Here is a 111,863-nt window from a genome sequence, read left to right as displayed (position 1 = left end):
AAGTAAGTATTCATGTCGTATACTACCGATTAATATAAACCTATGAAGCAGCAACATTTATATCTATACCAGTCTCTGTGTGACTGAAAGACTAGGATAAAAATTGTCAATTTGATGGGATGTCTAGGGTTTAGACATATTGTGAATGTGACTGCTGTACTTGAACGCATGATATTAAAAGATCGAAAATTCGAAACCCGGTTGGTGTTGCTTAAGTTAGGTTGTGCAGAATTCATAAAAATAAAAAAAAAGACAGCAAAGTGTTAAAAAAATATTAGAAAGTTTGTTTCATATAACTTATTGACAGGCCCTTAAATGACATAGTGATAAAGATACAGAGACGTAAACCAAATTACAATTCGTGATTTACACTTTGATGATTGGTTTATTGATCAATTTGTTGATTGTTGTTAGCTTAACGTCCAGTGGCAAATATTTCATTAATGTTCAGGACGAGAAAAAATTAAAACATGCAATAGGTGGGTCCTATAATAAGGTCTACAAGGATGAACGCTATGAATTTGAACTGCCTCTGAAGGTAAATTGCATAGGGACAAAAATTTATCCTTGTAACTGGTAACCCTGTCCCTTCAAGAGTTGAAGCAAGTTTTCTGAATGAACAGAGGGTATGGCCCTTTTCATGGGTTTTCCATCCTGATTACCAGAAAAGGAACGTACACAGAGAAAGAGAGAACGTACAGGGATAAGTTGCAATTCAATGTTAAGTTACTTCGTCGTAAAACCTTTATCTTGAAAAACTCAATTATCGATACACCAATTATAATATACTGAAACCTATACTAATCTTTGTATTATTAAAGGAAACTTGCTGTGCACCCTACAATATATATCGCTGAAAACTTATCGATATATCGTTGAAATTAAGTTCTGAAAACGACTGAAGTCAGAATATGTCTTGTGATAGTGAACTGGTACATGTATGGACGGAAAATGTTAAAATAATAAAACTTTGAGGTCATTCATTTTGGAAATTTTATTCGAATTCGATTAATGCGTGTCCAGTGACAAGTATTCCATGCATATACAGATGAACCTGAACATGATGATGTGATATGAATATACCTACCGCATAATACAACCCCAACCTCCTGCACTCAAAGCAATCAATATTTCGCGAGACCATGGGTTCGGTTACATGAACGCAATCGCAGAATTTTCAACCTATTAAATATACTGTTGATACCGGAAGTTATTATATAAAAAGAGGCCTTCTTTTCCTTAAAAAAAACTTTGCTCCATCATTAATCTTTAAATCAGGCACTGAAAATGCATTTTAATTACTTGGCAATGTGAAGAAACTAGAATTATTGCAACAAATGCTAAGAACATGTACATACAGGAAAAGCGAAAACAAGAAAAGATGAAAGTATATAAGCATTATCATGATTCAGATCGTACTCGTCAGACGACATTTTGTGGCGGGATTAACACTTATCACTTCGATCTCGCGAGCGTTCAACCCCAGACGTTGTTTTAACAGATTCCTTGTCTGTTGTATGGAATTTAATTATATTCCTTCAAGATTGGACATGGATTTTGGAATAAAAACTTGACATACGATGATTAATAGCTTAAAAAACTTGTTTACTTTATATATCTGTTTTAAGTTGCATCACGAAAAGCTTGATATCGATTTCTGCTATATATACAGTCATCAAGGAATTCATAATTCTGTTTTTTTATATAACATTTTAGATTTCGTTATCATTTTGATAATTCTATCCTTCACATCATGCTTTTATTGTAAATTTTTGATATTGTAAATACTGATAAATTTATTTACGAAAAAGAGACGCGAAATATACCAAGGGGATATTCAAACTCGAAAACAAAATGACAATGTAATGGTAAAAACGAAAAATGATTAAAATACAAACAACAATACACAAGACAAAACATAGAAAACTAAACAATTAGCAGTTGGGAAACATCGTAACCACCTCCCCCCCCCCCTCCCCCCCCCCCGGTGATCGTGTTACTAATGTAGTGTTTTATATACTGTTTACTTTGGGTTGTTTTTGCTTTACTATGTGGTTAATATTATCTTAATCATCTTTGTTGAAACTCTGGACGAGTACAGTCTGAATCATTAAAAATCATATGAAGAAAAAAGATTTGGATGGATTGATATATTCATGACAGTTTAACGTCCAGAAGGTTTATGCCTTCTACACAACCAGACGTACTCTGATAAACAGTATTACTTCATGATAGCTTCTCGATATACTATCACCTCTTCAATTGTCAATTATGGAGACGTGAAATATAGTGCTAGTACCCGTAATAGTCATTGAAATTCAAGATCCGGTAATAAATGAATATTGTCACGGATTGATACATGTGTGTGTTTGCATACGTATATTTAATTTATCTTCCATATTGGAGACATTGTCAAGTATGTATTTACACGTACTTCTCTCCAACAATACGTCCGATATTAAATTCGAAATGTTTACAGAAGTTTATTGTTCGTATTCCAAATCACGACAGTTAACAATAACTGTCACATTGTCACTCATATGTATGTTTCGTTACGAGAGAACACAAAGAAGTACTCGGGTTTAAATCACTAAATGATCATTCGCGTATCTCGTGTATCAACGAATCATACTGATGTTAAATAGACAAATATGCAGTCTAATATAGATTTTTTGTTCATGAAGCAGTATAAGAATAAATTTAGAGACTTGAATCGATTGATTGATCGATTGGTACTTAACACAACTGCTGACACCATATTGTCAAGTTTTTGTTGGTGCAGGAAGCCAGAGTTCCCGAAGAGAAACACCTACCTCTGATAAGAAAACTTACATACCTAGTCTATTAAGATTAATTCGAGCACGCCTGCGCCGTGCTACATTGTAGGCTAGCGGTACATTAATTATAGATGCCGGCTTGAATTTGCATATTGTTTAGGATATTGAATTTCAATTTTTATATTTTCAACATATTGTTTAGGATATTGCAAAGTCAATGTTTTGCTATTGGAAACTAGGAAAATCATTGGGATAAGATAAATTCCTATGACAAAATACCTTAGTGGTGCAAATAAAATTGACATTAAAGGATTTGTGGACAAAAAGTAACCAGTTCACCAAATGTTCTCCCTTCTGTATGCAGGCGCATAGCTACGTTTACGTCAAAACGCCCGGGCATACACTTGAATTTTGATAAAAAAAATTATCTGAAGAAAATAAAAAGAACTGGTTAAAAGCACAGTAGCCTGGCAATTCTACTTTTAGTGACTTGTAATAGCGAACAGACGAAAGTTACCTTTTTTTAACCAAATGATATCAAGTTATATTTGTACATTTTCCGTCAAAGTCTGAATATACTGCGAATTCTACACACTTTCCTTTACTTTAAAGAAATTTATTATTTAGTATCTGCTGACTCTCAATATGTGTCTTGCATCAGTTTTTTTCGAGTCTGTGACATTTGAGTTGAAAAAGCAAGACAGAGATCCTAAATTTCGTTGGCGACGTAAATAATAAGGTTTAGTATGCAGTTGAAAAATTCCAATACTAGTATCAATAACTTTGTCCAATCTTCGTGAATTATACGATAGTTGAACAGAAACTGTTTTTTTTTTTATCAAAAGAGTAGCCAGAGAATAATGATAAAATTATATGTTTACTTTTCCCGAATTTTACAGATAAAATGAAGTTCGTTTTGCAATTAACTAGTGGATACAAAGAAAGGTTAGTTTGTAACGCATCAATTTCGTTGTCAACTTCATCGAATTTTATGAAAGTCTGGGCAGAAGCTTTTTTATGATTAATGTCTGAAGCAAAAAAAAAAATCAGTATTATATTGACAGAAATTAACAAACAGTCTGTGTTTTTTGTTACATGAAATTTTTTTAAACCTTTATTGATAATGTTGATTGTCATGAAACTAAAGCAAACGTAATTATTACAGCTCAAGAAAGATTATCGAAAGAAAATGTTTGATTTTTTTAAATGCTGTAAAGAACTGATAACTGCCGGATTCAGCTATTGCAAAACCCTTAACTAACTCTCATATTATTGCACCTTAATAACGTTTTTAATGATAGGAATGGTATTTCTTTCTCAATAATTCGTTAAATGCCCGCGGTGAATGCTATGAAATAGACCCGCTTTGGACCTTCAGAACCCCTCGACGAGGTTTGGGCGTACACCTAAGAAAGACCTACATGTAGCTACGCCACTGGTATGTGTATTCAGTAGGTTAAGATTAACAATAAATGAAAAAGACCTGCAGTGTTTATTCACTGGTCAAGGAATGACATAATTAAATTGTGTCTACAACTATTATTCTTTTACGCTAATGATAATAAGCAACGCTGTAACAATATACAACAAAACAGCAGTATGCAATAAAGTAGCCGTAACAGATACACAATCTCTTATTTAAACGTTATATAATTCTGTCTTCAACAGGAGCCAATAAATTAATTGACACATCAGTTTATTTTATTTTTATTTTGATACTACGAAGTCAATCACCTTCCGATGATCTATTTTAGATTAAATGATTTAGAATGTGATGTTTAGCTAAGATAGGGTTATTTTTTTATATTCGACTGACATTTTGAAGCTTGAAATATTTTCGATTGATTTGTATGCGCAATCAAGTTGAAAAAATTAACATTCATGAATATTAGGTAATGATACATAAAAACCGCTTGTTTTGTTGCGTGCATTGTAGTTTTTATTTTGTTATTTAATTTTAAATTTTACGTTTCTGAAATAAATCAAGGAAATATTTAGTAGGCTAGCTACTTACCTGTGCCAGGTTAGGGGGATCTCGCTAACATGTTAAACTCCGCCATATTCTGCATGTACAAATGTATGTGCCTGTCCCAAATCAGGAGCCTGTAATTCAGTGGTTGTCGTTTGCTGACGTGTTACATATTTGTTGTTCGTTCATTTTATTTTTACATAAATTAGACCTTTAGTTTCCTTGTTTGAATTGGTTTACATTTGTCATTTCGGGGACTTTTATAGCTGACTATGCAGTATGGGCTTTGCACATTGTTAGCCGTACGGTGACCTTTAATTGTTAATTTCTGTGTCATTTGGTCTGTTGTGGAGAGTTGTCACATTGGCAATCATACAACATCTTTTTTTATTAGTTACACTAGTACTGTACCAACTTTAAGAAGTATTAATAACTTTTGAAGAAATATTGCAGTATACTAGACTTACTGATCGTGAATCAATTTTAAGGTGGTACTCAACACTTTCACTAAAATTAATTTGGCTCGTTTAATTTTCATGAAATTTTGTCAAAGTATTTATTTTGACACTTTAACAAAAATATAAAAAAAATTAAAAAATTGAACCAACCGTTTTGTCAGAAAAATTACGCTGGTTACATAGCAATTTGACAAACACCAATTTTGATCATTGAGAAGCTTAATATTCCTTTTACAACATAACGTAAAAAACGTTAAGCCGAATTTACATAGTTATCTCCCTGTAAAATTAGGTACCTCCTTAAATTGCGGCAATATCAAGCAACCAACAAAAAAGTGTATTTCAAGAATGAGTAAGCTGGTTTAAAATTAAATTGCGAAAATTTCAAAAGTAGATTTCATGTTGCAATTGTGTAAGCTTGTACAATAAAATATCTTGTCATTGGTAAGATTCTATTAAAAAAAGTCAGTACGTCATTTCCAATAAATAGTCCATATAAAAATTAAGGAAATAAATTGCAAATGTTATATATATATCATAAATTTCTAAATAGTATTTCAGCTTTTTATCTATACAAGTGTTTCTTTAAAAATTCATATATCTTTTTCTTTTTACTCGTAAAACACAAATAAAACACAAATATCGATTATCAGGCCTACATCACACACGCGCATCCTGAAAACTGATTATTTTGTCACTTGGCACGTGAGGTTACAGCAAAAACTGAACATTTAGATATTATCTTTGACAGTTAATGAATTTACAGTAGAAATTTGTAATTTTGATTGACAGTTTATTTTCTGATGTTTGTTTCGCGTCTGTGGAAGTATTTACGGGTCATGTGCAGTTTTGATTAGAGAATAGAAGATTATTCATTGACAATTGACATAGATGTAAAAAAAAAAAATACAGAAGCATAGTGTAAAACATATAAGTATGAGGGTATGGATAGGGGAGTGGTCTTAATTTGTGTAATTCTTTATTGCTATTTTCTATTTTCTGTTTAACTTTTAGCACCCCACATTTTTCTTTTCTTTATATTTTTCCTATGTTTCTTTACTATTAAAAGTAGCTGTTATAATACAAAGTTTATAAAGTAAAATAAATCTAAGATGCAACGTGCAAAGACCAAAGATGTTCATGTTTATATGTACGATCCAACTGAAATAAAATTAATTTTACCTTAACAAAGTACTGAAATGCTGACATCACAAACGTGGTCAGTACTACATTTTTGTACTTATTGTCATTTTACGTTTTTCGTTATTTATATAGTTTGTTGTTGATGGCTGAACTTTGCTTCTATTAAATTTATTATAAAACTTTTTAATAGACTTGGGATAGTTAAGGAAATGTCATATTATATATACACATATTTTTTGTTTGGGACTTCATACATGTTGCCATATATCCAAACTCTGTAATTTCATGTTATTTGTAGTAATGTTTATGTGCTTATTAGAAAATTAAGAAATTAAGAGCAATAAACAATTGTGTGCAAAATGGTTTTAATAAAAGGAAACTACATGTATACATTCAAATATCTTTGCTCATCAGCCAAGTCTTGAGGACATCATAATTCTGTTCACCCCATGTAAACTTATTCCGTGCACTCGCCAACGCCACTTTCACACGCCATGACTGCAAGTTTATTGGTGACGTCTTGGCAAACTAAAACAACAAAACAAACGGGACACTGAACACAAAATTAGATTTTTTTTTCAATATCTTTACCTCAAGTTACTAAAGAAACATTTTAATTGTTTGTGTTATTGTAGTTGTCGTTGCATTGTCATTGTTTTATAAATTTTTAATTTATGCTATTTTTTTTTAGCCACAACTAAACTGTAATTTTATATGTGTGTGTGTTAAGAACTGCATTGCGCATGCTCATCTTTTGAATATTTCTTTAAAAAGCAAATATGTGGAAGTTAATATCAGTAGGAGCTCTGCGTTGAGCAAAAAAAAAAGTAACCAGAGAGTATTAGAAAAAAAAATATCATATTGTTACCCCTAGGATCTGTTTTTAATTGAAGTCGTCAGCCTAACCAACTGAGTTAAAGAAGTACTTTCTTAGCTCAACGTCTTATGACTGACTTATTATCTACAGATATGAACAGCTAGTATGTTGAATTATTAAATATTTTACCCCTTCTACTTCATGGTCAGAAGTAAATGTTTCTATCAACTCTGGGAATATTTTATCCGGTTTTATTCCATCTTTAGCAAGTCTAAAAATAAAATATGCATGCTTAAGCTTAAATTGAAGAAACAAAAGCGACATCAAGGCAACGAAACAACAAATCAAAATACATCTAGAGTTTACATAAATTATTATAACCACTACATATTTAATATTTCATATTTTACTTAACATCACCCAAAATCAGGGGAAAATATTTGATTCAACAAGATATGATTGAATTTTACCTAACGCCTAGTACATTGTATGCATGTCAGGATGAACACATGTTTATGTGATAATAATACATTTACAAATATATGAACTATAATTTGTGCTAGACCTTTGTGCAATATTTTGAACATGCTAGTTCACAAAGGAATAGTACGCCGGGAGATGCATATCAGACTACCAGCACACATTGATTTAGCTTCGACCTAACAAATCTTGACCTTACTCCTAAATGCCGCATAAATAGCGGAGAATTGTTCAAGTATTTGAATGGACTTTCCATGGATGTGACTTTAAAGGCGAGTATGAGACAACAGTAACGATAATGTAAAAAGGATAATTATGAAGTTAAGATATGACTTCAAGACTACACACGAAGCTTCAGAAGCAAGACCACAGCATACGAAACTTTAAACTTAAGACTTGACATGACGAAGAGTCAGACTTGAGACGTCACTTGACGAAGCTTCAAACTTAAGATTTCACATGACAAAGAGTAAAATTTAAGACTTCACATGTCAAAGCTTCATACTTAAAACTTCAAAAGACGAAATTTCAAATTAAAGAATTCACACGAAGAAGCCTCAAACTTAAGACTTCATATAACGAAGCTTCAGTCTTAAATTTTAGAATGATGAAGAGTCATACTTGAGACTTCACATGACGAAGCTTCAGACTTAATACTTCACATGACGAAGCTTCAGTCTTAAGACTTCAAATGATGAAGAGTCATACTTGAGACTTCACATGACGAAGCTTCAGACTTAAGACTTCCGATGACGAAGCTTTAGATTTAAGGTTTCACGTGACGAAGAGTCAGACTTACGACTTCACATGACGAAGCTCCAGACTTAAGACTTCCCATGACGAAGCTTCAGATTTAAGATTTCACGTGACGAAGAGTCAGACTTAAGACTTCACATGACGAAGCTTCAAACTTAAGATTTCACGTGACGAAGAGTCAGACTTAAGACTTCATATAACGAAGCTTCAGACTTAAGATTACACATTACGAGGCTTGAGACTTAAGACTTCACATGACGAAGCTTCAAACTTAAGACTTCCCATGACGAAGCTGCAGACTTAAGACTTCCAATGACGAAGCGTCAGATTTAAGACTTCCCATGACGAAGAGTCTGACTTAAGACTTAATATGACAAAGCCTCAATCTTAAGACTTCACATGACGTAACTTCAAACTTAAGACTTCACATGACGAAGAGTCGGACGACGGAGCTTCAATCTTTAGATTACATATGACGAAGCTTCAATTTCAAGATTAGACATGACGAAGCTTCAATTTTAAGGTTACACATGACGAAGCTTCAATCTTAAGACTACACATGACAAGGCTTCAACATAAACATTACACAAGACAAGGCTACACACGATGAAGCGTCAGATTTGAGACAACGTGGCTTTAAAAAGAAAAGAAAATCATCTTTATCCAAGAAATTCTCAACATGTATATGCTGTTGGCCATTTGAATACTTTGAAGTGTGCTTTTTGTAATAGCGATACGGTTAAGTATATTTTGCATCAATCAATGATTCTGTATTATTTCCACCAACTTTATATCAAAGTGTCATCGGCGAATCTCTACACTGCAGAGTAAATCATTCAATAGCCTTTTCTGTACTCATTGTTTAAATTGATCTACTAAATACATACCTATCGACCACATCTGAATTCTCTGTAAGATATTCTAAAGCCAGTGACCTTCCAACCTTATTTTTAGACAGGTATAATAAGGCTTTGGTAAATTCTCCTTGTCGGATTTCCTCTGAGTTTATGGTGAACTTCATATATCTATTTGAAAGATAAGTAGAAATTTAAGACCGTTTTCGTTTTAGATTTATATACTAAACAGTATTATATAAGCCTGATGTAACAAATTATCACCATGGCAAAAACTCACAAATCATATATAACAGAAACAAACGATCAAATCGAGGGAATTCTTTTATTTGTATATATAAATATGAATAATACCTCTGTAAGAGCTTTGGGTCTTTACTGCAGGACAAAGCACGGAATAAAACCTTTCTTTCTGGTGGGCTGCTTGACGATTTGATTTTCCTAAGTACGAATTCCCATTCCTTTTTTCCACCGTGGCGCACTCCAGTACAATAAAAAGTATCTCTCAGATTTACATCAATTCTGAAATCAATGTAGTAAACTAATTAAAAGATTCAAATACAACTACACGCTTACAATATTTCTCGACTTTCTTACATTGTATCAGCATTTATTGTGGCTTCAATGATTTTGTAAGTGGTCTTCATGCCGCTAACATGTTTAACCCCGCCACATTATTTAGGTATGTATCAGTCAGGAGCCTGTAATTCAGTGGTTGTCGTTTGTTTATGTGTTACATATTTGTTTTTCGTTCATTTTTTTTACATAAATAAGGCCGTTAGTTTTCTCGTTTGAATTGTTTTACATTGTCTTATCGGGGCCTTTTATAGCTGACTACGCGGTATGGGCTTTGCTCATTGTTGAAAGCCGTACGGTGACCTATAGTTGTTAATGTCTGTGTCATTTTGGTCTTTTGTGGATAGTTGTCTCATTGGCAATCATACCACATCTTCTTTTTTATATATTCACAACACATATAATTGACCCAAACAGTGTATTTTTACGAGAGGGGTTCACAGAACGAGTACATTGGTCCAAAATCTACGAACAATGGATAAAAAATAAAGGAAAGTAAAAAAATATGGCAAAGAAAAAGAAAAGGGAATAATGAATTGCTTCAATAAAAAGAATAGATCAAATTAAGACCCCCCCCCCCCAAAAAAAAAAAATAAAATAAAATCCAGACATTTTTTTTTGTCACAGAAATACGTGATAAACTTACGGATTACTTTCTTTACTCTCCATGAATTGTGTGAAGGACGACTTTGCCATTTCTATACATTCTTCATCACCGTTGTCACACGCCATGCCAACTATGTTCTTTTTTGCAATTCTATAATTTTCAAGAAAGAAAATAATATTTAGATGGTTAGTAAGGATTATCCTGCAATCAATGAATGACAACAAAAAATTCAATGAACAAAACATAATAATAAAGATTACAATCCCATTTAACACACCGTATTATTATGTAAATACTATTGTACTGTTAGGACTAGCTTTTGCACCAACAAAGTTACCAAATCATTGGTAATGAAAGTAAGTTGTAGTCCTTACAAGTGGCTGTCGTTGGTTCATGTTTTTCGTAAATTATTTTATTATAATTTAGACCATTAGTTTTCGTACTATAAAAAGGTTGACGTCACGACAACGGTTTAATGTTGAATGACTGTACTGTTGTCTATAAATACATCAACCCACTCTACAGTACTTGATCTTTTGTGTATCAATCATTAGAAATTTTTTTACGAATGTTTCATTTTGTCAATCATTGCATATTTGGAGAACAAATATGATCATTGGAAAACAAAAGAAAATGAAAAATTGGCCATTTACTCGTTTAAACGTACACGTAACAAGACGTTCGATAGGAATTAAGATTTATTGAATAAATTCATATTTTCCTATCTTTTAAAGAACATAAATTTACATATGTAATACTTAATTTTAAGCATTTTAATGTTTACTCACTTTTCTGTGTGACTCTCTGCGGTATAATTATTAAACTTTCGAAACTGTCTGGAAAATATTTTCTTTGCGAATTTCTGCAAATAAAAATGGTACCAAATAAACAGTAGTACATGTATACCGCTGATCGAAATTTATAAAATGGAGAATGGAAATGTGGAATGTCTCAAACAGACAACAACCCGACCATAGAACAGACAACAGCAGAAGCTCAACAATAGGTCTTCAATACAGCGAGAAATTCCCGCACCCGAAGGCGTCCTTCAGCTGGCCCCTAAACAAATATATATACTAGTTCAGTGATAATGGACGTCATGCTAAACAACAATTTATACACAAGAAACTAAAATTAAAAATAAATCAAGACTAGCAAAGGCCAGAGGCTCCTGACCTGGGACAGGCGCAAAACTGTAGCGGGGTTAAACATGTTGATGAGATCTCAACCCTTCCCCTATACCTCTAGCCAATGTAGAAAAGTATACGCATAACAATACGCACATTTAGATTCAGTCGAGGAGAAGTCCGAGTCCGATGTCAGAAGATATAAAAAAAAGAAAATAAAGAAAATGACAATAATACATAAATAAGACCAGACTATAACTAGTAGCTGTTAACTGACACGACAGCTTCAGACCTCAATTAAACTGATTGAAAGGTTATGTCATCATCATATGAATATCAGGCACAATCCCTCCCGTTAGGGGTGTATTGTCATACCATTATAAAATATATGTGAAGAACATAACCCGTCTCATGCCAACAACTGGTTTTTAAATACATATCTTAAGTTCCGATGCAAAGACCCTCTTAAGTGAATCAATATTAAAGCCAAAATATGCAATCTTAAATGACCTGACAACAGTATCGTAACTATATCCCTTCTTAATAAGTCTATTTAAAGGTTTTGTAAGCTTCTGAGGTGAATACTGACATTTTTGTGTTTAACAAATAATATTATCATAACAAATTGGATGTGAAATACCTGAACGTTTAAGAAGTCTGCATGTTGAGCTATATTTACGAATGATGTCTTTGTACCGATGATTCATGAATGGATTTGGGAAAAAAACAATTCTGGATTACAAACCAAACCCAAGAGAAACAAATCAAATCTAAGAGGAGAACTATAAACAACAGATAAACAACCTTGAAATGTAACACACACAGAAACGAACTGTAATATATAGCAATGTCCATTTTCCTGACTTTATACAGGGCATTTAAAAAAAAATGGTCGGTTGTACCTGGTTTTGTGGCATGCCAAACCTGCCGCTTTCATGGTAATGTTAAATAGAACATAAAAAATGACAACATTATATGACAGGACTACAATGCAAATAAATGGGAGAACATATAGGACCAACACGAAGCTAATCGCTAACGAATAGCTAACAAAAGGTACCATGTTTAAAATTTTAATACGTCTGGCGTGCGTTTCGCCCACACAAGACAGTGACGCTGAGATGAAAAAGTTCGAAAGCAAAAACTAGTTTAAAGTCGAAGAGCACTGTGGCCCAAAAGTTCCGAAAAGATGTTCCTAATACGGCTAGCGTTTTCTGCCTGGAATAAGAACATCCTTATCATTTAGAATATTTCATAGCCAGATATTAGTAGTGGTTTTGCTAATTAATATTCATAATATGTAAATGAGAATTGTACCACGTGATAGTAGTTTGAACTGGACTGGCTTGATATCATTAAAATCATTAAAATCTTTAAAACACGGATATTATAAGTTGCCCGTCACAGAATCCTTATTTACAATCACTTTGATATTTCCGTAAAGTTGTCAGGCGGTCAAAATGAAAACAATAAACGCGAATTTAGTGAATTTTTCGTGCTTTCGTGAGTTTATTCTTCTTGAAATAGTGACATTTTAACTTTACGTGGGAACCTAGAGTTCAACGACTACACATACAAGGTTTGGACTTACTTATTCTTTGGAAATTCAAGTTTCAAATTTCACCCCGGCAACCTGTTTTTGTAATGACCTTAGTAGCCAATTTTCAACACGAAGTCTGCAAATTTGACGTTTCAGCCATTTTAGCCTGTATTTTACATTGCAATATTAAAAGCCTCTCGCTTCGATTTTTAAAATAGCTCAGGAACCTGTATTTTTGCAACAACAGTCATTATGTTTCGTTTAAATGGTGTATATTGTTGTGTATATTCATTTTCTGCCCCGGCAACCTGTCTATCACTTAAATTAAAATTTAAAAAGACATTTTTTCAAAATTCCCTATCATTTTAATGTAATTTCCGTGACCCGTATCCGATTTCTTTAGTATAATATTCAAATAAGCAAAGTGGCGTTGATTTCTGGATATGTCCTACTTTTGCAAACAGTTTATTTCATATAATGACTATATAATAGATATACATGATAAAACCAAAGTGGTGACTAACTACAGAATAAAAACGGATACATAACATAAAAAAACCTAAATTAGCACATACAAATACACAGCCAAGCTAGTCAAAGCCATCAACACACAAAGTGGCGTCACATTTGAATTTCTAAAAAAACATTTTCCCAAAAATAAGATAAAACTAGAATAGAATTAAAGATTAGTTTAGTAATACTGATATTACATTTATTAATAATAATGAACATTACAGTACTAATTGATATCAAATTGTGGTAGTAATTAGATAATTAATTGTCTTATCTAGCTATGTCGGTGTTTCTTCTGAATCAAACTGTAAACCAAATATATCGTATAAATTTCGTTGACCCAAACTAAAACCAATCATGACAATTAAATAAATATATTAGTTTGTAGTTTCCTTTTTTATAATATCTATACAATACTGTTAGCAAGATATTAAATATATATAATGTAATCCGTTGAATAAATTCATCAATCGGAAAGGTAATACATATTTGACACTTAGTTGATATTAGTCATTGATCCAAATTAATGCAAGCATTTCTTTTTTAAATGAGAGTTTATTGTTTTTATTCTAAGTTTTTGACTTGCTATTTCTAATTTCTTATAACATTGGTGCAGTAGAAATATCCACAGGACAATTGGTCAATGTCCCTTGATACATCAGCCGATCAGCCTTTGCTCTTTCTCCTATGAATTCGAGATTGACTTGTTAATTAGCTGGAATTTTGAAAAAGCCAGGTATCTGAAATTCGACATTTTTTTGTATCGTTATTTAGGAACGGACACCTTATTTTCACTGGCATTATTGATTTGTCATTTTATTTCTTTCTAGAATTCCAAATGAGGCCCCATCCTACACTCTTTCAATAAATAAATACAAAACAATACATAAATCATATTTACAGAGAAAGTACTTGATAGTTTGGTTCTGTCTAACACATCTTTTAAGAAATAAAGTTCCCTCATTGCAGCTTGGAGTGGTATATAATCATCTTCATCTGGCAAATAATCCAACACATGGACAGCGATTTCTGTGGCTAGATCACCAGACCTAAAACATATAGTTTAATCATTTTCATTTAATAGTTGAGTAAAAAGTTAAACGGTTAATTCATTTGGTCCTCAATGCTCTTCAACTTTGTACTTTATATGGCCTATTTTAACTTTTTTTGGATTCACGCGTCACTGATGAGTCTTTTGTAGACGAAACGCGCGTTTGGCGTAAATACAAAATTCAATCCTGGTACAGTATATATGTATGATGAGTTTATTTGCACCATATTGTTTGTCACAAAAACAACCACCTCCTTCGACCATAGTTTTGAACAAGTTACCAATGTAATAAAGTGCATTATGTTTTAACGCCGCGATTTAAAAAAAACCCCTCACAATCACTATTTTTTTTTCATTCGCCAATGGTTAGATTGACTGCAGAAATATGTTTCGATGAATAAAATTCACCATCTTATAAGTCGACCCATTTCTTACAGTTGTACTTTATCATGGGCAATGTTAACTTTCTTAACTTCTTAATGCAAGCTCAATATCAAACATTTGAAAGCCAAAGATGTATAAGACCTAAGCAAATGAAATGTAATATGACCCAAAGGAACACGAAAACAAGCGACTTAGTTTTTGCTATTAAGAGTTACTTATCGTATGTCGAATGGTTTATCACTGTTATTACGGGTTAATATCCATGATGTTACTGCATGTATCTTGTGAACAGAAGAATAGGATGACATGCAAAGTATAAACTTGTGGAGAGAGGTGTACTCACTTTGCCAGATTCCATGCATCGTTTATTATCTGTGCTCTATGTATCGGAGGGATTACCTAAGCAAACAAAACATATATTTGAAATGTGTAAACAGGTTTACTAAACTCCAATGTTACATGTACATGCTTCTTCCTTAAACAATCGATTAATTAAATTATCGAAAATTTCAAATACTCATTTTTCAATGTGGGTTTTTTAATATAAAAAAGAATCTCAACAGTTTCATCTTAAATATGCAGAAATTTGTACGCGTAACAAAAACGTTGTCCATCAATAAGAAGGTATTTGTATTTATATATATTTCCAATGAATTTGTAATCTGATATTCACATTGTACTGTTTATTAAAGATTATATCTACCGTATGGTCTGTTTTTAGTTGGTTGATAAGATTATACCAGTTCTCCTCAGGATATTTCACCCGATAGTACCCATACTGCATTAAGTTTCCAATGTACCAATCACTAGATAATGCTTTACTCATCACGCCAGAAAGTACCACTGTAAGGTTGAGGTAAACAATCAAAATTATTATCAAAATCAAGGTTGAATTTGAATACATAGCTTTAGACCTATCAAGATTTATAAGTACTTAATGGTGGTATGGTGTAAGAGCTCAATTGTCTATTTGAAAGTTATAATGCAATATTAACCGCTGATGCATAGAGTAGAATTTCAGGAGACTTAAACATTAAGTCCGATACATTTGGTAATCTGCATAAGCACACACTTATAATTTGAAAGGATGTGTTGTGTGTTTCACTAATATGAAGAAAAAACTTGAGCATGTATCTTGAAAAAACTTTGTTAAATGAAAACAAAAAATAAGGCATCCCTTCCTTTCTATATTATCGATTAAGAAACCAGCAAACGGTCATCGTTTACCAAAAATCATTTTAAGAGTGTATATGCAAAGACAAACTAAAACCTCACCATCAGAACCGTCTATGTCCATCCACGTGATATCTTTGTCTGTTTGGTCAAAACGTAAATTACTTTTGGTTGTAAAGGTTACAGGTATTACCCATTTATATCTACAAAAAAGTAATTGTTGTTGCAATATGTATCATGATTCTATTTTCTTCATTTAAGGATGTACTTAGGTGAGGCGAGGTGAAAATTAATAAATTAAGAATTTAAAATTGATACTATAAGCTGGTAGAGCATCCATTAAGGATAAAAATATGCTAAAAATATTGATAGGTCCTTTTCGAGATATTTGAGATTTAAGATATGGCGGGAAAAGGCTGGCTCGGACTTTTACATTACCTTATATTTGCATTGGTATTATTTGGGTCTCAAACCAAAAGAAAGAAAATCAAGAATCTTCTAAAATTTTGGTAAATGACCATTCATGAACTATTAAGTCTTATATGAAAAAATAAATGGGTGTTATGGTGCAAAATATTTTAATTGTATTGAAAAACACCAAGGAGTCTGAACATTTGACACAAATTCAAAAATCTCACCTAAGTACATCTTTAAAGCTCGACAAATGAAATTTGAAATGATGTTGAAGTTGATCTGGTTGTTATCACCACCCTTGAAGGTAAATTCAGAAGAAGTGCATATTTTCCATTTTCATTGAAGATGCTACTTTTCTTAAAAGTGGTGTTATAGTTAACTTACAATCCAAGTGTCATTCATTGGTACTTATGCATGTTGTTTAAATGTTATCAACAAATACAAAGTTGCATGTATATTTTGAAGAAAAAAAATAAAAAGAAGATCACCCTGAGCTTATGCGTATGAATTAAATCTTACTCAAATGGCGAAGAATTGTCCTCGTCAACGTTTTTACTATCTGCGATATATATAGACTGTGATAACGTGAGATCGTCCCCTTCCTTTGTTATTGTTACAGTTGGGTAGTTGGATTGTAGAATCCAGGTGTCCATGATGTGTTTTATATTCTGTACGAATTTAGATTTTCCATCAATTTTGGCTTGCTGAAATGAATACATGTATGGTTTTATTGTTATTTCAACAAACATCAAGTAGTTAATATTTCAGGAATATAGACAATCATAAAATTCCTGTGAAGGCCAATAACTGTCGGAAGGTTTGTCTTGCCGCTTGAATGACGGTAATGTATTCCTCACAAAATACCATCTATGGAAACATTCTACCAGATTTTTACACAGGTTACTCAACGTGGCACTCTTGCTTCAATATATGGTACCGTTAATGTTATTACTACCTCTGCTGGTGGACTGTAAGTCCCCGAGGGTATCACCAACCCAGTAGCCAGTACTTCGGTACTGGCATGAAAATATGGATTTTTTGTGTTATTAAAATTTGCTGTTACAAAATGTTAGAAATTATTATAAATTAAGGAATGTATCTCCCTCATGCAAAGCTCTGATTCCTTTCACGGATTTGGCTATACTTTTTGGACCTTTTGGATTGTAGCTCTTCATCTTTTATATAAGCTTTGGATTTCAAATATTTTGGCCACGAGCATCACTGAAGAGACATGTATTGTCGAAATGCGCATCTGGTGCAGGAAAATTGGTACCTTTAATGTTATTCAATAGTGTTCGACTGTGAATGACTGTTTAAAACATTGAGAAAGGCCAGAGGCTCCGGACCTGGGACAGGCGCAAAACTGCAGCGGGGTAAAACATGTTTATGAGATCTCAACCCTCCCCCTATACCTCTAGTCTATGTAGAAAAGTAAACGCATAACAATACGCACATTTAAATTCAGTTCAAGAGAAGGCCGAGTCCGATATCAGAAGATGCAACAAAAGAAAATAAACAAAATGACAATAATACATAAATAACAACAGACTACTAGCAGTTAACTGACATGCCAGCTCCAGACCTCAATTAAACTGATTGAAAGATTATGTCTTCATCATATGAATATTAGGCACAATCCCTCCCGTTAGGGGTTTAGTATCATACTATCATAAAAAGTATGAGAAGAACATAACCCGTTATGTACACATCTTATACAGCCAAAGGAACTACGATCCACTGTATGAAAGTAACTGTCGGATAGGAGAAGATAGTATAAAAAAGAGAAGAAGATGCGGTGGTTTGATTTCCAATAAAATAGGTATCCACCAGAAACTGCAAGCTATAACAATCTTCAGTGTTGTATTTGTATAGTACTAAATATTAGAAATTTTGAAAGACTGATTTCATTGAGTGTCGGTTAAAAAACGCAAATATTTTAATCATTGTTCATGAAGAGAACAAAATTAATTAACAATTGGTACATTACGTTGGTAAGTGCAGTAATAAAAGGCCGTCTGGGTTGAGGTATTGGAAATAATAGTGAATTAAAAGGAACAGAAATGTTCCCACGAAATAGGCCACCGACACACAGCTCTAAAACTTATTGCAACTGAAGTGTTTTAACGTATAGATAATGAATCATTCTCTCAAATAGAGGTATTTGGCATAAATACCTTTCCGAAAACATTATATAAATCATCGGCATACATACCCCTCCTAAAACATTACAGCGGGTATTCGGCACACAAATACCTTTCCTAAAGCATTATGGAGATCATCGGTATACATACCTTTCCTAAAGCATTATAGAGGTATTGGAATACATACCTTTCCTAAAACATTATATAAATCATCGGCATTCATACCTTTGCTAAAACATTACAGCGGTAATCGGCATACATACCTTTCCTAAAGCATTATAGAGATCATTAGCATACATACCCTTCCTAAAGCATTACAGAGGTATTCGGCATAAATACCTTTCCTAAAGCATTATAGAGGTCATCGTGTGTAACCGTAGCATACTGGTACTTCTTTAGAAAACGCTGAATAAAAGCGTACAAGATGCAAATTAGTCTAGTATATAAATTATGGTATTGTACAGACGTTTCAATTTGCATTCAAGGTTATATAAATATATAAACCTCATACATGGTCAGTCCTTATAAAGTTTGGACTATTTCTGTATAAATGGCGTTGCTTCCTTTTTCATTTCATGTGCTGTGCAAATTTCATGTGAAAAAGTACATGTATCATCATTATGCTGAAAAAAAAACCCTGCCCAGAAAAAAAATTGTTGTTTGTAGTAACTTCTTATTGACCATTCATGTAAACGAGTTTTTTTCTGACACAAATATATACATCTAGCTATTTTCTTTGTGCTTCTTAACTCATAACACGATCGGCTTTTTCATTGGCAATCATACTGCATCTACTCAGTTTTAATTGTAAATGTACGTATGATAGTACTCTATGGTAACAAGACTTATTGAACTTACCTGTAGTCCTCTTTTAAACGTATGTTCCCCAAGAAAAAAATTCATCATCCGAACAATACATGGACCCTAAAAGTAGCATCATTAATTAAAATCAATTATTTTACCAATCATTCTGAGCAAACAAATATCAACTTTCCATTAAATATATCAAAATCACGCGCTATAACTGGCTTTCGGCACTGTAGATTCAATCGGTATGATGAATACGATAGGAAAACAATTGTGTCTGTTGCAGTAATACCTGGGCCGCGTTCAATATCGTAGCTGCTACGTAGTGTTACGTATATTTGGACTATTGAACGTGTAGCTATAGACTAGCTGCTACATATATATTGATAGCAGCTACGTAGCCGCTACGTAGCTGCTACGATATTGAACTCTACCCTGGTAACAAGGTTGACTGCCTTTTACCGACAATCAGTACTGTAGGTCAAAACCGACGATAATTCAAATTATTATACTTCATGTTAATATGCAAGATTTTCATTGGCTAATATGGGGGAGATAATTTACTCTTTCCCATGGCATAGAGGGGACAATTGTTTGAATGACACCTCTCTTGAAGACCAATCAAAGCTCGATAAGTTATAGGGCAATGAATTGAGTTTACATCAAGTAATTAAAAGACAATGCTTTTAAGTTCTACGTTTTGGCTCAGAACTTTTCATTGACTGTCAAAATAAAAAAAAATCTTGTTTCACTTCTGTTAATTTTTTCTTATGCTCGTTACGATTTTTTATAAAATTTAAAATTAAACTGTAAAAGATAATATTGATAGTATAATAAATCAAAAATTAAATAGCACATAGCTGAGAGGGTAAAAGAGCAGATTGGTACCCCTCGAAAAGGCATTGTCAACCTAGAGTAGACGTGTCAAGCAGATATGTTACACCACATGCTTCTTCGATTTACTATAAACCAGTGCAAACAGATTAACTGCCACTACTGTAAAAGGGAAATTACTTTTCAAATATTAAATCAAACACAACCGAATTATCGGGTTTTTTTTTATTATTTCACTGCTTACCCAGCCACCGAAAGCATATGTATTTTAAACTATGTACCTTTTCATATGAAATATCATCAAACAATCCATCGATCTCGCCTGGAAATGAAACTTCTTTGTTAACAGGACGGCGCACAGCCATTCCATCCCACTTTAAACCATTGTGTAGTATGTCAAAAACAAAATCATCCATCTGCACGTATATATAAAACGATTAACAATTTTATTTTATATAAAAGAGAGGCGAAAGATACCAAAGAGACATGCAAACTTATAAGTCGGAAAAAAACTGACAACACCATGGCAAACAGAAAAATACCAACAGAAAAACAATAGTACACAAAACACAACATAGAAAACAAAATACTGAGCAACATGAACTTCACCGAAACTAGATGTGATCTAAGAGGTGCTCCACATGTTGCACTCGTAATGTTGCTAAAATTAGTACAAAGCAGTTTATAAGTACACACTTTCCATTGATGTGGTTGCCTTTTTAATTGAATTTCAGTTTCAACTTTATAAGATTGTGTTAATGATGCTACATTATTACTGTCTTTAATAAAACTGAAAATTACCATGTTCCAGTCTGGGTACATATGATCAGGACCGGTATATTCCAAATACGTCGCAAATGCTTCATGTAACCACACATCGCTCCACCACTTTGCTGTCACTAAGTTTCCAAACCACTGTTAAGAAGAACAGATTTTGGTAAAACAAATGCAACGTCTTTTACAAAACAGTAGTTAAAAAAATAAATAGAATGGTATATTTTATTTTCTAAAGCTACATGAACAACTTTGTAGACATTTTCATAATGCACTTTAAGAAATTTACAATATCGTTTTTATTTATTTTTTTTAAATCAGTCAAAAATTAATATTTCTTTTGTGTGCTTTAGGTAGCAAAAAATGTAGTCCTTTTTCGTATCATTTGTAGGTCTTGGTAATACCGTAAGCTATCTTTCTATTATTACAAAAATTTGCGACGGGACAAATTCAAAATGTTAACCTGTATATCTTTAAGTGTCACAACGTATATCTTTCAGTGTTACAACGTAATACCTCACTAAATTCTAACCTGATGAGCTAATTCATGTGACACAAGCATAGCTACTCCTTGCTTGTCGCTTTCTGAGGATTCTTCTGGATCAAAGAGCATGCTTGATTCTTTATACAGGATAAGACCCCAGTTTCCCATCGCTTCTGGACCGAAGTCTGGAACAGCCACCATATCTACAAACATGTCACTTGATAAACGATTAACAAACACATCTTTATTTGATAAACCTTTTTTTTATAGTTATGACTCGAATCGTCCGATGGAAGACTGCATTATAATAAAGTGTTTGTAACGTTACGTATTATTGGATAACAGTTTTAAAAACATTTGACGTATCAATTTTACAATTAATTATTTGAAACTGTGGGCATAAACTTCACGTATATGATTCCAGATTGTACGTCTGAAACCAGTAACAACTCTACGACAGATGTTATTCATCGGATCACTATTGATGGTGATACAAGGATGAAAACGCATTCTGTATATGTAAAAGAACAACAATGTTAGATCTGTAAGTTTTCGAAAACAAATTTTTGTTCTTCCCTGGCCGTGATTGTAACCCAAGCAACTGAGATATCGTGAAACCAAATCGCCTTGTTGTGGTTCTTAGCACTGTGCATGAGTGTCATAAAAATTGGATGAGATAAACCCTAAGTTAGATCGCAGAAACAACATTGGAATGAACGGACGAAAAGAGGGAAGGATAAAAGGGTAAAACTGAGGCATACAGGTTAAAATCTAAAGAATTAAAGATATGTTTGACAGTAAAATTTTATTGCAATGCATGCTGAATTTTCTAATTTGATGTCGCACTCTAGTGCGTAGTCAAATATTTAAGATACGTATTACAAAATATAGTTACTCTTACCTGATTTTGATAAAGGAAGATTAACATCAAGGTAGTCTTCATAATAGCTCATGATGTCAACACCAACGTTTAAGGCAAATTCAGTATGATTAGCCACATCTTTCCGGGCCCATGATCTATACTAAACAAAACGTTAATATATAGAAGATTTGGTATGATTGCCAATGAGACAACTCTTCACAAGAGCCTACATGACACAGAAATTAACAACTATAGATTGTCAAGTTTGTAATTTTTATAAATTATTTTATCCAATAGATATCAATTTCAAAGAACTATAAAAAAATGTCTATACTATAATATGCTAAGATAGTTATGTATAAGCAGGTTATTTTTGACAGACTGAAATGTAGAATCCTTTTGAAAATGTAAATCTGCTCAAATCATATCACATTCAAATTGTTGACATCTAAACCAGACAAGAACTATATAGTCTTACAGTTACTCCATTTACAATGTCTGTGGTTTGCTCGAAGTCACAAATAACGAAGGCCAATAAATATGTTGACATCATCGGAGTTTCTGCATAGTGATCAGCTACCCAATCATCAGACCTAAAATAAAGATTTAGCATCATAAATTAATGTCAAATCAGGTAGTCAGTGGTCTATCAAGAGTATTTGGTCAATCTATCCAAAATAGTTAAAAATACATATCAACCTATTAAGTGTTGGTCTATGACAAAGTATACAATTATATATTAATAATGTAAAGCTTTCAAATGGTTCTGATATTTTGTAAGATACTGAGTTGAAAATACAGAATACAGATTTTCAAAAATACAATTTTTCAGATAATTATTCTAAAATAGCGTCTGAGTTAATAGTAATCAAAGGTACCAGGATTATAATTTATAACGCCAGATGCGCGTTTCGTCTACATCAGACTCATTAGTGACGCTCATACCAAAATAGTTATAAAGCCAAACAAGTACAAAAGTTGAAGAGCATTGAAGATTCAAAATTCCAAAACGTTGTGCCAAATACGGCTTAAATAAACTATGCCATTGATAATTCAATTGAAAAACGTGTATTGTGTTTTTATTCGCCGTTTCAGAATCTAGAAGAAGAGGTGTATTTTCATTGTAAGTACACCAGCATGCTAGTTTTGTATGCCATTAGTTGAATGTAATTGTTTAAAAGGCTATTAACCAATTGTAACGTTATTTGTATACGCTTTTGTTAATATTATTAATTCATTAGATTCTGAACTGTTAATTTAAAAAAAATCACAAACTATAAATCATGGAGCATCTCACCTCACTTCTTGACGAATGACATCGGTATTGGACAAGGAAACCATGTGATTCTTTCTTACTAGAGTTATCCTGAATTTTGCTTTGATGGCGGGTTCATCAAAACATGGGAAAGCTCTCCTGGCCTCTGTTGCTTGGAAATGTGTAGCAACTTGATACCTGTAGGGGGAAACAAATAATAGAAGTTATTTCCTAGAATTATCGTATCGTGATTTTCCTATCTTGCTTCTTTCTTTTAAAAGTTAATTTCATAGTTTTATTCTGAAAAGTTGCACCTCTTTCAGTAAGACATTACACGGGATTTTATTTTAGCTTCATACTTTGAAAATGTAGTTTCTAAGAAAAAAACGTTGAAATTCAATTCAATAATATTAAACTCTAATTCACTAACACATGTAGCATATTCAGTATCCAAAGCAAGTAACTTAATTCTCTAGTATTGAGACAATAATAACTAAATTCACAAATCAAAGACAACAATTTAATTTATTAAGATTATACATTGCATCGTAATGCTCCAAGATAGATTTTAAATTCAGTAATAATGTCATTTAATTTACAAAGCATGGAACTTAAATCAAGACGCATGTAATCTAATTGACAAAGAACGTAACTACATTCTGTTTAGCCAACAATAAAACTAGGTTTAATCCATTATTTTCTTAGGAAAATGCATGTTCCGGGTAGAAATATAACGGTTGATTTGCAGTCTTTGCGTTTTTTGTTTAAAATTTTACGTTTGGATTTGTAAGCTTTGGGAGTTCCATGATTTGTTATACTTTTTTTAATAAGAATATATATAACTTAATTCATAAAGAGTATAACTATATTGACAAAGAATGTAATGTTACATTGAGAATGGAAATAGGGAACGTGTCAAAGAGACATCAACACAACAAGAGATTTAGAAGAATATAACGTAATTCACTTACACCCATGTTCTATCCCTCTGACGTCGGTATGAGCTCAGATAGGGACCAACGAGATCATATGTCAGTTTGCCTTGGAATGACATTTCTACAGTATAGGACTCCCCAGCTGTCAGCTGTACATTCGATGTGAGTATTATTAACTGGTAATATGTATTATATTCGAGCGTAGGATATATAAGTTCTTCTGTAGACCCCATTTGTCGAATGACGATGCTGTTTACTGTGATATCAAGCTCCTTACTATGGAGCACAATCTTATTAGTTGACTGTCTACACATCATTTCAATTTTGACGAATCCATCGAAGTGAAATTTCTTGTATTTACCGTTGTATATGTGTGGTTGAATTTCTAAATGATATAATGAAGGGTACATGTCGAGCGGAAGACGGACACAATTTTCTTCGTCAGAGGCGTCGGAACAATCACCATGTCCATCACACTTCCATCCGGGTTCGTAGCAACCGTTACCATCTGCGCATGTCAATTCATTTTCGTCACATGTGTTTTGATGAAACGCTGTATTATAGACAATTTGAAATTAAAATAATTATAATATTTAGTAACATCATATTAGTCTTATTCAAAGAAAGTCTCCATACTTTTTCGGATTTTTTTTTATATCTTTTATGTTTTTGTGTGTTAAGTTTCTTTTTTCATTTAGGCTAAATCGTTAAAAATGCGATTAATACCAAATAGGATTCATATTACATGATGCATATTCAATTTACAATTTGTAATAATTTTTTTCCTGGTATCGATGTAATATTTGCTACTGAGTGTGTACTTTCCTTTCTTTAGGCAGTAGTGTTATCCGTTGTTTATTGGTTCTAATTTTTTAATCGTGAAAAAAATCGACAAAATCGAATTATAGCCCTATAAAAAATAATATAGATATACATTCATGAAGTCCTACCTTTGCATGGTATCACCCAGTCTCCAGTTGTTATTCCGGAAGTAGCTATTCCAACATTTACGATGCGCAATGGATTACCCTTATCCGTCCACGCAATCAATATTTTTTCATTTCCATTTTTGACCTTGACAATGCTGTTTTTCCATGTGACAATAAAAGTTTTAAATTCATTAGAACTCAAAAGGGGATTTTTATAAGAACCTTTCACTTTCCCCTTTTTTCCTGCTCGCATGACAATGATCGTGTTTCCAGGTCCCCCTAAAATAATTTTGTAAAGGGGGTCGTCGATAGAATTTGTTGACATTAAAACCACTTCAATGGCGTGGCTTGCTTTGATTTTGAACTCAATCCTCAAATCTTCCGAGTTGTCAATGGTAACACCGTAATCTGATAATAGCGTGTATTGATTTGTATCGCTTGTTGTTATGTTAATATCTGAGCATTCTGAAAAAAATATTCCAGGAGATAGAAATACAAACTGAGGGAGGAGTAACTCTTTTAACAAGTAATGTGTTTTATCAATGTTTGTTTGAGAATTCGTTTGATACAGAAGTAGAAGAAGAAGTATATGTGTTACCTAAAAGGTCCGTGTAACACTTATCAATTCAAAGTTTTAAAAAGTTTTAAAATTTGAGATTTTTGGAATTTTGATCAAAGTTTCAAAATATCAAAATTCCAAATTGTGTAAAAGTTTTGAAATTTTGAAATTTTAACCAAATAATCAAAATATTGAAATTCTAATTATCGTTTATAAATATGATCAAACTTTTAAATTACTAAACCTAACGTACAATTTTGATTATTTCACTTTTTGAAAATTTGATTTTTTAAATTTTTGATTAAAATATCAAATATAGAAAAGGGGCGAAAAGAGGGGTACTTGAAAACTGCAAAACGAAATAAAAGCGGAACGAAACGACACAAAATGAAATGAAGACACACTGATACTTAAAAATCAATGTAAAACATAAAACCACAGACAGGCAGTTGTAACAGGTGAAAAATTGGATGACAAACATATTTCTCAAAAGAAGAGAATTCATTTTAAACGCACAGCTCTGATACTGACCATTTTACTTGCTAGTTTTCCCAGTCCCATATTTTAGGAGTAACAGTGAAAACTGACCAACTCGCAGTAGGCCAAATAGTATGGTAAGGTTGAGTATATAAAAAAAAAGATGTATATATATATATATATATATTCTACTGAACTTTAAGCAATAAAACGGCTCAATACACGTTGTATTATCTCATTTGATTTCAAATTTTTCTGTTATGCTTTACAACTTCTTACTTTCTGCAATCACGTCGGCAGATGCATATATCATTCCATGTTCATTTTGAACGATCGTCTTTAAGTTTTAATAAACTATTTCTGTTCTTTATAAATTGTTGGCCTTAAATATTCGGCTTGGAGCGTTCCTGAAGAAGATAGATCCAGAAAAGCGTTTCGGTCGTAAATTTTAAAGTTTTGTATTCATTCTTTATCGAATGCATGACGATCATATATTGCCTTGTAGTAACGATTTCAGATCTAAGTATTGGTACAGCAGGAATACTGAATTCATGGTGTCGCAATGAACGTTGTGCTTGTCTGGAATGTGGGAGGTATTTGATACTTTTTACGCTGAAATTAAGCGTAAGACAAATATTAGTAGGTTGGAGCCAGGATACTGCTATAAGTTATCTACATAAAGTAACCATAGATAGATACTAGAATTTAAAATATGAAGTTGCGCAAGACGCGCGTTTTGTCTACTAAATACTTATCAGTGACGCTCGAATCTAATTAAGGTAAAAGGCAAATAAAGTCAAATAAAATTAAAAGGGCAAAATAAAGAAAAAAAAATAACATCCAACTAATTGTTCTGGTTTTGCAAACGCTGTATACATTTATATCATTAACGTATAACATAAACATTACTTTCAGCCTTCATGTTTGTGTAATAGTTGCCGCTGTACATTATTCGCCCATCTATCAATTTGTATGTGTCGACGTTTGGAAATTGAAAATCATTTTAAAAAGTTTATATCATCAATGATAAATAGTTATCTTTTTGGGAATCTGATATATAAATACTGTTGTTTTTTATTTGGTCGGGTTGTTGTCTCTTTGACACATTCCCCATTTCCATTCTCAATTTTATAGTCACTAAAGTGACACTTTTTTTTTTACTTGGATACTTCAACGAGGTACATAAAAATATTCTGATCTCCAATTTGCTGGAGAAAACAAAATCTGTACAAGCAGAGGACCAAAAAAAAAATATTCTGAATTAAAATTTCCCCCATGCCTTAAACGAGGTCGAAATTTCAGATCTTTGCTCGAAATTCTTATTTGTGGACGTATTTTTCCTGACGACAGAAATGCACAACTTTTTTGTTTTAAAAGATAAACACAAGCTGTTTTTTGATAAATTATTTATAAGTTCTCTTTTAAATATGTATCATATAAATTTATTCAATATTTTGTTTATAAATAACTTAGATTTATCAAATGTTCAGGAACAACCTGTTTTAAATTATCCATTTTTGGTTGCCAGTGACAAATATTTCATGATTGTTCAGGAACAAATTTGCAATAAATCCAACAGAGAGCCTGTTATTCATATGATGAAGTTATTATCTTTAAATTAGCTTAATTGAGGTCTGGCGATGGCATTTGTCAGTAACTGCTAGCTTTATATATAGTAGTCCTTTGTTAATTTATTATCATTGTCATTTTGATTAGTTTCTTTTGTTTCCTTTTCTGCATGACATGGGACTTGGATTTCTTTTAAAGTGCGTTTAACTGTGTGTATTGCTATGGGTTTATTTTTTTCTTGGCTAGATGTATAGGAGAATGGTTGTGATCTCACGAAACATGTTTACCCCGCCGCGTTTGTGCGCCTGTCCCAATTCAGGAGCATCTGATCTTATAAGTTTTGTATGATTTTAATTTTAGTTCGTTGTTATATTTCGTAGTTAGTATGACGTATATTATCACTGAACCATCACTGCACCATCACTGAACCAGGGTCGTGTTCAATACCGTAGCAGCTACTTAGCCGCAACGTAGCTGCTATCAATATCTATGTAGAAAACTCGGCTAACTGTACACGTTCAATAGTCATAAATATATGTAGCACTACGTAGCCGCTACGATATTGAACGCAATCCTGTACATTGTTTTTAACTATGGGCCTAAGTACGCCTAGCACAACGTTTATTGTGACACCATAAGTTAAGTATTCCTTCCGTATCATTACTTGGAACTGAAATCAATCATAAAAGGCAATATATTATTGCCATGCAATCAATAAAAAACAAAACAAAAAATAAAAAGTTGCATGCGACTGTAGCGCTTTTCTGGATCTACCTTCATCAGGAACGTCAAAAAGGCGAATAATACTATTTTGCCTACTGCGAGTTGGTTTCAATGCTACCTCTAAATTTTTGGCATTGGGAACACCAAAAAACTGTTATTTTTTTATTATTATTATTTTTTTTTTATCTCAAACGCTATCGTTCTATCAAATATTTAAATCAATTTATTTGATGCCGGTTTAAATAGGATATTTTTATAATAGATGCACAACCTTAAAATTTCAGGATACTATTATCCAAGGTGATGTATAATATGTTTTATATAAAAAAAAACCGACTTCTTCTTTTAATTGTTTATTTTGTTATAAAAAGTTATTTGATATATTTCGAGCTATTTATTCCAAACTAAGAATCAGAGCAATGTTTACAGGTACCCCTCTTTTCGCCCTTTTTCTCTTTTTGATATTTTAATCAAAAATCTAAAAAATCAAACTTTCAAAAAGTAAAATTATCAAAATTGCACATTAAGTTTAGTATTTTAAAAGTTTGATCAAATTTCTAAACTATTAAATTTATAAACAATATTTAGAATTTTAATATTTTAATTATTTGGTTAAAATTTCAAAATTTCAAAACTTTTACACAATTTGGAATTTTGATCAAAATTCCAAAAATCTCAAATTTTAAAACTTTTTAAAACTTTGAATTGATAAGTGTTACACGGACCCTAAAACAATGCATTAAAACATTATACATGTGTTTTGGTAGAATTGGTTTTTGATTTGTATTTTGTGTCTTTACAAGATATATATATCATATCATATATATATATACAAATCGTCTTAAACATCAACCCAACAATGTTAGATCTGTAAATTTGCTTTTATATATATATATATAAACGAGTCTAAATTGAAAACTACGTTCAAATCTATGATTGCGTTGGATAAAAACCGCAATTTTTATACGTGTGCATGTAAAACAAATTTCGTTGTAGAAGGGTCTAAAAACAGCACAAACGAAATTTTCAAAAAGACCAAAAAAGTGAAAAAGTATATTTAAACAAAACGCATTTGACTAACAGGTCGAACAACTGATGTTCTTTAACCCTGCTGACTGCCATTGGCGATTGCCAAATAAAATTGATCACAAGATGTAACAAAGTGGATCTTAATACAAATTTAATACTAAACAGAAAAAAATTAACTTGTGGCCACGATGTTATGCCACAAACATACGGTGTCAATATTTTTTTAGTACACCAGATCCAGATTTCGACAATAAATGTCTCTTCAGTGATGTTAGGGATCGAAACGGTATTTGGAAGGCCATATAAAAAGTACCCTCATTTTTAGAAAAAAGTACCCTCATTTTTAGATATATATATATATATGTGTGTGTGTGTGTGTGTGTGTGTGTGTGTGTGTGTGTGTGTGTGTGTGTTTAAAGAGCCCTTTATATATATTTATATGTGTTTTGTTTCTTCTAGATGTCCTATTGGTTGTAAAACCACCATACAAATCATTGGTGTGTGGTGTATTAGATTTTGTTTAAGTGCATGCGAGTTGTACAGTGGCAAGTTTTTTTTTCTCATATATATTGTATATTTTGCATTTGAATGTTTGTTTGTTTGCTTTTGATTGGCCAATTTAAAACGTAGATTTAAAATCGACCAATCAAAATTTGTTTATAGACTAGACCGTTGGTTTTCCCGTTTGAATGGTTTTACATTACTAATTTTTGGGGCACTTTATAGCTTGCTGTTCGGTTTGAGCCAAGGCTCCGTGTTGAAGGCCGTACCTTTGGTCTGTAATGGTTTACCTTTATACATTGTTATTTGGATGGAGAGTTGTCTCATTGGCACTCATACCACATCTTCATATGTCTATTTAAAACTAACAGATTGATTTTACATAGAGGTGTCGATTTTGCTAAGATTTTTAACTGAAATTCAATTAAGTATCAATTAGATATATTTTATTTTTATTTGCAAGTTTGTCATAAGGTTCGTGTTGTATATTGTCTTTATGTCGTTGTTTTCCATTCAATTTAGTATTTGTTTATGTTTCTCCTCTACTCATTATGATTATGTATCTTCTCTCATGTTTATAAAACCACAGGTTCCTCACGATATAACGGACTTTAATAAAATAACTATTATCATAACGGTTTGCCAAAACATGATAAATTTCAAATGTATTTTTAAACTGAGTGTTTCTTTATTGTTACAAGTGTACGTCTTACCGGTCTGTCTTCTGTTGTAAGGCAGATGTAAAGACGACGAGGTTCCAACAACGTATAATAATAACACAATGTTCCAAACCATTCTGTCAATAGAAAAGTTAACAACTTTATTATAATAATTACAAGCAATTATGTTCTTTTGTTTTGCTATACATGTATTTCAATAAAAATGTAACGTTTTGATTTTTATGTTTAATTATTAAGGATGTTTATATGAAAACTTAATAACTCAATCCTTGTACACTATCTGTTGTGAAATTTTCCTTTTTTTCTGCTTTTTCAAATCATTACGTCTCATGGATATGAAGGACTATTACAAAATAAAACATAAGTTATGTGTAAAGATCGATGTTAATTTAACTTTATCTAGTTCATTTATGTTTATAAAGTTGGTTGATAGATATTCCCTTTAATTTATGTAAATCTTAAAGGTAAACTTGGATATAAACAAATAGTCATTCTTGGCTTTCTCCTATTTGGAGCGATGCAAAATGAACACAAATACCAGACTGGTGATTTGGTACACAATACGCGAGTTTTGTCATTTCAACTAAATAAGTCTCATCGGTGTCGCTCGAAACAAAACTGTTTAACCGAGGTGTCCGTTTTGACTGTGTGAGATGAATAATGATTGACTGTTGGTTGCTTAACGTCCAGTGGCAAATATTTCATGCATGTCCAGGACGAAAACAAGTTAACAATTAATACAATTTGTAGGTCTTTTAATAGAGGCCACCCGGGATGATGGTCGGAGAAATGTCGACTGCCAATGGAAAATGAGGATGTATTGGGTAGGGACATAAATTTTACCTGGCAACAGGCCATCTACGGAACCCTCAAAGAGTTTTTACAAGGGTTATTAACGTGCGAAGAGTGTGGCACTCTCTTTACAGAAGGCATCGAATTTAACGTCCCCATACTGACCGGACGTGGCTGCCAATTTGATACATCCCGCACAGGCAAACGGGTGCCCCACTTTGGCAAGCGTTTTACTGCCGGTGGGAAGAAGACCCTATTTCTATTTCCTTGTCACCTTTTGGGGAGACTGGGTAAGATGAGTAGATACCTGTATATGCATGTACGAATACATATCCGCTTCGAAATGCAAAGTGCAATTGTTCATCGTGTAAGAAGAGTGCTCCGCTTAATGTGCATAAAGGAACCTTTTAAAAAAAATTTCAGTGTCCGTAAGTGGCATTTTACAAGATGGAATCTATATAAATAAAATTTACGGCTTCATTTTGGTCGAACCATTTACAAGGACCTGGCGCGCGTTTGTATTTATTGAAGTATTTTTATCCCAAATGTGCATCATATATTCACCACTATACATGTACTTCAAGTAAACAGCAAACAATCAATCCTCTTGAACAATTTGTACGTGTACCACTTAAATGTATAGTTAGAGGAAAATCCTTTTGTTGTGTGCTTTAACAGAAAAAACGAAAAAAAAACTCAAATCTGTTCTGATCTTGCTACGTCTGAAGTAAAATTCTCTGCATACATATATTTCCTACTTATAAAACAATTTTATGCGTACACAACTAAAAAAACTCAATAAAACCAAAAAGTATACGGTGTTGTTGTTAGTTTTAGTAACGTTAGTTTGACGTTATTTTCATGCATTGTATAAATAACGTCGTACTTTTTTCATTTCGTGCAGCTCAATCATACAGCATAATTTATATGAGCGGTTTGCTTGACTTGCTACGTATAAAACCGAAATGCAAAAGCGGCACATATTTTTTCTTTCTTTTGATTGAAACAGAATATTTTAAAAAAAGTTTAAACCACTGTCTTTTCTGCTGCTTTTTCTTTTATTTTAAACATATTTATTTATAGTGGATTGGGAAACAAGTTATTACAACTTATATTAATCCGTTTCCACTTTGAGGTTGCGAGTGCTTCCTTGTAGCCTTAGCCTGCTCTTTTCGAAATCTAAAAGGATGACTTTTACGTGCAAGAGATATTGCTCTCTCTTAACACGGGTCAGTCATTTATCGCCCCCTTCCGACGGACTATCATTGTTTCACAAGACCATCATACTCGCAAATGGTGTCAAGGGCTTATTCTTTTATCCGCTTTTGATAATTTCCGAATAAAATTTTTATTAGTTGAATCGTTTGTTTCATCGCCTGTATTATATGTTAAAAGAATCAACAGTTGAAAGCAAATTCAAAATTAACCACAATAAAATTAATTTAATCAAATTTGACAATTTCATAAACAAAAGGAAATTTAATCTCAACTATGAACAAGAAAACAGATGGGAGCAGATAATTTTAGCGAAAAACTACTAGGGGACATTTTAGCGCAGACATTAGAGCCCATTTTAGCGCAGGATTAATCCGTTCAGCTGTATTTTCGATAGCCCATTTTAGCGAAAATTTTCCTAGTTGAATAATACTAAAACCACGAGCATTAATTTATGCTGGCTTATGCTATGTATATATATATTATGTTCACTTTGGTTCATCATAGAAATCAAAGTAATTCTATAGTTGTCACTCATTTACGTTTTTCTTGATACTATCATCAAATTTCAAACAACAACATATATAAAAATATAATGTATAGACGAATGTGCACCACAATCTAGCAGGGGCGGATTTAGGCGGGGGGGGGGGGGCAGGGGACCTGTCTCCCCCCCTTTTGGGAAAAAAATTGGTTGCTTATATAGGGAATTACTGAAGCGTGACTGGAGCGGGCCCCATCTTAGGTCAGTCAGTAGCCCCCCACTTATGAAAATTTCTGGATCCGCCACTGTCTATAGAAGATAAAGAGAAAAAGCAGTTCCTATTGCAACTTTATGAACTGTATTATACAGGGGGTATACCCAAAGCCCATTACGTACGTTCTCTGGAATATAAATTCCAGGCTAGAACGGACTTTTAAAATTTGATTTTAAAATTTTAGTGGTACATTTTAATGGACATGATATGTTTTAAATTGTGCTGTCTTGCTTCTATTTAAAACAAAATATTGATCATTAATCATTAATCATAAAATGGATTATAGCATTGCTCTAAAATAGGCATTGATAATTTCCATTTTACCTCGAATGGGTTAAAAATCTTGGGCTAAAATGGGATTTACTTTGGCGCTAAAACGTTAGACTTTTTTCTCTAAAATGTCCTACCAATGCGCTAAAATGTCCTCCGCCGAAACAGATACAGATACTAATTTTAATTAGATTCGATAAATGTATCCAAAAAAATTTATAAAAAAAGATATGGTTTTGCATGATAAGATATTTGCTACAGAAGTCTTTGAGGGCCATGCAATTTTACTTTTTTCAATTTGATATAACAAATAAATTGTAATATACATGTAACAGATTATCAATTTGATATAACAAATTATGATAATTTGAAATAAAAAATTATAAATTTGATATATCAGATCCCTTTTGCAATGATTGTGCATGTGTTTTCTCTTCTAGATCTCGCGCATGGGTCTTTGTTTTTAATAAAAAAAAGTGTGCAAACAAATATTGAACCAAATATATAAAGAAAAAGGCAAGGATGAACTTAAGGATGTATCATTAATCTTTGTATGTGCCCATCGAAATTGATAAAGAAGCATGCCAGGATTTTGAGGAAGGGGAAGCATTTTTTATCCTTGCATGTTCCTATGTCCCTAGAAACACACTATCCATTATTTCTTATTTGAAAATGTGCAATATAAATTGATCCTTTTTCTACTATAGTTGTTCGTTCTAAGACACTAGGTCCCATGTACCGAATAGAGAACGTTCAAACTAGTCACCCAAACTGCCTCAAATAAAAGATAAAAGGGGAGGGAGAGGGTTTCAGAAACATTAAACCTGTTAAGGATGTACTTAGGTGAGGTTTTGGAATTTGTGTCAAATGTTCGGACTCCTTGGTGTTTTTCCATACAATACAATATAAAATATTTTGCCCCATAACACCCATTTATTTTTTCATATAAGACTTAATAGCTCATGAAAGGTCATTTACCAAAATTCTAGAAGATTCTTGATTTTCTTTCTTTTGTTTTGAGACCCAAATAATACCAATGCAAATATAAGGTAAAAGTCTGAGTCAGCCTTTTCCCGCCATTTTTCAAATCTCAAATATCTCGAAAAGGAGGTCCATGACCTATCAATATTTTTGGCTTATCTTTATCCTTAATTGATGCTCTACCAACTTACAGTATCAATTTTAATTTCTTAATTTCTCAATTTTTACCTAACCTCACCTAAGTACATCCTTAAGAAAGTTTTGAATTAGCATTCAATGACATATTTGTCGCTGTCGTCAGATAAACAATGAATCAATACACAAAAAATGCGCCAATTTGGGTTACGCAATGTTTCAATCAATCTTATTATTATAATTAAATCATACTATTGGTAGAGAAATTCACAATTTGTTATATCAAATTGACAATTTGTTATTTCTAATTGATAATTTGTTATATCAAATTGATAATTTGTTATATCAAATTGATAATTTGTTATATCAAATTGATAATTTGTTATATAAAATTGATAATTTGTTATATCAAACTGATAATTTGTTATACCAAATTGATAATATACAAATATAGCCTTTGTATGAGGTCGATACAAGGATATATTGACCTGAAAGAAGTATATTGACCGAGGTCGATATACTTCTTTGGGTCGATATATCCTGTATTGACCTCATATAAAGGCTATATTTGTTATATTATTAATTTCCGACCATGTTTGTAACAAAATCGTCATTTAGGTTTGTTGGAACTTTATAGATATTACATTGTCTCCTTGACAATAACATTATATTAGTTGTTATTTCATTTACTTTTTTTTTTGGACATCTTATGTATTTGAAGATTTTTTTTCGTCAAATAATCGATCACCGATATCATTTGTTTCAAAACGTTAAACAATATCCTGATATTCATTACATGACGTCACAAAGTATATCGGTTTTTAGATATTCTAAAAATAACCGTGCAATATGCTTTTTGCCGGTCAATATGCTTTTTGCTATCCGCCGTTTTCTCTCTACCTTCGAAAATATAGTTTAACATGTGACTATCCCTAAACGAATCATATTTGTTAAAATATACGAATTAATAATATTCTGTTATATCAAATTGATAATTTGTTATATCAAATTCATAATCTGTTATATCAAATTCATAATCTGTTATATCAAATTCATAATTCGCTATATCAAATTCATAATTCGCTATATCAAATTGGGAATAGTTAATAAGCATGGCACGTAAAGGCTTCCGTAATTTGCGACATACATGTCACGTTTTACAGAACGTAACGTCAAATCAAGTAAAAAAGCATGGTGTGACATTATGACTAGACAAAATTAGTCGCTGACTGTGTCGTTAATACTTCCGACATGTGATCGAAAATGGCTTCAAAAAAATCCCTGAACAGTAGATTTTAATGTTATATAGTATTTTTTGTGTTATTGTCATTTCAAATTTCCTCTGTCCAAAACTGTTTAGCATGACTTAATATACTTGTAACAAAAATGCAAAAAACGGCGTTTTGTGACATTTTGACTAGACAAAAACAAAAAGATCGCGTTTATTTTTTTTCTTCAATATTTTCTCTTAAAACTTCGACACAATTTTTTTTCATATACTTAAAAAAAAAGTTTTCACGTTTGAATAAAATTTCGTATCGTAGAAAAGACTGCAACTGCCTATTACTTTCCATAAGACACTTAACAAATACGCCAAAACGTCAGAAAACGGCGAGTATGACATTTCAACGGATTTGATAAAATGAACAATTCAGGACTTAATTTAAACAATACTTACTAATTGAAGACATAGAAAGTTGTATATGCATTGTATAATTTTGACACAGGAAGGGTGGATATGTAAATTGTGGTTTGGATCTGCAGCAATCGTTCGAATTTTGAAGAGCTCCAAAAAATATGCGAGATTTGGGTTTTGTGACAGAAATGCAAATTTCAAAAAAAATCATTAATTCTGCCGCGATCTTTTGAAATGTTGTAACAAAACTTTTTATTATTTTTCCTTATTATATACGGAATAAAAAAGTATATCATTTTCGGAATAATCTATTTGAATTACCTTTTAAAATCAGTCTTAAATTCACCCCTATCCAAATTTTTTTCTATTTTCGGCTTGGCCACAGAACAAAGTGAACTTTTCGTCCTGGTCAGACGCGTCCAGTTAATGATGACGTCATAAATAAAACATACAAAACATACACCATTTACATCAAAGACTACTCTTGCTAGGAGTACAACTTTTTTTTTAATATATTTTAAAAATGACAAGAATAACTTCAAAGCAACGTTGATCATATGTCGCGGTGTTACTTGTCTACACGCTCAAAATCAGTGTTATTAGGGATCATTCGAGTAAAAAATGAATAAAAATATTGATATTAAGGCATATTCCATTTCTACTTTTAATTACGCACATTTTGATATATACATTTATATAGTTATCAATTCCGAAACTTCTAACAAATGCAATAAAGGCGAACTGAAAAGCAAACCCCGTATTATCACCAACACCGTACGCGACGTCTAATATATAATACTTGTAAAAGATGTTGTTTATTTTACTTTTTGGTTTTATTGAGCTTAGAAAAAAGAGACAACAGTTACTGCTTTCCTGTATTTTTAATGTTCTTTGATGTGTCTGTTATGTTTTGAACAATGTATGATTTTTATTTTTACATTCTTGATGTTCAAATGCGACGCATGTAAACGCATGTGAAATTTCGATAAAAAAACCACCCTGAAATAACATCTCCGTAGAGATTAAAGGTTTGGGGTATACTGGTACGTAATAAAACATTGCAAAGACGAAGCGTCAAACAGGTGGATTGTTTTGGCACAAACTTTGAGCATGAAACATCTTCTTGAAATTTTCCGTTTTTCTGCTTTTTCGTATCATCATATAAATTTTATGTTTTTTTTTTGTTTTGTTTTTTTTTACATTTTTCTGATTTTATTTGTCGCACTCTGATTTTCCAGCAGATTCTTTGTCCTTTAAATTATTATAAATCGCCTCTGATTAAACCAATTGACTTCTACACAGTATCAAACCGAACAGTGCTCTCCGATTTCAAAATTATTTCTTTATCACAAAAACACATCCCCACCCTCACAGTCATCTTAAAGCAATCACACATAAAACAAATGTACAAAAACAAAACAGAATATATATACACCAACTCAAAACTTTTTTTTACAATGAAAAACACTTTTTATTACAATGAAAAACACTTTTTAAAGACAACATTTTAAAAATCTGTTTCCGAACATTTTCAATTATATTATAGTATATCTTACCTTGTAAAGGAGTAGCATAAGAAGTTTGAACAATACACAACGCTTTTGACTAGTTTTGCTCGTGGTCAATTGTCGACAAGGGTCAGGTAAATTTGGCTAATTACATTGTAAAAGTTCTCGGTCTTCCAATTCAAAATAATATAGATGCAATTAAAGATTACGGAACAAGATGGACATCTGGCTGTGAGACGTACTTTAAATACTAATTAAACCACAAATGATTGCTACCGTTATCTTAATTGAAATCAATTCAATTTAGATTTAAATGACATTGTCGAAAATAAATACATTTTGTTTTCTTTAAAAGTTCATTATCTATATGTTAGGCAAATTTTTCTCATAATATTAAAATTATCGATTGTAAAATCCAATAGTCCTGAACTTCATATAATATTACATGTAATACACATTTGTATATAATCATAACGAGCACTGCTTTCCATTTAATCTCTCTTCTAACAGTTTTCCTTATTTATATATATTATTTATATACAAAAGACAAAATTTGCAATTATACTGACATCTAGAAAAATATAAAAGTGTTCGTCTTTGACCTTTGATCTTCTTGATTTAACAGAAATTGAACTGTACGATTTTTTTACGACAGGACCAAACAGAGAGTAAAGATGGTCAGCTTTCGAATGTTAGGACTGGGAGAAAAGACAGAACCAACACGAGGGAAAACATTAACAGAGAAATGTATAGACATTGCAGCTGGACAGTCAGTGTCATTAGTCTTGGTATCTATGATACGTTTATTTGCACATACTGAAGGGTATATCCAAATTATAATAAGTCTGAAATAAACAGTTTAAAACCATGCATGTAATCGATAATTCATATCAAAATTTCGTGTGTATTTAAGTCTAGAATTTATCTTATTAATTATCGAGATAACCTCCGTAGACTACAGACGATCACATAATCCGACATAAACATACACATAAATATAGATAGGTAAATTCTAGACTTAAATACACACGAAATTTTGATATGATCAGACAATTGAATGATTCACCTTTGTTTCACTTTCAATCTTGATTTTCTTTTCTTTTAATGAGGTTCGCTACTCAGTTTCAAAATAACAAAGATTTCAAATGAAGACTAACTTCACATTTTCTCAGAGGACAACCGTTTAGAACTTGGGCCATGTGTTCACGGAAAAACATGCGAGTTCGAGAGGTAATAAATAAAGATTTTAAGTTTGATTCGTGTAGGACATTGTTAATGATTACGAGGTGAAAATGTCTTAATCTACTACAAATGAAGATCCTAGTTGTCCTGTTGACATGATTGGTGTCTTTACCTACATTCAGCAATATGTTTACTATTCAGCAATATTTGTTTTCTTGGATATTTTGTTTAATTTTCAATATATGTGATATTTTGTTTCAAGTTGCTTATTCTTTAGTTTTCTATGTTGTGTCATGTGTACTATTGTTTGTCTGTTTGTCTTTTACATTTTTAGCCATGACGTTGTCAGTTTATTTTCGATTTATGAGTTTGACTGTCCCTCTGGTATCTTTCGTCCCTCTTTTTGAAGGATTTCCTTAATCTGGTATTCTTTTAATATCTTTATTAATTTGTTTCATGTTGTAGTGTTTTATGTACAATTGATAAATGTGAAATGTGTTATACATGTACATATATATCGATTGCTCCTGTTACTTGTACAATCATGTGTTGTTTTAATATGGTGAATATGATTATGTCAGAATTCAAATGATGCAGATAAATTGCCTTAGTATAGTTGCATTTCTAGATTCTTTCAAGCAAATACATGTATGCTATGACACTACTAACACAACCACACACAATATATTCATACGTGCAAACTAGAAAACCGAACACCCTAACCACCATTTTATTCCAATGTCAAAAGCTTTAGTGAGAAATTATGATTAGAACCTATATAAAGTATTTGAACTTTTACGAAAAAAAAATATATATGAAATTATATCCCTATAATAATGAAATGACGGGAAAATTAACCAGTCAAATTATCTTACTTTGAATACAAAGAGGGACAAGCACACAATTTCAAATTAACGGTAGAACTATATTCCAATAAAAATAACACGTGAAAAGCTCAAAGAAACTGTGGTTTGATACTTTTGACTAAGACCGACCAAAATGCTCACTGCAGGATGTATATCTGACTAAGCTTTCTAATTCGCTGATTATGCAGGTTAATGTTATTCTTCTTGTATGTTGTGTATCTTCAGTTTACATACACTTTGGCTATATCTAAAGATTCGATTGCCATCGACTCCCTTTTCAATCTGGATTCTACTTCGTCAAAATTATCTCCCCATTACGCCAGTTCATTTTCGCAATCGTAAAAATGGAAGCCATTGTAGGGATGACGCGCTGCCAATTTTGCTCTTGAAAACCGATAAATTTATCCACATAGCACCATTACGATCCTTAAATGCCAGTTGTATTTTAAAAGACAAATGTATCTACTAGCTAATGAGCATCAGTTAATGATCTTATCTGCATTGGTTCGACTTAAAACTATTGTCTGATCGGTTGTCAGGTGGAATTTTCGAAAATTCATAAACATTTAAAAAAATTCTAATTAATTATTTCGTGGAAGGGCAGACGAGATTTTTTAGTGGTTGAAGACTATAAAGCCTAGTTATCACACTCAAAAAATGTTTTTTTTTTCGAAGATATGCATTTTCATCATCCAACTTGAAAGACTGTCGTCAAGTACTTTTAGTAAAAAAAATAGCTATTCGAACACACTTACTCTGTTTTTGTAATTCATTAGATAGGTATTTCACTTGACCCATATATTTCATCTTCAAGTACTGTGATTTTTTTATGTTATAAAGTCAACCTGTAGCTTTGATATATGAAAAGGATAGAATTTGAAGCGAGATGATGTATCAAATATTCTTGCTTTGTAAGATTTCAAGATAAAATATTCAACTAAAACACACCCTAACATAAAAAGGTGCACTCGATTTTCACTTTTTTGATATAATTGTTACCCATTTTTTGGATTTTTTTCTTGAGTCACATAATGGAAGGGCAGACACGAAAATTACTGAACTAATAGATTGATATGTTCTCCGTCCGTGGTAAAAAAAATTAAAAATCGGAGGTTATGCATTTTCGTCATCCAACTTGATAGATACCCATGTCGTCGACTTGATATCTAATTGTTCTGCTTAACTATGTAATAGATAAATTAAAAACTTATGCAAATGGTGTTTTAAAATAAAACACTTCGTTATTGAGAAGAAAATTGTCATTTTATTTGTTTCTATTAACTTTTAAAATTTTTGTTACTATAGTAAACATTACAGTAAGCATTTATCGCCTTCTCTAACAAAGAGCTTCGATTCTTTTGTTCTATTTCAACCGGGTGTCCGACTGTTTTGGCATATGTTTGTTCACGTGTCTATGGCGGCCGTCTCTGCATCTTCATTTTCCCCACTATCTCCAGTAAGTGAAAATCCAGCTTTGGTTTTTTTTCAAATTGTATCAAATATTTAATTTGATAGTTTGATGCAAATCGAAAGAGATTTTATCACAGTGACAATTCAAACATGTTATGATAGTTCCTTGCATAATGAATAATGCCATAATGTTTCCATTTGAATTGGACTCCTAAATGCTGCGAAAGGAATGTTGATGATTTTGATGTCAACTGTTGATGTTTTTTAAAGAATTTTTATGGTTATCTTTGTTTGGAAGATTATGAAAGGTGGAAAATACTTCTGTTTTATGCTGACACAGATAGTTTTTAATTTTTCTTTTAAAAGACTGTTTATATTGATAACACACACGTCCATTTTGATTTGTAAATAATCCAGGTAAAACATTAGAAAAGTAGTTGGCAGGTAAGTCTCAAAACATTCATTCTTTTTTGTAGCAGATTTTTTACAAAATGCCTGTCCTAATATATTGTAAGAAGCCTACTAAATGTAACTTATTTTCTTTTATCTCGTTTTATTTTAGTAAAAAAAATTCTCCCTTATGTTATTGTTTTCTCTATCATAAATTTTGTATTAAATTAACAAGAATCTGCGCCATCCATTTTTTTAAAATGAAGAAAGATCATTAAAAAGGGCTGATTGTTATGCTTAATTGGCTGTCTCATTATTCAAATCGTCAGAATAGGATACAATGGTACTTGTTTAAAGGAGCATGTGGGGAGTTCAAAATTGATAAAAAAAACATTCATCTTTCAACGTTTCAATTAATGTTTTTCATATAACAAAGGTGAATCACATTTAAGCTTGAACAATACTGAAATTCGAAATAAATAATGTTTACACAGAAAAATTCATGTAAATAAAACAGATACAATGTACGTTGAGTATCGGCTAATTGTTGTGTTCTTTACGGGAGTTAGAATTGCTATCATTGTTTCTTTACTTCGGGTTCCTTTATCCGGCGGTGATGCTACACAGTGGAGATAGATGTAAGTTTCAGCGATACAGATATGATACCAAACAATCACAAAGAACATCGTAAAGAACTTTAGGTATTGTGAAAGGATCTTTTTATTTAGTTATATGTTTTAATACAAAATGTATTGTGCGCATAAAACTTTATACGAGTGTGCATACACGTATATCATATGTATATTGTGCTTTAGTGTTTGCATATTTAGAATTACATGTCACCTATGACAACCGAGGTGTCAATCACTTTCATTTCGATAGTTGAAACCCACATACTGAATTCAAGGATACTTTTATGATGTAAATTGCAAGTTGCCTTGTATTCAGTTAAGCATAAAAGTTAACATTTTTACCCACGGACTTTAATAGATATATACATGCATCTATAAAATGACAAACGCTGAATATCAATAAAAATTGTATAATAGTATTAAAATATATTTATGAGACCCTTGCGTCGATCAATTGTCCTATGTGTATTTCTTTGTGTTAACTATTTGGATGTTTTTCGTACAAACTTATCAGTGCTATCAACAAAATTTAGTATCTTTTAACATAAGTTTGTAGTAAGTTGTTTGTTATTTGACGTTAAGCAAACACAAGTAAATCAATTGTTTTGATTTTTTTTGAAAACTCTGATTTACTGTATTGGTTGTCGTAGTATATTTTCTATCCATATCTCCAAGCACTTTTTATCTATGAAGTAATTTCAAGTTATTTACACAATCTACTGTAACTTTGGTCGTATGACTGGGTTTAAAAGGCTGATTTCTATCTCACATGCATAGATATCATTTCATTGTTGTAACGTATTTAATTTGATCAATATGATTAAACATAACAAAAATCTTAGTGAGGTCATCCTCATACGGTAATGTTTTCTATTCTGAAAGCCTTACATGGTGCATATGGTGCAGAAACATTGGTACCGTTTATGTTACTACTACCCTTGCCTCTGCAGGTGGACTGAGGGACAGATATTTTTTTTTTTAATAATACTATTTTCCAAGCAGGAGCGCCAGTTCATTCTTAAAACTGTCAGAGTAGTTGTGGTCTTCTTAAGTTAGCATGAATTAATCTGCTTTAATAAAACTATAAACATTGTTTTGTTTCTGCAGTGTATATCATATATCTTTTATATTTGTATAACTTTGTAGAATCACGATGTGGGTGTGTGCAGTTTGTTATTGCCAAAATGAGAAGACCCATCAAGAATGTAGAAAATGCAAAAACGACAGAGATTGTGAAAAGATTAAAGGTGAATGCATGTCTATTCCGAGAATCAGTTATATGATGAAAGTTGATTTAAAATAGTAAATCATCGGAAATAATTTATAAAAATATGCCTTTTTATTCTATTTCTTACTTTCCTATTTAGACAGACATTAATGTCCAAAAGAGAAATATGATTTCCACGTTTGCATGATAAAATTGTTACCTTCATGCCTATTAAAACACAATGCTGATCAATTTAAAAAAATGAATTGAATTTGGTACATCTTAAGGTGAAATACCACCATTAATTGTTCCCTTATAAATGTTAGTTATGTTAGCACTTAAAAAAAAAAAACCTTTGGTATGAGTAAAGTTATACCTGTCAAGTTCTATGGACAAAATTGATTGGAACTTAAAAAAAACAATGTTTTATTGTTTAAGGATGGAAAGTTGTTAAAACTTTTGACGATTTCTGTGAAAGAGGTCCTACAAAACAGATGTTTTTAAAACAAGGAGAAGTTATACAGGCAGCTAAAAAAAATAACAGCGAATGGTGGTGTGGCTTCAGAGATAATGAATGGGGTTGGTTTCCAAAATTGCATGTTGTACGATCGCGAAAATCTCAAGGTTTGTTTTCCAATAATCAGCTTTCTATTACTCAACATTACTATACTATATGGTCCAGCGTAAACCAATTATATATATCAGTTAAAACTTTACTTAAAACTACTTAAGACATTCCCAATTTCTATTCTCAATATTATTCTGCATAACAACTGAAATCAACACCACATATATGTGTCAATGTTTCAACTCATCAAAAACAGAATAACTTATGTGAATCGGTTTTTTTTTTACAAATTTTGCCCTGTTCATCGTTATGTCATTTTCACTGGGTACAAATCGCATGGTGAACCGAGCTAAGCATTCATAGAAAGAAAATCTTACTATTTAGAAGATAAAGGCAACAGTAGTATACCGCTGTCCTCAATTCATAGATCGATTCAGAAAAAAAACATATCCGGGTTACAAACTAAAACTATGGGAAACACTGCAAATATCAAAGAACTACGACACAACAGAAACACAACACTAGAATGTAACAAACAGAAACGAATTATGATATGCAATGGTCATTTTCCTGACTTGGTACAGGACATTTTAAGAAAAAAATTGTGGGATGAGCTTGGTTTTGCGGCTAGTCAAACCTCACGCTTTTATGGCAATGTAAAGTATAACATTAAAATGACACAATTAAATAACAGGACTACAGTACAAATAAATGCAAGAGCATTCAGGACAAAGTCCCCCCCCCCTATTTCAAATGATAGAAAACTATTAACAACAATACCCCTACTAGATCCAATAAAATTATGATAATCATGATACAGGAATAAGAGATATAAAGGGGTCGACGAGGTTGAATTACGAAGAAAAACTATAAGTCTAAGAAAAAAAAATTTGAATGAAGAAATACATTTTGCTTTCTATCATGTCACATTTAAAGGATTTTTGCAGGGATTCTTCAAACTGGAAAAAGCACTACAAAATTTAGTGCATATTCTTTCACTTTATTTAATTAACGAATGGGAATGCATGGAAAATATTAAAAAAAAACAAATAAGAAAGAACATAGCTCTTGTCACCTGACTATTATACACATGCTCCTGGTTTTGCGTTGATATTTTTATCAAGATCATAAGGCTAAACCAAATTAACAAAAATACCGTTCTCCACCGAAATTCAAAATTGAAAGTCCCTTATCAAATAGCAAAACATTATTAAGTGGATGGAAACAACTGGCGTATACCTGATTTGGTACAAGAATTTCCTTACTGGTATGTAAAACTGGATTAACCCTGGTTTAATAGCTAATTAAACCTCTCACTTAAGTGTCTGCCAGGACAGGGTTTCGAATCCTCAAATTCTTGATGGGAAAACTGAAGGCGAAGGAGTTCATAATTTTTAAATGCAGTTGTATATTGGAATTTCAAATAGTACTCACTGGTGTTGTTCCTCTCTCACATCCAATTGTAGGATTAATAGTTTATAGTCAAATTGCACCTTTCAAATGTCTGACCGTATCATGTTCAAACCTTTCAAATCCTTTATTCTGTTAATGCAAACGCTCCGGAACATTTTGATAATGAAGATTCTTTAGGGTCCCTTTTTTTAATACATTAACAGCGTATATAAGCTTGGAGAGTTGTCTCATTGGCACTCACACCACATCTTCCTATATCTATTTACTAGAAATTTACTAACGCAATACATCTTTTAAATCATACTAGTATGATTATCGAAGCTTTTGTTACTGTTGGAATTTGTTATCATTAACCATCGCTTGATTAACATTATTGGTTCAAAGTATAAGTTGAACATAATTAAAAATGAAGAAGAAAAATGCAGAAGATAAAACGTGTTATCTTTTCAGGGATATCCATTGAAAATAATGTAACCCGAAGTTCAAAATCAGAAGAAACTATTTCGTCAACAGGTAAGCAACTGTACTGAATATATTTGTTTGGTAAGACTTGATCGATTGAAGTCAATTAAATGACACATACAGCTTTTCTTTGATCGGAACAACATATTGCTGCCGTAGTTTTCCAGTAAAACAGTTTTCAAAATCCCGTAACATTGTATGGAAGGATCATTGATATTCAATTATAAATTATGCTTAGTATAAGTCGAGTACAATGACTGATGGTATCCATCAACATCAACATCATTAACTTTTCTGGTTGCTTATGGTGGTCAAAGTCGTACACATCTCAATTACTTTATCAAATTAAAATAAAACTCACTGACACAAAAACTATGGTTTTGCAATGTATTTGAATAAATAGTTGAGATACTTTTAAAAATGGACACTCAGCCGGCCCGCACAATTAAAAGACATACTGGAGTCAATCCACGATGTTTATGATGAACCAGCAGAATTGATTTTATAAAAAAAATCGATAGTTTATGTTTTTGTGTTTTGTTTCCAGCATTAGTGCTTCATAACAATTAAGTATAAATGTGTCCAGCCCTTTTTTGCTGATATAATTGTCAGTTTGTTATGAACCTTTTTTTTTAACCTTGTATGTAATAATGAGCTGCTAACACATGCATTTAATTTGCACATCACATGATGGAAATTGATAAATGTTTAAGTTTACTAAACGCGTACATGATGTATGTAGCTTCTAAAAAAACTGTGTGTCTAATGACCATGCATGCACAGGTTCCAACTGCCATAGTCAGAATCTTGCGCCAATTGTCATATCACACAAAATGCGACTAGTCAGTAGGTTCATACTGTGTCAAAATCATGAACATTGTATCATTATTTGACTATCGATACTGCAGATACTTCATACAATTTCATCCCGGTTGTATTACATACAGCAGATCTATGCTTATTTTTCGAGTTTCATTGCAATACAAAGGTATATATATTACAGTGAATTTGTAGAATCAGTGGTCAGTTTAGGAATTATATATAATAACTAAAATGCACAGGGATTATGTATAATCACAAGAAAAACGTCAGGGATTATACATAACAAAATGAATAAAAGTTAAATAATTCTTTCTATAAAATCATATTTAAACATCCTTATAAACATAAATTGTAAAATGTTAAGAACTATATTATTAGTTACATAGTGTGTTAGTGACCTAATACGATATATACGGGGTCAGTAAATTCCATATGGGGTGAGAGCGACGCTCGAACCCCATATGGAATCTACTGAACTCATATATATCGTTTTAGGTCATTTGCACACTATGTTATCTTACCGACAATCTTTATTTGTTGAATTAAGACCAGAGTTGTCTTCTTTGTTATCAATACACATCTATCTATTGTTATATTAAAGTGTTCGAGTGTTCAATTTTAAGAACCTTCTTTCATTGGTCTGCACAAAACAATTAATGTCAACAATAACAATTTAATATCAACAACCTTGATATAACAATAATGAACAGCAATTTCAATAAATTTAAGTAATCAAATAGTGCAACAGTCGTAACTCAACTACTAACCGTGTATTGAAATAAGCCCCGCCTCCCTACTAACCTAATATGGAATATACATGTTATCCACTCGGACGCTTTTAACCAATAATATACCTTGAAATGCATAGGAGGTAAGATAAATTAAAATGTTAGGCACAACATATTAAATGTTAAGAACAATATTTCAAAACAACGATCCATCTATTTTTACAAACTAATTGAGAATGTTGACTATTAACTATTACACATTTGCCCTGCTTTTCTACAAGCACATCTATTTGGTTCACCAAACTTTTCCTTCACATATCGAATCAGATTTTACTATACGTCTAACAGAAATAAAGTTATCAGTACACACATCCGAGGTACACAATCTAGAGGCTATCAAGATTTTGTATCGCTTTTTCTACTTTCCCAAGCATTCGTTCTGTCTGTTTATGGTCGACATCATGAGCTGATTGGCCATTATAACAAAAGTGTGTCAGAAATAATATCTGATATTCATCCTCAGTCATAATAACCTTCCATCATTACCGGACTGAACAAAGAAATAACACAACGGGTGCCGTAAACGGTGCAGGAAATGCGGACCCTTCCGAAGCACTTGATTTCACTCCCGGTTTTTAGTGGAGTTCGTGTTGTTTCTTAATTTTTCATTATAACTGTTGATGTAAATGTCCTTTGGTTTTGTGAGTCTTTGTTTACTCCTTGGTTTTGATTGTTATTGTCTTTCTATACATTTTGCTGTGTCAGTTCTCTCAGTTTGAAATGCTTGTTCATTTGAACACGAAGTACACAAAACAGATGTTCCATGACCTTCTTCGCCATTTGTTTTACCACAAAAAACATGCACTGTGGATTAACATTTTTGTCAAATGATAAATAGTGCTTTTATTTCTGGATTTGTTATTTTTCTAGATCCATGCTCCCTCCTATCTTAATGTATAATGATGTAATAATGTAATCTGTATGAAATATGAGAGATGGTAAGAGCCTTTACACAATTTGAATCGTGTCAAACTGTTTAATTAAGACTTTCAATGAATAAGAAAAAAACAAATACATTTTTTAAATTGTTATATCGAAACACAGTAACTTTGATAATCCCTAAATCATTTCAGGGAATTTGTAGAATAATTATTAAAAATTTTAACGTAAAATCACTGGTAATTTTCAGGGATTATATATATGTTTTCATTCTTAATGATACACTGATACATAAACCAACTTATCTTGCAGGAACAGTATTTAAGGTTTTGTGTGATTTTATAAGTAAATCCGATTACGATACAGACAATTTGAATGTTCGAAAAGGAGATGTTGTCAAACTAATAGACAGCCGAGAAGGTTGGCACTGGGTAGAGCATGGCGATACTGAGGGGTGGATCCAGGATAATCTTGTTCAACCAACAGAAGTCGTCCCTCTTAAAAGTAATTTAGAATAATATTGTTTAAAATATAAAAGATACAGAAGAAAAATATTGAAAATGTTTCTGTATTTATTTTATACGAACCCTAAGTATCAACGTGTATACCTCATTACGATTATATTCACATCAAACTTCTTGTACTGTTAACCTATTTCAACACGTTGCATGAAACTAAAACATTTTTTGATTTTAAGTATTTTTTCAAACCAAAGAAAATAAAAATCTATGGTTCATGCCAGATGAAAACCAAATTTTAGTTTTTTTTCTGCACACACTATTCGATATTGCCTCTATATTTTTCAAATGCCCCAATTTTATTAATAACACAATGTCTCGGTAAATTATCCAAATACATTATATTATTGAATGGTGTGTATATATTTTGAGTATTGTAAACATGAATTGATGTACGATAAAAGTATTGAAGTTTTAAAAATTATTGTTTTTGTTATATCTAGTTACATAAGTCATGTAGATAAACAAATGTTGTCTTCTTTATCGGTATTACTTGTATAATAGTGTGCATTTTGATTTAAATCACTTATTATTTATCAGTTCGAACTTTGGACGTTTAAATCTTAAGTATACATGCAGTTATCATGTCATTCTATCATATTTCGTATTGCATATTATTGTAGTAATATTGGTTTACTTGTAAGGTCTTTGCATTGAAAGTAAACACATTTATTCTAAACCCAGTTGTTGGCATGATACGCGTTATGTTCTTATATATTTTATGATGATATGATAGTAAACCCCTAACGGTAGGGATTATACTTGATGTGTATATGATGAAGACATAATCTTCTGCATGTTTGTGTCTGTCTCGATTCAAGAGTTTCTGAATTTTGGATATAAAAAATGGTATAATTGCCATTGAGACAACTCTCCACAAGAGACCAAATGATACAGAAATTAAAAACTATCAGTAACCTTGCGACTTTTAACAACGAGTAAAGCCCATGCCGCATAGTCAGCAATGAAAGGCCCCGAAATTAGATGTGTGTGAGCTTTTGAATTTCACTGGGCGTTCGGTATTTTTGTTATTTTATTTTTGTCAAAAAAAGATGTAAAACAATGCGTGTAGAAATACGCTCTTCTTTTTTAAACCTTTTTTTTCTTCAATATATATCTAATGCATACATTTTAAATATACCGATGGTCCATCTTTACTTATTTTTGATTTGATATATGAAGAAGTATATAAATTACAAAATAAAAAACAATTAATCTTTCTCAAAAGTATAAACAGAAAATGCAAAATGTAATTATGGAAATGTTTATTAAAGGAAAAATTTACAAGGTAAAACAATCCTTCAAAAGCAAATCCGAATACGACACGGATAACCTGAATGTGAGAAAAGGTGATGTTGTGGAACATGTGTATGTAACGAGTGATGGACATTGGATATGGGTATTACATGGTAATACAGAAGGATGGATTCCAGACTACTACGTTGAACAAACAGATCAGGAAAGTATTGCAGGTACAAACATATGAAGAATTTTGACAAACATGATAAACACAATAAAAGATGTTTACCGAAATTATTAGTAGTTTCATTTATAATATGTTAATATTAAAGAAGTTTTTCCAAATAGTACATGTCTTAAATGTCAAAAATTACAAAAAATTACACTTCATATAAAAAAGGAGATGTGGTATGATTGCCAATGAGACAACTGTCCACAAGAGACCAAAATGACACAGACATTAACAACTACAGGTCACCGTACGGCCTTCAACAATGAGCAAAGCCCATACCGCATAGTCAGCTAAAAAAGGCCCCGATAAGACAATGTAAAACAATTCAAACGAGAAAACTAACGGCCTTATTCATACATATAAAAAAAAAATGAACGAAAAACAAATATGTAATATTTGACAATAATTCAGACAATAAATTTGAAATAAACTTGAGTGAATTGAGCATCCTAAATAAAACGTGATTTGGAATTCACGTTTTGTTTTTAATTTCAAAGCTTGAATTAGATGTATAGATTTCAGAAAACTTTATTATAACAATCTCTAAAACTAATTAATATTTAAGTTTTGGTCATTTTACATTTTAAAAAATCGGCTCCAAACTAGCATATCTATAGAACTTTATTGAACTTTAATTTCATATAAGTTAAGTGGTTAGGAAATTTTAGAATTTTTAATTTGTTTTACTTTTGAAAAACAAATAATTTCATTGCACAATTGACATTCCAAGTTCAAGAAAGGCAAGATTTTGGAACCTCGAAGAAAATATCAATTCCTGTCATTTCGACATAATATGCACTCACTCATTACATACAATTACTTCTTTTTTGCATATCTAATGTAAGATGAGCACTTTTTGTTCATACTGTACGTAAGTTATTCATACATCTCTGGTTTCTCATTTTTAATATGAAAATCACTTGTGGTGGAATATGAAGTAAAAAAAAAACCTGACGTATCACTTTTATTTAAAACTTTTATTCTTCATCTTTATACCTTGCCTAAAAACAAATCAATCTCAAATCTACTAAAAGTATTAATTCAATGAATACATATTAAAAATCAATAATTGAGTCCCATGTACAAATGCAGCTCAAGCACACATTGAAACATCACAGTCCGGATTTGATGATAAAGACGCTAACAGGGAACAGAAAACAAACGAAGGTAATGTATGATAAATCAACTTTCAGTAAGACAACATATATGAATGCTAGTAAAAAAGGATTGTCTGTACATGCTGTATGTCATGTAAACTGTATTATCCTATTTAAACGTTGTTTTATAAGTGTTTATACTAGAATTACAGTGTAGTCGATTTATTATTAACATAATATATTTTACAAATCATGTCCTACTCCTGATTGTCTTTTTGACTGCAAGGCATTATATAGTAGAAGAAACTGATATTTTCGATGTATCCAAGTCCAACTCCTATTGAAACTTTTAAGTTTCTATTTTCTACCTCGATTTGTATTGTCTAAATCGAGTTATATTTTCACAACTTTTTTTTGCTGCTATTTATAACAAATTGGTGAAATTGAATATCATATTTCCCCGTTGAAAAGGAATTTGAATATAGATCAATTCAGAATGAGTGATTTAAAGATATGTAATGATATTCAGCTATAGATATCATGACTTGATTAAGCATCCGAACACAATGTTATATATTTATACATTCATGGACAGAACTCTTTTTAGAAAATAGAATTATGTTAAAAAGTATTGAGATTGTAACGATCCTCAACGGATGTCTTCGATTATTTTCAGATACTCAGATCTCATCCATAACGAACGTATGACATATGAATATAAAAGTATTTTGAAAAATTCTACTTTAAATACCTGACCTTTAAAATGTACAAAGAAGGCTATTTATATATACTGTTCTTTAAATTTGAGCCGATTTTATCTTGTTCAAAAAATTCAACGAAACATCACACATGAAACCAGTACAGAGCACGCAACGTCACTACAAAACCAGGGTGCACAGAGGTATACACTCTTGTTTAACTTCAAAATGTGCGGATTCAGAAGATCTTTTGTAAATTTTGTTATATGAACGTCAGTTAAATGTCTGGCTACTTTCATTTGTATTATTGGCTTTATCACAAGACTGATAACATGAGTTATCACTTTCTGAAACAATAATGATTTGATGGCAGATCTTTTATCTTATTTTTAAACAATCTTCACAACTCTTTCAAGAATAGGGGTCTTATTTCCGTATATTCAAACTGGCTCGATCAGCAATAAATAATGAAGAATAGGGTGTCACATTTATTGGTGGTTTCAAATTAAAAAAAACATGTTCTGAATTATCTATTCAACCCTTATTTTATTGATTTTGTACTACATCATATCATAGATCAAATTTATTCATTCAATATATGTTCACTTGTGTTAATATGTTTTTGATTGGGGTTGGCCATTTCTTGTGTAGACGTTCCGTTCCGTTCCGCTCCGCTCGGCCTTATTACACACATTACGTTATGTTTATTAAAAGAGTTTGTTAAAAATATAAGTAACTTAGAAGAAAGAAACTTAGCTTGAGGATTCCCAATTTCTATAGAACTCTAACTTTTGTGTCTTACAAAATAAGATAATTTTAAAATATAGATACATTTTTGAAATTAAAAAAAAACAAAATACAGAGGAGCTTCAATTTCAAGGAAATAAAAATGCAATAAAAATAAGTAAGTATTAGAAATGACTAAAAATAAAAAGAGTAAAGGAAATACAAATGCAATAAAAAGTAAGTATGATACATTATAATATATACTGAGATCGAATAAAAGTCTAACACTGTCCGATTATTAATCATGTGGAAAAGCCTGTCTGAATAGATAAGTTTTAATGTTTTTCTTGAAAGCATTCACAGTTTCCGTGTTTCGCAGTTCTTTTGGTAAGTCATTCAATAAAACGGCGGCAGCTCTATCAAACCGTCTCTCTCCGTATGTTTTTGTTCTTACTGTTGGTTTGACTAGAAGCATATTGTTTTCAGACCAAAGAGTTATTGTTGGCTTGTTAATTTCAACTAGTTCTTGAAGGTAAACGGGTGCTTCCTGTTTCAGAGCTTTAAACACATAAAGCAACACTTTGTATTTGCAGCGAAATGTTATTGGTAGCCAATGAAGGTGTTTTAAAATTAGACTAACATGTACGTTTTTTTTTTTGCCTTGTGATTAACTTTGCAGTTGTGTTCTGTACACGCTGTAATCGTTGGATTGCATTTGCGGGAAATCCATATAATAGTGCATTGCCGTAGTCCAAGCGAGACGTCACTAAAGAGCATACAAGTGTCTTTTCTGCATTCTCTGTAATGAATGGACGAATTCGACCTATATTTCTGATCTGGTAGAAACAAGATTTCGAGGTCGCACTAATCTGTTGGTCCATCGCAAATGTTCAATATATACTTAAAAATGCGTCATTGTCTTATATTCAAAGTCCATATCATTTTGTGTATATCAATTTAAATGTATTGTTTTTCTCACTTAATCTTGTTTTAGGTGATATACCACCTCCACTTCCGAAACGAAACTACAGTACATATGTGGAAGCTAAAGGTATGTTAGAAATAGTATGATCTATTTTGGATTAATACATTTGTATCGGTTCTTCAATTTGCCTTTTCTATTTGCGTCTTTGTATTATATCAACATCTGAATCATCCCCAATGATCTCGGTGCATGAATGGTCTTAAAAGTATTCGTACTATTAACTAGCCAGTGAGGACTGATGTTTTTTTTTCAGATTTAACACCGATGAAGTATCATGCATTCGACTTCAATCGATTTTGTTTTTTGGCTCAAAGTTTTATTATCGTGGTTCTTACTTGATCGTACCAATTCTTAAAAAACTGACCTCATTATATAGCTTTTTGTACGCTAACCAACCTACAATAAACATCTCATCTTTTGTATATTAATGAGGCCGTTAGTTTTCTCGTTTGAATTGTTTTACATTGTCATTACGGGGCCTTTTATAGCTGACTATGCGGTATGAGCTTTGCTCATTGTTGAAGGCCGTATGGTGACCGATAGTCGTTTATTTCTGTTTTATTTTGGTCTCTTGTGGAGAGTTGTCTCATTGGCAGTTATACCACATCTTCTTTTTATATGTACAATCAAGAAATAAAATAAAATAAAATTTATTTGATAGAATGAAACCAAAGTGTGGGTTGGGTTAAAAACATATGTTGTGAAAGGGAGATGAGGATAAGCAGTTCTTTCTGCAGTAAAGGCAGATGACCTGATTATAATTATTAGTCAATAGTCATAGGATAGTCGTTTTCAGTAGTGGCAAAATCATCGGAATATATATTCAATAATGGACAACCAAATCTTTTTTATCTGCAAAGGCATCAACAGAACACTAAGCAATCTTTCGAAAAAAAACTTGTAGAGTGCAACTTATGATATGTTGTTTCGTGTGAAAGAGTGGACTCTTATCTGTATGTTTAACTTTTCTTTTCAACAAATCATTAAATAGTGTAGCAAGGCAAAACTGCAGATGTTTTTAAAACTGTGTCCCTTTTTTCTACCATGTGTTCATTGAAACGATCCAATCTTGTATCATCTTACTAACGTTTACATATAAATGATCATTTTTGAACAGAACTGAGTATTTCACATGATGATAAGTCAGGAAAGACATCAGACGACGTTGACGAGGATATATATAAAGGTATGAAAGATAGTTTTTTAAACGATACTGAAAAAGGAACTAACAAGAAAAATCACCCCTTCTCAAAACAGATCTAGAACAGTCAGCAATATTACTATTTGTTTGTTTCAAGTTCCCATTTTGATCACGAAGTAACGTACAAATTCAACTTCATACTCCTGAAAATGAGTATATATCTTAATATAATTTCAAGAAATTTGATAAAGATGCAACAAAATATGATGTTTTTTTCTTAATTCATGATCATTTGTTAAATATGACTTATTTCTAAATAAATAAGATGCATAAATTAATAGGACATTAATCTTTTAACAGAAATTACAAATGATTTAACAAAAAACTGCTTGTGTTTTTGAAAACAAAAAAGTTATGTATATCTGTCAAAATGAAAAATACGTCCACAAATTCGAATTTTGAGCAAAGACCTGAAATACATGTAGCGACCTCATTTACTAAAAAAAGTAGCACATGAAGGTATATGTTGTATAACATATTTGATTTAATCAGGTAAAAAATAGCTTATATGCAAATGTTCATCAACATTGCATTATGGGTTCAAAACTGTATTGTATGCCCTTAATATATGCTATAAATATGTATGTATCACCGATGACCAATGATGTGTAAATAAGACGGTGTGCATATACAAAACTAAAACACTAACCCAAGGCTAAAATAAATTGTCATTCAGTCGCTATTTTTGTCAGTACGAAGTTAAAGAGCATTGATGACAAAAAAATCCTAAAAGTTTTGCCAAATGCACCTAAAGTAATATATTTCAAAATGTGTAGAAATCATGTATGGTGGAACATTCATTTCTGGATCAGATATTTCATTAAGGACAACCAAATAATATGCGTTATGGTGTCCTCAAAATTATTGACGAATCGACTTCAACTTTACCACTAGCAAACCGTGCCTCTTGACATTCATTTATATTTCAATCCTTCATGTTTCACGCCAATGTGGTGATCTAAAATTACTTTTTTCTTTTCAAAAGACATCGTTTGTTCATGGCATTTTAGACATTGCATCTTCTTTCCCGTCGTCGTGTAAATGCCTTTGATTTTTAAAGTCACATCGGAGGGCATCAGATGGTCGTCAACTGCTTGTATCGCGTTTTGTCATTGTGCGTTTTATCAAGTATGGTTATGGTTTTAAACTCTTCCCATTTGCTATCATTTGCCATAAGTTCTAATTATAATGATTATTTTGTAGAAACGGCTAGTTCCGAAGATGAACAATCAGAAAACACATCGCTATACGATATCGAGGATATTTATGAAGAGGGTATGATTACAGTTTATATATAAGATACAAAAAACAATCTAATTCATTTAGTGAAATCGTATCAGACATTTGAGCATGACTTTATTATTTTGTTTCAACTTCAAAACTTTATCAACACAGAAACAAACAAATACAGGTACAGAGAGATCATATGTCGTATAAATGATACTTTAACTAACATTAAATATCAGTCCTCGGTAAGATTTTAGAAGATGAAACATGAAAACATTCAATCAAATCTTATACACATTGTGTATGAGTACAAGAAAAACGAAGGAGCGAACATTGCTAAAAATAAAACATATTATTATACTTCACGTTAAAATGTCATATTTTATTGGCTGAAATGAGGGTGTTACTTTACTCTATCACATGGTTGAGAGGGTGACAATTTTTTTTAATGTAATCCTCTCGTCTAGACCAATTAAAAATCGATAGTTTAAAGGACAATGAATTGAAGTTACATCAAGTAATTAAAAACAATGCTAAGGTTCTACGTTTTGGCTCAGATTTTATTATTGGACTGTCAAAAAATCAACAACAACAAAAAACAACTTGCTTAACTTGGTTGGTTTTTCTAATACCCATAACTTTGTTATGTACGTGACGTCATAGAAAATAAAATAAAACATTAATCTGAAAAGACTATAATGATAGGACATTCAGTATAATAAATCAAATAACACATAGCTGAGTGGATGATAGAGCAGATTGGTACCCCTCGAATAAGCATTGTCAACCTTAGCTTCGCCGCGGTTGACAATGTTTTCTCGGGGTTACAATATGCTCTATCACCCTCTCAGCTATATGTTATTTATATAATGGTAAATGCCATTTTTTTCTATCATCTAATAGAGAAAGTCTGACAGGGAAATAATGTTGAGATCTACTTGTTTTTCTTAAAGTTTAAAAATGTCAGACGACTACTTTCCCTAAAATTACAAATTTCTAAATCTTTTTCTCTTGTCTTGAAATACGCGAAAATATAACTGAAATCGCTCAAACAGCTTTTTCATTTTTTTTATTGGAGTTATTACACGTTAAAACACGATTTTTATGGCCCATTTATGGGCATTATGTTTTCTGATCTGTGCGTCCGTTCGTCCGTCCGTTCGTTCGTTCCTCCATTCGTCAGTCCGTTCTTCCGTCTGTCCCGCTTCAGGTTAAAGTTTTTGGGCGAGGTAGTTTTTGATGAAGTTGATTTCAAATCAACTTGAAACTTAGTACACAGGTTCCTAATGATATGATCTTTCTAATTGTCTTGCCAAATTAGAGAATTTTACCCCCTTTGAACATAGAAAATGATAGTGCGGATGGGGCATCCGTGTACTATGGACACATTCTTGTTGAATAATATCTCAAAAACGATAATCATGATAATTGATAGATAGAAGCTTATTATATGTTACAGTTGTAAGCAATAGTCATAAATGGTTTTTAGGATACGATGCAACACGGGAAAAACCCCTCTTTTTTACAAAACTCAATTACTTCAAAATAAAATTTTCAATCATCACCAAAAAGTATAAAGATCTTTGGATTAATATAATTAAGAAGTGTGTGAAGTATAAAGCAATAATCAGAAATCGTTTTTGAGATACAGCGATATGGATTTGCTCCGATATACTATTCCAGCATACAGAAATTGAGGGCGTGCTTTATGAAACTGCAGATACACCTAGGCAAGTGGAACAGACTCGTTGGTGACTCTTGTTATTTTTAATGTGTTTTTATCCTTTAATCCCTTTCATCTTTTATGAATATACTAAATATTTTGATATAAATGATATTGTTTTTCAGAGCTGACAGATCCGTATGAAATACAGCCAGAGGAAATCTCAGATGACGATTACGATTACCCAAATTATAGACCAGGAAATAGTAACGGTAACATTATAGTATATTTCCAAATAACAAATATAACAAAATTGCTCTCAAACATACGCAATACTCATTTTATTATTTTAACTCTTTGTTACATGTACCATACTAAGTTACAAACGTCCTTAATTTCGATATTTGCAAACGCATCAGCTACTTATGATTTCTACACCATTTACTTCTGTTTGTATTGTTGATACCTTGAATGGTAAACATATACATTATACATTATACATAATATAATCTCTGCTTGTTTAGGATTATACTGTGTCATCATCTATCATACATGTACTGCTTTAATTCAAGCACAATACTTTAAATTATTATATTATTTCAGACTATGTGAATGTTCCAAACTATCTGTTAGAGAACACTACCTATGAAGAACCTATTTACGAAGATATAGGTGAGATGATACTTTTTGATATTAGTAGTTCTGTTGAGGTTTATTTTGTATGTTCAAATTTATAAATAAGAAAGATGAATCAAGCCTGTATATGACAAGTTTATTTCTAAATCTTTAGGGAATTCGGTGTTGATCACTATGTTCCATATACTCTATTAAATGTATTCACTACTTCTATGACAAATTTATGCACTAAGAGATATTATATAAACACTTGTCTATTTCTGGTTTCCGTTTGTGCTTTTAACATGTTTAAGCTTGCAGAGTTGTTGACCCAAATAATGTCAACGCTTCCTTCACATTTATATTTGTCATACCATAAAAAAGAACCATGTTACCGAATTCCGATATACTGTTTAAAAAACCTTAAAAAATTTCTTGCAAATAATGAAAAGGAAACTGTTTAAATAAATTCATTTATAAATTTTGGTAATTAGAATTTTTTTAACTATTCATAAAAATAAGTTCCATATATTTAATATATGTCTTTAAAAAAAACGTAAATATCAAAATATATGTAATTTAAATAACTTGTAATGACAAATATGAAATCTGGTATCAATAAGGTAGCTTACAACCCAATTAAGTTATATTTAACTTATGTTAACTTAAGTATAAAAAAGACAAAATACGAAATCATTTTTATGAAATTCCTTTGAATCGTCAAACAGACAGTCGTTTTACTAGAAATGGGTTAAGCTAGAGAATTGATATGAAGTAGTGTATTCGGAAACGATAATCAACTTGAACTAAAGTCGCTCGTTCATCATCATTTACGAATCCACTATTTCTTATTAATTTTCTAATACATAATACATTTGTGATTTAAACATTCCCTTTTAACTAGATGATCCAAGGAGCCTGTGTCGCTCACCAAATATTTTTATGCATAAATAAATGCAACTGTTTTCCTTTTCATTTGTTTCAGAGATATAAACTTAAAACTGCATTTTACCCCTATGTTCTTTTTTTAGGCATGTCTGCCATGTTGGTTGGCAGGCAGGGTCATCGGACTCATTTTTTAAACTAGATACACTAATGATGATTGTGGCCAAGTTTGGTTAAATTTGTCTGACTTGTTTATGAGGAGAAAACTTGTGTAAGAAATAACAAAAATTTACGAAAAATTGTTAAAAATTTACTTTAAAGGGCATTTGACTTCTTTGAAGAGTTTACTTTGCTGAACATTATTGCTGTTTACAGTTTATCTCTATATGTGATGATATTCAAAATAATAACCAATTAACAAAAAATGTAAAATTTCCTTAAAATTACCAATTCAGAGGCAGCAACCCAACAATGGTTTGTCTAATTCATCTGAACATTCCATGACAGATAGATCTTAACCTTATGAACATTTTTACTTATTGTCAAATTTGTTTTAAATGCGTTATTTTAAGAGATATCAGCCCAAAACTGCATTTTATCCTTATGTTCTATGTTTAGCCATGCCAGCCATCTTGGTTGGTCATGGGGCACATTTTTTAAACTAGATACATAAATGACGGTCGTGACCAAGTTTTGTTTCAGTAGTTTCAGAGGAGAAGGTTTTTGTAAGATTACAAAAAATTACGAAAATTTGTAAAAAAATCACTATAACATGTATAATTGACAATATCTCCTTAATAGGTCAATCGACCATTTTGGACATGTTGACTTATTTGTAGATCTTACTTTGCTGAACATTATTTCTGTTTACAGTTTATCTCTTTCTATAATAATATTTAAGATAATAACTAACAAGAATGTGTCCCAAGTACACTGATGCCCAATCCGCATTATCAATTTCTATGTTCAGTGAACCGTGAAAATGGGATAAATCTCTAATTTGGCATTATAATTTGAAAGATCATATCATAAGGAACATGTATACTAAGTATCAATATAAAAAAGAAGATGTGGTATGATTGCCAATGAGACAACTATCCACAAAAGACCAAAATGACACAGAATTAACAACTATAGGTCACCGTACGGCCTTCAACAATGAGCCATACCGCAAAGTAAGCTATAATAGGCCCCGATAAGACAATGTAAAACAATTCAAACGAGAAAACTAACGGCCTTATTTATGTAAAAAAAATGAACGAAAAACAAATATGTAACACATTTATAAACAAACGACAACCACTGAATTACAGGCTCCTGAGTTGATTGGACATCAACTTCATCAAAAACTACCTCGACCAAAAACTTTAACCTGAAGCGGGACGAACGGACGAAACGAACGGACGCACAGACCAGAAAACATAATGCCCATAAATGAGGCATAAAAACTGTAAACTTTCCCTAAAATTACTAATTCAGGGCAGGCAACCCAACAACTGGTTCTCAGATTTGTCTGATATTTTCAGGGCGGGTAGATCTTAACCTTTATAACAAGTTTACCTATGTCAGATTTGCTCTAACTGCTTTGGTTTCAGAGATATAAGCCAAAATCTACATTTTACCACTATGTTCTATCTTTAGCCATGGCTGCCATTCTGGTTGGCAGGCCGGGTCAGCAAACACAGTTTTTAAACTACATACCCCAATGATATTTGTGGCCAATTTTGGTTTAGTTTGACCCAGTAGTTTCAGAGGAGAAGATTTTTGTAAAAAGTAAAAAGCGACAGACGACGGACGCCAAGTGGCGAACAAAGCTAACAAAGCAGCATTAATGTGTATTTCGAAAGAAAACTTGAGTAATGTGCCTTGTTATCAACATCTTTTTTTCAACTTGTAGACACCTTCAAACAACTTAGAATTGTAATGGTTGGAAAAACTGGATCGGGTAAGAGTGCAACTGGTAATGCTATCCTTGGACAAAAATACTTTAAATCGAAAATGGCAGGCCTGTCTGTTACCAAAGAGTGTCAACGTGGTGAAATCAAAATTAATGATCGCCAAATCATAGTAGTTGATACTCCTGGATTGTTTGATACCAAACTATCTCCAATAGAAATTGAAGAAAATATCATTCGTTGTGTTCATATGTCATTTCCGGGTCCACATGTATTTTTACTTGTGCTCCAGATTGGTAGATTTACTAAAGAAGAAATTGAATCCCTAGACCAATTATTTGACATATTTGGACAGGAAATGGAAGCTTTTTCGATTATCTTATTTACCAGAATGGACGAATTGGAGAAACAAAATGATACTATTGAAGATTACATAAAAGAATCAGGCGCACCATTAACAACGTACATAGAAAAATGTCATGGGCGTTATTTCGCTATGGACAACACAGCTGCAGCGGAAAATAGAGCGGAAATGATCAAAAATTTATTGGATTTTATCGACACTGTCGTCAAACAAAACAAAAGCATGTGCTTTTCAAATAATTTGTTTAAAGACGCCAAAGAAAATGCTCGTCAATCACGGATACAAATAGAAATGGAAAAATTAAAAGAAATTGAGCAAATTGAAAACATGTACGGAAAACAAGTTGACATAAATAGAGAAATAAAGAAACAAAAACAGGAAGAATTTCATCAACAAGAAGAGCGAAAAATCAAGCTTGAAGAACAAAAGAAAAGAATTAAGCATTCCATAATGTCAACAAAAGGCGAAAATGAAAGCAGTACTCCTTGCAACAAAGTTGGACCTAATTCAGAAGAAATGGAAGATCTTTATAACGAAATTTTTAAAGCCAATAACCTGTTAAAAGAGAAAGAAAGAGAGAAAAGAGAGGCAGAAGATGCGTATGATACAGTGAAGGGAGATTTCCAAAAGTTGGTAAAAGAAACAAAATCAAAACACAATCAGCGAATGTTAGCATTGAAAAACACTGACTTTTATGATCAAATGAACACAGCAGTTGAGGAAATGAAAGCAATAGACGAAAGACTCCAAGAAATTTCAAAAGAAATGAAAGACGAAGGAAATCGTCAAAACATGACGATCCAACAAGAACTACGGAGAGAGGAAAATGAATTGCATTCAAAAATGGATAAAGTATTTTATGAGCATCGTATGTACTTAGAGAAAATGAGAAAAAAGTCGAAGGCGATGGAAAAAAAATTGACAAAAAAGGGAAAGTTGTGTCGCGTTATGTAGCTCAGTGAAACAAAAATTAGAAATTAGGAAATTCGACTACAAAACCAAAGTAAGACCTGTATAGAGCCAGATAAGAGAACATGTGTAAACTGTATATAAATCTGAAATAAGAACGTCAAACAATAGCATTCAGGACGACACTTCTGTTAACAGTTGATCAGTGCTTTTTGTCACACAATATTAATGACATTGTGCATGTTTCGATAGGTTCTAAAGTCTCTATTGCAATCGTTGCAAATTATCACTCTCTGAGTAATTTATCATTTCCTAATTCATAATTTAATTCTACAGACTTCTTAAGATTACTTGAGATACAATCAATGATAACTATTTACCTTGATACAGCCGAGTATGTCTAAAAAGGCGTCTAACAGCGAAAAAGAACAATCTATCCTAAGATATTTGTAGAATATATGTGAATAAAATTAGATTCACAATTGCGTTGATAACACTGAAAGCCGACAGTTAGCCCTAATTGAAGATGGTTTGATGACAATGAATACAAGTAATCAAAATGTAGTTTACAAGGCATGCGTTTCTTACGCTCATTTGATACTTCCGGTTTATTGTAAGGCTACTTTAATAAGTCAGAATTGTACAGTAGTATGACACTCGTGGCATAAAAAAAAACTACTTCCCTCGAATATAGAATTTACTATAGAAGCTGTGTGCTTCATATCCAGATAAATACTATCAAAATGTTTCAATTCAAAGGATAATTGACTTTACCCTTACAGATTCGGTTTTTAAAAGAGCAAAAGTACCCAGCTACATCTGATCGGATTTCACTCGTTTGACTAGATATTTCATGTTTGTAATAAAATGATTAACAAATACCTAACTTCAAAGTCCTTTCAAAAAAGAGGGAGGTCAATAGACCTGCCAAAATCGAACGCTAAAGACTCATCAGTTACGTTCGAATAAAATAAATGATAAAAAGCTAAAGAAAGTATCAATTTGAAGACCATTGAGAACCCAAAATCCTAAAAGTTTTGCCAAATGTTGTAATGAATAACAACATCTGTAATAATTTTTCATGATGTATAATTAATACCATGGTTCAATTTCTTAATGCACAAACAGGTCACACCAATTACATATAAGCTGTGTCGTATGCCAATCAACATAATGCAAATGAATGTCAATACATCTGTTAACCTACTATGAGTTAAAAAAATAAGAACTTCATGAAAGCATGAAAAAAGACCACAGTACATCTTTTATTTTTGATATAAATGTTCCAAAATCAATCAAAGTCCTTTACATGTATATGCATACGTGAACTTGCATAATTATGGTCAATTTTTATCCGACACAGCCCATATCTTAATTGTAAATTTCACATATCTTCATTCAATATATAAATAATACAGTACTATTATATTAAAATTTATCAATTGTCTAATAAAAAACCAGCACCAACTCAATCTGTAGGTAACTTATTTGTTAATTAAAAGTCAGGTCAGTTTAAGGGCTGATGAAACACGGTAAATATATGGACACTCAAATGTTTTGGTACAGCAACCACTTTTTTATATTATGATAATTCCTTTTGCGCCATTTGTTTCTGCTGTTCGATAGTTCTACCCCTGGCTTATGATTTAATTTCATCATCGTCGGGGAATCTTTAATTAAGTACGCAAACTGCAAAATAAAGGTGAATATGAACAGTCACTGTAGCCGGAATAAAATATATCAAATAGGTATGGAACAAAATTATTGTAGGCCTAAAATGTAAAAACAGAGAACAAACATCTCAACAGAACAACACAAACACTTACTTTGATATTCTTATTTTTACGAATTTTAATTCAGAATTAAGATAGGAATTACATTCATACAAAAATAAAAAATAATGGGTAAATTTGTAGAATAGAGAGAAAAAGGATGTCAAATTTAAAGTATTGTAAAACAAATAATATTGACAGTTTACCTTCTTTATTTCCTCGGCTGTCCTCGTCATATCGTATATACCCGACAACAATTTATCTTGCTCTTTTGCGCTCTTAACCAGTCTGAAATAGAAGCAAGTATACTTTTATAAAACAAAGATTTAGATATGTTATGTAGCTGCTAATTCGACTGGTACCAAATGAAGTAGAATTTAACCATTGCCGTGAGTTCAGCCTATTTTGTCCGTTGAATCTTATTATTTCAAATGTTTACAATGATATCAACATCATGAGGAGTTTGTCTCGGATTATTTGGTATATTTGTAGGTATATGCTAAATTCTAGGTATTAAATAGTATTATTTGAGGAACTAATTGAATAAATTAGATAAAGCAAAATTAAGCAGATTATAAGTTACATGTAAATTGTTAAACTAAGTATCTCCAAACTGCAAGGGAAACTGAAGATTTCATGAGGGAAATATTTGCTCAGTAAGCGCCGATATGTGTCTTCACATGTCTAAATAGTGTCTTATCAAAACATTCATATGTAGCAAGTAATATTTCACTTTATACTGAAAAAAAACATAACTATCCGGAATATAAAGTTACTGAATACAGCAAGTTATTTAATGTTGAATATTTTGAAATGCACTTTCTCAAAAAACAAGACGTAAGATAAAAAAAACTCTGATAAGTTTACCAAGTACAAGAGACTTATTGTCTTGAAAACATTTCCAGTGCCAATATGAGTGAACTAATATAGTTAGCGAATGCATAACCTAAATTGTCAAAAATGTTCAAGATATCTTTTTAAAAGTTATACTTCTAAAACACTGGTTACTTGCTAAAGTGTACATACCTATTAAAAATAACATCCCAATTTCCCTTGATAAATTCTAACGCTTGCAGACGACCGATTTCTGTTGTAGAAATATGTAGAACAGCTTTGACGGCATCTTCCTTTGGTACGTCCTCAGTATGCAAAATATTTCTCAAATACCTAAAGTAAAATAAATTATGATGTAACTGTGTATGAAAATAATATTTTAGCGTATTGTTCTCTCGTGAAAATTCGAGTATGTTTCCGTTTATTTTTTCTCATACGTAAAGATTATAATTTTTGAATATTTGTTTTTCTGAAAAAAAAAGCAATATACTGTGGATTCATTTATTTTCGTGGGTATCAATTTTCGTGGATAGAGAAAAAAAGACGTTTCGTGGTATACGTAAATTCGTGGATCGCTGATTACAAAAAAAAAAAAAAAATCAGATACGTAATTCGTGGATTTCTTTTTGATTTATGAGATCATATAACCTCCTTGGTTTGATCAATAATAAAACAAACAAAAAAGAAGGAATTCATTGAAAAAGTTTTGAATTGTCAAAATCCTCGCTTGGTAATTTTAGGTTAAAGTGTTCATTGTAAACTTCTATTACAATAATGGACAAAGACAACTAATTATTTGTTTGTTTTACAATTTATAAATGCTTGTCGGAATTCTATAAGGCAATCAAAACTTTATGATTGAAAGCTCATTTCCCTAATCACGATATAATAAACAGTCATATAAGTAAAAGGTGTGAAAATAAATGTTCCTGTCATAAACAATATTTCCTACGGGCAATATCCCCGTACTTAATCATAATGATTTTCAATCACTAGTAAACCAAACTATGACACGGTAATTAACAACTTGCAGTTATTTTCCATGAACAGTTTTAATCAATTTTAAAAAGTAAATTATGCTGATATTCGATATATTTATTATTGATTTAATTAAAATACTTGTATCTTCTTTCAATAAAAAACACGTGTTATGTTACAATGTTTAACGCTAGTCAACACTATACTAGAACTGCATAACATAACCGAAAATAAACATCCGACTCCATACACATTTATCGGGATTATTCTTCGTTGAATTCTTAAATTCGTGGTTCGCTGTGACCCACGAAACCCACGAAAATTGGTATACCACGAATAAAAATAAATCCACAGTATCCTAGTGTTCGAGTTTCAAGTGGTAATTTTAGCTAACTATAAACCCAGATTCAATCCACCATTTTTCTGCGTAGCTAAATACATGTAACAAATCAGGAATATCGATCGTTATCCAAACGTTTGATGTGTAAGCGCTTTTGATTTGGTACCATTCAGAGATGTGGCTTCCAGTAAATTCAGTACTGCTTTTCACACAATTTAGTATGTTGTTATTTGGTACATGTAAATACCAACAACTGAACAGTCTGTATTTAGCCTTAAGCGATCTTTATATATGGCTGCAAGGAATTGTCTTAAGAGTACTCAATTTACCGCAGTGGTGGAGAGGTTCTCGCTCTTTTAGAGTTCGTATGATGATTCGCTCAGATTTATTCTTTTTTTTTGCCATGACCAATATTGAATAATTACTTCTCAATCGATGCATGCGATTTTTTCATCGGTTAACTAATATGTGCTTATTTTAAACAATTATTTTAAATTCTTCTTATATCTAACTGTTGCAGGATTTCCCTTTGACCTTCTTTAAATTGGCACGTAAATTATTTGTAAGTAACACTTTGCGATTAGATGAAATAGGGTTTGAGCTGTTGATTCTGTCATTCAACAGTTTTCTCTTTTGATATAATTGTTTTTCCTGTTTGTGTTATTAAACGAAAATTTAAAATGAAGATTTAATATTTGTAACATACTAGATAATTAACGCACTTCAAAGTTCAAAGGAAAAAACAATTTTGTTTATGCATGAATTACCTTTGTATAATCTTTACATCTTTACTGCAAGACAAGGCGTCACGAAGTGTAGACCTTTCGGATGAAAGATCCGATGCTTTATACTTTCTTTCTAGAAGTTCATATTCTTTAAGACCACCATGTCTGATAGCTGTACAAAGAACAGTTCTACGTAGATTGACGTCGATTCTGTAAAATAAGTTACAAAGAAAAAAACTGCAACATTCATGTGTATGGCAACAACGAGCCTATAGTTTACTCCGTACTTTTGAGTTAAATCTTAAATCGTATTACGATATAACTTACATATTGCATTATTCTAAGTAATCCGCTCCCCAGTGATCACATCCTTAACCCCTGACTGCTATGTTTGGAATAACATTAAATTAACCCTCAACAGACTCAGTTATATATCTATGGTTATTGTTCTAAGAACTTACGGATTTTCGACTGGATTGTCCATATACTTTTTAAAGATATCTGTACAGTTTTGAATACATTCCTCGCTCTCATAGGCACATGCTATATTAACAATCCCACGTCGTGTTATTCTAGAAATAAGAAAAAACAAATTGATTGACGTTAACTATGCATGTCCCCTTTATTAAACGACAACCTTTCTTGTCAAGTCGCTCCAATCATCATTGGCAAAAAATGGGGAATTGAGGGTATAATAATAAAGAAAAGAACAAAATATAGGCCCAACAAATAAAGAAAATTGAACATATATTTATCAATCCAAATAAACTATGAAAAGGTTTCATCCAGACAAATGATAAAAGTATGAAAGAAAAAAAAATAGAAAAAAGAATCTATTAAGCCTGTTGTACATTTTTACTAATGACCATTTTTTTAATCAAGAAGAAAGGGTAACAACTAAAAGAGTAAATGCCAACTTCAACAATGTTTACATATTCAGAAAGTTTACAATGTAGCCTACTGATCAATTTTTCATTTTAAGGTTTTCTATATGTACTTACATTTCAATATAGTATTCTTTTAAATATATAAAGCAAAATCTTGAACAAACATAGTAAAAGAGGAACGAAAGATACCAAAAAATAGACTTTAAAGGGCAATATTCCCAAAAACAAGTCGATCGAAGATGTCAGCCAAGATTTCGTGACTGCAGATCTCTTTTTGCTGATCACTTTTGTTATGAGAAATTTCTTTCTTCTAACGAATTCTTTTTTGGTCATTTCTATCCCTATCTATGATAATTTTCAAAATAATAGGCACACATGAAACAAAATGGCAAAATTTGACATTGAAGGGTTATAACTCTTTTAAAAAGTTATCAAACAATTTTGACATTAATGGACACAAAAATTAACACGACGAATGCTTAATAAATAATGATTAACGATTTACAATACCAACCAAGGAAACCTACGAAGGGCTACAAGCAAAAACCAGATATTATAGAGTAGCGTTGCATCAAATAGGGACGAAAGATACCAGAGGGACAGTCATACTCATAGAATGAAAATAAACTGACAACGCCATGGCTAAAAATAAACAAACAGACAAACAATAGTACAGAGGACACAACATAGAAAACTAAAGACTAAGCAACACGAACACCACTAAAAACCTCATAAAATGCGAATCGAGTACTTCATTAAATGTAATCAATATTTCCTTTCTTTTATGTTGATCTTATTTCTATTAAATTTCTTATTATATATTTACGTTTCTGTATGGCCGGCACCAGTATTATCCATTCCATACATATTGAATTGCTTCGATAACATTCTCTTCACAACTTTCTACAACAAAACTATGAATTAAAACTAGATCATATTGAAAATTTAACATCTTCTCCAAAGTTTATATTCTGGAAGCATGTTTTATAGTAATATACAGTCATCGAACTTGTAATACTTAATCTATTAAAGATCATCATAGTTGTGCATTTGGTTTTCTGTGAATTGTATTGTTCTTAATATTTCTGGTAATTTCATCTAAGACTTGGCTCCTTTATACTCTTTGGGAAACAGAACCATAATTTTAATGTATAAAAGAGGGACCAAAGATACCAAAGGAACATACAAACTCAATAGGAACCTGATTTTCAGTGGTTGTCGTCTGTTGATGTGGTTCATCGTTTCTCGATTTTTTTTAATATAAATTAGACATTTCTGTTTGATTTGTTTTACACTAGTAATTTTTGGGCCCCGTTGTAGCTTGCTGTTCGGTGTGAGTCACGGTTCCGTGTTGAAGACCATACTTTGACCTATAATGGTTTTACTTTTACAAATTGTGACTTAGATAGAGAGTTGTCTCATTGGCACTCATACCACATCTTCTTATACATGTATCTATCAAAGTTGATAAAATTATTTCCTATGCGCACCAGTTGTACCGATAGCCAAGTTGTACCCGTTTGGTTTTGAATGATAGTTCATTGAGAGACTCGAAAACTATCCTATCATCTGATAAAATAATAATAATAATAACGCTGATGATATGTTGCTCATACTATAGAATTTCCTTGATAAAAGTAAATAAGACCAGAATAGAACAGATAGACCCATTTTATATAGAAACATAATTGTTTATTACATTAAATTCATTTCACATAAGTTTCAATGGTATATACGGCATCGGACGCATATAATTAATAACTTGGCGCTTTCATATTTTTTATAATGTTTGGTAATCTTACTCGATAAACATCAATATTAACCTTGATGATATGTGTTGTTTGCATTGTCAAATATTGTCAAGGTAGCATGAAATGGTTTACATGAATGAGATTAAATAAGTTGCTTATTTTCTCTTCTAAATTGCTTCCCATTTATTCAAATTTGGGGTCTTTTATAGGTCATTCAACAGTATAGGATATTTTCTTTCTTGAAAACTTTACACGAACCTATAGTTGATTTTTTAGGTTAACAGTCTTGGTTTTTGAGAGGGTACCTGTTTTATTAGCGACCGTACATCATACTCTTATTTTTGCATTAAAATTACAGCATAACTGTCATTTACTCAACATCCAAATCGAAGACATACCTACATACTTACCGAAAATGTACTGTTAAGATCTGTTTCACTCACGGCTCCCCATAGATAACGTATTTCCATCCATGCAGCTCTTAATGGTATATAGTTATCCTCTTTTACCAGATATTCTAATGTTTGCAATGCAACATAAGTATTCACATCTCCTGATCTTTTAAAAGACAATACACAATTTGAAAAATTAATTAAATCGTACATCTGTTCAAAATTAAAGCAGAGCTAAAAAGCTTCACCATCACCCACGTGTTCGACAATACTCTTTGTTGCATTGTGGAATCCGTCCTTCATCTGTTGTAACATGTGTAAGGCTTCTTCCTATATCCAACAAATCTATATTTTAATTTTTAATGCAATAAATTACCGAATTTATCCCGGACTACCTGTCTTGTGGATGTTTCGTCCCCTAGGGTATAACCAAGCCCAGGAGTCAGCCCTTCTGTGTTGACATGAATATCAATTAATATATGGTCATTTCTATAAATTTCCTATTACAAAACTTTGAATTTTTCCAAAAATTTAAGGATTTTCTTATCCCAAGAATATATTACCTTAGCCATATTTGGCACAACTTTTTGAAATTTTGGGTGCTCAATGCTCTTAAACTTTGTACTTGTTCGGATTTATAACTATTTTGATCCGAGCATCACTGGTACATATTTACGGTAACATTTTTTATGCAACAGATTTGCATGTTGACAATCAAATTGAACAGCAGACAAGTGTCTATGTAAACATTGCTGTGTATCGTTTTGAGCGTATCAATGCGACAAAGTGCGACGTTTACATATAATATAAAAAAATCAATGCGACATAGTTGTGACGTTTACATATCGTAAATCAATGCGACATAGTTGTGACGTTTACATATCGTAAATCAATGCGACATAGTTGTGACGTTTACATATCGTATACAAAAATAAATGCGACATACTTGTGACGTTTACATATCGTATACAAAAATCAATGCGACACAGTTGTGACGTTTACATATCGTAAGCAAAATCTCATGCCACCTATGGAGTCAATCTCGTATTAGTCCCTTATCATTAAATCATTTCGGTCCTTTCTTTTCTTTGCGTAACTTTATATTGACTGATAGATTCAACTCATTGATACAATTCAGTCTCATAATTGACTGAAATATATTTATTTTATATCAGGTAAAAAGTAAAATCACAAAAATACTGAACTCGAAGGAAAATTCAACAAGGAAAGTCCCCAATCAAATGGCAAAATCAAAAGTTCAAACACATCAAACGAATGGATAACAACTGTCCTATTCCTGACTTGGTACAAGCATTTCTTATGTAGAAAATGGTGGATTGAAGCTGGTTTTATAGCTAGCTAAACCACTCACTTGTATGACAGTCGCATCAAATTCCCTTATATTGTCACCGATGCGTCAAAAAAAAAAACAAACAGACATGTAAATGAGCTATAAGATATTGTGATACGGAAGAATAAGTTGGATGACGATTGACATTGTATACTCACTTAGCAAGATTCCATGCATCGTTTATTATCTGTGCCCTATTAATGGGAGGAATAATCTAAAAGTATATACAGGGTACATGTATTTGACTTGGATAAAACAATATTGGTGTTCAAAAGCAAAGAATAAAAATTGATTGAAATATATCCGATATGTCTACGTTCTTTCACCATCCAACTATTATTGAATTTCGCTAATTATGGACCGTTTTATATTTTCCCGAACCGATTAATGATTTGTTTGATAATATAACAGTGGCTCGTTTGATCTTAGTACTTCATTGGTCATCGTTTACTACTAGTGTCAAATGTGGTTGTTTTCTCTTTGTTTGTTATTATGACTCCATGAAAAAGATATACCACACCCGATAAAATGACATTGAAAGAATGCGATGTTTTTGTACGTCACATCGTCTCAAATCATTGAGAAATAGATTTCACCACATATCTCGCACAATCAATACTTCTTGATGCCGTCGGTTACATTTTCAGTAAAAAAAGAAGCAGCGTTGTGAAATCGAACTTGCACCAGCAATCAGTGTTAACATCTCGTTTGCTGGTGCTTTTGATAACCAATTATCTTTAGAGGCAGTGGTGGAATCTATATGTACAATCATTCTAAATTTAATTTTTTCCTTCTGAACTTTCTTGTCCATTCGTTTTTGATGCGTTTTGTTATTTGATTTTGCCATGTGATTATGGACTTTCCGAATTGATTTTCCTCTGAGTTCAGTATTTTTGTGATTTTACTTTTTATCATGTTTATTGTAAATGAAATTTCAGTTTGAAATGGTCATATTGATCTCAACATGATCTGAAAAGGCTGACTTGTCTACTGATGTCAATTCCGTACCATTCAGAAAAAATGCGTGTAGTCGCCTTAATACTATTCAGTAGATTTTCAAACAGTTTTGTATGATGTTAAAATGTACATGTTAATAACGTCTATTGAACAACGATGAAACAGATCTTAATTTGCTGCAAGTGAATTGATTGAACAGTATTAAATATACAGCGGTGGATAAGTCGAAAAAAATACGAAAGACTGAAATTATATGTAACTAGTGTTGGTCGACCTATTAATATCATTACCGTATGGTCTGTTTTGAGTTGCTGGATGAGTTTTATCCAGTTCTCCTCCGGATAATTCACCCTGTAGTAGCCGTTCTGCATTACATTTCCTATGTACCAATCATTGGATGATGACCCACTCATTGCACTAGAGATGGTTACTGAAAAGTTTATGTAATTAATACAGCTATTGTTCGGTGTGAGCCAAGGCTCCGTGTTGAAGGCCGTAAATTGACCTATAATGGTTTACTTTTATAAATTGCTATTTGGATGGAGAGTTGTCTCATTGGCACTCACACCACATCTTCCTATATCTATATAACAGAATACTCGCATATTGTCTTTTCTTAATTCTCATTAGACTGTTGCTTAAAAACTATATGAAAAATATGAACTATCAGTTATTACCATGTTTATAAAAGAATCATTCTCCATAGATTTAGAACGTCTAAAGTGCTTTTCTGAATTTTTGTCCGAGCCAAGCCTATATGCAAAGTGAGGATCGCCACACATAAAAGATACATTTTCTTTTATCATATTCAATATTATTAAACAAAAGTGTCGTAGTTGCAATCAGACAACACAGATTCTAATATAGTTTGACATATAGATTGACACAGTACAACAGGTACATGCCATACTGTATACTGAATGTATGAGAATGCAAAGTCATATTTAAACGAATCTATATTGATTAAAAAGAAATGCATATATTATTGCTGAAATGAGGATTTAAATTAGTATTAGTAAATAGAGAATAATTGGGAATATATAGAGAATAAATGATAATGGAGTACTAAAATGTATAGAACGGAAATATAATAGAGGAACATAACCTAAAAATTAAACAATACAAAAATAATGACCACAATGAAATAAGGATCCCCGGATATTATCATGACAGAAATACCTGAAGATTGGAGCCGTTATTCTGACATGCAAAAGGCACTTTCCAAATGCAAGTAATATGTTAAACCACTTAATACATGTTTTTGTGGCGTGCAAACCTATGTTGTCATATAAATATATCTTTAATGCATCTATCTTTGCTGTTATGACAAATTACTCGACCTGCAGCAGTTGTATCCCAAGTAGTCAATTAACTACTAGGGGAATTATCCAGTGAATTCATATTTATAAGTTGTAATTAATTAAGAATTGAATGCTTCTTTTTGTAACTTCATTGGTTTGTAAAAGCGTTGATCGAAGTACATTGTGTATTTTCCGCTTCATTCTAAAAATGTGCGCACGGTCAACGCTTTTTATACCCTATGAAGTTACAAAAGGAAGCATTCAATACTTATAATTACATTTTTAAGCTAGTATCATGAAAACACGATTTTTATCAATTTTTAATTTAATTCACACTTTATTGTCGGACCTCGTGTTATCATGAATGATAAGTTTTATCGTGTAATGCAATTTCTTAAGGAATAACACGTGATGTTAAGTAAGCCAATCAGAATGTAATTATGTTGTTTAACAACTCGTAGTTTTGGACTGAAAAACAAAGGATATGCAGTATCCATCCATGACACAACATCAGTTAATGCACAACAAAAAACACACACCAAAAGCAAATGAACAGTGCTTTTATTGCTGTTCTTCATCTCAAAGTCACAGTGATGCCATGATAACTGAAAAATTACAGTTTTGTCCGCTTTTGTTTCTCCGTATTAGAATTTTATGGTCATTGACCTTAATCGTTTTGGTAAGAATCATTAATCAGTTGTCCTGTTGACTAATGGTATTTCTTTCTTTCTTTTTTTCGGATGAATGTAAAAATATATATTTACCATCTGAATTATGTATATCCATCCAAATTATGTCCTTAGCAGATTGAATAAAACGCAAATTAAGACTTGTAGTAAACGTCACTGGTATAACCCACTTATATCTAAAACAAATAGACAATAGTTATTGTCAACATATATGATCAAAATAAAAAATTGAGTACCCTTGGATGACTTCATCTTCCTCATTCGTTTTTTCTATGGTATTTTTGTAGACTACTGTTTGCGAATAGGTCTTTGTAAGGTGTTTTGCAATGACGTTCTTAGTTTGTCTTCGATTTATGAGTTTGGATATTCTATTTGTAACGTGTGTCTCTCTTTAACATACAAAGTCAATAATGCAAATTGAAATAGAAAGTTACCTAATTTAGCCTTATTTGAAATAGAAAGTTACCTAATTTAGCCTTATGTCCTACCTATCCTGCCAACGCACCAGAACTGGCTTGGTTTTCAAGTCGTGTTATGTTTGTGCTTTGCTTTATTTCACTTACATGATTCCTTCATGTTTTACTTTGTTTTTATTCAAATTTATGTTTCTATACTAAATATGCAGCTATATGTGAATGTAGACGTTTGAATTATTTTCTAAAATTCTCTGATAGCCTTTCTTAAAAAAAGATATATTTTCTTATGGAATGTCTTAACAGCAACAAATTGAAACAACAGCAACAAAATGAAAAGAAGAAGAACCAACAAAGTAGGAGACGAACATTTGTTCCAACGTTGTTCATGTACACATGTATCTTGTTAAGCATATTCTGCAATTTCGGTGGAATTTACCTTTTGACAATGATGTTTACATGGGTAAAAAGGGCATTTTACCACCATTTCTGTAGTTTAGATAACAATAAATGTTGTTTTATCAGCCATGCTCAATTAAGTACAAAATACATAGGATTTAAACATTTGTGCCTATGATAAATAACAAAGAATACTATTTTGGTGCAAAGGGTAAGTTTAGATATATGAGAGTCCGGATGAGGTTTTTTAAATTTCTTGATTGTGTCATTTTTCTATATTGCTTTATTTATTTGTCCCATTTAATCCTTTATGTATACTTCAGCGCACCATAATTTTCTATTTTCTATTTTCTGTCTAATTTTTCTCTTTTCTTTATATTTGTAGTCACTGTTCTGACCTTTTCCCCATTATTCTCTATTATATATATATTTCAGCACCCTATTACGCTTTATTTTCTTGTTTTTCTTTTGTCTTTTTTTAATATCTTTTTTAAAGCAAAAATTACACCCATAGATAGGCAAGAGGCATGACAATTACATGTAATAACAACAATATAATGATGACATTAAAATTTACATAAAAAACTATTCTTCATATTTATTATTCTATTTTGCTATGCTATTTTCTAATTCTCTATTCTGTTAACCCTATCTAGACCCTCATATACCATTGAATAATACATACCCAAAGGAAGATTTGTATATGTCTGGATCAATGGCTTCTTTATCCAACAGATATCTTGATTGCGTTAGTACAAGTTTATCACTATCCCGTTTAATGAACACAGTTGGATAGTTCATTTGCATCACCCATGTATCCATTATGTGTTTTATGTTCTGAATGAATTTTGGATTTCTGTCAATTTTACTTTGCTATAAAAATAAATTTTAAAATAGCATGTAAACTTCTTGTAAGTGAGAAGTTTTTTTCAATGACTGCGTGTATATGTTTATGGTGTCATCCACCGGTTTACAAAAAGGTAAACAAACACATTTTTGTGTGGGGGCAGCTGGACCCCGCCTCCGGGTGCTAAATTTTCTCGGTGTTTCTGTTCTTTTGTAGGGTTGTTGTCTCCTTGACACTTTCCTTTTTTCCATTCTCAATTTAATACTATGGTTTAAAATGAAATGTAATTAAACTTTATCTTGTTTCTCGAAGGATGGAAGAAATTTCATGAATTTGCATTTCACTTTTGAAAAAAATATCGAATATTTTGCATCTTGTCTTAACCCCTTCAAAGTTGGTAACCTTTGCACTTATCATATTTTTAAAGAGAGGTGTCATAGGTAAGGGAAGTTCAAAAGCCGTCAGTAAAATATGGCAATGAAAGGACTTTTAAAGCAGTGCGTTTATGATGAGTTAGATAAGGTAAAGACATGTGTTTTAATAGACATACATTGTTCACTAATTTTATAGTAACACCTAACCACTCGGATATATAAAACCTATTAATCTTCGTTATTAAATTCGATAACGACTTTACACACCAACAAACACACAGACATTAATGCAATAAATAAACTTACATTTCCTAATGAATACCACAGATCATCATGTGAAGTAACGCCATATAGATGGTTCTTCAGGTAACGCTAAAGAGAAAACAAATACTGGAACAATAATCAATCTATTTATAAAACTGCTCACAACTTGGATAGATGAATGGCTGTCTAACATCAAATAGCACATCAACTGCATATGCAGGACGAGAGCATGTTAATTCGTTATAAATATGAATTGTGCTATGCACCGGACACGCTTAACCGCTGATTTTTAAAGTGCTATCTCAAAAGGTTACCGTCTGTAGGATGTCATGTTACAATACCTTTTCTGGACATATTATTATGACTTCAAGCTGTTCCTTATCAATGCCGCATATCAAACGGAGAAGCAGCAAAGGCCGGGATTCAAGCACACGAGTTCCAGTCCTCGAAGTAAACAACCTACCATGAGACCACCAATATAGATCTCACAACATGTAGATGACATGTAAAGTAAGAAAGTGACTCAGAAATTATTGAAATTGAAATTGATAAAAAAAAGTCAAGTGGGGAAAATGTTTGTCATTTTAAACAATACATCGGTTTGAATATTTTTAGGTCGATAGATGTCATTTCACCAAACAGACATTTATTGTGACTGTTGTAAGTTGTTGCTTTTTGTAAGTTTACAACTATAGATTATACTGTGAAAAGTAAAATAACTAAAATACCGAACGCCAAGGGAAATTCAAAATGAAAAGTGTTTTAAAAAATGACTCAAACAATTTACATGAATGTTTTTAATTGATATATAGCAGTTAGACAAACACTCATTTGGATAATTGAGAAGCTGATTTTTTTTAGCTTATACTATGTGCTGAATTAAAACGTAAAGCTTATTTTCAAAGAGCATACTTCTTTAAATATTCTTAATTATGTATAGAGGCTTATAACATTTAGACTAAAAGAAATATATGTGAATGTTTTAATGATATTATTTGAGCCATCTTATTTCATAAACATGTTAAAGGTTTAAACAAATTTTGATAATAACTAGGAGTTCAAACTCTTTGATTCTGCTGTCAAATTTTACCAAGGGAAAAATCTGTTTATCAGTTTGTCAGTAATATCATATTCCACATTGTAGCTGTGGTTTCAGGCTCATTTCTTTCAGGGTTACTGTTTTTGAAAAAAAACAGGTATTTTTTAGGAAAAATTCTCATATTTGATCCAAGCTGAGAATCCAGATCCCATTCAAAGCTCTCGTTCCATGCCTGGCTTTGGCTTGATCGTTTGTCATTTTTGTTTATGCGCCCTTTCCTTTTTCATAAGCTTTAACTTTCAAATATTTTGGTCTGTAGTATAACTAGACAGACAGTGATTGTGGAATTGTGCATCTGTTGCAAAAGAAATTGGTACCTTATATGTTGTTTAACTCAATAATAAATCATCCATCATAACTCTTAAAGATGTTTTGAAGATAGTCATTGTCTTGATATAAATGCCTTTTCGCGAGTTCATATAATTTCCTCAGTTTTTGTTTTGTTTTTGTTTGCATTTCCCTTGGTTGAACGTTTACCTCAGTTCATGAAAAGTTATGATAAATTCTGTACGTACCTGTAGTCCTCGTTTAAATGTTTGTTCTCCTAGAAAGAACCTCATCATACGAATTATAGAGGCACCCTGAAGGAAGGTAAAATATGTCTGAGAAAATTGTCATATCATTGATCAAACAATACAAGAAATACTATATGTGATGTTTTTTTGAAGTTTAGAAGTACTGTAGATTTATGACCTTCATCTGAATGAATAATGGGATATATATATATCACATAAAATATCATTTTGATTAAAATGGATCAATAGAAAGTTGCGTTTTTTTTGTGTCAAATGTGGAGCAGAATCATATCATTTTGAATACATGTCAAGCTTTTTCGGGGTTGTTTTGCTCGATTATGTTTTACATAGTAGTGTTATGTATATTAGTTTTGTATTTGGTTGTTGGTTGTTTTTCTTAAACTCATGATTGTCGACACATGGTATCTTCTACCTGCATTGAAAGATATCATAAGGTATCAGGAAGGGTCTTTGATGATACAATTACTTAGTTACACTTAGTCTTACTTCGAGTTAAAAGATACATCAACAACCTAATTTTAAATCTTGCATATGACATACCTCTTTATCAAAATATGATAATGATTAGCTTGCATTTGGTTTACGGTTAGAACCAATAGACTTTTTTCGTAATAGCGAATTCCAATTCCGAACATTATATCCTTTAGACAGGTAACCTACTCTTTGGTAGGACATCCTGGTACTTGGTCAAGTATGAGAAACTTAAAGATGTAAAATTTAGTTTGATATCGGTACACTGTTACTGTTTTTGTTTTCTATACACGATCAAGTCATTGGAAAACAGTAACCTTTCCCCAAGAATTGCACCGATTATATGTTTGATTTTACTTCATTTGGTTACCTCTACCTGACCGATTACCAGGATGCCCAACCACAAAGTAGGTAACCTGTCGAAAAATTATATTTTTAGTTATCCGGCGTCAAAAGTTGGTTCAATAAAAATAGTCTATATAGTTCTGATACCTTCAGTCAAATATTATATATAAACCTTGCTATAGGTAATAGTATCAAACATATTCTCGATCCGTTTATTTTCCGATACATTTACAAAGACAGGATGTATGGACACCAGACTATCCATGGTCATAGCTCCGTGAATTGTAGGAGTGAAAAACTCTAGCTGAAAATTAATTAAAAAAAGTATATATTATATGAGAGGATCGGAATGGGGTTGACGGAATGAAAATAACAATATCAATTTCTTTGAAAAATCAGATACAACAGTTACAGTTTGATTTTAAATAACTAAACCTTTTAAGTGCCGGGTGTAAATTACAGGATAAAAACAACATATATGTACTGTGTCGGAAACGAGCTGTGAGTAACGCCTTTCGTCCCGTTTCCAAATCTCCAACAAATAATTTTGATTATTTTTGACAATGTATATATATATATTGTATATGTATGTACTACATGTATATTAAAGTCAGGGTGGACAAGATTAACATCAATGTACTCAAAAAGCTACAAATTATAAATTTTATCCCTGATAAATTTGTTAAAAACAGGTAATTGTGTACGTACTATGTTCCAGTCTGGGTGAACATGATCTACACCAAGGTGTTGAAAATAACTAGCCAATCCTTCATTTAGCCAGATATCTCCCCACCATACTGGGGTTACTAAATTACCAAACCACTGAAAAATATTATAATTAGCAATTTTATCTAAATGATTTAAACATACAATTTATTAAGTTACATGAGTACTAGAATATGTAAATTATAATTATGTTCTTTTTTGTAATCGATCATATGAAACCTCAAATTAAAAAAAAAATGCATATGTTCTTTATAACTAAATTGATAGTTTGCATTATAAAACTTATGTAAATATACTTTTTCCTGAAGAAAATTCTCTAATTTGTTCATATTTAGAAGAAGTTTACTTGACTTGAATTGAAGCAATTCACCGATATATTTTCCGTATGCAAAGTGACCTCAGCGTGACCCTCTCGTAAAAATCCGTTGATCGCAATACGCATTGATATGTCCTTAAATAAATAATTATCTGACTGTACATGTTAAACACGTGCTCAATATCCACGTTTAGTTGTTGATTGTTTACTATAATGTGTCAATCGGTAAACTTCGGCTTCTAAACGCGACATTTAAGTAGCTGCCACAATTTCACTTCATAACAGACAAATGACGGTATGGTTGCGTAAAAAATTATAAAAACGTGCAAAGATACTACAAGGCCGACACTCGGCTAACCGAGAGATTGGTCGGTTAATCTATATTGAGTATGCGACTATATGGGCGATTGGTCTGTTAAACGGGTTGGTTATACGTCTGTTAAGAGTAAAACGCTTAATTTAATGTTAAACTCTATTAAATATACAGATTTTTGGCATGTTATAAGAACCAAATCAAAAAAAGAAAAGTGTCTGACAAAATGATATCTATCATAGAACATTTTGCATTTGTAAAAACATTTCTTAGTCTGCGCAGTTTTCAGTAAAACTAAAAGGCGTCGCACAAGTATGTAGTATTTATGCTTATACGCATAGCAATTTTTTGAATAAAAGGCGAAACAAACAAATTTAGATATCATTTAAAGGACAAAAAATAGTACTGTGGTTCTAAAAAATAAATTGACATTAGTAAATATTTCATAATTGTAAAATAACGTGAATAATACCACGTTTTAGTGAAAATTATTGGAATAAAGTCTGTTAATGGGTTGGACAATTGAAATTGTGTCAGTTAAGAGTTATTTAGCCACGACAAATTTAAGAATGAGATGATCCTGAGTAAACACAAATGACAATACGGTGCCACAGTATCCTAGAAAGAGCATTTCTATTTTGACTTTCTTTGCATTTTATTGAAGGGTGTGTCACTTCAATATAGCGTGATATGTATTGGCCTCTGGAATATGCATGAATTTTTTATTGACGTTTTCAATCAGCCTTAAGTTTTGTGTCTGTTTGAAGTAGCACGTTCTCAATTCCGACTGAAAGTATCTTTCTAATACAACACAGGGTACATATAACGTGTTCTTGTTCACATATGAACATGATATTTGTCACTGGACGTTAAACCCTAATTCGTCAGCATCATCCAATTGGTTCTTTTCTTCTATTACTTAATCATATGTTGTTTACAAATCACTCTAAAGAAGTAAACGGAAAGGAGCGAATGCAGCTACATTTGGTTATTTTAAGTTTCAATTAATTTTATTCCGTTTAGTTCCTTTCTACATAAGTGCAGAGGAGAACTACAGTTGTCTATGGTGGCCGGTGAAGTCCATTTCGCGTTTTCGCGATTTCGCCTTTTTATATTCTATAGGGCAAAAACGCGAAATAGCGAAAAGGCGAAATCGGAAAGTCTAAAACGCGAAAACGCGAAAACGCGAAAACGAGAAATCGGTTTCGCATTTTCGCGTTTTCGACTTCGCAATTTCGCGTTTCCGCCATATAGAATATGTAAGGCGAAAACGCTAAAGCGCTAAAACGCAAAATGGCATTAACCTGCCACAATTGTTGTCCGCATGTAAACTTTTAGAATTTGTCACCAATATATGTACATCGCAATCCGTTACTGTTTCAACAGCCATCGGTGTTTCATGTGTGTATTCTTAAACAAGTATTATTTTTCTCTCGTTTTTAGCAATGTATCACTCTCTACTGTCCTTATATATTATTCTATATTCTGCGTTTCCATCCACATTCTCGTGTATACCATGAGGGTCCGGATTTGGGGTTTTGTTGATTTCTGTACTCTTTAAATTGTTATGTCATTTTTTTCTACATTTTGTTTATTTTACTCATTATTCTTTCTTTCTTTTCATATTTTGTCATCCCAATATATTTTACTTACTGATGTTTAGTTACATTACGACGTTTATCTCTGATTTATATATATTGGTTACCAATGTAGATGACAAATTTGTGTCATGCATGAAAATTAAGCAGAATCAACATGATATATGCGATCATTCTTGGATGAAATTAATATTACTTTAATATTACACTTTTTGAAACCATTTTTATCAATTTTCAATTTCATGTGTTGTTTCCGTATATGCTATGTTTCATTGCTCATGTGGTGTTTCCGTATATTTTAGCCGCTCGTCTTGAGCCTACTCATTTGATCCGATAACACCCAATATAGCAATAAAATTATACTTTTATTGCCATTCATAACTCTTAACAGACCAATTAACAGACCGAGTTTTATACATCCGACCCATTAACAGACCAGGTTTTAAATAAAGATTGATTTATGTCACCAAAATACAGATTTTCGTGTAGATTTTTCACACAATGATATCAATATGGTTAACAAACATAATGCCGTTCTTTTTTCGATGTTTAAATTTAACCAATGTGTCATTTTGTGTACATTTTATGTGTGTAAAATGTGTATAAATTTATTGATGAGTAACCCGCCTTTTCATTTTATAAATCGTACATCGAAGCTAGAAAAATAATAATTACACCACTGAATTCAGTACATTGAATTGTTTTGTTAGACATGAATACTTTTTATGATGAAAATATATTTAGAAAGTTATACTATGAAACATGCTGAATGATTTTCTCGATAACACCTGATTAACAGACTTTAGCCAACCCGATGAACAGACCAACCGCCGATATAGCCGCATACTCAATTTAAATTAACCGACCAATCTCTCGGTTAGCCGAGTGTCGGCCGTGTACTAAGTTTATGATATATACATGCATTGGTTCAAGAATTGGATAAGCATTATTTTTCACCGGTCACTCGTTTTCTATGACTTTAAAATAAATTTTAATAATTGTTACGTTCATATAAACGTGAAATAGTTTGTCAATATTTGTCTTATAATCTGGATCGTTTGAAATTATAATGTACATTATCAATATATGACACACAAAACAAATCTTCATTATTTTATTTTCTAACTTTATAATAAAGATATTGAGGTTTTTATCGACATAATCATCTTACATACATTTTATATAATAATATGTAAGTTGGTTTCTTGGTACTCGGTCTTTAATTTTCTATGTTGTATGTTGTGTGCGGTTGTTTGTCATTTTTCTTTTTTTAAATAGGTTTGTCATTTTGTTTCAAGTTACATCTGTATGAACTTAATTCTTTATAGAATTTAATAGCAATGTTAATTCGTTTATCTATTAAGTCTTTGACTTTAATCATTAAGAACTAGATATCATCTCTTGTCTGTTGTAAAACGTAGGATGAATGCTTGGTTTAGTGTCAGATATCGTCTCTTGTCTGTTGTAAAACGTATGAGGAATGCTTGGTTTAGTGTCAGACATTATCTCTTGGCTGTTGTAAAGCGTATGATGCATGCTTGGTATAGTGTCAGACATGATCTCTTGTCTTTCGTAAAACGTATGATGAATGCTTGGTTTGTGTCAGACATTATCTCCTGTCTGTTGTTAAACGTATGATGCATGCTTGGTTTAGTGTCAGATATCATCTCTTATCTGTTGTAAAACGTATGAGGAATGCTTGGTTTAGTGTCAGACATTATCTCTCGTCTGTTGTAAAGCGTATGATGAATGCTTGGTTAAGTGTCATACATTATCTCTTGTATGTTGTTAAACGTATGATGCATGCTTGGTTAAGTGTCAGACATTATCTCTTGTTCGTTGTAAAACGTATGATGCATGCTTGGTTTAGTGTCAGACATTATCTCTTGTCCGTTGTAAAACGTATGATGCATGCTTGGTTTAGTGTCAGACATTATCTCTTGTCTGTTGTAAAACGTATGATGAATGCTTGGTTAAGTGTAAGACATTATCCCTTGTCTGTTGTTAAACGTATGATGCATGCTTGGTTTAGTGTCAGACATTATCTCTTGTCTGTTGTAAAGCGTATGATGCATGTTTGGTATAGTGTCAGACATTATCTCTTGTCTTTCGTAAAACGTAGGATGAAAGCTTGGTTTCGTGTCGGACATTATCTCCTGTCTGTTGTTAAACGTATGATGCATGCTTGGTTTAGTGTCAGACATTATCTCTTGTTCGTTGTAAAACGTATGATGCATGCTTGGTTTAATGTCAGACATTATCTCTTGTCTGTTGTAAAACGTATGAGGAATGCTTGGTTTAGTGTCAGACATTATCTCTCGTCTGTTGTAAAGCGTATGATGAATGCTTGGTTTATTGTCAGACATTATATCTTTTCTGTTGTAAAACGTATGATGAATGCTTGGTTTAGTTTCAGAAATTATCTCTTGTCTGTTGTAAAACGTATGATGCATGCTTGGTTTAGTGTCAGACATTATCTCTTGTCTGTTGTAAAACGTATGATGAATACTTGGCTTAGTGTCAGATACCATATCCTGTCTGTTGTAAAACGTATGATGAATGCTTGGTTTAGTGTCATACATTATCTCTTGTCTGTTGTAAAACGTACGATGAATGCTTGGTTTAGTGTCAGATATCATCTCTTGTCTGTTGTAAAACGTATGATGAATGCTTGGTTTAGTGTCAGACATTATCTCTTGTCTGTTGTAAAACGTACGATGAATGCTTTGGTTTAGTGTCAGATATCATATCTTGTCTGTTGTAAAACGTATGATGAATGCTTGGTTTAGTGTCAGATATCATATCTTGTCTGTTGTAAAACGTATGATGAATGTTTGGTTTAGTGTCAGATATCATCTCTTATCTGTTGTAAAACGTATGAGGAATGCTTGGTTTAGTGTCAAACATTATCTCTTGTCCGTTGTAAAACGTATGATGCATGCTTGGTTTAGAGTCAGACATTATCTCTTGTCCGTTGTAAAACGTATGATGCATGCTTGGTTTAGTGTCAGACATTATCTCTTGTCTGTTGTAAAACGTATGATGAATGCTTGGTTAGGTGTCAGACATTATCTCTTATCTGTTGTTAAACGTATGATGCATGCTTGGTTTAGTGTAAGACATTATCTCTTGTCTGTTGTAAAGCGTATGCTGCATGCTTGGTATAGTGTCAGACATTATCTCTTGTCTTTCGTAAAACGTAGGATGAAAGCTTGGTTTAGTGTCGGACATTATCTCCTGTCTGTTGTTAAACGTATGATGCATGCTTGGTTTAGTGTCAGACATTATCTCTGGTTCGTTGTAAAACGTATGATGCATGCTTGGTTTAGTGTCAGACATTATCTCTTGTCTGTTGTAAAACGTATGAGGAATGCTTGGTTTAGTGTCAGACATTATCTCTCGTCTGTTGTAAAGCGTATGATGAATGCTTGGTTTATTGTCAGACATTATATCTTGTCTGTTGTAAAACGTATGATGAATGCTTGGTTTAGTTTCAGAAATTATCATTTGTCTGTTGTAAAACGTATGATGCATGCTTGGTTTATTGTCAGACATTATCTCTTGTCTGTTGTAAAACGTATGATGAATGCTTGGCTTAGTGTCAGATACCATATCTTGTCTGTTGTAAAACATATGATGAATGCTTGGTTTAGTGTCATACATTATCTCTTGTCTGTTGTAAAACGTACGATGAATGCTTGGTTTAGTGTCAGATATCATCTCTTGTCTGTTGTAAAACGTATGATGAATGCTTGGTTTAGTGTCAGACATTATCTCTTGTCTGTTGTAAAACGTACGATGAATGCTTGGTTTAGTGTCAGATATCATATCTTGTCTGTTGTAAAACGTATGATGAATGCTTGGTTTAGTGTCAGATATCATATCTTGTCTGTTGTAAAACGTATGATGAATGCTTGGTTTAGTGTCAGATATCATCTCTTATCTGTTGTAAAACGTATGAGAATTTCTTGCTTTAGTGTCAGACACACACTTTCAACCCTTCACATTATGTACATGACTGTCGCAAGCGAGGTGCCTGTACAGTGGCTTTCACTTGTTGCTGTAAATCATACTTGTTTTTCGTTCATTTCGTTAGTTTTCTCGTTTGAGTTGATCTATATTTTCCAATTCTAGTATATTATGTGGTATGGGTTTTGCTTATTGTTGGAGACCATAGTACGATGACCTATAGGCGTTATCTTCTTTGTTATTTGGTCTTAAGTTGGGAATTGTCTCATAGTCAACAATACCACATCTTCTTATTTTCATATCTAGATGTCTTCAATATTTTCGTGTCGATCTGTCAGATGCTGTCTCAATGAAAAATCCCCAAAAATTTCCTTAAACTCATTTCGAGTTATCTAGAATATTTTTCAGGTTCATATATGAAATTCCGAATGCAGTTTAGATAAAACAGACGCATTTGCGAGAAAATGGGCAAAACGGTTAAGAAGAATAGATTATCGGGTTTACTACAAATTGATATCGTAAAATATCAGCCGCGAGCGACAATGTGACCCTTTTTCGCCAGTAAGCGCAGCCAACGAGCTAAAACGTTTCACATTGTGTCGCGAGGCTGATATTTTACGATATCCATACGAAGAAAACCCGATTATCTGTTTATCGTTCTATTACTGGTATTTTCCCTCTTCCTAATACAGTTTTACGCCTGACGAAAGCAAGCTTGATAACGACATCTCCTCTCGCATTGTGACGTCGTTAATAACTTCTCCTCTCACAATGTGACGTCGCTGATAATACCTGGTTTCGTTTTGAAGTCTTGGTACGAGATTTACGGAGCGACAAAGCAGGATGATATAGGCGTAGGGAAGGGCGATAATAACACATAGCAGGTGCTAAATAAACAAAATCATGGCACAATTTAACAAACTAAGAATGCACTCTACCCTCTTTGTTTGCCCTATTTAGACCATTAAAGTTTGCAAAAACTTGAACCATACGTTTGTTTTCTTACCATATGTGCCAGTTCATGAGATACTGTACTTGTAACTGCTTCCTTCCTGGACTCCGAGTATTCCAGAGGATGGTATAACATAGATTGTTCACGATATGTGATAAGACCCCAATTCTCCATTGCACCTGCAGCAAAATCTGGAACAGCTATCATATCTGAAAAAATCCTAGAGTTTTTTTCCACTTTAACACAGTTTTTACAGAGAACATAAACAAGGAATAGTTTGACCTTGAATGAACACGAACTTTGTTTACCTCCTTTTAAAGAGTCACACTTTGTGGCATGATCAACCCAACAGTTACAACCAGTTCTGCTGTAACTGGCTCCTAAATTGTATATCTGATCAAATTTAATGTGACGGCATTGTCATTATCATCTTTTACGACGCACAAAAAGCTGATTTGTCAGAAAAAAAAACATCTACTTTCCCTATCCCTAGTTTTTGGTGGGGTACGTGTTGCTTATTCTTTAGTTTTCTATGTTGTGTCATGTGTACTATTGTTTGTCTGTTTGTCTTTTTCATTTTTAGCCATGGCGTTGTCAGTTTATTTTCGATTTATGAGTTTGTCTGTCCCTTTGATATCTTTCGTCCCTCTTTTTTCCATAATACATCGTGTACTGTGCGACAACCCCAGATAAAGCCGACGACAAAAGGCATTACCCGACTAATGGAAGCTATGATTTTGTAAAGCCAAGTTCGAGAGGTCTAGGGCGCTTGACACAGCGGAGGCGGTGTTGACATGATGTCTCAGGTGCAGGGGATTATATCCAGCTGAGGGAAGAACACAAATTCACTAACATTAATTTGCAAATCTTACACTGTAAAAGCTAAGCTTGAGTCGAAGCTTATAAATTTATGTCTAAGCACTCAATTTTTCTTCGATTTTTTTTTCATTTTCTCTCTTGGTTATTTTTAAATGGCAAATGTCTTTCTTACCCTTCCGGAGCAGCTGGAGGAAACAAATTGTTGATAGAGTTCGTGTTGCTAAGTATTCAATTTTACATGTACTAGTTTTTTGGGGGGTTTTTGGCGGTCTTCTTGTCTTTATGCATTTTGTCGAGTATGTTCAATGGCGCGGACACTTTCTTCTCGATTTGCGAGCTTTGAATGTCGCTTATTTTTCTTCGGCCTCTGTTTTAATCAATATGCAATATTTTAAAGAGTTTGAAATCAGTGATACATTTTATAAGGTTGTTTGTGTGTTAGATGTTCTTGTCCGCAGACATGTCGAGCTTACTAACCATATGAGCCCATTAATAATATGAACCTAACCTGTCTTGGCTAGAGGAAAACTGATATTAAAATAGTCCTCAAAATATGTTAAGATGCTCATTCCAACTTTCAATGAATAAGGCGTTTGGTCCACTACTTCATTCCTTGCCCATGACCTAAACTAAAAGATAAAATGTAAATATTTAGTGAGAGCAATATTTTTCATTTTACTCATGGCAATCCATTTGCCTAATATTTATTGACCCTTTCATCACGAGCCCAGTAGTCAGCACTTTAGTTTTGACATGAATATCGATTATATGGTCATTCTTATACATTTCCTGTTTATAAAACTTTGAAATTTTTCGAAAAACTAAGGATTTTCTTATCCCAGGCATGATTACCTAAGCAGTATTTGGCACAACTTTTTGGAATTTTGTGTCCTCAATGCTCCTTAACTTTATACTTGTTTGACTTTATAACTATTTCGATCTGAGCGTCACTGGTGGGTCTTATGTAGACGAAACGCGCGTCTGACGTATAAAACAAGTTGCTTTCTTTAAAAAAAAAAGAAAAGCAATACATGAACCTAAGACCGCTGACTGCCGGGTCACCAAAAGATGGTTGCTGAATTTGTGTTTACTTTTGAATTGAAATAATTGACTGTGAATAGAAGAAGCCAGTTGAACGTATTTATTTACAGCTTCTATTTGAATAGTTATTTTAAAGCTCGACTATATATTACTTGGGAATGTACTTATTTTTTCCGATTATAACCCATTGGCAAATCCTAATTTCTACTAACCGGATGACTTATGCAAATTGCACAAACCTATCGCAATATAAATTTATGCATTCAGTTTGCTTTATAATCTGGAATTCTGGATGCATTTATTTTATCTATCACATCTTTATATTTTGTTTCCTAAATGAATGCCTTTATATTCTCAACTCGTATTTGAAGCTGTCTTTACTCATGGTATAGATGTTGTATGCGGTTAAACCTGTGGCATGCAATTGATTGGGACCTCTTATGAAGAGACTTATTTTGGTCTCATGAAACATATCAAATTTTAAGGATTTCCTGATTTTACTTAAATCAATTCAAACATTATACAGAGAAACTTAGTTTTGCCAAAGAATTTCTTAATTCAGAAGTTTATGAATACCTGTACACACTTTCAAAATAACCAATTTATGTAAAAAGGTATGTAGATATAAAAAACGCCAGACACGAGTTAAGTCTACAAAAAAAGCATCAGTAACGCTCGAATGAAAAAATTTAAAAGGCTAAATACATTACAAAGTTAAGGAATTTATTCCTTGGGTAGACAATCCTCAGCTTTTTGAAAAGGCCAAAGTTTATAATAGGACAGTGTTTCAAAAAAGAAACAAAAGAGAAACAATTCGAGGTCAGAATACCGTTAGTAATGTGACCGTGCTTGAAAGTCCCATGTAAAGCTCTTTCTACCGTGTCCTGAATTTAGATAACAAAAACGAAAATAAGCTTCCACGACTGAATTTAATAGTTTTGCATGCAAGTAGTATTTTAGCGCACGAAATAGTAAATAGAAAGCATCTCACTGATACTCAGGAAAAGAATACGCATTTGCGTCATCACATATCTTAATCTAATAGTTGAAATCGAAGTTCAAACGGCTTACATTAAATGTTTTGACTCCGGATGCATTTTATCCGGAATTTTTTAGAACGCAAACTGATATATAAAGTGTGCTTTTGAAATGTTATCTATAATGTGAATGAATCAAGACGTGTAGGATAGTTGGTCAACACAATTAATACAATTTTCAAAACCGTACCATAGTACAAATAAAGTTTAGATGCTATAAGGTTAAATTATTAAAACAAACAAACAAAAATTGAATTAAAATTTTATAATAAACTATAACGTTCCTATTAGTATTTTTTTTCAAATTCTTTTGAATATATATATAATATCAATAAACACGAACGTCAAGTATTTACGGATGGACTTTTTATTTATCGAATGAATCTATTTTTAAATTCTAACATTCCACTATGTGAATATATTACTATACAAAGACTTCTAATTCCATACTAACAGTATAAAATAATCAACATTTGGGTTGTAATTAAATTTTGTTGTAATTATTGTAAATCATTTGTACGGTTTTGTGAGCTGCAAGGATTTAAAATCACGCTTTATGAATTGAAAACACACAAGTATTTTTATTCACGACCGTTTAAAATTTAAATATTTAATAAATTGATCTTACTTTCCGTTTTATGGATATATTACAATACAAAAAAATAAATAATAATTACTCATAAAACACAAAAACTAAAATGGTATGAAATAATTAATGTAGAAATATAATGATTATAGTTTATACACATTTTTTTGTAGGAAGCAAGAATTTATTTAGATTTAATTTTTATATTTCCTTTACAAATGAATATCAAAAAATACCAAAGCAGAGTATCTTGTCATATAAAATACTTTAATTGCAACTCTGAAAATATTCTGATTGCAATCATTGTTCACGGTGGGTATGGTTGTCCTGCGAGAGAACGTACTGTGCTGGTGATTTGGTCCTGACGGGTGCTGGTGATCAATGAAAAAATGTAAACAAAGACGAAAATAATGATTTTTTACGTTTTCACTCATAAAAAATGGAAGAAAACGGTTGAGATTTTTCAATTTTGTTTCTTATGGGTTCATATGTAAACCATTAAAAAGTTGACCCTCTAAACTTTTTCAGTAAGCGTAACACAGAAATGCTCATTTTCAGAAAATCTCGAACTGAAAAAATAAAACAAAAATGCTCATAGAGTCCGCTTTCTATACCGCAATCCACGCGACAAAACTATTTTGTGAAAAAACATTGAAATTTATTAACATTTAGCATTTTCTCAATTTATTCATGTCCTGATACTGTGCTGGTGGGTCCTGTCATTGTGCTGGTGGGTCCTGATACGGTGCTGGTGATTTTGGATAAGAAGTTGGTCATATTTGAAACAAATGTTACAAAATCAATAAAATTGGGCAGATAATTGTTGTCAATAGGATCTATGACTCCTATTTTAGCTCTTGTGCATCCATTTGGCTGTTTAATATGTGTTTTGAAATGATCGTAACTTGTATTAAATAATTACATAAAAGGGCAACATCTTTCGTCCAATATCAGATAACAATATATAGCATCTAAAATAAGAATAGTTTTATTAAGATATTTTAAATGCCCCTTACATTGATGCTTCAACAATGATCAAAGCCAATGCCGCATAGACATGTTTGTTAGCGCTCCGCATACCCCTCCCCACTTCCACCCAACCAACCCTCCTCATTTCCTCCTTCATTGTTACAGTGGTGTACCAACACAACAATTTATTACATAAAATAATAACACAAAGACACACATTATTGAATAACGAATGCTTGCAGGTACTGAAAGCTAGTTCAAAGTCGCATTTTCAACTAATAGATAAACCATGTTCTCATATCAAAACTCCCAATCGTGTAGATTAAAAAAGTCTCAAAACTTAAGTTCACATTTTAATGTTTGATGAAGCAGAACTTTAAAAGTGTGCAGTGAATCTTGTTCTCACAACAGTTATTGTCATAATTATGTTTACATAAGACTCATAAAGGAATTAAGAAGGTACCAAGCAATATTTTACAGTTCAATTTAATGATCATGAATGGAAGGAAATGGTACGTAAGTTTACACAAAACAAAAAGAAATTGATAGTATTTTTTGGCGAAAGACTTAAACGCTTCCTTGCATTATATAGTACAGCTCTTCTATAAAAGCATGCAAAAAAAACTTTGATTGACTTGCTTGCTATGTTTGTTGGATGTTTTCAAACAATAGGTAGGCGGAGTTTCAATACATACTGGGATTTGATTGGACAAATACAAACTGACAGGAATTGAAGTTAATGTTTATTTTCCAAATAAATTGTAGTATATAGTAAACAGACTACTTACCTGTCGTTTACAAACATCCAAACAATCATAGCAAGCAATTTAATCAATGGTTTGCTTTGCATATATTTATAGAAGAGCTGTAAATTCTTAAAAAAAAGAAATTTTGTTGTCGTAGATGGTTAAATCCTCAACAAAATCACAATATCTTTGTTGGAACGAATAAAGGTTTGAGATCAAATTTTCGTGGACTTTTTAGCTTCCACCCTGACGAGACATGTTAGCTGTTCGTATGCTGTTGCACCTGACGCACGGAAACTTTCACATTTCCATCTTCTTTTCTGAAATATTTTACCCAGCTCATACTTGACAGGACTGTTATCCTAGTAAAAGGTGTAACCAATGAATTGAACACAAGTTAAAAATTCCATAATACTATATAATTCATTTTATGTGTCAATTTGTTCGAAAAAAGTCGAAAAGAAGAGAGTTTTTTTAATGCCATGATTATCTGCCGCTTTCTAGATCTATGCTTAGCATTTATTTCAGATGACATGGACTCCTCACCCTGGTGACCCTGCTGCCTTTCATAACTTTATCCGTATACATATATTAATAGATAAACAAAAGGCTGCAACTGGTATTTGATTCGTTGTAACGAGAATATTTGTGGTGAATGGAAACTGTGAGGGTCAAAATCATAAATTGCTTATAAATGTTGCTGGACCCAGTTTCGTTATCTGATCTGAATTTTCTGAAATGTGCAAGGTGATAGACATTTTGATTTTTTTTACTCGGTAAGTTTTGCCCTAATTGCTTGAACATTTGCAATATTAAAGCCGATTTCAATGAGTGTGTAGACAAAGGGAATATCTTTGGTTATCTTGCTTGCTGAACAGAAAAGTCAGTGTTAGGTTATGTAAACTACCCTACTTTAAGAGTAGACTAGTCCCACAAATGACACATCTTTCTGTCTGTAGGACCAGGTTAATTCGAAAGGAGGGTATAGACCTTACCTAACAATGACTTCACGGTTTAGCTAACAAGCATGCTAACCAAAGACATAACATTTGCCTACATACTCAATGGAATCGGCTGTAACTAAAAACTAGAATACATTTTAACAGACAGTGGTCTGGTTTGTTGATGAATATTGTTTTTCCTAGATTCATTCTTGAAAAAATCATTTGCTATCATTTGGTCATTGTAATACGGACGTCAAGACAATAAATGAACCTCACACGATCCCTCGACACAGTTGAGCTTATATATGATCTTATAGCGATTCGGGTTGAAAATCAGTTGAAATTAAGCCAGTTATTTGTGTGTGTAGATTTGTATTGTTTTAAACTGTTATGACTTTTTAAAGTTAAATCTAGGTGTTTAATCTAAGAATTTCTTTTTTAAACTTATTTACTTGTTTTATACTCAATTGGTAGTATGAAGTTACGAGATATTTTAATTTTTGAAATTGAAGGCACAATTAACAAAGCAAACGTTAGTTTCAAATACTTTTAAATAGATTTTTAAGGATAATGTACCCTTGTGTTGATCCCATGCTAAACATAACAAAAAAAATTTCTGTACAAAGGTCTGTGAATTTTCTACAAAAATAGTGATTTTATTTTCACCAAACTCTCTTTTTCTACTAAATACAATAATGAACTATAAATAATAATGCTTTGCAAGAAGTTTCCCCTTGATACATGTATATGTACAAAATTATATCTCTATTATTCATTGTCTGTGCTGTTTTGATACTATTGCAGTTTGCACATTTTCGTAATTGACAGGCCACAGGAGGGGGTGATAAACCATACACGAAAATATAAAATATTGATCTAAGTACTTAATTTGCATCTCTGAACCCCCACCCCGGCTTGTTTTTTAGGAGGGTGTCTAAAAATGGTCGATTAAAGACAGCCGAGTACGCATTATACTTTCCAGGCGTGTTTACGTTGATTGTTAAAGTCCTGAAAACGGATAGATAGAAACAAAAATGTTTGATTTATCTGGCTTTAAATTCAGTTTTTTTAAATATAAATTAAGTCTACATTTTAATATAATAATACTAAGAATTCACAATATAAAAAAATGCAGAAAAAAATGGAGATGTGAAATATCTTAATAAGGAGTCATTACTACAGAGATGGTGTGTTTGACACACAAAACTTAAAAGCTTAGTGATATTACCAATATTAAAATAAAAATGTATTTTAGTTTGGTAGTTTTTCCATTTACTCATTTTCAATCATAATTAAGGCACATTTGATTTTTTATTCATAAAAATATTTAAATATAGAAAAGTAGGACACATTGTTCACTTCCTCCCCTGTAATTCTTTATCAAAAATATTTATTTATTTTGGAATTTTGAAATGAAAAAGCTAAGAAATCTTAGTTTTGTTAATGTTCTCTAGGTTATCTCGTCTTCATTCTCTGACATATTGTCTGACATATTCTAGTCTGCCCTTTCATAAAATAGTGATTTTTTTAGTGTTCTATCGAACTTTCGAAAAAAATACCTGATAACCGTTCAGACAAAAAAAATATGTTGAAAAAATCTTACAGATACAGCAAGTGATTCTTAATAGCTGTAAGATACATTTTTCTTTTAAAATACAACTTTTAAATCTTACGGGAAACTATTCCAAGCTTAACACTTTCACTGTAACCTCGCTCTAACTTATCCCCCATCCCCTCCCAAAAAAAAAACAAACAAACAAACCCGCAATACTATTGTCATTCTTATAGTCAGCACTCAATTTTTCACAAACAAATGTGTTTTAAGCTGCTAAAGACATATGATTCAAACGCCCAGAAAGTCCTTTCTTCTATATTTTTGCTCTCCCTTTTTATACAAAACCTTTTACATTTTTATTTTATGGGTTATTGTTGAAGGTCGTACAATGACGTATGGTTGTTAACACATACTTTCTTTGGTTTCTTATGGAAATTTGTCCATTGACAACAAACATACAACATCATCTACTTTATATAAGTATTGTATAAATTACAACGTATTTTGTCGATCTTGCAAAATGATCGTAATCCCGAAAATCGTAAACATATTTTCTTATCTTAAAAGGGAGCAAGAAGGGTTCCATTAACAGGCCAATAAATAAAATCACAGTTAACTATAAAAAGAATAAAAAATAGGTTTTTTTTTTCTCTCATAATAACAGTAAACAGATTCATAACAATGTCAATTTCAAAAAAGCAGACAACAGTTAATTACTAGTAGTCAATAACAGTACAGCATCAATGATCTTGACTGAATATTTGCCACTTTTAACTAAAATATAAAGGCACAGAACCAGGACATAGGAGCACAGAACCAGGACCGTTTTTCTTATCACCAGCACATCGTCAGGACAATTCCGTTTAACGAACTTGCACGACTTTTGCAATTTTATATTGTTGTAATATACTTTGCATGGTACTTATGACGCATCAGAGAAAAATTAAGCAACAAAACAGTCGTTTTATTGCCGTTCTGATACAATGTAAACAAACCCACCAGCACAGAATCAGGACCCACCAGCACCCGTCAGGACCAAATCACCAGCACAGTACGTTCTCTCGCAGGACAACCATACCCACCGTGATTGTTAGTTTCTCCAGAAACATAAATACAGTATTTATTTTGTATATATTTGTTTGTTTCCGATTGAATTAAATACTTTTGATCAGAATATTATCTTTCTGTTTTCCGATCTAATATTATTTATCTTTCTGTTTTCCGATTTTAACCAGAATGTTATCTCCCGTAAGTCTAGTATGATGAAATACACAGTATCCCGTGGTTAAATCTTCAAACATGATTAGTTTACATGTTATCGAGACAACAGACAATGCCACGTTATAATTGACCCAGATACACACAGTACACAGTGGTCGTTTTAAAACAAATATAATTGCGTCGTCAAGGGACATCAAGGGACCATATCATAGACATAGATAACAACCTGTTAAGACCTGTTTATATGACCGAAAATTTAAGAGACGTTCCGAGATTTTTATTCTGACTTCCGGCCGAGAGATATCGAGTGGCCCATAGACACATTCAAAACTCACCAATATATAAGCATGAACCCCCTGAGGGGTTCATGCAATTATAATCCTGTTACCTTTGATAACTATTCACGTGATTATGAGTATTGTTGAAAACATGACATGCAATGACTTTGCAATCATTCATTTAGTTTATTCACTCACTAGTTTTGTTTTATTTATGAGAAATGTCATCATTTTATTTGCATGTTTTATAGCTTGGCATTGTAAAACTTTTAAAGTGACCTTATTTCATTTGGTCTTAAGAATGTTCGCAAATCTATTTCAAAATTATAAGTTTTGTAAAAGACTGTTATAAATTGATAGCTAGTATAAACATTATGGAACTTAAAAAGTATAAGAAACAAAATGCGTCTTTGTTTAATGGATACAATAAATTGAAAAGTTGGCGGGAACTGATTCTCATTCAAGACTTTTCGTACATTTAATATTTGAACCTTTTTTCAAAACTATATAAAAAACAATAAGTATTTTCAATAATGCTTTAAACTATATGTAATAAAATTATGAAAAGAAGACTATTGTGTAGCGGCAAAAAAAATTTGCTTGTAATTTACATGGATAAACTGAAAGCATTCCGAATATCTGACACATTAACATTGGAATGATACTAGCACTTGACATATATTTTTTTTTATTTACGTTCGATATCCTTGCACAATTTGATTATACCTTGAACCTCAATGTGTTCGGAATATATAAATAAGGGTTAATACATTTAACATGTTTAACAACTAGCGGTTAGCTTTATATTGGATTTAGTGTATTTCTTAGTTTCCTTATGACAGAAGTGAGGACAGAAGATGTGTTTGAACTGGCCTTACTTTGAGTTTTAATCTAATACTGTGTGACTCTCAATTGATAATTATCATTCATTCATAATTTAAATCTGTAGATACAAATGCATTACTATTGACTTACTAGTACATTGTTCTTGGTGACGTCACTTGTGTATTGAAAGTCACAAACAATAAAGGCTAAGAGATAAGTTGACATCAACGGGGTTTCTTCATAATGGTCAGCAACCCAATCGTCCGTTCTGGAAAATCGCAATTTATGGTAAGTTAAAATTGTTGGCTATAAAGAGGCAAACTAATGACAAGTGATTAAATAAACATCAATTATCTCCCTTGACACCATCTGCGAGTATGGTCTTGAGGAAACGGTGATTGTCCGTCGGAAGGGGACGATAAATGGCTGACCCGTGTTAAGAGAGAGCCATATCTCTTGCACGTTAAATACACCAAAAGGAGTAGGCTAATGCCGCTACAAGGCAGCACTCGCACCCGCAAAGTGGAAGGGATTAATATAAGTTGCAAAACTTGTTTCCCAATCCACTATAAATGAATATGTTTAAACTAAACATCAATTGGTCATTTGCTTGATTTGTGTTTAACACCACTTTGAGCACTATTGTCCTATTTCGTGGCAGTCCGTTTTTATTAGTAGGTGGAGTCAATGTTTTCTTTCGGTAGGTAAACTGACAATACAAGTCAAGATTGAAGTCGAGCGCACATACCACGTTCGGGATTCGAACTCAAAATTTCAGTGTTGACAGACTAGTGATATAGTAGTTCAACTATTTCAACAACTCGCTGCCTGATCCCGTAAGAAAAAAAAAACAAATGCATAAAATGTATAATTTATACAACCATAACATACAAAATATGCATGTGTTTCCTGACAATGGATCAAGTCGAACCAAACAGGTAACCAGGAGTGATATTATGTGTTCGCGTGAAAAAGGGAGAAGATCCTTTTCTTCGTGAATTGCATTATTTGTTTGTGATTTAACAAAATGATCTTCCCTTGTACAGTCTTTATTTAATTTAGCTGTACTCACCTATTTTTTTGATAAATAATACGAGTATTTGACAAGGAAGTCATATGATCTTTCCTGACGAGAGTTATATTAAATTTGGCTTTAATTGCAGGCTCGTCAAAACATGGAAATGCTCTCCTGGCATGAGCAGCTTCAAATTGTGTCGTAGCAAGGTATCTGAAATAGGAAACATTATCAAATGTTAACAAAATAATCGTCCAATCAAAAACTGCAAATAACATTAAACCGCCAATGTGTCAACCACTTTGTCTGAAGTCATTAACAAGTAACCCAGTAGTTTTTCAATGAATAATATGTCTACTGTTCATTCTTTCATTGTGTAGTACTAGTACATTATATATATATATTTATCATTAGCTTTTTTTTTTAGATTGTTTCACATCTTGTGTCTTCGTGACTTTTTATAACAACAACTTTCTATACTAGATACATTGTATAAACTCAAGTCGGATGAGGGACGAAGGCGGCTTCTAAGTACAACATTTGGTGCAATTAAAATCGACAAACAGGGGATAGCAGTAAACACAAATATTACAGAAATAGTGTTTTTTAAAGTCTATTTAATTGAATATCTAAATGAAGTATATCTTGTTCCATATGCACGTGGTAATTTTTGTATGTGATTTTACAGGGAATAAAGGTAGGTTCCGAGTCAAGTCATATTAAGTCATATAGATATGAACACTGGGTGACAGATTGTAACTAACAAAAATGAACATTGCAAAGGGTCCTCAAAGCTCTTCAACTTCGTACTTCGTTTGGCCTTTTAACTTTTTTGATTCGAGCGTCACTGATGAGTCTTTCGTAGACAAAACACGCGTCTGGGCTAAGTACAAAATGTAATCCTGTTATCTATGATGAGTTAATTTGTTTATGAACATTCCTAAATAAAATCCTAAGAGAGCCGTGGTGTAGTGGTTAGTGCATCAGACTACTAAAAGGTTCCAAGTTCGATTCCCGTTCTGGGATGAAAATTTCAGGGACTGAATTTTCGGCTCTCTCTTGACATCATTTGCGATGATAGTCCATCGGAAGGGGATGATAAATGGCTGACCCGTGTAAAGAGAGAGCCATACCTCTTGCACGTTATAAACATTCTTGTAGATTTAAAAAAAAAAGAAAAGAGCAGGCTATATCCGCTGCAAGGCAGCACTCGCACCCGCAAAGTGGAAAGGGATTAATATGAGTTGCAAAACTTGTTTCCCAATCCACTATAAATAAATATGTTTAAACTAAAAATGTAGCGTTGTAACGTGAATCAAGATATAATCCATTTAGATATTCATTATGTGTTTACTGCTACCTCCCCCTCCCTGTTTGTCAATTAGGAGATAACTGTATTGTATATTAAGCTCCGACGGCATCATCAATTGAGGATTTGATAGTCGCAAATTAAGTTTACTGGCGACGCGTTAGCATCTAGACAGTAAACTGTTATTTGCGACCATCAAATCCCCAATTGATGCCGTCGGAGCTTAAAATACAATATTGTTATCTCCATTCTAATGAAACTGAATGAAAACAACGTTAAAACATGTTTTTAAAATATGTCATATGCCGTCTGCGCTTGCGCGTACGACCCATAGCATCAATTCTCAATTGATGCCATGTAAACAAGTGACGTTATCCATGCAATCAAAATGAACGTTACAAACGTTATTGCATTAGAATTTGTAATTGCAACATTGCGGCCAAGGCGAATAACTTAAGTTCAAACTACGCCAATGGAAAACTATAATTTATACTTAGGGAGCTACCATTTGATTTTTATTGGGGGGTCTAGGATGAAAAATTTTGTCCTGCATTTTTTTTTAGCTGTAATCTCTGTCCTGCCTTTTTATTTTTCACTCTGTTCGGTCCTGCCTTTTTTTTTTAGTTTATCCTGACTTTTTTTTACCTTAATTGTCGTCCTGACTTTTTTTTTTGCAAATGTCTCATCCTGCCTTTTTTTTTAACTCAAAACTCCTGTCCTGCCTATTTTTTTCAAATTTCATCCTAGCCCCCCCATAAAAATCAAATGGTAGCTCCCTTAGCCCTATAAGAAAATATGAACTCTTTCACTGTACTTGTCCAAGGCCACACAATAATCCACAAACTCATTCCCTGTAAATTTTAATGTAATGGAAGGATTTTGGAACAATTTGAAGTTGTATTTTAAATTACACAAATTTCTATCTTAGCCGCGGCTATTCAGGATGCACTGAGTGTTACTGTGAGAGGAAGCATGGGGTATATGTTAAAAATCAGTTTTTGTGTGCAGATTGAAAGAAACAATAGAAATGACACTTTAGAGTTATGATATGAATGAAAGGCACAAATATCCTCCATATTTACATCACATTTTGCACATATTTCTCCTCATAATATATATAAAATCATATGAAAAAATGGATTACCTCCCTTTGACATAGTGATTTTTTTTTTAGCTGTGTTCCCCATGTTAAGTTGTAGAACAAGTGGTAAATAAGCACTTTTCTAGTATTTTAACACTCAAATAATCTGACCGCATGAAGATATTCATTTATTTTCACATAACACATTGCGATTCTTTATTTAAAAACTATACTAGACAACTTTTCATGATTACATGTCCTTCATCTAGGAAACTAGTGTTGAAATGTTTGTAATTGGATTTTTTTGTTAAATAATTGCTTTTAAATATTCTAAATTGTTACTTTAATCTTCCAAATATGCAAAGTTTGGTTATATTTAGACTTATTTATTCATATTTGGCACTTTTTTCTACTTCAGTTCTGGCTGTCTAGTTTTGGCGAAGAATCCATCCTGATGTTGGGGTAACAGGAATTTCTGCAGAGTGATTGTCAATGACATTTTGTGAACTTTACAAGTAATTAAAACACAGATTTACACAAATGTAGTATAATGAAACATAATTGTTGTTTTATTTGGTATCAAACTGTTTAAAAAAGCCTTTAAAAAGTCCTTTTGTGCTCTTTTCAGGGTATTTAATCAAAAACTTCCATTAAGGAAAAATTTAACTAAGAGTACACCAAGTCTTTAGTTTCTAGGTGTACATGTACTTGCAATACTGGTCAAAGCAAACACAGAAAACAATTCATATTTATTAAACATAGTATTTTACACCATTCTTTTAAAAACAGTCAATGTGCAACTTTATCATGTTTATATACCAAATATACATTGGCCGCAGTGTGGGCTGTAGTATAAATTTTGCTCTATCTTTACAAACTCAGCATTTATGAATGTTGTATTGACACTGGAACTTGAAAATTGGATACCTTACATGTTTATTACAAACTAGAGGCTCTCAAGAGCCTGTATCGCTCACCTGATTCTACTTGGGTTTTTGAAATCATATGAAAAAATATAAAATTTGGCTAAAAGTGACAACACAACCTCATTGATAAGGAAAGGAACATGTTTAATTTCATTCAATAGTCCCCCACTGGCGGCCATCTTGGATGACGGATCGGCTACAAAGTAACAACACTTGGTCAGCACCTCATAAGGAACATTCATGCCATGTTTGGTTTTATTCCATTCAGTGGTTCTCTAAAAGAAGTCATTTGTATGCATTTCCCATAGGGTCCTATGTTAAACTAAGTCCCCTGCTGGCGGCCATCTTGGATGATGGATCTGCTACAAAGTAACAACACTTGGTCAGCACCTCATAAGGAACATTCATGCAATGTTTAGTTTTATTCCATTCAGTGGTTCTCTAAAAGAAGTCATTTGTATGCATTTCCAATAGGGTCCTATGTTAAACTAAGTCCCTGCTGGCGGCCATCTTTGATAATGGATCGGCTACAAAGTAACAACACTTGGTCAGCACCACATTAGGAACATTCATGCCATGTTTGATTTCATTCCATTCAGTGGTTCTCTAAAAGAAGTCATTTGTATGCATTTCCCATAGGGTCCTATGTTAAACTAAGTCCCATGCTGGCGGCCATCTTGGATGATGGATGGGCAACAAAAAAACAACACATGGTCAGCACGGCATAAGGAACATTCATGCAATGTTTGGTTTCATTCCATTCAGTTGTTCTCTAAAAGAAGTCATTTGTATGCATTTCCCATAGGGTCCTATGTTAAACTAAGTCCCCCGCTGGCGTCCATCTTGGATAATGGATCGGCTACAAAGTAACAACACTTGGTCAGCACCACATTAGGAACATTCATGCCATGTTTGATTTCATTCCATTCAGTGGTTCTCTAAAAGAAGTCATTTGTATGCATTTCCCATAGGGTCCTATGTTAAACTAAGTCCCCCGCTGGCGGCCATCTTGGATGATGGATTGGCTACAAAGTAACAACACTTGGTCAGCACTCCATAAGGAACATTCATGCTATGTTTGGTTTCATTCCATTTAGTGGTTCTCTAGAAGAAGTCATTTGTATGCATTTCCCATAGGGTCCTATGTTAAACTAAGTCCCATGCTGGCGGCCATCTTGGATGATGGATGGGCAACAAAAAAAACAACACATGGTCAGCACGGCATAAGGAACATTCATGCAATGTTTGGTTTCATTCCATTCAGTTGTTCTCTAAAAGAAGTCATTTGTATGCATTTCCCATAGGGTCCTATGTTAAACTAAGTCCCCCGCTGGCGTCCATCTTGGATAATGGATCGGCTACAAAGTAACAACACTTGGTCAGCACCACATTAGGAACATTCATGCCATGTTTGATTTCATTCCATTCAGTGGTTCTCTAAAAGAAGTCATTTGTATGCATTTCCCATAGGGTCCTATGTTAAACTAAGTCCCCCGCTGGCGGCCATCTTGGATGATGGATTGGCTACAAAGTAACAACACTTGGTCAGCACTCCATAAGGAACATTCATGCTATGTTTGGTTTCATTCCATTTAGTGGTTCTCTAGAAGAAGTCATTTGTATGCATTTCCCATAGGGTCCTATGTTAAACTAAGTCCCCCGCTGGCGGCCATCTTGGATGATGGATCGGCTACAAAGTAACAACACTTGGTCAGCACTCCATAAGGAACATTCATGCTATGTTTGGTTTCATTCCATTTAGTGGTTCTCTAGAAGAAGTCATTTGTATGCATTTCCCATAGGGTCCTATGTTAAACTAAGTCCCCCGCTGGCGGCCATCTTGGATGATGGATCGGCTACAAAGTAACAACACTTGGTCAGCACCCCATAAGGAACATTCATGCTATGTTTGGTGTTATTCCATTCAGTGGTTCTCTAAAAGAAGTCATTTGTATGCATTTCCCATAGGGTCCTATGTTAAACTAAGTTCCCGGCTGGCGGCCATCTTGGATGATGGATCGGCAACAAAGAAACAACACTTGGTCGGCACCTCATAAGGAACATTCATGCCATGTTTGGTTTCATTCCATTCAGTGGTTCTCTAGAGGAAGTCATTTGTATGCATTTCCCATAGGGTCCTATGTTAAATTAAGTCCCCCGCTGGCGGCCATCTTGGATGATGGATCGGCAACAAAGTAACAACACTATGTCAGCACCTCATAAGGAACATTCATGCCATGTTTGGTTTCATTCAATTCAGTGGTTCTCTAAAAGAAGTCATTTGTATGCATTTCCCATAGGGTCCTATGTTAAACTAAGTCCCCTGCTGGCGGCCATCTTGGATGATGGATCTGCTACAAAGTAACAACACTTGGTCAGCACCCCATAAGGAACATTCATGCTATGTTTGGTTTTATTCCATTCAGTGGTTCTCTAAAAGAAGTCATTTGTATGCATTTCCCATAGGGTCCTATGTTAAACTAAGTCCCCGGCTAGCAGCCATCTTGGATGATGGATCGGCAACAAAGTAACAACACTTGGTCAGTACCTCATAAGGAACATTCATGCCATGTTTGGTTTCATTCCATTCAGTGGTTCTCTAACAGAAGTCATTTGTATGCATTTCCCATAGGGTCCTATGTTAAACTAAGTCCCCCGCTGGCGGCCATCTTGGATGATGGATCGGCTACAAAGTAACAACACTTGGTCAGCACCTCATAAGGAACATTCATGCCATGTTTGGTTCCATTCCATTTAGTGGTTCTCTAGAAGAAGTTCAAAATGTAAATTGTTAACGACGACGACGACGGACGACGGACGCCAAGTGGTGAGAAAAGCTCACTTGGCCCTTCGGGCCAGGTGAGCTAAAAAAGTAGGAAAAGAAGTAAAAAAGTCCCTTATAGGGGTAAATTCATTAAATAAATATACGTCATCAGGGACCGCCCATTTAGGGGAGAGCTTTCTGTATAACACTGAAGTCATATGCTCTTCTGATTGGTAGATAATGTTTGTAATAAATATTTTTTGGCAGATGGATCAAAACTAGAGTTGAAAAAAAAAATAAAAAATAAATGCTGAATGTACTAATTTTTTTTACTACAGGGTTGAAAAGTAATGGGGGTCAGTATAGGAATTCAGTGCGAATCTACATTGTTTGTAAACAAGGCCATCTGAATGCCCAAAAATGACGCATGACCCTATGTTTTTATTAGTGCAAAAGATAGGGCTACATTTGTACTTTCATGAATGTTATTTGAAAGTTTCCAATTTCTAAAGGTAAATTAGGTATAAATTTAATTCCATACATAGATAAGCATTAAAGTCAACATGGTCAATGGGAGATTTTTTACTGAATTTAGGGAGCTACCATTTGATTTTTATTGGGGGGGGGGGGGGGGGGGGGGGGCTAGGATGAAAAATTTTGTCCTGCATTTTTTTTTAGCTGTAATCTCTGTCCTGCCTTTTTATTTTTGTCCTGCCTTTTTATTTTTCACTCTGTTCGGTCCTGCCTTTTTTTTTTAGTTTATCCTGACTTTTTTTTACCTTAATTGTCGTCCTGACTTTTTTTTTTTTGCAAATGTCTCATCCTGCCTTTTTTTTAACTCAAAACTCCTGTCCTGCCTATTTTTTTCAAATTTCATCCTAGCCCCCCCCCCCCCCCTAAAAATCAAATGGTAGCTCCCTTACACAGAAGAGTTTTGTTACGAACAATCAACCTCAGATACAATCTGTTTGAACTCTAAATTAGACATAAAAGAAACCCCAATTTCTATAATAAATGTTTTTACTGTTACCATCATTATGTTCAATTTCTAATTGCAACATGGCGGCCAAGGCGAATGACAAATTAAACTACACCAATGAAAAACTGATTATACTTACACTGTAGAGTTGTCACGAACATACGAACTAAGATACAATCCTACTAAATCCTCCGAGAAATGTCCATCGAATCCCATTTCTACAATATATCTGTTTCCGGCAACCATCAATCTACTCATTTTCAGTATTATGAACTCGTTGTCTGTATCATATTCCAAAGTAGAATTTATTGTGTCGTTCTCTCTTCCGCTCGGCCGAATTTCGATAGAATTTTCTGTAATATTTAACATCTTACTGTGTAGAATAATTTCGTCTGTTGATGACCTGCATTCTACTTCTATTCTCACGTGACCATAGAAGAAAAAGTTTTCTGAGTTGTCTCCATAGATAAATGGCTGAATCTCAACTGTATAAACAGTCGGGTACAAGTTGGGTGGTAGTCGAAAGTTCCTCTCAACGGACGGAGCTTTATGCACTGCCTTCCCATCTGATTCTGTTAAAAAAAAAATCTAAAAAAGCATTTCATGATTTTATTTAAGGTTTCATTTTGATCCTGTCATTGTCCTGCATGTCATTCAGCCCAGTAGTGCAACCCTGAGATTTGTTGTCTTTGTTGTCTTTGTTTTCTTTCTCCTTTGTCCCTCCTTTTTTAATAACGCGTTACCCTTGTACTCTAATTGGTGTGAACAAGTGTTGACCAAAGCACATTTGGTATGAAGCGATCGCTTTATGTTAAACATGTGAACACGATCAATACTTTTAAAACCAGATTAAAAATTAATTTATAATTATAAAAGGATGCATTCAATTCATAATATAATATTTTATGGTACAATCATGAATTTAAGAGTTGTATCAAGCTTTGATGTTGTTCAATGCATCATTTCATTATTGTCATTAATAGCACATAAAGCCAATAGATTTAAGCTGGCAGCCACTTTTAGCAGCCGATCAAAATATCAGCCACTTTTTTTTCACCTACCAATTTTGATGGTATGTCTAAAAACCAAAAAAATGTATGAGACTCAAACTTCGACAATTCCCAGTTTTTAATATGCATATGAAGTAAGCGACCGATTCGTTGTTCGATATTGAATATTCAATATCCAACCGCCTGCTAGAAGTCGGTTCAATATTCAAATTTAGTTGAAAATCATAAAGAAAAATCAATGATAAAATCAAAAGCATGATTTTCATAGTTAAGAGGAGCGAGTGAAAAGATACGTAGGAAATCGTTTTATGACCCCTTCAAGCATAAAGTCATATATATTATATTTTACACAGGAATAAAATATGGTATTGGAGTTTATCGTCCTTTCCTATACGCTTCTATCGCCCTGTTCAGTCTCCGTAATTCTCCTATCACGTATCGAGAAAGGAGAAGTTATCAAGCTTGCTTTCGTCAAGTGTAAACTGTCTTGGGATGAGGGAAAGACCAGCAATTGAATGGTAAACAGATAATCGGGCTTTCTTCGTATAAATATCGTTAAATATCAGCTGCTCGACACAATGTGGAGCTCGCCAAAAAGGTTCACATAGTGGCTCGCGGCTGATATTTTACGCTATCAATGTGTAGAAAACTTAATAATAAATATGTATCGCGAATGTTGTCATTTTGTAAAATAAGGGATTGTAATAATTTTTCATGTTTAGGCCTTTTATAGCCGACCATACGGTATGGTTGTTTCTCTGGTCTGGATAAGGTTTGTACAGAATAGAAAATAGATGGACTCAAAATAAAGAAAAGAGAATAATAAGGGGTTTAGAAATAAAGTATAGAGAATTATGGACAAGATTTTAAAAACAACGACATAAAAAATTAAAGAAAACAGAATTAAATGACCCCATACAGACCCTTGTTTACCTTATATACTTAAGTGTGTGCTGTGTATAGATTTGTAAGGTTTTTACCAAAATACTATTGTTTGTAGCCATGTATATGACAAATTAGTCAAACAAAATCTACATCAAAAGCTGGAAAATTGTGAAATTATTTGAAATCTGCTTGGTAGATAAGATCTGTTAGATTGTTTGTCTATTGTACTATCTTAGAATGTAGAATGTTGTTTTCTGCTGGTTAATAAACGTCACAAAGTAAATATGTTTATATTCCTGCAGTATCTTACTACAGCTTTACCATAAAAAAATGAATGCATTCTTCATTTTTGACTTCGTTTGACATTTATTATTAGGAGGATGTGTGTAACAATTACATAACAAGCATTTACATTGGTATGATAATTATACCTGATGTAGGACACTTACATTGCAGACTATTGTAGGTTACAGATTACAAAAACAGCATCAGAGTCATTAATTATATATGTTACATGTACTTTCACATTTAAATAGGTTTTGTTGTAGTTTCGCTTTGAAATTATGAATTAATTAATCATTTAAACTGATCATTTAAACTGGTCAAAATTCAAGTTAAAACTATAAAAGATCAAACTAGATTTTCAAATACAATACCATATTCATGTACCTATATATATTCTATATATTATATATAAGATTTTATTCAAGGTCATAATTGAATACATTAATTGATGCTGGAGGTGTCATGCCACTCATGCAGTCTTGCTCAGTTGCCATTTCTACTGATAGTGTGTAAAGAGAATAAAATAAAAAAAAAGCTCCGCAGCTAAACAAATACATTGTACTGCATGTATACACAAATGAAATCTTTTAGACATTGGCTTTGAAAATAAGATATTTACAATACGTCATTGAGTCAGCAAACCAACACATCGTAGATGTTTATATACATATTGAGGTCTTGAACAATAGATACTTTTCATTTGTATAGTGGTGTCCATGGTGGCGAGTGGTCTGAATGGTCCAACTACTGATCTCTAGCCTGCCAACACCGAGGTTGTGACTTCAAACCACACACGTAGCAGTTGATACATGCGATCGACACCCTTCTTAATTGAATAGCTAGTGATTGTGTCAGTTTTCCTTTAATGACTAGCCAGTGATTGTGTCAGTGTTCCTTAATTGAATGGATAGTGATTGTGTCAGTTTTTCTTAATTGAATAGCTAGTGATAGTGTCAGTTTTCCTTAATTGACTAGCTAGGATTTTGTAAGTTTTCCTTTATTGACTAGCTAGGGTTTTGTCAGTTTTCCTTAATTGATTAGCTAGGATTTTGTCAGTTTTCCTTAATTGACTAGCTAGTGATTTTGTTAGTTTTCCTTAATTGACTAGCTAGTGATTTTGTCAGTTTTCTTTAATTGACTAGCTAGTGATTTTGTCGGTTTTCCTTAATTGACTAGCTAGTGATTTTGTCAGATATCCTTAATTGACTAGCTAGTGATTTTGTCAGTTTTCCCTAATTGACTAGCTAGGATTTTGTAAGTTTTCCTTTATTGACTAGCTAGGGTTTTGTCAGTTTTCCTTAATTGATTAGCTAGGATTTTGTCAGTTTTCCTTAATTGACTTGCTAGTGATTTTGTTAGTTTTCCTTAATTGACTAGCTAGTGATTTTGTCAGTTTTCTTTAATTGACTAGCTAGTGATTTTGTCGGTTTTCCTTAATTGACTAGCTAGTGATTTTGTCAGATATCCTTAATTGACTAGCTAGTGATTTTGTCAGTTTTCCCTAATTGACTAGCTAGGATTTTGTAAGTTTTCCTTTATTGACTAGCTAGTGATTTTGTCAGTTTTCCTTTATTGACTAGCTAGGATTTTGTCAGTTTTCCTTAATTGACTAGCTAGGATTTTGTAAGTTTTCCTTAATTGACTAGCTAGTGATTTTGTCAGTTTTCCTTAATTGACTAGCTAGTGATTGTGTCAGTTTTCCTTAATTGACTAGCTAGTGATTGTGTCAGTTTTCCTTAATTGACTAGCTAGTGATTGTGTCAGTTTTCCTTAATTGACTAGCTAGGATTTTGTAAGTTTTCCTTAATTGACTAGTTAGTGATTTTGTCAGTTTTCCTTAATTGACTAGCTAGTGATTTTGTCAGTTTTCCTTAATTGACTAGCTAGGATTTTGTCAGTTTCCCTAATTGACTAGCTAGGATTTTGTAAGTTTTCCTTAATTGACTAGCTAGTGATTGTGTCAGTTTTCCTTAATTGACTAGCTAGTGATTTTGTCAGTTTTCCTTAATTGACTAGCTAGTGATTGTGTCAGTTTTCCTGTCAAAAGTCGATCGTTCTGACAGGATACTCCGGTTTCCTCTACCTATAAAAACTTTACTGCCACAAAACAATATTGAAAGCAGCGACAAATAGCAAGCTATCAAACAATCTTTATACCCTCTTTCGTCATTTCCATTAAATGTTTACATTTACTCACCATTCGACGAAGAACATTTAATATCCAACGTTGTAAAATAAACCAAGACTGCCACTACCACTAAGAGGCATATAACCAGTATCACCAACAGTAGTCCTATAAGGTTAGTAACAAAACAACCTCGCTTTCTCAGATCACTGATATTTGCCATGATCCTTACGACTTATAATGCTTCTTATGTGTAACATCAACTCATAGAGATAATAAAATAACTTGCAGTCGTGGTAAAACCTAACAAACTCTCTCCGATAATACTTTTGTCAGGGTTCATGAACTTGACATTAGCATATGTTTATGTGTGACATTCATTTCTTCTGATTAGTGAAAGATACTTGACTAAGTATACTTATGTAATATGCCGACAATGACGAAAGTTATTAGTACTTTACATTTGTGTGAGTGCCATTGACTTTCTTTAAGAAAATAGTACAAGTGCTTTAATCTAAAGCGACTGCATGACAATTAGTATGTGTATAGTAATTCTAAAATAGCATGCATCGTGCAAACAGGAGATCGATAGTTCGAGGAAGAAATTGAATAAAAACGTTTGAAATCATCAAATCGAAATATACGCTATGACTTTTTCACGTTGGTGAAGTTTATACGATTGCCGATACATCCTCACATCCACTTCATTTGAGCTTTGGTGGATAGTTGTCTCATTGAAATTTATACCTATATTTTATAATTCATGTGAGTGTTTATCAGATTGCACCGGGAACCAACTAGATCTGTTGGGTTGAAATAATAATCAACCCAGAAAATACTTCTCTGGGAGAGTCATCAACTAAATAGTATGCACTATTACATAATTCTACTGAGATTTTTTTGTGTTGTTTTTTGTGTTGTTTGTTTTGCAATGTAAGTATTTTCAATTAGCATTATAACATTCAGAACGGTTTAGTTTATTGGTGTCGACCTGCTGATATACTTATTTTGTCCTTTGTTTACTGATGAATAATTTCCTTTCTCAGCACAGTAGAGTGATACGAAAAATTGTTGCTAGAAACTAAGGGTGCACGTGCCCGTTGTCAATGAAATTAACAACATTGTCATAGGTAAAATAGTGATAAACAGATTAGCATTGGTTATCTCAAGATGATCAACAATATTTATAAATGCATAAAACATTTGCCAATACGCATTCAACATTCAAGTGTGGTAGAGGTTAACATAGTACGAAAAACAAATAATCACTAAATTTTTAAAGTTGTAATAAGTCAACTCTTCATTTTAGTGCATATATATTGTTTGTTTTAGGCACCCTCTTTTTTAATTGGTCCTTTATGTTAAATATCTTTTAAAAAAGGGGGAGCTTATAACGCTGGTAAACAGATAAAGACATCACTTGGAATGACGTTACTCTATCCCGGCGATGTATTTCAAAATCTTTATTTGAAACGCAGATTAATCGAACATTTTGTAA

The 111,863-nt window shown here is 32.4% G+C and overlaps 3 protein-coding genes across 5 annotated transcripts; 1 reads left to right on the top strand and 2 right to left on the bottom strand.

Annotated features, from left to right (window-relative positions):
- Window positions 1–6,695: 6,695 nt before the first annotated feature.
- Window positions 6,696–38,647, bottom strand: LOC143051799 (aminopeptidase N-like). The gene is made up of 23 exons (XM_076224735.1): window positions 38,542–38,647; window positions 31,232–31,314; window positions 25,682–26,125; window positions 24,768–25,284; window positions 23,839–23,994; window positions 23,020–23,134; window positions 22,581–22,701; window positions 21,728–21,882; window positions 21,223–21,336; window positions 20,703–20,837; window positions 19,639–19,704; window positions 19,120–19,185; window positions 17,159–17,343; window positions 16,328–16,428; window positions 15,756–15,895; window positions 15,396–15,451; window positions 14,519–14,666; window positions 11,226–11,299; window positions 10,477–10,587; window positions 9,609–9,776; window positions 9,288–9,425; window positions 7,354–7,435; window positions 6,696–6,875 (listed from the first exon to the last, which is right to left on the bottom strand). The coding sequence occupies exons 2-23, from the start codon at window positions 31,311–31,313 to the stop codon at window positions 6,741–6,743; spliced, it is 3,309 nt and encodes a 1,102-aa protein (XP_076080850.1). The 5' UTR covers window position 31,314; window positions 38,542–38,647; the 3' UTR covers window positions 6,696–6,740.
- A 3,614-nt stretch (window positions 38,648–42,261) lies between these two features.
- Window positions 42,262–63,848, top strand: LOC143051797 (uncharacterized). Of its 3 annotated transcripts, none has more exons than XM_076224733.1 (13): window positions 42,262–42,395; window positions 44,120–44,220; window positions 44,619–44,804; window positions 46,612–46,674; window positions 49,425–49,616; window positions 50,905–51,102; window positions 52,194–52,268; window positions 54,617–54,673; window positions 55,725–55,793; window positions 57,012–57,083; window positions 58,884–58,970; window positions 59,302–59,370; window positions 62,096–63,848. In XM_076224733.1, exons 2-13 carry the CDS (start codon window positions 44,127–44,129, stop codon window positions 63,409–63,411), a joined length of 2,478 nt encoding a protein of 825 aa, XP_076080848.1. In that variant the 5' UTR covers window positions 42,262–42,395; window positions 44,120–44,126; the 3' UTR covers window positions 63,412–63,848. The 3 variants fall into 3 exon arrangements, with proteins under 3 accessions (XP_076080848.1, XP_076080847.1, XP_076080849.1); XM_076224732.1 differs by lacking the exon at window positions 42,262–42,395 and adding an exon at window positions 42,889–43,042; XM_076224734.1 differs by lacking the exon at window positions 42,262–42,395 and adding an exon at window positions 42,913–42,979.
- Window positions 63,849–64,438: 590 nt separating this feature from the next.
- Window positions 64,439–110,655, bottom strand: LOC143051796 (aminopeptidase N-like). The gene is made up of 21 exons (XM_076224731.1): window positions 110,438–110,655; window positions 106,200–106,632; window positions 99,059–99,214; window positions 98,137–98,254; window positions 89,293–89,413; window positions 88,020–88,174; window positions 80,800–80,913; window positions 80,264–80,395; window positions 79,255–79,320; window positions 77,683–77,748; window positions 76,841–77,028; window positions 75,419–75,519; window positions 73,644–73,783; window positions 72,555–72,610; window positions 71,064–71,211; window positions 69,729–69,805; window positions 68,477–68,587; window positions 68,058–68,225; window positions 66,165–66,305; window positions 65,345–65,426; window positions 64,439–65,055 (listed from the first exon to the last, which is right to left on the bottom strand). Exons 1-21 carry the CDS (start codon window positions 110,586–110,588, stop codon window positions 64,915–64,917), a joined length of 2,865 nt encoding a protein of 954 aa, XP_076080846.1. The 5' UTR covers window positions 110,589–110,655; the 3' UTR covers window positions 64,439–64,914.
- Between the last annotated feature and the right edge of the window lie 1,208 nt (window positions 110,656–111,863).

Source organism: Mytilus galloprovincialis, chromosome 11 (assembly GCF_965363235.1).
Source record: "Mytilus galloprovincialis chromosome 11, xbMytGall1.hap1.1, whole genome shotgun sequence".
NCBI lineage: Eukaryota > Metazoa > Mollusca > Bivalvia > Mytilida > Mytilidae > Mytilus > Mytilus galloprovincialis.
The sequence above is the reverse complement of the archived record's forward strand: the minus strand, read 5'-3'. Positions and strand labels throughout refer to the sequence as shown.

Bases quoted from the DNA above. Each gene is read 5' to 3' on its own strand.
- LOC143051796 (XM_076224731.1), bottom strand. From the start codon at position 110,588: ATGGCAAATATCAGTGATCTGAGAAAGCGAGGTTGTTTTGTTACTAAC. The intron at 77,749-79,254 runs GTACGTACAGAA...TTTTCTCTTTAG, and splicing joins CATTTAAACGAGGACTACAG to CGTTACCTGAAGAACCATCT. The intron at 69,806-71,063 runs GTAAGTATGTAG...GTTTTGTTGTAG, and splicing joins ATCTTAACAGTACATTTTCG to AAAGTTGTGAAGAGAATGTT.
- LOC143051797 (XM_076224733.1), top strand. From the start codon at position 44,127: ATGTGGGTGTGTGCAGTTTGTTATTGCCAAAATGAGAAGACCCATCAA. The intron at 46,675-49,424 runs GTAAGCAACTGT...CTTATCTTGCAG, and splicing joins AGAAACTATTTCGTCAACAG to GAACAGTATTTAAGGTTTTG. The intron at 55,794-57,011 runs GTATGAAAGATA...ATTATTTTGTAG, and splicing joins TGACGAGGATATATATAAAG to AAACGGCTAGTTCCGAAGAT.
- LOC143051799 (XM_076224735.1), bottom strand. From the start codon at position 31,313: ATGGTTTGGAACATTGTGTTATTATTATACGTTGTTGGAACCTCGTCG. The intron at 26,126-31,231 runs GTAAGACGTACA...TATTTTTTTCAG, and splicing joins TTACAACAGAAGACAGACCG to AATGCTCAGATATTAACATA. The intron at 23,995-24,767 runs GTAAGTGAATTA...TTCCCCCTACAG, and splicing joins CAGAGGGATAGAACATGGGT to GTATCAAGTTGCTACACATT.